The sequence below is a fragment of the Phascolarctos cinereus genome, unplaced genomic scaffold, assembly GCF_003287225.1.
Source record: "Phascolarctos cinereus isolate Bilbo 61053 unplaced genomic scaffold, phaCin_HiC Scaffold_1;HRSCAF=81, whole genome shotgun sequence".
Classification (NCBI taxonomy): Eukaryota; Metazoa; Chordata; class Mammalia; order Diprotodontia; family Phascolarctidae; genus Phascolarctos; species Phascolarctos cinereus.
This window is the reverse complement of record NW_027555514.1, coordinates 244,463-366,358: the sequence shown is the minus strand read 5'-3', so window position 1 is coordinate 366,358 and position 121,896 is coordinate 244,463. Positions and strand designations below refer to the sequence as shown.

At 48.1% G+C, this 121,896-nt stretch overlaps 3 protein-coding genes across 10 annotated transcripts; 1 reads left to right on the top strand and 2 right to left on the bottom strand.

Moving 5' to 3' along the window:
* Positions 1-12,463: 12,463 nt before the first annotated feature.
* On the bottom strand, positions 12,464-24,100 carry PEG10 (paternally expressed 10). Its single transcript, XM_021000084.2, has 2 exons — positions 23,908-24,100; positions 12,464-13,996 (listed from the first exon to the last, which is right to left on the bottom strand). The coding sequence occupies exon 2, from the start codon at positions 13,510-13,512 to the stop codon at positions 12,559-12,561; it is 954 nt and encodes a 317-aa protein (XP_020855743.1). The 5' UTR covers positions 13,513-13,996; positions 23,908-24,100; the 3' UTR covers positions 12,464-12,558.
* Positions 24,101-24,250: 150 nt separating this feature from the next.
* Positions 24,251-81,402, top strand: SGCE (sarcoglycan epsilon). Of its 6 annotated transcripts, none has more exons than XM_078150542.1 (12): positions 24,253-24,425; positions 42,543-42,650; positions 48,878-49,000; positions 50,311-50,468; positions 54,499-54,571; positions 63,138-63,336; positions 65,896-66,058; positions 68,787-68,998; positions 69,800-69,826; positions 70,527-70,715; positions 76,188-76,231; positions 77,178-77,450. In XM_078150542.1, the coding sequence occupies exons 1-12, from the start codon at positions 24,341-24,343 to the stop codon at positions 77,243-77,245; spliced, it is 1,449 nt and encodes a 482-aa protein (XP_078006668.1). In that variant the 5' UTR covers positions 24,253-24,340; the 3' UTR covers positions 77,246-77,450. The 6 variants fall into 6 exon arrangements, with proteins under 6 accessions (XP_020855768.2, XP_020855772.2, XP_078006668.1 ...); XM_021000110.2 differs by lacking the exon at positions 77,178-77,450 and adding an exon at positions 81,119-81,402 and having other exon boundaries at positions 24,254-24,425; XM_021000109.2 differs by lacking the exon at positions 69,800-69,826 and having other exon boundaries at positions 24,251-24,425; positions 77,178-77,461.
* A 9,815-nt stretch (positions 81,403-91,217) lies between these two features.
* CASD1 (CAS1 domain sialic acid O acetyltransferase 1) lies at positions 91,218-119,945 on the bottom strand. 3 transcript variants are annotated; one of them, XM_021000005.2, is made up of 18 exons: positions 119,128-119,944; positions 114,081-114,177; positions 112,866-112,986; positions 108,338-108,382; positions 107,785-107,847; positions 107,402-107,446; positions 107,012-107,135; positions 106,173-106,387; positions 105,007-105,429; positions 104,422-104,511; positions 100,990-101,109; positions 99,917-100,073; positions 97,162-97,241; positions 95,234-95,335; positions 94,172-94,312; positions 93,787-93,864; positions 93,603-93,695; positions 91,218-92,264 (listed from the first exon to the last, which is right to left on the bottom strand). In XM_021000005.2, the coding sequence occupies exons 1-18, from the start codon at positions 119,669-119,671 to the stop codon at positions 91,998-92,000; spliced, it is 2,805 nt and encodes a 934-aa protein (XP_020855664.1). In that variant the 5' UTR covers positions 119,672-119,944; the 3' UTR covers positions 91,218-91,997. The 3 variants fall into 3 exon arrangements, with proteins under 3 accessions (XP_020855664.1, XP_078006666.1, XP_020855665.1); XM_078150540.1 differs by lacking the exon at positions 119,128-119,944 and adding an exon at positions 118,570-118,916; XM_021000006.2 differs by lacking the exon at positions 104,422-104,511 and having other exon boundaries at positions 119,128-119,945.
* Between the last annotated feature and the right edge of the window lie 1,951 nt (positions 119,946-121,896).

Here is a 121,896-nt window from a genome sequence, read left to right as displayed (position 1 = left end):
CCAGGGTCACACAGCTAGTAAAGTGTTATGTGTCTGAGGCCAGAACCAGATTTAAACTCAGGTCCTCCTGCATCCAGGGCCGGTGCTCTATCCATTTCGCCACCTAGCTGCCCCAAAACTATACTATGTATCAGCCACATTAATCAATAGTTCTAGACCATATAAAACAACTAGACAGTCTAAAAAATGGGAATATACCTGCCAATACAGATGCAGGAACTATATGGACATAAACACAAAACATCTTTTATATAAAGTTAGATCTAAGTAATTGAAGTAATATTTATTGTGCATGGATAGGTAAAGCTAATATAATTTTTAAAATGACAATTTTACCTAACTAATCTATTTATGTAATATCATCCCAATTAAATTACTAAAAAATTATCTTACTAAGTCAGAAAAAAATAACAGCAGAGGGTCAAGAACTTCAAGGAAACCAGGGAGAAATGATGTGAAAGAACTAGATTTGGTAGTATCAGATCTTAAACCATATTATAAGGTGAGAGCAGTGTTGAAGTGTAAAATGGATAATTTTGATTACTTTAAATTAAATGCATGTAGTCAAGAATAGAGGGAATGCGGAAAATTGGGGGGGGAAACTCTCACAGACAATCTCCCAGATAGAATGTGATTGGATTGGAATATTGTTGTGGTATGGGAAACAATGAGCTAGTAGATTTAGAAAAACATGGAAAGACTTGCATGAATAATGAAGAGTGAAATGAGCAGAACCAAGACATTGTATACAGTAACAGCAATACTATTTAAAGAATAACTGTGAAGAACTATTCTGAGTATTGTAAATACCGAAATCAACTACAGAGGACCTGTGAAGAAAGATGCTATGCACCTGCAGAGAAAGAAATGATAAACAGAAGTATATAGAGTATGATTTTATATGTGTATGTGTATACACACACACATATACATATATAAAAATACATTTGTGTCAAATGGTAGCCTTCTCTAGTGTGAGGTGGGGAGGGAGGAAAAAAGTTTTTGTGACATTTAAAAAGTTCAAGAGACATAGTTTCTGGGTAATTAATCATGTTATTAATAATGCTACCATATTATTAATAAAAAGGTCAGTGACACTCTCCAATGCCAAAGACCCCTCATGGAACCTGCTCAACACTTACATGCTCTTGAAAGGGCGGGTGTTCCTGAGAGTGGCAATGGACTCTGGTTAACAAGTAATGAGAGTTAATGAATATTACAATGAGAGGTGGACCTATTCTAATGACTTTGATGATGTCATAATCAGAGAATTTACTTCCACCTAGACCTGAGTTGAGCCCCACCTGGGTGGGGTCTGAACAAGATTGTTAAGAAAGTGAATCCAATCTCATTATCAGCTATGTCCTTCAGAGACTGAACAACCTACAGGCTTCTGAAAAAATTCCTGTCCTAATTTAATAATTGATTATTAATATGAGAGAGAAGTAATCATTTCTGTCAGTTTGGAACTTAAAATGTAACATAAAATAAATTTTTAAAAAGAAAAAACAAATCAAATAAAAAGTCCAACATCTGAAATTTACGTAGAATTGACACAAATATGTAAGACTAAGAACCATTCTCTAATAGAATGAGTCGGCAAAAGATGTAAACAAACAGCTTTTAAAATAGATGCATACATGTACATATATATGTATATATAATCAATAACCACCTGAAAAAATGTTCAAAATCACTAATAATCAGAAAAATCCAAATGGAAAAAATCCTGGGTTTCCCTTTCCATCTCTTGGCTCTAGGCATTTTCTCTGGCCATCCCCCACTCTTGGAATGCTCTCTCTCCTCAACTCTGCCTCCTGACCTCCCTGGATTCCTTTAAATCCCAATTTAAGTCCCCACCTCCTACAGGAAGCCTTCCTTCCCCAACCCCTCTCATTCTAAGTGCCTTCCCTCTCTTAATTATTTCCTATTTGTCCTGTATATACTATACACAGATATCAGTTTACATGTACACATATGTATGTATGTATGTATGTTGTATGTTGTCCCCCCATTAAATTATAAGCTTCTTCAGGGTGGGGACTGTGTTTTGCCTTTTTTTGTATCCCCATTGTTTAGCACGGGGCTTAATACATTTTATTGATTGATTGGTGAAGGTATTTGTGGGAACTATCTGCTGATATCAAGGACAGCTAGGTGGTGCAGTGGGCAGAGTGCTGGGCTTGGAGTCAGGAAGACTACCTAAGTTCAAATCTGGCCTCAGACACTTAACTAGAAGTGAGATCCTGGCCAAGTCACTTCACTCTGCTCATCTCAGTTTCCTCATCTGTAAAGCGAGCTGGAAAAAGAAATGGCAAACTACTCCAGTGTCTGGGCCGAGAAGATCCGCACGAAACTGAACTGAATCTGCGGAGTCAAGTCAGAATGTGTCAGTCAATGAGAAGAGTAAAGCAGAGTCAGATCTATGGGGCACAGGGTCCATCCAGTCCCCTCTGTCCCTCCCTTCACAAGTGTCTCTCGGGAGCCAGACAAGGTCCTGTTAGGACGCAGACTCTGCTTCCCTCTACTGGACTTTGCTAGTACTGCACCGCCCATCATGCTGCCTAGTTCAGGTCCTGAGCTCCAGGCAGGTTGAGCTTTTTAAATCTGAAAGGAGGAGGGGCAATTTGCTCCTCAGGCTACACTGACTCTCAGGAGTGCCCTGATCTTCAGACCCTTACCTTTGTCATGACCACATTGCTGTCTGACCTCCTGCCTCAGTTACAGCGAGGAGACGCCACAGTGGATGGATGAGAGACTTCGAGGGTCAGGAAGCCCTGACTTCAAATGCACAAAGCCTCAGACACCCTGGGCAAGTCACTTACACCCTCTCAGCCTCAGTTTCCTCATCTGTAAAATGGGAGTAATAACAGCACTCACCTTGCAGAGTCCTTGGGAGGACCGAATGAGATAGCGTTTGGAAAACACTCAGCGCAGTGTCTGGCACATAGCAGGGGCTATATAAACGCCCTGGGCTCCTGACCCTCTGGGTGTCTCTGCCTCCCTCCCTCCCCCTTTCCAACTCCCTTTTCTAGGCGGTCTTCTCTTGTTAGAATGTCAGCTCCCCGAGGGTAGGGACCATTTGTTGTACTGGCATCCCCAGAATTTAGCACGTCCTAAGTGCTTAATCAAGGTGCCTGTCTCTCTCATTCTCTTTCCTCTGTCACCCTCTCTCCTTTCTGTCTCTCTGCCTCTCTCTTCCTTCCTCTCTTCTTCTCTCCCCTCCCCTCTTCCTTCTTCTTCTCTCTCTCATTCTCTTCCCACTCTCTGTCCTTTCTGTCTGTTTTTCTCTATTACTTCCTCGATTCCTCCCTCTCTCTCTTGTCTCTCATTCTCTTTCCTCTGTTCATGTCGTTCTGTTTCTCTCCTTTCTTTGCCTCTGTCTCATTCTCATTTCCTCTCTGCCTCTCTCATTCTCTTTCTGGGGTCTCTGTCACTCTCATTTCTCTGCCTGTTTCTCTGTCTCGTTTTCCTTCCCTGTCTCTTTCCTCTTTTCTCTCCCTCCCTCTTTCTCTCCTTCCTTCTTCCCTTCTCTCTTTCTCCCTGCCCCTCCCTCCCCCCTTTGTCTCTCCTCCCTGCCTCTCTCCCTCCCTCCCTTTCTCTCTCACTCCCTCCTCCTCTCTCATCTGTCTCTGCCTAACCTCTTCTTACCTTTCCATTCCTCACATACTCCCCACCCCAGTCTTAATGCAGTGACACTGGCCTCCTCATTGGCTGTTTCTCACACATGGCTTTCCACCTGCTGACTGATCATCTCCTCAGGTATCTGTGCCTATGTGTGTGTGTCTAGGCTCTTCCTTCTCACCTGCCTCCTGGCTTCCCTGGCTTTTAGGTCCCAACTAAAATCCTCTTCTGTGCAAGAAGCTTTTCCTAGTCCCCCTTAGTACTCCCCCTCAGAGGTGATCCCCAGTGCACTCTGTCTACATCTCGTTTGCACACAGTTGCCTGCGTGCTGTTTCCCCCTTAGACCGGGAGTTCCTTAAGAGCAGGGATTGATTTTTGCCTTTCTTCATATCTCCAGCACTTAGTGGGGTCTGGCACGTGACAGGTACTTAAGAGATGCTTGTTGACTGATAATACAAATGATACATATTTACATATAAATATACATACATAAATGTATACATAAAATATATATGTATATAAATTATATCATCAACCAGTATGAGTTGGGAGGTGGTAGTCATTCCTATACCAAAAGTTCTCCACATAAATTGAATCACATCTGGACAACAGCCCTTTGATTTCATCCACTAAAAGAACTGTTAGCATAACAATCTGTCCCCCGCCTTCCTCATCTCCCACCGGGCTGACTGACACAACTCATTGAAAATGTAGCCTTAGAGGGCCCTGAGGAGTTTACTGATGGACCCAAATCCACAGAACCAGGGTGTCCACGCAGAACTGCAATCCAAGCCTTCCTGACTCTTTCTTGGTCATTCTAATTAGCAAACCCCCCCCCCCACCCATCTTGAACCCTTAATCTGAAGGACTCTGGAGCTGTGGCATATACTGAAACAATTGGTCTCGATTACTTCTTAGAGTTAAAACTGCAGTAGACCGGACAGAAAATCCCTGTTCTGTCTAGAGAGTGGAGCAGCTCAAGCTGAGACCCAAAAGGGTGGCCGAGTCAGGGGAGGTGGGATGATGCCATGGAGCACATTGGCCCTAGAGCCCCAAGGCCTTGGTTTGAGTTCCAGCTCTGATACTCACTAGCTGGTAGCTCTGGCCAAATCATTTAGACTCTTTTCACCTCAGTTTCCTCATTTGGAATTGGGGATGATCATACTTCATACTGTCGGGTGCACAAGGCCGATTGTGCAACGATGATAACAGTGCAGACTTCCAGCCCCCGGGGGAGGCCGGCAAAGGCCCTCCGTAATTCTAGTCTGGAATCCTCACCCTAACCCTGCCTCCCCATCCCTAAGTGACTGATTTGCTTGGTGTTGCTTGTGGGGACGTGAGCAGGGAGGGGCGTCTGAGGTGTGACTCCAGTCCACACCAAGGCTAGCATGCCAAGCTGTCCTGCTAGAGACAGGTGAGCTGTCATTGCAGAATACAAGGGAAACAGGAACTTGGGGGGAAGGCCATCAAAGGCTGTGGTTTGGACTGAAATAAGATTGTTACATGAGACTGCCTGAATGAGACATACCCCTGTGAGCACCCAACAGGACATCTTCAAATGGCCCAGAAGAGACAAAGTTTCAGGTGCAAGGATGAGAGATAGCCACCCCAAAAAGGGGAGGGGGTCCTGAAAACTCCTGAACTATGGCTCAAGGGGAGGAAACTTGGGGCTCCCAGAAGGAAAGGGGTTTTTCTTGACCAGGGAGCCAGGAGGATAAGGACAGGACTTCCTGCCAGGGCCAGAATGGAGGGAGGGTTGGAAGACCGGGCACTTTGGGGCTGCAGCATCACAAACCACCAGTTCGAGGGAATCAGGAATCCTGGTCATTGTGCAAAGGGGACTCTGAGTTCAGTAACAACTGAAGCTTTGCCTCCAGGTCCTCAAGTCAGGAATTCAGGAGAAGGAACAGCAATACTGTCTGGGCTTTACCATCTCCTGTTACTTGGTCAACTGAAGACCTGGGAGGGTGAAAAGGTCTCCAGGGGGCAGCTTCAGTGGCCCAAGGATACCTTGAGTAACCCAAGCAAGTTAAACAAAATAAATTAGCCTTCAAAACCAAATCCTTAGCACAGAATCTTCCGTGCCCTCTTATGTGTAGGGGGATTTCCCAGACAAGAGCGTGGCTCAGCCCAGCTGCAGAGGTCAGGCTCCCAGTTGCTTCCATTTCACTTGAGTCTGAAACAATTTGTTCAGGTTTGGTCTTTTTTTTTTTTCCCCAAACTTGAAACACCTTTCCCTCCTTTCCATTATATTATTTCTGTGAACTTACCTTAGAACCGTTTCCTCATAGGAAAAGAAGTTCAACATTGGGAAAGCCCAAATCTTTCATTCTGGCTTCTTCACCAACCATATCTAGGACTTTAAAGCAAGTCACCAGTTTGTGTGTGTGTGCGCGTGCATGTGTGTGCAGACCACGTGCATGTGTGTATATGTATGGACTCTGTACATGCTCTGTGTGGGCTACATACTTGTATGTGTGGACTGTGCATGTAAGCTGCTGTGTGGGGGCTAGGTGCATGTGTGTATGGATGGACTGTATATGTGCATGTATGCATGCAATGGGGGGTTGGTGCATGGACTCTATGTGCATGTGGGCTGGTATTGGGGGCTAGGTGCATGTGTATATGTATGGACTCTGTATATGTGCACATGTACATGCTTGTGGGCTGATGTTGGGGGGGCTAGGTGCATGTGTGCATGGACTCTGTATGTGCATGCCTGTGGGCTGGTATGGGGGGTTAGGTACATGTGCATGTATGTACATATGCATCTGAGCTAGTGTGGGGGGGCCAGGTGGATGTATGCACGCACGTGGGCTGATGTGGGTGGGGGTTAGGTGCATGTGTATATGTATGGACTCTGTATATGTGTACATGTGCATGCTTGTGGGCTGATGTGGCGGGGGCTAGGTGCACATGTGCTGGACTCTGTGTATATGCATAAATGTAGGCTGGAAGGAGCTGTGCAGGGGGAGGGGCATGTACGTGTGTGTGTGTGTGTGTGTGTGTGTGTGTGTGTGTGTGTGTATGTGTGTAGGGAGTGAAGGGGGTAAGTCACATGATCCCAAAGTTCCCATCCACGTCTAAAACCCTTGTCTTTTCTAAAAGTAGTGTGATGACTGGGGAACCTCCCTTTGCTTCTGCTGTGGACTCCAGAATGTCCTCCTGGTTGCCTTTTCTCAGACCCACTTGACTTACACAGATGGTAAAGCCCCCTTTCTGGGCTGCCTCAAACCCCAAGGGAATCTAACACCTCCAAACACAATCAGGACAATTGGATTCCATAGTGCATAACAACAAATTGATCACCACGGGAAGTATAGCTTTTTTAAGTTTATTTCAGAACACAAACATATATTATTTTTTTTTAAACATAAATCACTTAACATTTATTTCAATGACTAACAAGCTTTTTGATTCCACCAAAGAAATAGGATTCTGATAAGAGAGTCGCCCATGACCCTACAAACTGTGAACGCGCATCTATCTCACTTAAGCTTTCTACCCTTCCTGCACTGTGAGCCTCTGCTGTCCACTCCTTCTCTTCCTCTCCTCCCCACCTCAGCGACTCTCTCTCTCTGTGGCTCAGACGCAGAAAAACCAGGACAATCGCCTTCCAACTCTGGCGATACAAGAGAAGCCCGGTGGTCACGGCGTGCCACATGTCTCTGGAGTCGCGCTGCAGAGCCGCTCCTGGGAGGAAGCGTCTGACCGTGCGCCTTGCTCTACAGAGGCGGGCTCGTCTCTCTGTTCGCCTTTCTCTTCCTGAAGATGACCCATTGGGATGCTCTGTCTCCTGCCTTCCAATCCAGACTGATGCACCCTCATTATTCCCACAGTGATGGTAACTAATCCTTTTGCAAACACTCCTCCGTCAGCGTCCCAGCGCTGGACGATGCACAGACTGTTGGCTAGCTGCTTCAGGATCCCACCCAACCCTCATCCGGCAGTTCCTAACTCACTCAGTTCCCCTTGGTTCACTGTTCCACTGCTCAAAGACGACGCACGACCGGTGGAACCCACCCGCTGGCGGTTCCGAATCTTGAACTACATCGGCAGAGATACGAACTGCTGTTCACTCGGGATGTTTGTGCGATCCCTTCGGAATACCTCCTACCACTTAGACATACTCGAACAAGGGACAACTGTCACCATACTGAGACACACCCTGGCACACTTTGTACTTGGCAAAACTCTCTGACATTAAAAATTGATTTAGTGGCAGTGTGATGGGGGGGGCAGCTGCTTCACAAACGGTTACAACAACACAACCAACAAGGATTACACATTGGGACATGCAGCACCGAGGAGGGCACGCGGAGATAAGCATAGGACAATGTTTGTGAAGAATGAGAATTCACGCTATCGACCTATCGACCGACGTCTCTTCCTCATAGGCAGTTTGCAACATACAGAATGTTCTGTATTGTGAAATTTGGCAATCAGAGACTTGATTTGTGTGCGTGCTAATTCACGTCCCTTGGGCCTGTCTCTGCTCTCCTTTTTGCTGGACAGATAGGGAGGACTCACGGCAGCCACAGCGGGTGGACACAAGAGCTAGAAGAGGTGGCAAAGCTGAACAGCACACAGTCAGCAGGGGTCACAAGAAGCGAGGGAGAGTCCAGCAAAGTCGAGCACTTTGGAGACGACTGATTCGAGAGACCAGGCGAAAGGCGGCACGCGGCTGTCCAGGCGAGCAATGCGCAGACATCCCACGGGAGCGCCCGGCGTGGCTCCGAGCCTTCTGTGGCTTTGGGGAGCTTTTCCTGGTCAGCCTAAGACAAGCTGGTGGGCTTTGCCCCCTCGAGAGCATCTGGGCTGCCTGGGTGCAGTCTCTGATCTCTCTGAAGGGGGGAATGATCATGGATAACACTTGATGAGTGTTTCAGCTGGTATCCAAGTCTGACCCTGGAGCCAGCTTGGAGGCTCCGGGGGAGACAGCTGGATACAGCTCCAGAGAGAGGGCAGGCAAGTCTTGGTTAAGGTCCTCTTCCTGGGTCCTAAAATGCCCCCCTCCCATGAATCCTTTGGTGGTTCACATGGACCAGGTAGAGCAGAAATATTGATAGCAGAACATTCTGGCAAGATGTGGGGTACAGGCAGAGAGAGTGGGCCCCAACAAACATCCTTGCACCGTAGATTTCTTGTAAGTCAAGTATTGTTAGAGCACCCACAATTACGAAAAACAGCGGTGAACCACTGGGCCACTGGCTGGTTGGTGATGCAATCCCTAGATGCCAGAGCCCAGTGCTTTTGGATTCAGGTGAAGGGTGGGGGCCCCCAGCTTGCCTGTCCAGTTTGTCAGAGTCCTGGCACATCTTGCAGGTGGTCACACAAAGTAACGCACATGGCCTCCTGGTCGAGGCCACCCCAGCCCCTGGCTGTGAGACCACGGGGGTAATGACAGAGCCAGAGGACTTGGGTCCGTGCGCTCCCCGATGGGGCATAAAGGCACGACCGAATGCGCAAGAGCACCTCGGGATGAGCATATGGCCCCAGACCACAGGTGCTTCGCGGCCTGGAGCTCCTCCTCCTCCTGCTGCTGCTGCTGCTGCTGCTGCTGCCGGCGGGCAGGCTGACAAGATGGAAGCAGGGGTGGGTGCGAGGCTGAGGGAACCTCCTCTACTGGGAATTCTAGCTCCCCTAAGGGGAGGGGTTAGCCTTCTCTTCCGTCCTGGGGCTCAATGGCAAATGGATGGACAGACTGGGAATGCGTATGACCTGGAGATGAGGCAGAGTGACCAAGCCAGTGGGGAGTGGTTTCACCCGGGTGAACTCTAGGAATACTCTAGTTGGTTCTGGGGCCCTAATAAACAGCCAGATCTGAAGCTCTAATTTGGGGAGGGAGGGAACACATCATCGTTGGGCTCAAGAATACTGGAGCCAGGCTCTGGAGCTAAGGTTGGAAATTGGGGCGTAGGAATGGACTCTTCAAGCATGGCGGGGCCCAAGGCTCCTCCAGTCACCCTTCCGAGCACCGGTTCCTTCGCTACGCCAGCTCGGCCGATTGGGGATTTGGGCTGAGGATTCTTCGAGGGACGAGGAAAATTAAGGGCACTCGTTAGGGAGTAGTGGGGCGCATTTCTGGCTCCAATGTCTACTCAAACGGATTTGGGTACACTGACACCGACTGGCACAGTGTCTCCTGGCTCTGGGATTCTTACTAAAGGCTTGGAAGTGGACAACAACTTTGATCTGGGGAGCCAGGGGCAGGGCCTGGCAGAAGTTGCAAAGGCCGCTTAGGAAGGTGTGGGGAGTGGACCTTGGGGCAGAGCAGGGATGGTCTGGCCATCTCCTAAGATGTGGATTCTCACTCCTCTACTGGCGTGGACGCTCTGCCCTATGGGATGATAATGGCCAGTGGGCTGGGAAAGGGGTTCCAGACCCTCCCGACCGGGGCCTCAGATGTTTGGGGCCCGCTCGCCATGATGGAAGCAAGCCCCCACAGGGGCTTCAGGAGCAGCGGGAAGGCCCAATCAGGGCTGGCCAGGAGCCAGACTAGCCTCGGGGAGGCCGGCAAGCTCTCCTCTGAGGAGCACAGCAGCGAGCGTCAGGGAGGAGCTTCACGCAGTCAAGCAGCAGAGGGTTGGAAGGCCCTCAGTCTAAAAACCAATCCCCCCAAGAGCAACCCCAACAAAGGTTCATCCAGCCTCCACTTGACTTCCTCCAGTGATAGGCAGCTCACTCCCTCACAAGGAAGTGCCCTCCATCGTCAGAGATCTGCCATCCAGGGGAAATGCTTCCCTCCCACCTCGCTGGCAATCTGCTGTCCTAAAATTTTCATGAGGGAGGTTCCAAAGTGGGCCACGGCAGGGTGGTCCAGAAAACTGGTGGAGGCTGGCTTCCGGCAGCGGGGGCTCTGTCCCAGGGCGGGGGCACGAAACAGACGTCCAGTCCCCAGGAGGACCAGAAAGAATAAGGCAGGATCCCAGGGCCTGGGAACCTCAGAAATAGGATAGGATGCAAAGAGAGCTTGGACACAGGGGAGGGAGATTCAGTGCTGGCAGTAGTATACAAGGTCATATGAGGACCAGCAGGAAAGGGGGTGATGCTGGGTCACGTGACCCACAATCTTCTGTACAGCATGGTGGGTTTTCAGGGGCCTCCTGCCTTGAGGCCAGATTGATCTAGAAGCCGGGAAAGGGCCAAGCGTATAGGTGGCAGTCAAGTGGCCCCGGCTGGAGGGGGGTGTTGCGGCAGGCAGGGGCCGTCCTCTCACTCTAGGGACTGGGGGGTGCGCTGATCTGGATGATCACACCAAAAAGGGACCAGTATGCTAATTGCTGGTCCTGATTTCGTGGAGCTGGTAGATGTTACCAATTCTGGCAACATATCACATGTTTAGGCATACGGTCTCTTCTAGGCTCTGTCACCCGGAGGCAAAGGCAGCTTCAATCACTGGCGGTTTTCTTCCAGGGGGCCGAATGGACTTTAATGTTGCTAAGCTTGTGAAATAAAGAGGGACAGAGGCAAAGTGGCCCTGCTTCTCCCCTTGCCTGGGAGGGGGCTATCCCAAAGGCCATGTGTGAGGCATCAGTTTCTAGAAAGTATGAGGAATGGCCGTCCTAGAAGCGTGAAACTGAGGTCAGAGTGTAGATCAATGTCTCTGGGGCTTTCAGTGTCTGCGTGGAAAGTCCCATGCTTCCTAAAAGAGCTATCAAATGAGGCAAAGAAGCCAATGAGTTGCTGCAGCTGCTGGACAGTCCTTAAGGCCCCAGGTGTCATGGGGAAGATGCCAGTCCAGGACACCACTGACCCAGTGAGAGAGAGTCCATCTGGATGCCTTCCAAGGGGGGGGGGGGGAAGATTTCCCCAGGAGATTCACACGAATGAGGCTGATGACACACTTCTCTAATTTAATGTACAGCTGGCATCTGGGAAGCCAGTTCGGAGTCTAGATAGACTGCAGTCTATATGGTCAGCTCCATAGCCATGTGGTGATGAATGAGGTGGTCACAAAACATCTTGCTGAGACTGCTGAAATGGGAGTATGCGTTGCGAAAGCCGGACAGCATCAGCGGATGTTGGAGGTGATCAGGAAGGGAATCAAGCAGAGTTTTCCATTCATTTCCCTTCCCAACATGGACCAGGTGGTGTAACCTGCCGGGGACCTGGTCCTGTAGATGGGGGCCGCTTGGAGCTGGTACAATATGTAAGGAGCCGAAGGTGGTGGATACTGGTTCCAGACAGCGATGGCATTTGGGTTTTGAGAATCGTTGCAAAGATACAGCTCTCCCACTTTCTTCATGATGACAACGGGGGCCCCCACTGGGGAGGCCGGCTGGACACAAACCCATTTCACGTTCTTGGCCAGGAAGTCTCGGACAGCCATCAGTTCCGGGTCCGACACCGCATAGGGGTAGGCGGCGGGGGCCACGGCATAGTTGTACTGCGCGTGGTACGGGATAGCTTCCTGGGCCATCGGCATGAGGACCTCCTGGACATCCATTCCTCCGGGGACCATGCTCGGCGCCATCAGCAGGGCGGCCCGACAATTGTGCTGGCAATACTCCGAGTCAAAAACGATGGTGCGGGAGCTCCACATGATGGAAGGGTTGTGCTGGGTGAGCCACCGCACCCCCAGAACCACCGGGAAGAAGGGGGACTGGGTCACATCGAAAGAGAGCCTCTCGCGGTGCTCCCCAATGTCTACCACCAGCTCCTGGGTCTCCTGGGTCACTGGGCCAGAGGCCAAGGGACGTCCGTCAATCGCTTCCACCAGCACCGGCCAATACTTGATCTTTACTGGGATTCCAGTCTGTGCGACGTAATCTTGGTCTATAAAATTGCCAGAGGCACCGGAGTCAATCATGGCGCGGACAGTACAGTAGGAGCCATCCGGGAGATGTAGCGTGATCAGTAGTTGCAAGTGAGAAGATGACGCGTCATCTGGGGGGGACCTTTCTGGTTCAGGCCCGGGCGCTGGGGGTCCCTCTACAGCGGGGCCAGGGAGTTTCCCACCCCAGAAGACTTTGGCTTCTTGGATGGACAGTTGTCCACGTAATGGCCGGCCAGCCCGCAGTACATGCACAGGTTCAGTCTTCGGCGGCGCTCCCTCTCTTCCGGGGTCAGCTGGGGCCGGGCGATGAGCTGGTTCGATTCGGACTCGGTCTGGGGAGACGCGGCGCTCTGGGGCCGGGGCGAGCCAGTGGGAGACGCCCCCCTCCGAGAATTCAGCCTGCCCTCAATGCGCAGGCACTGGTTGATGAGCGCGGGCAGCGAGCGGGCCACTTCCACGCGGGCGAGCTCGTCCTGGATGGGGTCGCTGAGGCCCTCCAGGAACTGGTCGATGAAGGCGGGCTCGTTCCAGTCCAGGTCCTGGGCGCAGAGACGGAAAGCGCTGGCGTAGTCCAGCACGGAGCCGAGGCCCTGGCGGAGACGCCGGATCTTGCGGTTGGCGGCCTCTTTCCGCTGGGGGTCCTCGAAGGCCTGCTTGAACTCATCAATGAAGGCCTCGTAGTTGTTTAGCAGAGGGCTGGACTCTAGCAGGTAGGGGGTGGCCCAGCGGGCCGCACGCCCCTTGAGGAGGCTGGTGAGGAAGCACACTCGCACGTGCTCCGTGGGGAAATCTTCAGGCCGCAGTTCCATGTACAGGCGGCTCTGGGCCAAGAAGCTGGGGAGCATCTCGGGGGTCCCATCAAACTTCTCGGGGAGGCCGACGGGGCATTTGCCACGAGGGGCAGAGAGGCCCATGGCGCCCACCGGTGTGGCCTGGAGCTGGCCCCGCAGGTTGGCGTTTTCCTCGGACAGCTGGAGGAGCTGGGTCTGCAGGGAGCTGTTCTCCTCGGTCTGTTGGAGGAGCTGGGCCCGTAGGGCCTGGACCTCTGCCGTGAGGTCCTCCATCCTGCAGCGGCGGGCTGAAGCACCCGAACCGGTGCTAGTTGGCATACTACAAGATCCCGGGAGTCAGGGCAAGCAGGGTCAAAGAAGCCCGGGGGAGGGGCTCAGTCAGACTAGAGTGGGTGGAGGCAACAGCCAAGGGGGAGGTAGGGGGAGGCCTGGGAGCCTCAGGGAGAGATCAAACAGGCCAAGGAGAGGTCCTACCGTCTGAGAGTCCACTGCCAATGAGAAGAGGGGGCCGTGAGGCCCAGGGTCAGTCAGTCAGCTGAAGTTTCAGCCAAAGTCCCCTGGCAGCCCTCAATGATTCTGTGCCAGATGGGATGCAATCAGGACATTCTCTGGCTGGCGGAGTCCGACGGGCCTGGAGTCTGGGCAGAGGTGGTCCAGGTTCGGACCGCCTCCTCTGGGAGCCCTCCCCCCCACCCCAGGGTGGGGGGTCTGGTCTGACACGACTCCCAGATCCGGCGGCTTGCTTAGGCTCAGCACTTGTAGATTCTACTGTCTGCTTGAGGAATTCCAAAGATACTGGTGCCTGTGAATAAGGAAGACAGAGAGAATGTCAGCTAGTAAAGATGCACTGAGGAGACATGGAGAGGAGCAGGTCTGGGGCACATGCCACAGCTGATCTCGGGCACCTGAGAGACAGAAAAGTGATCAGAGAAACGACTTTGGAGGGAGTGGACTCAAAGAGTGGGGGAGGGGCTGGGAGGCTCCAGGAGGTCAGTATTACCAGGGGTCTCCATTGGCAGAAGACTGAGATAGGAGGGAGGGGGGCTAGATGATAAAGAGATGGAGAACAGGGTTAGAGGCTAGAGATTTGTAGTAAAGAGTTAAGGGTAGGGCTAGACTTTAGATAGGGAGGGGGGTTGAGTCTATGGGACAATAGTCAGGAGGGGAGGATGGGGGGGATTGACTCTCCAGTGATAGGGAAGGAGTTAGCGAATATAAGCCTGCAGTAATGAGGGTGGCTTGTGGGGGTCAGTTGGACTATAAAGAATTAGAGGCAGGCTTTCAGGTGAGAAGACTGGAGCAATGAAATTAGCTTGTGGGTTTGGCGGGGTAGATTATAAAGAGATGAGGAGGGAGCTTGAGGGCAGAACACTCCAGCATTGTGGGTAGGCTGAAGGAGACAGCTGAGAAGGAAATGGGGAGGGGGTTTGAGGCAGGATGACGACAGTTACAATGGTACCTTGGGGGAGGGGGTAGAATATTAAGAGATGAAGGCCGGCAGTAATGAAGAAGGCTGTGAGGAGGGGGCCTGAGATTAGAGTTTAGTAATGAGAGGAGGATGTTGAGGGACTGAATTATAAAGAGATGGGGAGGAGAGGGGAGGCAAGAGGACTGTAGCAATGAGAGTAGGTTGGGGGGGCAGGCTTTGAGTCTGCAAGACTACAGCAGAATATTAAGACACGAAATCTTAAAAATGGGGAGGGCATGTAAAATTAGAGGCCTGTAGTAAGTGGGTAGCTTTTGGGGGTGAGATTGTAAGGAGAAGGGAAGAGGGCTGGAGGCCAGCTACAAGTAATGAGGATAGGTTGTCAGGAGGGGTTCAAATATTTAAAAATTCGGGGTGTTGAGATTAGAGGAGTGTGGTAATGAGAAAAGGGGTGGCAGTGTAGACAAATGGGCAGGGAGGGGGTTTGAGGACAGAGGACAATAATAATGGAGGGAGGTTGGGGGAAGTGGGGGCTGTATCATAAAGAGACAGGGAGCTGAGGCTAGAGGAGGTATCAGCAAGGTGAGGAGTGGGGCTGACTCTAATGTAATGGGGAACAGGTTGGGGAATAGAGAATTCCAGCAATGGGAGTCAGGTGTGGGCCACTCTAAAGAGATGAGGTGGGGTTTGAGGCCAGAGAGCTGTAATGTTGAGGGGAGGAGGCAGGGTGGCTGCACTATAAGGGTATGGCCTGGGAGGGGGAATGTAGAGAGAGGCGGGACTTCTTGTAATGAGGGTAGGTTCTGGGGAGGTGTTTCAGGCTACAGGACTGAAGTAATGGGGCTGGACTGGGGGCAGGGCTAGATAATAAGAAGGGGGTGAGGCTTTAACACTTTATTACCAAGGGTAGAGTTAGGGTTAGTGGTACCCCTTAACCCTAAACTTTAATGAGCTGGGGAGGGGATTTGCTTCTTAGAGGACCATAGTAATAAGGGCAGGTTGTGGGAGGTGGGGATTGTGTTTAAAAAATGGGGCTGGTCTTTGCTAACCTTAACCCTAAACTCTAACCCTGGGGACTTCTTCTAATGAGGACAGGTTGTGGGGTTTGTGGGGAGGGGTTTTCAGGCTACAGGACTGAAGTAATGGGGGCGGACTGGGGGGGGCTAGATAAGAAAGAGAACAGGATGGGAGTGAGGCTATAAACATGCATAGATTAGGGTTAGTGGTAACCCTTAACCCTAAACTTTAATGAGCTGGGGAGGGGATTTGCTTCTAGAGGACCATAGTAATGAGGGCAAGTTGTGGGAGGGGCATCAAAATATTAAAAGAGGGGGGAGGGTGTGATTCTAGATGTCTGTAGTAAGGTGAGTAGGTTGGGGGGGCTGAAATATTAAAAATGGGGAGGGACTGTGAGATTGAGTAGTATTGAGAGGAGGAGGTGGGGATGAAGGCTGGATTATAAAGAGATGGGGAGGGCTTGAAGACAGGAGACTGTAGCAATGCTGGTGGTTTATGGGGGTGCTAAAGTTTAATGAGATGGAGAGGAGGGTTGATTCTATAAGACCACAGTAATTAGGATAGGTTTTGGGTGGGGCTAGATAATAAATCGGGAGGGAGGAAGTTTGAGGATAGAAAACTATAGTAATGAGGGTAGGTTGGGAGAGCTAGATTAAAAAAAGGAGTTTGATATTAGAACCCTGTAATAATGAAAGGAGGCTGTGGGTGTGGCTGGATTTTAAAGTGAAGAGGAAGGGGCTTGGGGTCAGAAGACCCACTGAGGGTTGGTGTAAGGCAGGGAAAGATAAAAAATGAAATGGGGATGGGGTTTGAGACAAAACAGCCACAGTACTGGGGATATGGGAGGGCGGAGGTATTGATGTGGGATGCCTGCAGTAATGAAGTAGATTGTAAGGAGGGGCTAAAGTACCCCAAAATGGTGAGGGAATTTGAGATTAAAGGAGTGTGGTAATGCAGGGAGGAAGTATGTGAGGGAACATGTTATGAGGTAGGGGTGGAGCTTTGCTAACCCTAACCCTAATACTAACCCTAAGGACCTCTAGTAATGAGGGGAGGATGTATGGGGGGGGATGAGTTATGAGATGGGGGTGGGGCTTTGCTAACCCTAACCCTAACCCTGGGGACTTCCTGCAATGATGGTAGGTTGTGGGGTTTGTAGGGAGGGGGTTTCAGGCTACAGGAGTGTTGTGGGAGGGGCATCAAAATATTAAAAGATGGCATTCTAGAGGTGATTCTAGAGACCTTTAGTAAGGTGAGTAGGTTGTAGGGTGGGCTGAAATATTAAAAATGGGGAGGGGGTGTGAGACTGGGGATGCTGCGTTATGTAGAGATGGGGGGCTTGAGGCTAGGAGATTATAGCAGTTAGGGTTATGGGGGTAGAGTCTGAAGACCTGGGGTGGGGGTCTGAGATCAGATGACTGTAGTAAGGTAGGTTGTGAGGGGGGCTAGATAATAAATAGGGAGGGAGTGGCATTTGAGGATAGAAAATTATTTAAATGAGGGTAAGTTGTGGGGGGATTAGACTTTTTAAAAAGGGAAGTGAGATTGAGATTCAAGGCCAGTAGTAATGAAAGCAAGATATGGGGGAGGGGGCCAGATTATAAAAACAAGGGGAGGGGGCTTGAGGGCAGAAGATCCAGTGAGGGTAGGTGGAACAGGGGGACAGGAAATGGGGAGGGGGTTTGAGGCAAGATGACCATGTGGGGAGATTGTGGGAGGGGGTAACATGGTAAGACACTGGTTGGGGCTTTGCTAACCTTAACCCTAACCCTAGGGACTTCTCGTAAATAGGGTAGATTTTGGGGAGGGTGGTTTCAGGCTATAGGACTGAAGTAATGGGGGTAGTCTGGGGATGGGGCTAGATAATAAAGAGGTTGGGAAGGGGGTGAGGCTATAAGACTTCAGTAGCAAGGGTTAGTGGTACCCCTTAATCCTTTTAATTTTTAAATTTTTTTTTGGTACTCCTTAATCCTAAACCTAAACTTTAATGAGCTGGGGAGAGGATTTGCTTCTAGAGGACCATAGTAATGAGGGCAGGTTGTGGGAGGGGAGGTTGGGTTTAAAAAATGGGGCTGGTGCTTTGCTAACCCTAACCCTGGGGACTTCTTGTAAAGAGGATAGGTTGTGGGATTTACGGGGAGAGGCTTTCAGACTATAGGAATGAAGTAATGGTGGCAGTGTAGGGGCTAGATAAGAAAGAGAATAGCATGGGAGTGAGGCTACAAACAGGGGTAGCATTAGAGTTAGTAGTAACCCTTAACCCTAAACTTTAATGAGCTGAGGAGGGGATTTGCTTCTAGAGGACCATAGTAATGAGGGCAGGTTGTGTGAGGGGCATGAGAATATTAAAAGATGGGTGGGGTTGATTCTAGAGATCTGTAGTAAAGTGAATAGGTTGTGAGGGGGGCTTAGATATTAAAAATGGGGAGGGGGTATAAGATTGGGGAGGCTGCATTATGTAGAGATGCGGGGCTTGAGGTTAGGAGATTATAGCAATTAGGGTTAGGGTTATGGGGGTAGAGTCTGAAGACCTGGGGTGGGGGTCTGAGATCAGACGACTGTAGTAATTAAGGTAGGTTGTGAGGGGGGCTAGATAATAAATAGGGAGGGAGCGGCATTTGAGGATAGAAAATTATTTAAATGAGGGTAAGTTGTGGGGGGATTACTTTTTAAAAAGGGAAGTGAGATTGAGATTCAAGGCCAGTAGTAATGAAAGCAAGATATGGGGGAGGGGGCCAGATTATAAAAACAAGGGAAGGGGGCTTGAGGGCAGAAGATCCAGTGGGGGTAGGTGGAACAGGGGGACAGGAAATGGGGAGGGGTTTTGAGGCAAGATGACCATGTGGGGAGATTGTGGGAGGGGGTAACATGGTCAGAGATTGGGGGGGACTTTGCTAACCTTAACCCTAATCCTAGGAACTTCTTATAAATAGGGTAGGTTTTGGGGGTGGGTTTCAGGCTATAGGACTGAAGTAATGGGGATAGGCTGGGGATGGGGCTAGATAATAAAGAGGTTGGGAAGGGGGTAAGGCTATAAGACTTCATTTGCAAAGGTAGAGTTAGGGTTAGTGGTACCCCTTAACCCTAACCCTAAACTTTAATGAGCTGGGAAGGAGATTTGCTTCTAGAGGACCATAGTAATGAGGGCAGATTGTGGGAGGGGCATCAAAATATTAAAAGAGGGGGGAGGGTGTGATTCTAGAGATCTGTAGTGAGGTGAGTAAGTTGGGGAGGCTGAAATATTAAAAAATGGGGAGGGACTGTGAGATTGAGTAGTATTGAGAGGAGGAGGTGGGGATGAAGGCTGGATTATAAAGAGATGGGGAGGGCTTGAAGATAAGACACTGTAGCAATGCCGGTGGTTTATGGGGGTGCTAAAGTTTAATGAGATGGAGAGGAGGGTTGATTCTATAAGACCACAGTAATTAGGATAGGTTTTGGGTGGGGCTAGATAATAAATCGGGAGGGAGGAAGTTTGAGGATAGAAAACTATAGTAATGAGGGTAGGTTGGGAGAGCTAGATTAAAAAAAGAAGTTGAGTTTGATATTAGAACCCTGTAATAAGGAAAGGAGGCTGTGGGTGTGGCTGGATTTTAAAGTGAAGAGGAAGGGGCTTGGGGTCAGAAGACCCACTGAGGGTTGGTGTAAGGCAGGGAAAGATAAAAAATGAAATGGGGATGGGGTTTGAGACAAAACAGCCACAGTACTGGGGATATGGGAGGGCGGAGGTATTGATGTGGGATGCCTGCAGTAACGAAGTAGATTGTAAGGAGGGGCTAAAGTACCCCAAAATAGTGAGGGAATTTGAGATTAAAGGAGTGTGGTAATGCAGGGAGGATGTATGTGAGGGAACATGTTATGAGGTGGGGGTGGAGCTTTGCTAACCCTAACCCTATGGACTTCTAGTAATGCAGGGAGGATGTATGGGGGGGAATGAGTTATGAGATGGGGGTGGGGCTTTGCTAACCTTAACCCTAACCCTAAGGACTTCTTATAATGAGGGGAGGGCATATGTGGGCAAATGTGTTATGACATGGAGGTGGGGCTTTGCTAACCCTAACCCTAAGGACTCTTGTAATGAGGGGAGGGTGTATGTGGGGGAATGTGTCATGAGATGGGGTGGGGCTTTGCTAACCTAACCTAACCCTAAGGACTTCTTGTAATGAGGGGAGGGTTATGTGGGAAATGTGTTATGAGATGGGGTGGGGCTTTGCTAACCCTAACCCTAAGGACTTCTTGTAATGAGGGGAGGGTATGTGGGGAATGTGTTATGACACGGAGGTGGGGCTTTGCTAACCCTAACCCTAAGGACTTCTTGTAATGAGGGGAGGGTGTATGTGGGGGAATGTGTTATGAGAGGGAGGTGGGGCTTTGCTAACCCTAACCCTAACCCTAAGGACTTCTTGTAATGAGGGGAGGATGTATGTGGGGAATGTGTTATGAGAGGGGTGGGGCTTTGTACCCCTAACCTAACCTAACCCTAAGGACTTCTTGTAATGAGGGGAGGGTATTGGGGAATGATTATGAGATGGGGTGGGGCTTTGCTAACCTAACCCTAAGGACTTCTTGTAATGGGGAGGGTATTGGGCAATGTGAGTTATGAGATGGGGGTGGGGCTTTGCTAAGCCTAACCCTAAGGACTTCTTGTAATGAAGGGAGGGTTTATGTGGGCCAATGTGTTATTAGATGGGGGTGGAGCTTTGCTAATCTTAACCCTAACCCTGAGGAGTTCTCTAATGAGGGTATATTGTGGGGAGGGGTTTCAGTCTATAAGACTGAACTAAATGGGGGTAAGTTCGGGGGGCTAGATATTAAAAAGATGGGGAGAGGATTGGTGGCTAGAGATTTATAGCAAAGAGTTGGGGGGTTCTAGACTGCAAATAGATGGGGGAGCTTTGAGTCTACAGGACCCCAGTAATGTGTGGAGGATGGGGGATGGCAGAATACCAAGAGATGAGGGGAGGTGATGCTAGTCTGGGGGAGCTTAAATCTTAAATGGGGAAGGTGTCTGAGATTAGAGACCTGTGGTAATGAGGGGTCGCTTTTCGGGGGTAGATCATAAGGAGATGGGGAGAGTGCTGGATGTAATGAGGGGAGATTGTGGAAGGGGGTAACATGCTAAGAGATAGGGGCAGGGCTTCGAGAACCCTAACCCTAGAGGTAGTAATAAGCTTAGATTGTTTGGAGGGGTTAAAATATGAACAAATGGAGAGGGGGGTTGAGTCTATGGGACTGTAGCAATGAAGGAAATATTCGGGGGCAGGGGGTGACTCTAAAGTGATGGGGAGGGGCTCTGAGGCTAGGAGACTGCAGTGTGAAGGGGCAGGTGAGGGGGGATGGGGTATACCTGAGAAAGGGTAAAGGCTGGGTTCTTTTAATCAGGTTACAATCTAGATTTTATTTGTTTTTTGGGGTTTTGGATGAAGGTTGAGGGGATTGTATTTTTGGTGGGGGGGGAGGGTGGAGGCCCTGGCCTATATCTATGGAGATATGAAGGAAGTTTGAAGCTAGAATACAGAAACCAAGGTAGAGATTAAGGTGTATAGAAGAAGGGGCTGGACTCTAGTGATGGGGAGGGGGCTTGAAATTGGATCCAGGAACCACCATAAAGGTGAGGTTGTAAGGGGGTTGTGGGGGGGAGCCTTGAGATTGGATCCAGGAACCACCATAAAGGTGAGGTTGTAAGGGGGGGCTGTAGTAATGGGGAGGGGGCTTGAGATTGGATCCAGGAACCACCATAAAGGCGAGGTTATAAGGGGAGGGGGCTTGAGATTGGATCCAGGAACCACCATAAAGGCGAGGTTGTAAGGAGGGGTGTAGTAATGGGGAGGGGGCTTGAGATTGGATCCAGGAACCACCATAAAGGTGAGGTTGTAAGGGGGGGCTGTAGTAATGGGAAGGGGGCTTGAGATTGGATCCAGGAACTACCATAAAGGCAAGGTTGTAAGGGAGGGGGGCTCTAGTAATGAGGCGAGGGCTTGAGATTATTCCACATTAACCAGCAGTAAAGTCTAATTTGTAAGGGTGGGGGTCTTGTGGCTGGACCAGCTTGGGAGGGGTAAGCGAAGTATGTGTGTGTGGGGGGACCTGCGGCACCAACAGGTAGGACGCTAGGCTACTCTTCAGTGTATGCTTCGAGCAGAGGATGGAGCTGGGCAACCCCGGCAGCCGCAGGGAGGGGCTGCTGGACTGCAGTGAGTGCGGAGGGGAGGGGGCGCCCTGCGTCTGGACTGCAGTCCCTCTGCTTAGCGGAGGCAGGGCTGGCGTGGCTACACGGGGGTCTTGGTGGTTGGCCGGTTTGGGGGGCGGGACCAGGCTGGCGATGGCGCAGCAGGCGGTCTGCTGCAGAAATCGGGTGGGGTCCGCAGGGGCTGCGGCAGCGGGGGCAGAGCCAGGGGCCGGCCCACTTCCGGGGCATCAGTCTCCCCATCTCCATCCCGCAGCCTTTGCTCCTCCCCTGCGGTGGTCCAAGGATGGCAGACTGCAGAGGAGGGGGCGGGGCATGGACCCCCCCTTCTTGGGCTAGGGAGAAAGGGATGGGCACTGCGGCTGAGGGGTCCAAGGCGGAAGTGGGCAGGCTGGGGGGGGCACTGCAGTATTGAGGGGAGGGGACTGGGCTGCAGTAGCTGTCAGCTCCCCAGAGGTGAGGCGGGGCTGGAAGGGTGGGAGAACAAGGGTCCGCATTGGACGCTTCCGCATCTGCAGAGTGGTCCGCAGGGAGGGGGGAGGAAAAAAGAAAGGGAGGGGGCTGCTCTGGGGGCGGCAGAGGGCGGGGCTAGTCCTCAGCCGTCAGAGGTGATGCCCCTCCCTAGTGCGGCAGAGAGCACCCAAGGGAGGGGGAGGCGGTCTACCGCCGCCTCCGCCACTGAACCATTTCTTCTTACCTAATTACCTGTGCCCGCATGGCTTCTTCCAAACCTTACCCCACAGATTTTGGGCCAGTCGGAGCCTTAGCGATCAGCTAAATTCCCCTCATTTTACAGAAGAGGAAACTGAGGCCCCAGCCGTGAAGCGCGAGCTACCGCAAAGCCGCATTGGCGTACCCTTCTGTGACGCCAATGCAGCACTTGGAGCCCGCCCATCCCCCCTCCCCTCTCCCCCTCCTCCAATCTCGAACAGCCAAGTCCCAGCGCCTTTTCTGGCTCCTCACTTCCTGGTCTATGCGGTATTTGCTCTGCAGACCACCCCCACCCCTCCTGGCGGGGTCCCGCCCACCTGTCTACTGCAGCTTTTCCACCCAGATTTTCGACGCAGTTCCAATTTCTCTTTCCCACCCCCACCCCTAAGCTAGATGCCCCCCCCCCGCTCTGTCTCGGACCCTTCTTAAATCTACACCCTTTCCCAGGGATCTCCCCAGCTCCCAAAGGTCCAGCTATTAAGCTGATGACCTTCAGATCAATAAAACCAGCCTGAATCTACATCACCAACCGCCTAAGAGCATTCATTCTCACGCCCGCCTCCAGCCCTTTTCCCTTTTCTGAACTTTCCTGGGGGGCTTCACACCTCTCTTCCAGGTATATAACCTGGCTCATCAGACTCTTCTTCAGTCTGTTTTAAAGTCTGGTCATTTCCCCCTCCCCCCTCCTATCTGTTCTCCGCATTTTCATCACTCACCTGCCCCTCTCCCGGATCATCACTCACCTGGTCTACCGCAATGCGCTCAGTCTCCCCCCAGTCTTCCACACAGCTGCCCAAGTGAGGCACAGGTCTTACGTGTTCAACCCCCCCACCCCCCCCTCCCCAAGCTCCAGAGGCTTTCTATCGCCCCTTCCATTGAGACCAATGTCTGATCTGGCTTTGAAAGCCCTTCGCAAGGGCTGGGGTGGTGTTAATCTACCTTTCGGCGGAAGAGCCTTCTTACGGTTTCCTATTCTGGACACCGCAAAGCCTAACCCCCACACCTTTGTCCTGGCTCCTTAAGAGCCCGAACAGCCTCCTGGTCTCCCTCCCTCCCTCCCCTTCTCCCACCCTTTCTCTTTTCTCGCTTAGCTTTTTTCCCAGCTCAGCTAAAGGAGCCGTCTTCCCCTAGCAAAGTTACTTTGTATCTTTTCAGGATCCTCTGGATGTCCGCCCCTTATACCCTGCAGCGGCTGAGCCCCCTTAGACCACCCACCAGCCCTGACGCAGTAGGCGTCAAATTTCTGCCCTTTGAGTGAATGAAGAAATAGAGGTGTGGGGGTTGCGGCAGCCGGCCAGGGGAGGGGGGGGTCCTCTGGCTGGGGGGCCGGTGCCTGGGGGGCTGCCCTGCTCTAAAGCGGGCTTCACCTTACCGGACTCCCGGCTCTCGGACAGCCTGCGGTGGCGGCTCGAGGCTGGCGCCGGTCCGGCCCCTGGGGAGGCGCCGGTGGGAGCGGGCGGGCGAGCGGCTGGGGAGTCCGGGTGGCGAAGGCAGCAGGAGCGTCGGGAGAAGCGACTGCACGAGGCAAGACTCAACTCCGTCTGGGCAGAGCAGAGCGCGGGGCGGTCTAGAAGAAAGCTAGCGCGCAGGCGCGGCAGCTCCTCTCTTCCCCCGCCCGCCTGGGGCCGGAGGAGCCTGCTGCAGAGGCGGCTGGCGGGGGCGGGGCGGGCGGGCTGGGGCTCTGCAATGTCCAGGGCGACCACCAGGAGGAGGCAGAGAGCAAGGCCGGCCCGACCGGCCGGGGCTGAGCAAGGCCGAGTGGAGTGAGGAGCCTGGACTAAGCCCGAGCTCGAGACAGGAGAAAGATGCTGCGGGCGCCCGGAGGAGCAGGGGGGGGACCCTGCGTGGGCAGGAGCCCCGCCACCGCCGCAGCCCTGCTGTTGCTCACAGGTGCGTCTGCGACCCCCAGGATCCCCGGTGAAGGACGGGGTGGGGTGTGTGGGGAAGATGAGAGGCCGAGCGGGATCCCAACCCACCAGTGTCCCGCGTGGGCCAGATGGGCAGCTCAGCCCCCACCCCTCCCCAGGAGGGGCCTCCATCTTCATGGCCCTCACGGGGGTGGGGGCTGTGCCAACCCCTCTCTCTCTTCCCAAGCCTGTGCCCCAGGCACCCTTCTCCCTTCCCCCCCCCCGTGGCACCCACGCGTGATGGAAAATATGAGCCGCATTTCAGAGCTACAGCTGCTGTGGCCAACTTTCTTTCCCCCCTTCTCTCCCTTTCTGAAGCTGAAGTGTAAACTCAGGAGCCATTGGGTCTTCGGGAGTCTCGCTCCAAACCCTCCCCACCCCAGCCCTCCCATGCACCCTGCTGGCACCCACTTCAGCGGTCCAGCCCTGCCCCCTGGAGTTGCTGTCTGTACTCCAGGTGGGCTCTCTGGGGCTCCCTTACTTCATTTGCACAAGTCTTGTGCTAGGTTTGCCCAAGTCTTAGCCTTTTCTTTTCTTGGGTTTGCAGAGAGGTGCCCACTATGTGTGGCCCATGGAACACCTAAGAAGACTGTTATTCCTTCATATATTAAGCACGTTTCCCAAGATAACTCAGAATTATAATGGAGGAGGTCAACATCATTTATCCATTTGGTCTTTCCTGTGTGGATGGTTAGGCCAAACTCTTGGGAATAGTGGCCGATGTCATTCTGGAGGCTTTAGGAGGCTGGGACACTTGGAGCAGGCCTGGTGTTACAGCCAACGTGACTGTAGGGTTTCCATCTGCCATTTCAGCCCAGGGAGCTTGGTGATAATAACCCTGACTCTGTCCTGCCCAGCCGCAGTAGTCACAAGGTCTTAGAACCTGAGATAAGTTATTTCTGTTATTGCATCTTTCAAGTTTTCTTATATGGGTAATCTTGTCATTTGTCCTAACACACACACACTCTCTCTCTCTCTCTCTCTCTCTCTCTCTCTCTCTCTCTCTCTCACACACACACACACACACACACACACACACACACACACACACACACTCACACACACACCCCTAATCTTGGTCAGGAAATAAGGAAAATAAATTAGGGAAAAATAATCCAATCCAATCTGGTTCCTGTTAGAATTCCTTAGGATCCAGTTAAGCTGCTTGGACTGAACCTTCACACCCATTCCCTCAATCCCATCCACCCTGTGGAACAGACTCTTGGCCTCTGACAAAGTGGGCTTCTCTCTGACCCTTTGCCTCCCCTGTGACGCTGTCCCCTGGCCATTGCTCTTTAGTATGAAGACTGCTTTCTCTCCTTCCTATGCCCCTCTCATACACTGGGCCGGTCCTGGGCACAATGGCAGGCCTCCCCACCCTACTTCCCTTCACTTTATGACCCCACTCCTAGCTTTGCTCCAGCCAGCCTTCCAGACCCTAGTAGCTGTTGTCAGCCGACCCTTTGGTTATGCTCCCAGGCTTCCTGTCCACCCCAGCCACTGCCCTTCTATTGGGGCTGTCAGCATACATGGCGATGTCCCCTTATTCACTGTGCTCCTCAGTGCATCAATCTCCAGCAGTCCACAGGTATGGACCCACCTTTGAACTTGACCTCCATCTCTCCAGTGGCCATCCACAGCATTGACCTTCTTCTGTATAATTACTGCCTCCTGTCCCTCCATTCTCCCTGGGCCTTACCCTTTCTAACCTCCAGACTCTCCATGCTCTCTGCCTCCTTGGGCTGTGCTGGGCTGGTCTGGCCTCACTTTAGTTTACCAGTTCAACAGGACACTCTCTGTGGTCCTTGTACCAAACCTAAGCACTAGGTCCCTTCCACACTGGGCTTATTTGATGTCCCTTTCGTCCTCCCTGGCATAGGTCAATCCTCTTCCTCTCTGCTGGCCCAGACCTTCTCGTCTATCACCACAACTCTGCCTGTGCCTCCTTTGAAGAAATGGAAGTGAGAATGGCAGCCTCCCTCTTCTCTTGAATTCCAGCCTCATCCCCTCATTGTCTTCTGCTCTAGGCTCAGTGGAGGAGGCAGTCATTCTCTTGGGTCAGCTCATCCCTGCCCATCTTCTCCAGAAGCTTCCCCTCCTGTCACTGCCCAACATTCCTTCATCTTCTTTATTTTTTTTATTGATCTTTTGTCCTGAGATCAACATTATTTTCAAGTAACAAGATTCAGAGATCACCTTCTGCCTTCCCTCCCTAGAACACCATCCCTTACAACAAAGACCAAAAAAAAAAAAAATAGGAGGGGTGGAGAGCAATTCAGCCAAACTGACCCTCCCTGGACCGTGCCCTGACAGTGCGTGCTCCGTAAGCACAGTCCCTGCCACAGGGAAGGGGGGGAGGAGATGGAGAGAAGAGAAATGACATTTTCTCAGCAACAGTTGTTTGATTGTTCATTTAATTTGTGTGTGTTCTTCTAGTTTTGCTTCCTTCACTCTGTTTCAGTTCATGTAGGTTTTCCCTGGCTTCTCTGAATTCTTCATTATCTCTTATGGTCAAGTAATATTACATTATTTTCATGGACCGCAACTTGTTCTGCTATTCCTCGATCAATGGGGGCCAACTCTGTTTCCATTTTTATGTTACAGCTAGAAGTCCTGCTAAGGACATTTTGTTATATAAATGAGACTTCCCTTCAATCCCTCCTCCCTTTTTCCTCTCTCTTCTCTCTGTGTCTCTCTGTGTCTCTCTCTGTCTCTGTCTGTCTCTGTCTCTCTGTCTCGGCGTATGCCTAGCAGTGAGTAGGATCTCTGAGTCAAGTGATATGAATATTTTGCTCACTTTATTGGCTAGTTAAAAATTTCTTTCCAATTCTAGACCAATTCAACAGCTCCACCAACAGTGTATTACTGTGCTCATCTTCCCACAGCACCCCAATATCAACTAATTCTATCCTTTATCATCTTCCTAGTTTGTTGAGTAGGTGTGAAGTGAAATCATGGGGTTAATTTGATTCCCATTTCTCTTGTTAATGATTTGTACTATTCTTCATATGATTGTTAATAATTTGCATTCTTTTGAGAACTGTGTCTATATCCTTTGACCAATGGGTAGAAGGCATATCTACTGGGAAATGCTGGTCCTCAGTAGTGTGTGCATGGATATATGTGTGTTTCCTACAGCTTTTCCAACATCAGGCACTTGTCAGAGCCATCTGATGCAAAAATATCTTCCTCCCCTAACAGTTTCCCTTTGTGTTTTAGTTACATTGAATTTGTTGCTTACAAAAGCTTTTATAGTTCTATGCAATCAAAATAATATATTTTGTCTTTTATGCTCATCTCCCTCTGTTGTGTGGTTAAGAACTCTGCCCTTCACTGCAGCTGTGGAAGATAATTGAGCTGATTCTCTTCCTTTTTTTAGGGTGTGAGCTTGAATCTTCAGGTCATGTACCCATGGGGAGCTTATTCTTTCTCTAAAGTTCACTGTCCTCTTTATCCACAATCTCCTTCCCTTGCTGCCTCCAGACATGCCCAGATCTCCCCAGTCCCTGGGAAAAACCTTCCCTTGGTGCCACTCTCTCCTCAGTCAATCAACCCTTATATCTCTTTCCTTTCACAGACAAACTCCTAGAAAAAAGCTGTCTATACTTGCTAACTTCTACTTTCTCATCTCCCATTTACTTTTTAAAAATTTTTTCCAATTTTTAAATTTTAAAAAAAAATTTCGAGTTCCAAATTCTCTCCCTCCTCCCAGCCTCTCCCCCACCCTTTGAGAAGGCAGGCAATATGATACATATCATACATGTGAAAAAATGTGAAACATGTTTACATATTAGCAGTGTTGAAAAAAAAAAGCAAGAAAAGTAAAGAAAATGAAAAAAGATATGTTTCAATCCACACTTAGATTTCATGAGTTCTCTCTCTGGAGGTGGATAGCATTTTTCATCACGAATCTTTTGGAATAGGCTTGGATCATTGTATTGATGGCAGTAGCTAAGTTGTTCACAGTTGACTATTGTTACAATGTTGCTGTTATTATGTACAATGCTTTCTTAGTTCTACTTACTTCACTTTGCATCAGTTTATATAAGTCTTCACAGATTTTTTCTGAAACCATCCCTCATAACTTTTTATGAGCACAATAGTATTCCATCACATTCATAGACCACAACTTGTTCAGTCATTGTCCCATTGACGAGCTTCCTTGCAGTTTCTAATTCTTTGCTGCCACAAAAAGAGCTGCTATAAATCTTTTTGTGCATTTAGGTCCTTTTCCTTTTTCTTTGATCTCTCTGGGATGCAGACCTAGTAGGGTATTATAGGGTCAAAGTGTATGCACTTAGCCCTTTGGACATAGTTCCAAACTGCTCTACAGAATGTTTGGATCAGTTTACGATTCCACCAATTGTGCATTAGGGTCCAAATTTTCTCACATCCCCTCTAGCATCTGCCACTTTCCTTTTTTGTCATGTTAGCCAATCTGATGGATGTGAGGTGGTACCTCAGAGTTGTTTGAATTTGTATTTCTCTAATTATTAGTGATTTGGAGCATTTTTTATATGACTGTAGATAGTTTTGATTTCTTCTTTTGAAAATTGCCTTTCAGATCCTTTGACCATTAATCATTTGGGAAATGGCTTTTATTTTTATAAATTTGGCTCTGTTCCCTATAGGTTTGAGAAATGAGGCCTTTATCAGAGAAACTTGCCATAAAATTTCCCTCTAGTTTTCTGCTTTCCTTCTCGTTTTGGCTACTTTGGTTTTGTTTGTGGAAAAGCTTTCTAATTTCATGTAATCAAGGTTAGCCATTTTATCTCCCATGATCCTCTCTATCTCTTGTTTGGTCATAAATTCTTCCCTTCTTCATATACCTGACAAGTACACAATTCCGCTGTCCCCTAGTTTGCTTATGGCGTCACCCTAACAACAATAACAATCTAAGTCATGTGTCCATTTTGACCTTATCTTGGCAGGTGGTATGAGATATGTTGGTCTATGTCTACTTGCTGCCAGTTTGCTTTCCAGTTTTCCCAGTGACTTTTGTTGAATAGTGAGTTCTTGCCCTCAAAGCTGGAGTCTTTGGGTTTCTCAAGCGCTAGATTACTCTGATCATTTATTACTGTATATTGTGTACCTGGTCTAGTTCACTGATCCACCCATCAGTTTCTTAGCCAATACCAGATTGTTTTGATGGTCACCACTTTGTAATACAGTTAGAGATTTGGTAGGGCTAGGCCACCTTCCTTCACATTTGTTTTCATTGATTCCCTTGATATTCTTGACCTTTTGTTCTTCTTGTTATTTTTCTAGCTCTATAAAATAATTTTACAAATGATTTTATAATTTTAATTTGTAATTCACTTATAAATTATAATTGTAATTTTATGTCAATTTAATGCATTATAAATATATTTTCTGATATTTTATAATTATATTTATATGATTATATATGTAATTATATTATATAAATTATATTTATATTGTATATCATAGTATATATAAATAGTATTAGTATAGCACAGCATTATATTATAAGAGTATAGTATTATATATATAAATTATATTTATACTAATTTGTAATTATTTATAAAGCATGAAACTAAAATTAGTTTGGTTGATATGACACTGAATAAGTAAATTAATTTAGCTAGAACTGTAATTCTTGTTATATTTGTTTGGCTTATCCATGAGCAATTAATAATTCCTCATTTGTTTAGATCTGTCTTTATTTGTGTATAAAGTGTTTTGTTGGTAATATATAAAAATATTGATGATTTATATGGATTCATCTTATATCCTGCAACTCTGCTAAAGCTGTTAATTGTTTCAGCTAGTTTTTTAGTTGATTCTCTAGGGTTCTTTAAGTCAACCATCATATCATCTGCAAAGAGGGATAATTTTGTTTCCTTGTTACTCATTCTTTTCCTTCTATTTATTTTTCTATTGCCTGATTGCTATGGCGCAAGTTTCTAGTACAATATGCAATAATAGTGGTGGTAAGAGACTTCCTTGTATCACCCCTGATCTTAATAGAAAAGCTTCTAGTGTATCCCCGTCATAGATAACGTTTGCCCTTGGTTTTTAGAAAGATACTAATCATTTTAAGAAAAGCTCCTTTAATTCCTGTGGTTTCCTGTGTTTTAAATAGGAATGGGTGTTGCATTTTGTCAAAAGTCTTTTCTGCATCTATTGAGATAATTATGTGATTTTTGTTGTTTATTAATTTGTTCAATTGTGCTTTTAGATTTCCTAATATTGAACTAGCCCCACATTCCTGACATAAATCCCACCTGCTCATAGTGTATGTTCTTCATGACGTATTGCTCTAATCTCCTTGCTAGTGTTTTGCTGGAAATTTTTGCATCAATATTCGTTAGGGAAATTGGTCTACAGTTTTCTTTGTGTTCGTTCTCCCTAGTTTGGGCACCAAAACCATATTTGTTACATAAAAGAAATTTGACAGGGCTTCTTTAAGTAGTTTTTTCAAATAGTTTATGTAGTGTTGGAAGCACTTATTCTTTAAAGGTTGGTAGAATTGGCTTGCAAATCCATCTGGCCCTGTGGATTTTTTCTTGGTGACTTCTTCACTTTCTTCTTCTTTTTTTAATAGATGGGGTTATTTAAATATTCTATTTCCTTTTCTGTTAATCTGGGCAATTTATATTTTTTTTGTAAATATTCATCCATTTTCAATTAGGTTGTCATTTTATTGGCATTAATTGGGCAAAATAGCTCCCAATAATTGCTTTAATTTTGCCTTTATTTGGTGTTGCATTCCCCTTTTTGATTTTTTTGTACTGGCAATTTCATTTTCTTTTTCTTTCTATCTATCTAACCAATGGTTTGTCTAATTTATTGGGTATTTTCCCATTAAAGCCAGTTTGATCATGTTGTTCCCCTGCTCACTAATCTCACAAGGCTCCCTATCACCTTTACAGTCAGATACAGATCTCCCTTTGTGTCATTTAAAGTCCTCCTCAACCTCAAAGACCATACAGCCTTATTATACATTCCTCACCTTCATGTGTTCTATGGGTCAGCCAAACATACCTTCTCATTTCATCCAACGCTGTTCCTCACACACAGCCCTTCATTTCTTATCTCTCTCCTTTTATGCAGCCTAGCCTCCATACCTGGAATGCACTCTTTTTCACCTTGTGGGAAGGACTTTAAGGAAGGATTTCAGATGCACTTTCTGGGTGACATCTTTCATGTCCCATATGTTCAGATGAACCTCTTTTTCTTATTTGTATAATGGATGCAGAAAATTCACAATACAAGTGGGAGAAAAGCTAATATAACTGAAAACACATTTCCATTGAAGCTTCTCAAGCTGTGATTGGCAGCATGTGGGTGGATAAAATTGCTGGTGGCAATGTTAATAACATGCTGAACACTCACTCCATCCTTCATAGTCCCTCCCTCCGAGACTTTGGTTACAATTTCTGTGGTTTTAAGAAAATGCAGAGACTAAGAGTTAATTGTAATCTTTGAAAGACTTTGGGAAAAAAAAGTTTCTATGTAGCCCTCAGAGAGGATGAGGAATCCTTGACAGATAACTCTCATGGAGAGTCTGAGAGAGACTTGGAGAGATAACAGTTTTCCTGGAGAAAGCCTAAGGAGCTATGTGGAGAGAATAGAGAGCTGCCCTTTCGGAGGGGAAGTCTAGACTTAGTTTAACTCTTCCGTTCCTTATGAGAACCAAAATGAGTTAATATTAATCTCCTTGAGGAGAATCCCTGAGGAGTTGTAACTGCCCTTTTGAGGGGGGGTTTGAGGAGAGACAGTTAACTGACATTTCTGAGAAGTGAGAGGAGCTGAGTTAACTACATTCTGAAAAGAAAAATGATTGGTCTGTGGTTCCAGTGTGGTGGAGGAGTTGGTAGTGAGCGGTGGGTGAGAGGAATTCTATCTAGTCCACAGCTTCGTGGCCCTGCTTTCCCAAGGCGCAAGGCTGGAGGCTGTCTGTGACCTTTCTTCCAGCTTATACATTGTTTAAACGTCTATGACTTGTGTTATTTTTTACTGTTACTAAATGACATGGGCAGTGGCCCTAAAGTTTGTCGAAATTTATGGGTTTAGAATCTGAGACTGAAGGAAGGGAGAAGAAAATGCCACAGGAAAAGAGGGTTTTCCAGTTTTATAGGTGGGGCCTCAATCAGTGAGTGAGCAACTTTGCATTTTAAGTCATTTCTGAGCTAATACCAGAACATCACCTTCCAGTGATTGCCCTTGGAGCAAAGTGAGCAAAGGAGGGAGTGAAGTGACCAGTTGGTACTGGATCAAAGGAGGGTCTTGGGGCATTTGGGATGCTGGTCCCTAGAAGCAGCTTTGAGGGGCCACTCATGTTTGCATTCTGGATGATCCAGGCACACCTCCCAGGAGGGTCATTACATGTGGGATGGTGTCGAGGGATTTGCCGTAGTTCTGCTGTGTGGCTGTTGAATTAAGCTAAAATGAGGAAATGGGCCGACTAAAATTAAGTGAAAGTCCCATAAGATTCCAGTCAATTCTGTTCCTTTAGTTGGCACTTCCTGAATGCAAGGCACCCTGCTGGGCTTGGGGCTGAGAGAGTCCAAAGATGAAAATGGTAAACACTCTTTACCCTCAAGGAGTTTACATTCTGCAAGACAGAGGAAGCCCTTTCCTGTTTGAAAGCTGAAGAAAAATCATTCCATTAATATCAGAACCATTTGTTTCCAATACAAAAGAGGGTCTAATTTATTCTTAATACTGGCAGGATGGCTGTCTTTCATAACCATAGATCACCCAATGACAAAGTGCTTTTACAAAGACCTGAGATGCTTTTCTTGAACAGGTGGGGTTGTCAATATGAAAAAAAAGTGCTTTTCCTCCTTGAAAAATGTTCTAATTTGTAGCTCTTGGTGGTGTTCAGGTTAGGGCAGTGAAGCCACATTCATGCTTAGGAGGGTTGCTAAGCTTTATCTGAAGAGTTCCCTACATTTTCTTGGGCCTCCTCATATGCAGATGCAGAGCTCTTCCTGGTAATTAGCTGAGGGGCCTGCTCTTGGCAGCACAGCTCAGCCTTCTCCTAGGTAGCTGCTGTGAAGGGAGGAGGGCCTGAAAGCAGTGCAAGGTCAAGCATTCACCAACCACTTGATGGGAAAAGAAGGAAAATACAAGCTCAGGAAAAGCAGACATGGTTATTGTTGTCTGTTCTTAAAATCAGCAACTTTCAGACCGAATGGCATCTTCATGTCTTAATTATTTCTTTTCTTGATGAGGAATCTCACCCTTTAAGTGAGGCCAGATGGGCAGACCTTTTGTTAAACAAGAGCCAAAGGTAGCCTGAGGAGGGATGCCCACCTTGGGAGGAATGAAGCCCCTTTCCCTGGTAGCAGTCAGCTTGCCCAGGTCCACTTCCCCGAAGCTCCCACAAAGGAATGGGCTAACAAAGAGATCTTCCTGTGTATGTCCTTTTTAGACCTGTAGGGCAGGGGACATGTGGTCCCTTCTTCCAAAGCTCTGACAGAGTGCTGTGGGGTTAGGAATTCAGATCATCTTGGCTGGATTGATTTATTGTGTGGTCCTCAAATTGAACGCTCAGCCAAAGACTGCTGCCTAGTCCCCAAAAATGCAGGAGAAAGAGTCTCTGGATGAGTCAGATATTCTCAGGAAAGAAGCACCTTCTCATGGCACGTTCCAACTGACATCTAATCTCATGTCCACATTTTTTGTTAGTTTGTTTTAATTTTGCTGTATCCAAAATGAGTTTTGTTGTTCTTTTGACCAATTGAAGGCTGCTGAGTGGCCACAGTGGATAAAGAGCTGGTCCTGGAGTCAGGAAGACCAGAGTCTAAATCCTGCCTCAGACTCTTGCTTATTGTGTGACCCCGGGTGAGTCATACCCTCAGCCTCAGTGTTCCCATCAGCAAAATGGGGTTAACAGTGCACCTTCCTTCCAAAGTTGTTATGAGGCTCAGTTTGAGCTACTATATGTAAATAATATGTAAATAAAGTAAAGCACTGTATCAGTGTTCATTATTATGACTATTAAAGTATTATTTGAATGAAGGCAGCAGAGTTTGCATGTATAAAATATTGGAGACTAGAATTTGTTTGCATCAATGGAAGGGTATACAAGGTGAATTGTCATCAACTCAGTGTCTTTCCCAGCCTTTTCTTTTCTACTATTACAATATTAGTCTACTAATACTCTTCATTTGGAAGTTAACGGAAGCAACATTCCAGGGACCATACAGTTACGTCTTGGAGAATTTTGAGGGGTTTTACAATTCCAGATGAATTGTATCCTTTTAAAATCCCACTTGGCTAAGAGTAGGGACTGATTTCTTTGTCAGAATTTTATTTGTTACCTTCACCTCCACTGATAATGACAATACCAACCAATATTCCAAAAGTACAGAAGAAAATGGGATTTGTTAGAAATTAGGAATTCTAAAGTTGTCAGTTCAGAGGAGAGTTGGTAACTTTGGGGGTGATTCTGTACAAACAGCTGAGTGACCCAGGACAAGCACCACCAATGCTGTAGGCAGCTGCCTAAAACTCCAGGTATCAAACCAGGCACTATTTTGTTTCCACACCAGTGTTTCCCATGTCATGAAATCCCAGCTCCAGCTTTTGTCCAGGTAGACAGAAGAAGAAGTCCTGCAGTCTCATCTCTGACCCCTCCCCCACTCCCATAAGTGCTTTCCTGTTCTCTCCCCTGTTCCCACAAAGCCCTTCTCAGGCCCTGTTCCTTTCACTGAGCTATGGAACTACTTTCCTATCTACCCTCTTGCTCTTTAAAGTCTAAGACTCATGGCCTACTCCAGAAAGTGGGTCTGTGCCCATATTTCCCCATGCTAAGGACCCAAACTATGTCAGACGGGTCCAAAAAGTCTTTGGAGAGACCTGGCATTGCAAAGTTTGAAGATGTGGTGTGGGCCGAAATTTGATGCTGAACAGGTTTGACCCTCCCCTGTCACCCTTTGCTTAGACTGCCCTTCCTCCTCACCTCACAGAGTCCTTAGCTTCCCTCCGGAGTTCAGCTCTTGTAGCTTTCTGACACCCCGAGATTACTTTGTATTTTTTGGAATCATTTCTTCTGTCTGGTTAGATGTATATGGCCAGTTTCTTCATAGAGTATGCGAGTTCCTTGAGCGCAGGGACTGTTTCCTTCTGATCTGTGCCCCTCCCTCCCACCCTGGTGCACGCTGTCATCACCTCCCCCCAAGACACTGCCATCATCAGCTTCTTGGTCTCCCAGCCTCAGCCCTTGCTGCACTCCAGTCCAAGTAGCCAGGTCTGACTTCCTGTAAGCCTCAGCTCCTGGCCTTTCTCACTGCTGGTGTATTCCTGTCTCAGGTTACCTCCCATCCGTGCTGCCTAATCTTGTATGAACCTCTTTTTCTTCATGCTCTTCACCCCTGCTAGATGGTGATTCTGGAGGTCAGGGCCTGGGGTTTGCCTTTCTTTGTATCCCCAGCACTTCAGCACAGCGCTTGACATATGTTTGGTGCTTAATAAAGGCTGGACGTCAGAGCTGATGGCTGGCCACATCATAGATTAAACAATTGGAATCAGAGTTGCTGATGAATGGTTGTTTGACAGTCTGGAGGTCCCAAGTGGAGTGCCTCAAGGCTGTCCTTGGCCCTGTCTTGTTCGGTGTTTCTGTTGATTTTGTTAGAGACGTGTAACCTGCTCGTTGGATTTGCAGATGCTGCAATGCAGAGGCCCATTCTTCCATTCAGGGAAGGCTCTACTCAAACCTGCTTTGATCCAACTCTGTCTCTCCCCACCTTTTCTTCAGGACTCTGGTTCTGCCCTCAGAGGCTCCTCCTCCCTAAGATGATAGCTCTCCAGGCCTCTCTCCCTTGCCTCTTGATGAGAAGTCTTCTCCTCAGCCTACAGATTCCCAGCTCCTGCACCTCAGCTTCCTTTCACCATCATGAGGGCTCTTCTCTGGACACTCTCTAGCTTCTCTACTGCCTTCTTAAACCCAGGTGCCCCAGACTGAGCCTGGACTCCCGGTGCCATCTGAGGAGGGCAGGGCATGCCACCCCTGGGAGCTTGGTCCTGGCTTGATGCTGCCTGCTGGGCTGCGATGTCACACTGCATTTACTAAAGCCCACACAAAGCTAAAAATGTCGTAGCTAAAGGTTTTTGTGCAGAGGCCGCTGGACAGAGCACTGGGCTAGTGCTCAGAAAGACCAGAGTTCAAATCCAGTCTCAGACATTCACTCACTAGCTGTGTGATCCTGGGCAAGTCACTTAACCTCTGCCTGCCTTAGGTTCCTCAGCTGTCCAATGGGGATAGTAACAGCCCCTGCCTCCCAGGGTTCTTGGATCGAATGAGATCCTATTTGTAAAGTGCTTGGCACAGTGCCTCAGCCACATTTATACAGTAGGCACTGTAGAAATGCTTATTTCCCCCCGCCCCCGCCACCTTTGTGTGTTAGTTTACTACTTAGGAAAAAGGTGGATTTTTTTTTACCGTAAGAATAATAATAGCTAATATTTATATTTTGTATTTGATTTATGGTTCTATATTATTTATTGTGTAGGTTTCTAATGTGAACACCTACATGAAGGAAGGGTACAGTGGAACAGCTCAGACTTTGGGGTCTGTCCCTGGTCCTGCTTATTCACTGTGTGACTGCTCTCAGCCTCAGCTTCCTCATCTGTAAAACGATGGGACTGCACTAGAGGTCCCTTGCAGCTCCACACGTGTGGTCTCATGTCAAATGTGCAGCAAGAAAGCATGGAATTGGACAGCCAGGATGTGAGCATCCCACAACATTACAAAGAATCCGTCTCCATAGCCCCTCACAAAGCCGAACCACGCTCATTTGCCTACTCTTATACTGGCGGGTCCAGGTTGCCAGAGATAGACTGCCACCGCCTGCTTCTTTTCAGCTTTTTCTCAGCATTTTAAGTACGACTTGCTGAGTCACTGTTCTAGCTTGATCTAGCTCAAGCCTGCACCCAGTGTGTTTTCTGTCTGTCCAGTCAGCCACTCACAAGAGGTGATATTCACACAACCGAGCACAATGATAACACTTTTAAAGTAAAAAAGTATTATAGATACCAATCTATTAAATTAATACAAATTAAAATACATCTTAATACACATGTGAAGGCAAATTGCTCTTTGCCACCAAAGTATGCAGTAGCTCTTGGGGAGAGCCCCTAACAGAGGAAAAGCCTCAGGTGCTTGGGGTACCTCAAAACTGGGCCACAGTCTGTAGGGTTTCAGGCCCATTTAGGGGCTCCTGCCCCTCACAGAATTGTTTCTTAGCTTGCTGCTTTACTCTAGAGCCTCTCTCAGCTGGGCTTGGAGGATGCCAGAGAGAAATGCTTTTTTCTTCTCTGCTCTGAATAGTATTTTTGAGCTCTTTCATTAATAATCCCCTTTAAAAGGCATTTAGAAATTGTTAGCTCTTAAAGAGGATATCCATTCTCTTTAAGCTGGATTAGTGCCTGTCTCATCCAACTGGCTATCTCTGGACAATACAGACCAGATGGGTCAGCTCTTCACTCGCCCAGATACTGCCTGGTCCAGTCAGGCCAGAGCACAGGCTGACTCTTTCAAAGCATCTGCAAAGTGCCCTGACGGCGGCAGAGAGCATGATGCGGTATGTAAAGCTACTCCTGTCTCCAGCTCTGGGTGCTCTCTAGGGTGAGAGCTGGTGCTGCAGAGCTTGGCCAATAGGACACTGTCCTCTGTTCTTCTCTACTGGGACAAAACGTTTTCAGGTTCTTTCATTAGCCATCACTCTCTGAAGGATACTCTTTAATCATACCTCAGTCTCCAAACATTTATTCTCATTATTCTCTGTAATGATAAGCCAGGCATATACAAATTAGCTGATATACCATCATGCTTAGGGTAGCTAGTTGATATAGTAGATAGAGTGCCAAACCTAGAGTGATGAAGACTGATTTTCCTGAGTTCAAATCCAGCCTCAGACACTTACTAGCTGTGTGACCCTGGGCAAGTCACTTCATCCTGTATGCCTCAGTTTCCTCATCTGTAAAATGAGCTGGAGGAGGAAATGGCAAACCAATGCAGTATTTTTTTTGGGGGGGCAAGGCAATTGGAGTTAAGTGACTTGCCCAGGGTCACACAGCTAGTAAGTGTCAAGTCTCTGGTCTGAGACTGCATTTGAACTCAGGTCCTCCTGACTCCAGGGCCAGTACTCTATCCACTGTGCCACCTAGCTGCCCCAACCAAACAATAAAACCCAAATGGGGTCACAAAGAGTCAGACGTGACTGAACAACAATGAAAACCATCATGTTTTGTAGCTTCGAAGTCCTCTACATGGTCTACTACGTCTTTGGTGCCATGGACGCTGCTTCTTTACACTCAGCTCTTTCCAATGGTTAAAAGGTCTTTCTCTGGCTCCTTTCCCATCCAGTCAAGACGTCATTCTTTATTGGTCACTAACAGATTTAAGGGGAGAACTTTGATATCACAGGTGTTTTTTTCTCTCCATAACTGTCCAAATACCATCTGAAAGCTCTATGTCTTCATACACACATTGTGTGTGTGTGTGTGTGTGTGTGTGTGTGTGTGTGTGTGTTAAAACGAAGACCTATTTCTACTCTTCTTAGGAATCAAAATGTTCATCCACACATAGTGGCAATATCCCATATCATTTGACAATAACCAAAAATCTCTTTCTTTGCAAAGACATTTTTTGGTCCCTTTCTTCACTAAACACTTCCATTTATCTTAAAGGGACAATGTATCTTACATCTGTATTTAATGTAGACTTCCTCATACATATGGAAAATTACTTGTTATTATGCCTGTTTTCAGAAAATCAATTCTCCATTGCTGAGAAAGTCATTGCCCAATTTATGTATTATTCCACAGGGCAGGATGACTATTCTCTATGGGCCCCTGCCTTCACCTCATCACAGTTAGAAGATTTTATTTAAAATGAAGGTTTGGCAAAGTAGGTGGCCATTGATTAGGGAATAGCTGGATCACTTGTGGTGTATGGATTGAAGCTGAATGCTGCAAAATGAAAATCCCCAAGTTCTGCCCAGAGACAAGATGTGAGAAGGCCCCTCCCTCTGCTTTGCAGAGGTCGGGCACCATGGCAACGCCGCATATTGTGTCAGACTGCTGCCAGTGTGTTGGTTAGTTTAGCTAAATGGGGTTTTTTCCCTTCCTTTTTATTTTTTGTTGAGAGGAGTGCAGCATTCCCTCTGGGAGGGGTTAGGGAGAGGGATATATTGAGAAGTATAGACAATATAAAAATAAAATGTATTAACACAATTAAATATGTGTGCATAAAATGAAATCAAACAAAATGAAAATGTGCACTTCAAGCAATAAATAAACTTTCATTAAGTGACTACTGTGTGCCAGGCACCATAGAAATACAAAGGCAAAAAAAATTAAACTGTCCCTTTTTGGAGCTTAAATTTCATCATCTTCTTTGCATATTTAGGTTATCTTTATCTTTTATAGGGTGAGAATCAATTTTGTAAACATGGGTTGGGTGAACAATGGTATTTGATACTTTAGGGAGGGAAATGTCTCCAGTCATTCTCACAACATTTTAGTCACTGTTCTTTCCACCAGGATTATACTGGATATTGTGAAGGTTATGGTGAAGCTTTTTTTTTTTTAATAGCCTAACACAGTACCTGGTACATAGTATGTGCTTAATAAATATTTATTCTCTTCCCTCTCCTTCTTCTTTCTTCCATTTGCTGTCCTGCTTCCTTCAATAAAGCCCCCCAATGTCACGAGATAGGTTTTATTTCTTCTGTGTTTATAACCATAAAAATATGGAAATCTGTGACAATTTGGAGACACTGAATCCTAGACTCTCAGAGGTGGAAGGAGGGGTTCCCTGACCCCTGTACCTGAACCAACATCTCTGGAAGGGCAGGCCATCAAGTGAGGGGAGCTCATTACCAACAAGGTCATTCCTAACAAATTTTGGAACAACAAAGGATGAGCTCAGCCTTATCAGTCATATACAAAGTTTTTGTTTGACAGAAGAAAAAATTGCTTTTTTCTCTTCAGTGTCTTTGTTCTAGGACTTATCAGCCTGCATGGGACATGTTTCTAGTTGGCCCTAAGGGCAAGAATTCCCCTTTGGCATCTATTTGAATTGCTATGAAATTTAGGCTAAAAGAAATTACCTTTGTGAAGTGAAAATTTGCTCTATGTAACACTCCAGGTAATTTTTTTTTTAAAGGAAGAGTCAAGTCACATAAAATTATTTTCAGATATTTAAAAAATGTGCTATGGAAATCTTGTCTCCTATAGTCTCTGTGATGTTTTCCTACTTGCTCCATTCTGACTCAGTCATTGATCATTGATGGTGATCTTGTGTGGGGGGGATCAGAAGAGAATCTGGAGTTCAGGCCAGCCACCAGTGAGGAATTGTCAGACCCACCTCGATCTCTGGAAGAGCTCTGTGGAACAGGGGCAAGCACAGCAAAGCCACTGGTTTTCTGGCCTAGAGACCAGAAGGAGTCCTTCAAAGGAGGCCCTAGAGATGGCCTCTCCCTGTGCCTGGCCCTGTTCTGTAGCCTCAGGACCCTTTTGTGTTTCTCTTGGAATCTCCAAAGCCTGGTATGATTCCTGGCACACAGTAGTCACTCAATCAATCGGGTTACATTGGCTACAATAATATAACCTCATAGAGTCCTTGCCCTGGACTAGATGAAGTCCAACCTCTCTGGTCCTCAGCCCCAGTGCCTAAGTGTTTTGTAAGTTTCTAAGGAATTCTGGGTTGTCTTTTGATTAATTTCAGAATTGATGGATTTTCATTTGGGTTCCTCAGAGGGGAAAATGGGCACGCATCCCTACTATGGATGCACATAAGAATCCCGCCTTCATTCTCATTTATCCCCAGAAAGTTCAGCAGAACTTTCAGCTGGAGAATCAGGCCAGCTGGTCATCATCCATCCTCTGGGCTCCAGGAAAGCAGTTAGACGTCCAGTGTGTCACCACCAGCCTCTGCTAAGAAAGACCATAAGATCTGACCCAGCAGCACTTGTGGGAAGAGTTGGGAACACATTCCCCCTTCCATTTGTTTTCATGGCTGGGAAGACGCCCGTCAGATTGAGGCTCCAGATTCTGGGCAGGAGTTGTGCCATCTGGGCAGCCACAGTCAGAATTTTCTGGGCTGGCTCTTTACTCTGGAGTGTCAGCCCCTTTTGGAATTTCAGGGGCACAGATGGCACCCTCTGTGAGGGAGAGTGTCTTCCTATAATGATGCTTCTCCAGATTTTTTCCTTCCTTCCTTGGTTCTGTTACACCTTAAAAAGGTTAGTAGAGATGCATCTGGATCGAGCCCTGGATTTGAAGTTAGGCAATGCAACTTCATATCTCAACTTGGATATTTACTAACTGAGGGACTCAGAGCCTTTGTCTCTTCATCAGCTTCACAGGGTTGAGGCAAAAAAAAAAAAAGCGCTGGGTAAGCCTCGAAGCATTGGTGAAATGTTGAGAAGATGAGAATTTAGGAAATGCTTCATCTGGGTACTCACCTCTTGACTTTAAATATGTCCCTGGCTGGGGCAGCTAAGTGGTGCAGAGGGGGCAGCTAGGTGGCACAGTGGATGGAGCACTGTCCCTGAAGTCAGGAGGACCTGAGTTCAAATCCGGCATCAGACCAAACACTTGACACTTACTAGCTGTGTGACCCTGGCAAGTCACTTAACCACAATTGCCTAAAAGTTTAAAAAAGAAATGTCCCTGGTTGTCGGGAAGTCTGCTCAGTAGTGGCTGTGTATTGAGTGAACCATTGGCATTAGTTCAAGTTCAGCCAGTAGGTAAATGGGGATATTTGGGTTTTTAAACCTGTACGTGCTGAACGTTTTCCTTGTCTTCATAGACTGGAGTTTGGAGAGCTTTACATTCATACCAAAAAAAATGTAAATTGTCTGAATTCTGAAACTTTGGCCTGTAATTTGGGTAAAGAATACTAAGAAATTTGGAAATAGATTTGAGGTAAATATGATGAAACTAAATATCTCCATGTAAATTGTGTGATGTTGAAAACTGTTCCACAAAACCTGGTGCAAAAGTAAAGATACATCAGCTGGGCTAGGAGGGTACCCAGCTAACGGGTTGATCTGTGGGAATCTCTTTTGATTTGACAGGAATTCATTCTTCTTTTGTGCATTTGTTTTATTCTGAAAAGCTGTTTTATTAAGCAGTGCTGGTGACGTAGATGAGACAGTTAACTGGAAGACAAAACAAGCCAACAGTTTTGTTATCAGCAGAAAGATGACCGCTGGGCAGAGCGCTGGTGAGTTCAGGTGGCTACTCGCCCCCGGTGGTGGCATTTGGTGATAGGTCTGCTTCCCCTGTTCCTTCTGCTTTCCCCTTGATGGCTTGAGTTTCTTGACAAATGGTAAATCATTCAGGAAAGAATAACTTCCGTTTCCTCATCTTCTAACCCTTCAGATCCTTTATGTTCTTAACCTCGTTTTTCCTCATGCTGCAGCTCCTGCTTTTTTTCTGCGCAATTGTTGTCCTATGCACAAACTACTTGTGCCTCGTCAGTGCTGGTTGCTTCTAAGTAACGTCACCGTGTGCTTGTCATAATGCTGCAGTCATGGCATTTCAGCCTATCAGGAAGCTGTTGCTAGGAGCTGAATTGTAGAGCAGAAACCTGGAGAGGATGGCTTTCCTGTTACATTCAGCATTTGTATTTCCCTTAGAAAGATAGGGTTGCCATGCTAGGGGAAGGCTAGGGTGCCCACCCTCTGTTTGGGCTCCACAGGGGCTGGACCCCTAGAGGCGTTAGGCCTTTGGTGCTCATTCACTCAGGACTGTGGGATGTGAGGCTCCACCTTCACTTCCCTTTAGTGTCAGAAGAAGAAACACGGAACCATTTTCAGAATGCCAATGATGTTCTGCAGACTTCTGCCTTATCTTATCCATCTCCATCCCAAATGATCCTTTAAGATGTCTCTGACTTCTCATCCCCTTGTGTCAGGGGGCCCTCACCCAACTGGACAGTCAGCTTTGTTTCCCCAACTCCTAAACCAGCCCAAATGGCAGCCAGAATAAAATGGGGCTTACAAAATCTGACAGTGCTTGTGTTAAAGCTCCTGCCTTCCCCCAGCCCATCTTAGCTCCTGTTACAGATATGAAGAGAAGGCTCGTTCACTCAGTATTAGGAGAACGTCTCTAGGCATCCTAGCTACCTGTCTGCCCAAGGGACCCATGGAATTATGGGGAATGATAGGAACATACAAAGCAGGACAGGCTATTCGTGGTAGACGAGTGTTTTCTGTCTCTTCGTTCTTCAGTATTATCTAATTGGCTGTGAATGAGGGAACCTGACTCTCCAGTCAGGCAGTCAGGGCCCATTTAGCATGTGATAACCATGTGCCAGGCACTGTGCTAAACCCTGGGCACAGAAGGACAGATGTGATCTCTGCCCTCAAGGAGCAAACATACTGATGAGAAAGACACCACTGTGTAAATGGAAGGTAATATCAGAGAGAAAAAACAAACAGCTGAGGAAATCGAGGGGATTAGGTGGCACTGGGGGAGTATCAAAGGCTCCCTGGAGAAGGCAGGCTTTATTTGGAGTCTAGAAGGAAGTAAGTCAGGGAAGCCAGGAGGATGTGGGAGGGGGAGAGTGTCACAAGTGTGAAGAACAGCTGGTGAAAAGGTAGGGGACTGAGAGATGGAATGTCCTGTGTGAGCCACAGCAAGGCCAGTGTCACTAGAGCCCAGAGTACATGGAGTGGAGTAAAGTATAAGGAAGGTGGATTTTATATTTGTTCCTGAAGATAATAGGGAGTCCCTGGAGTTAAGGGTATGCACGGGAGGGGCAAGGAACACACTCAGACCCATGCTTTAGGAAGGTCACTGAGCAGCTAAGTGGAGCATAGACTAGAGAGTCAGCTGAGGCATCAGCACCAGCTTGCAGGCTATTGCAGCAGTCCAGGTATGAGGTGATGAGGGCCTGAGCTGGGGGTCATGGGAGCAAGGTCATGGGAGAGAATGTTGGGAAGGTAGAATTGATATGCCTTGGCAACAGATTGGATATAAGAGGTGAGAGCACACGAGGAGGCAAGGATGACTCCAAGCTTGCAGGCCTGGGTAACTGGGAGGCTGGTGGCCCCCTTGACAGTTAGCAGGAGGTCAGGGAAGGGGTAGGTATTGGGTAAAAACATAATTAATTCAGCTTTAGATATGTGGAGTTTGAGACATCCTTGAGATATCCAGTTCACGCTGTCCAAAAGGAGGTTGGTGAGGTGAGGGGTTATGGCTGGATAATTAGATTGGAGAATGTCCTTCATAAGGATGAGAGGTTATTCCTTGAAAGCTGATGAGACCAAGCAAAATAACATAGAAGAAGAAGAGAAGATGGCCCAGGGGAAATCACTGGGAGATGCCCACAATTAGTAGGTATGACCTAGATGAAGATCCAGCAGAAAACACTGAGGAGCCATCAGATGGCTCAGAGAGATGGTTTAGAGAACCGAGACAGGGCAGTGTTATGAAAATCTAGACAGGGTGGAGTGTTAGAGAAGGTGATTGCCAGTGTCAAAGGCTGCAGAGAGGTCCAGAATGACAAGGCAGAGAAAAAATTGAGCAACTGAGAACTCAATGGGAACTTTGGAGAGAGGAGTTTCAGCTGAATGGTGAAATCAGAAGCAGACTATACCGTTACTCCTTGTAACTACAAGGAGTCAGTCAATAAATGTTTCTTAACCACCTTCCATGTTCTTCTAGGCACTATGCTAAGTGTTGGGAAGGAAGGTAAGGCAGAGAGCATACAATGGCTTTCACAAGGTGGTTAGCGTAGAAGGGAAGGAGAGATAGGAGACAAGAGCTGGCAGGCCTGGTCAGATCACAGGGAAGTTTACAGGGATATCTTCCATCCTGCACTGTTACAGTCTTCATCCAAGTGTAGGATTTGATATTTACCTGTATTAGCTTTAATCATGATTTAGGCTAATCATGCTATCATTTAGCCTACTTCATCATTTCTACATTGATAGCACAAAATTCTGTGAGCTACTTTGCTGAATTTTAGGATATGCTCTATTTCAAGTATTGCCTGATCTTCCAGGAATCCAGGAAGGAACATTTCAGTTGAGGGGTAGGGTTGAGAAGTGAGCAGATGAGTAGCAAAATGACCATATCGATGCATGAGAAAGAAGGATGGATTGGAGGAAGGACAGTGTGGAAGTGGTTCAAGTGGACTGTGCTGTTTGGGATGAGGCCTTGGACAGAGCAGAGATCGGGAAGAGGGGCTGGGTGCAGGAAGCTTTGAGCATCGGTAGAGCCACGACCCGATTCTGTGGAAATGGGCTCTTTGGGCCATGTAGGCTCAGGGTGGGTGGGCTGCATTTGGACCAGACTTCCATGGACTTATCTCAGGCCTTGAATTGAAATAAGAAGAAAGAGGTAAGTTGGCCCTTAGCTGCTATTGTAAAGAAGTCAGCATGCTGTCATGTGTCTGCAGACACAGATGGGGCTTCGGCTTGGAATCTTTCCATTTCTATTTTGGGAGGCTGTTGTGGATTTCCCCCTCCAGTCAGAGGAGTTGTGGGTTGTTGTCATTATTTTTACTACAGCGAATTAGGGCCTACCTACTACTAGCTGTGTGATCCTGGGCAAGTCACTTAAACTCATTTTGCCTCAGTTTCCTCATCCATAAAATGGGGGGGGTCAGTCAGTCACTAAACATTTATTAAGTGTCTGCTATGTGCCAGGCACTGTACTCAGTGCTGGGGATGCAAAGGAAGGCAAAAGACAAGCCCTGCTCTCAGGGAGCTTACAAGCTGATGGGAGAAACAACCAGCCAGAAAGTACTCACAAACAGGCTGGAGAGAATCAACAGAGGGAAGACCCTCAAATGAACGTCCTGTAGAAGGTGGGATTTTGGCTGGGACTTGAAGGAGGCCTGAGGCAGAGATGGGGAGGAAGAGAGTTTCTGGCAGGGGGAACAGCTGGAGAAGATGCCAGAATTGGGACGTGGGGGGCTTTGTGCAAGGTCCAGCATGCTAGAGGCCGATGTCACTGGACAGAAGGCTAAGTGCATGGGGAGGGTGGCTTTTAACACCAACACGGTCTTGTCTTTGATCTTTGATCCTCCAGGCCACAGGGAGCCACTGCAGTGGCCTGAGCAGGGGAGGGAGCAGGTTCAGCAGGGGGCCGCAGGATCCTCTCAGGGCCTTTTCAGCTCTAACCCATGAGTCATGCCTTTGTGGGGTAGAGGGAATTCCCCACATGGAAACTCACTGAGGAAGACCTCCGGCCATGCCTGGGGCAGTGAGTGGGTGTGCCTGGCCCAGGCTCACCCTGACAGCATTTGCCTGCTTGAACCCTAACTCTTTGCACTCTAGCTTGCAGCCTCTCTCCTTTCTTGCGAAACCTGCAACTAAAATTGAAAGTTACTAGTTGACGAAGCTATGGACCAGTGAGGTATTGGGAAAGTGACTATTTCTGCAAGGGTAGTTTGCATGAGATTTTAGAATGCACCTTTTGGGGCAGCTGGGTAGTGCAGTGAATAGAGCACTGGCCCTGGAGTCAGGAGGACTTCAGTTCAAATGCGACCTCAGACACATGATTACTAGCAGTGTGTGTGACCCTGGGCAAGTCACTTAACCCTGATTGCCTCGCCCCCCTCCCCCCCAAAAAATTTCCTTCAAAGCTAACTCAGCCGAAAGCTGGAGTTTCCTTGGCAGAATATCTGCTCTTAGAAGGCTTACTGATCCTCGGCCACCAAAGGAGCCACTTGGTCTTCCACTCATTTGGCCGGAGCTGCTCCCAAGTGGTATGGGAGCACTGACACCCAATGCTATACCATTGCTGTTGGGTCTTGGGTTCTACTGATGCTTATTTGTCCTTGGAAGATGAGGACCCAGCGGCTCTAGGGTGGTGGGATGGTTCTCCTCAGGTATGTGAATGTAGTAGTCGTGTGGTGTGGTGGGAAGACCTGGCCTGGGAGCCAGGAAGACCTGGGTTCAAGTTTTCCAGCCCTGACCCACACTGGCTGTGGGACCTCGGACGTGCCAGTGAAGGGACCATTGCCCTAAGCATTTTTCTAAGACTAAACTGCAGAGATAGGGCCACTTTGCATTGATAGAGGGAGTTTGCTTAGAGGAGGTTCCTAGACCAGTGAAATAACGTTGGGTCCCTCACCGCTATCCTTAGGAATGCCTCAGTCCATGGAAATAAAAAGCTCCCAATGTCTGTGCACGGTGCTGCCAAGCAGCAGCCTCAGGGGCAGTGGCCTTGCCCACTTGCCTGGGCCTGAGGCACGTGCTGAGGGGTCCAGAGTGAGGCCAGTGCCTTTAGGCCACACTGCTCCGCATACAACAGCACCCTGGTTAGTTTTAAAGCCAAGGCTTTTTTTTTTGGGTGGGAGTGGCCATCTTGGGCTTCCTTCCCAGGTGGAGGCAGTGGCTGAGTGGGAAGGTCACGCTAGTAACCACCAGGTAGCTTTGCTTCACCTTTTGCTAACTGGTCATTTTGGCTCTTTGGAGTCTGTGGTATTGAAAAAATGTGGGGGCACTAGGAAGCACAGTGGATAGAGCACCGGCCCTGAAGTCAGGAGTACCTGAGTTCAAATCCGGCCTCAGACCAAACACTTAACACTTACTAGCTGTGTGACCCTGGGCAAGTCACTTAACCTCAGTTGCCTTCAAAAAGAATGTTGTGTACTGGCCAGGAAACAACAGAAAGGCAGTGTGGCTTATTTCTCGGCATAATTCAGCAAGTGCAAGTCCTATTTCAAGGGAACACATGGGCTGGTGCCTGCAGACACGGTTTCCATGTTTCTTCTTCCTTTGCAAACAAGGCAAGGCAAGGTAATTATTTTGGCTTTGTGATTGTGTTTGGGTTGTTCTGTGACTTTGCTATTAAGGACTGAAAAGCCAAACTGTAGCCCTGGTGGCATTCTTTACCTGCTGAGGCACCGGGGGAGATGGGCTGCTGGATTTGGCTGCCCCCCCCCCCCGGATTTACTGCTATTTCTCGCCTGTCTGTGACTTTGAACAAACCTGTTTCCTTATTTGCAAAATCTGGTCAGATTTCCCCATAAGGAGGTGCTTTGTAACCCTTTAAAAGCTGAAGAGAATAGGAGTTAGTAACAATTCCTGTGTTGCTTGTATGGAGGTAAGCATGCTGCTGGAAGAGATGAGGAGAAAGCTGTGGCCTTCCTGGGTGAAAGAGTTGGGCCCTGCTGCTGGACTCAAATGTATCCTGAGTGGGCTGCTACAATGTATCCCTAGGGTGTATGTCGTCTGTCTCCTCCTGCTCAGGGGCTGCTTGGCCCCCTCTGGCCCTGTGATGCGCAAGCTGCCTCTAGGCTCCAGAGCCTTTGTTGTGAGCTTTGTTCTAAACTGGCCACAATGTTACTAACCAGTGTGTTTGGCCTGTTGCTTTTCCTTTCCCAGATCTGTTCACAGCATGGAAATAGCGCAAGGCTGGGGCTTGCTGCCCCCTCTAGCCAGCATGTCTCACCCACCTCTTTTCTGTCTCTCCTCTTTCCTCCCTTTTCAGTGTACACCATTCTCTCTAAGGTACAGGCTGACCGGAACGTGTACCCATCTGCTGGAGTCCTCTTTGTTCATGTCTTAGAGCGGGAGTACTTTAAAGGGGAGTTCCCCCCCTTTCCGAAACCTGGTACGGGACCCTTTCATCTTTCTGCAGGGAAGGGTGGGGCGCTGGGCAGCCCAGGGGTCGGTTCAGTCTTTTTGAATGTCTGCATTGGGCCTGACAGAGGGCCCACATTGCAGGGGGCTAATGCGTCAGGAGGGAAGCAGATGAAAAAGTGGCAAGATTGTTTTTAGCTTCAGCAGCATTAGCTTAGGGCACATATCTGATGACTCTCACTGGACAATTGGCATTTTCCCAGTGAAGCATTATAATGTTTGCAGGACATTGGGTTTTGTGACATGTCCTAGAAGGCCTCTTCTTCATGCTTCCAGAGGAAGTTAGGGTCAGGGTCTACAAACACTAACGTTAAGTAAGTCCGTAAAGACTTATCATGACATCAGATTTATTGGAATGGACAATTTTTGCTGGCCACTTCCATCGGTTCTTATTGGGAGCATTACTAATGGCAGGCTAGAATCAGCCGCAAGATGCAAGGAGACAGAGGAAAGTGGAGAAGAAGAAGGTAAATTTAGTATTTACTTACATGATGCATGAACATATAAAAAGGTCTTTGCATTGTGTGTGTATACATCTGACTAGGTTTTCAAAAATAAGGAGAAAATACTCCTTTTTTCAATTTTTATAATGGTAGTATCACTCTTGAAAAATTCATTAAATGTAGTGGTTTTCTCAGGGTTAGAACGTAGTCAAGTGGAAAGAAAACCTTTTCATCACAGAATCGCTCTCCCCCATCCCCCTCAAACGTTGCCCTGTTTTCCAGTAGGGAGGACGTGCACCCAACGTGGAAGTTTCTTTCTCTGGATGGCTGGTGCCTCTTGAGATCCAGCCTCTCAGCTTTGGGCCTGAGACAGGCTGCTCAAGTCACCACTGCCTCCCACCCTTCCCAGAAAGGACAAGTGGTGTTAACTGCTCTAATTGTTGTTTGTTCTTGTAATGTAGGGTCACCCCTTGAGATCAGTAGCCCAGCCCAGTCAGTCAACAAGCAGTGTGTGCCAGGCACCCATCTAGCCTAAGGCCACTCATAAGGGTGGTGCACGTCACTTTTCTCTCCCTTTCATGAGCAGGGAACACCGGGCTTCCTAGGGGGTTTGGGGAAGGGGCCTTCTGCCTCTCAGCAGATCAGAGCAACCTCCAGTGGACCTCTGCCCTGCACACTTTTCTGGCATCTAGGAAGGACTCTTAGCTTTATTATCTTAGCATGTTTGGCATTATCTTAAAAGCAGGGGAGACAGAAATGTTTTCATAAACGCAATCGAGTGCACGTGGGGACGATGGCTGTCTTGCATGCTTTCATTAACAGCCTGTTTCTTACCTAGGTGAGATAAGCAATGACCCCATTACATTTAATACAAACTTGATGGGCTACCCAGACAGGCCCGGATGGCTGCGCTACATTCAGAGGACACCCTACAGTGATGGCGTGCTGTACGGCTCACCGACAGCAGAGAACGTGGGAAAGCCGACTGTTATTGAGGTACACTCAGCCTGGCCGTGCCGCCTGGGGGACTTGTGATCCGGATGGGGCAAGATCGGGAGTCTCTCTGCTTTTCCCCATTTTAGTGAGACGTTGTCTGGGAAGACTTGGTAGAAATACATTATCTCTACTTCTGTTCATGGTGTCTTTGGATAGCAGTTTTAGATGGTTACCAGAAAATCTCACAGATTCCTGCAACCCTGGGAAAGGCCAAGCTAAATTAGCAAAAAGGTTGAATTATGAAATATTTTAAAAAAGAAAAGTCTGTGCCTTGTACCTACTTGTATTTGAAAGTTCTACTGACATCCCCTCCTCTCAGAGTCCTCAGAGCAAGGGGACCCCTTCTCCATGAAGCCTGTTGTAATCTCCCTTGGTGAAAGGAATCTCAGAATTTTCCCAGCCCATGACTGGGACTTCTCCTTGCCTTCTTCTAGCACATTTGATCTTTGTTGAGCAATATTTCTCTCCCTCCCACATTGAAGTGGAAGTTCCTTGGAAACAGGGTCTATGGTAACCCTTAGACATTGTGGGTACCGATATTTCTGTGTTGCCTTCACTCTTACAAAGTACTTTACCTGTGTGGCAGTTGGGTAGGCTCTGGGTGCTACCAGGCTATCCCCACACATGTCTGGCTCCTTCCCCTACTTTCTAATATTGCAAAGAGCAGCAGGCTGTCCTGTAATTAATTGGTCAATCAATTAACCCTCTGAGGAGATGTTGTACTTTGTGTGACCATCTGGTGTCACTGTGACTGCCCATGAGCAGTTCCCCGTCTTACTAAACCCATGAAGGAGTCAGTGGCCCCCAAGACCTCTCAAGGTAGAGCTTGGAATATGTCCAACTTAACCAAAAATATGAAATCCTTCTTATCTCCATGGCTTGAGCCCCCTCATGTAACTTGGATTCTTCCCTCCATCACAGGGTTAAAGGCCTTCTCATAGGATTAGACAGTTCCCTTTGAACATAGCTATGGGATTTGTCTAAATAGTCAAGCAGCCTGGAGACCCACACAGTCAGTCAGAAGCTTCCAGATGCTATCTGCAGAGCTGCTGTAGTGTAGGCTCCTCCCTTTCCCCTCCCATTCAGCCCAGCCAATATAGGGGGGCTGGGTTGAAAAAGAAAGGATTGGGCAAGGCTGAGAATGCGCTGAGATTTCTTCAGCAAGCACTGGGTAGCCAGGGAGGGGAAAGGGCTGAATCCCACTGCTGTGCTTATGGTTCTCAGCCTCCCGTGCCACCTAATCAGTCCTGAGGCCCAGATCTGCTACCCTCTTCTCCCCCTGAGCTGCTTTCTAGGTTTGTGCATGGCTTCTAACCCAGCAAACACTCACTTTAGAATAATCTCCAGTTCTTCAGTTAGTTCATTGGTTTAGGAAGCTCCCAAGTGGGCAGACTGAACCTCAGAGTGCCTCCATAGCTTGCTCGAGGTCACAGAGATAGCAGACACCCAAGCTCAGCTGACCTTGGAGACTCTGACCTTCCCATTGCACCACACTGCCTCCTGCCCGTGGAGATGGTGAGGACTAAGAACTAGGTACAAAGGTGGCTTTGGGCAAAGGAATGAGAGAGGCCAAAGACACAGAGTCCCAGCAGAAGCTCCACAGTTCTGTACTGGGAATGTTTTCTTTGAGAAAAGACCCAGGAGGCCCTGGGCCCTGGAAACACCAAATTAACCACAGGAAATGAGACAGATTCTGGTTACTGGCGCAGAAGTGATCCCACAGTTGGATCGGCAACTTGTCAGGGCAAAGAGCAGAATTAAAAAGTGAGATGAGAATGGAAATGGCAGACAGATAACTCCATCCTGCACTGTCTGCATGAGTGATTAGCAGTGAGAAAGGCAAGTGGACATCAGCACCGATGATCACAACTGCCGCCCCAAGACCAGAAGGTCCTCAAAGCCAGTCATCTGCTCTCTGCAAAGAGATGGAGGCCAAAGGCAGGGCAGCTTAGGGCAGTGGGGGGCGGGGGGGGCAGGGAGTCTGTCCAGCGATGGAAAACCCACAAATGAGCGTTATCTAGGCTGTGCTATGTTTTTACTTATTTGTTAAATATTTCCCAATGACATTTGAGTCTGATTCAGCCGCATTTGGGAGTTAGAGTAAAAGTCATTGGTACCATCTTACAAAGATGGATAGTGGATAATAATGGGCAGCATTGTCTCATAAAGGAGAGAGAATAAAACCAGGCAAGAGAGCCAATTTACTTTGTAATTTACTTTGATATAATTAAAAGTTAAGCATTCAGGAATGAAGATGGAAGGAAGATGACAATCCAAAGAAAAATGGAAAAGATCTACAAAGATTATTAGAACAAATGGTTTGCCCTGCCAACGACTGTGGATCTTCCACTCTTGTACCCTAGTCCATCCCCATCTGCGATGTGCTGGCCTCTTGTGGCGAGGAGGGAGATGTCATAGAAATGGCAGATTTGGGCCACATCTATATAGAGAAGATTTATGCCAGAAGAGGCACAGTGGAGAGAGTGCTGAGGGATTGATATGAAAGGTATCTGAAGGAGGGAAAAGTACCAAAGATGTGGAAATAAATCTTGAATCTTATTTATACCCCAAAAGCTAAGAAAACATCAGCACCTACTGATCCTTCTGCCTGCCCTCCATCTAGACGCCACTGTTTACACGTGAAATCAGGGGCATCCTTGACCAGTGCAGCAAGAGGGAGCAAGCAGGCTCTCGATGAATAGTCAGCAATGGGCCACACCTTTACTATTTTGGAATCAACTGAAAGATGTGGAGAATACCAAGTCCCACTGGGCTTCTTGTTGGTTACACTCAAGCATCTGATTCAGTGGAACAAAATGCCACCTTTGAGGCTCTTTCCCAATGAGGCATCTCTTAGCCTTACATCAAAATTTTTCACAACTCATTGAAAGACCTAACAGCAGAGATAGCTTTGTTTGATGGCCCTCTGATTAGCAGCATCAGGTGAGGCACAAAACAGGGAGATGTCTGCTCTCTAAATGTGGTCACCACTGGCATGGAGGAGATACAGCAGAGTCCAGGCCAAGGAGAGATTCCCTGGGGGTTGGAGACATCCTCCAGTTGTTCCTGTTTGTAAATAACATGGGGCTGTTGGCCTCAATTCCTAGGACTGTGCAGAGCCTCCTGGAAGTGATCCATAATCGTTTTAAAAGTTTGGCCTAACCATCCTCACAGGATAGACCAAGTGGACAAAGCATTCTGATGCCCAGGTTTCATTATTGTTGTTCATCCTTTGTTCTTGAAGAGGACCAGTGGCGTCAGGGGGTTGATGTCTTGACTTGCGAGTGAATTGGATTTAAGTGAGGCAGGCCTGCTCAAAGTCATCAGCCTCACTCTCTCCTACAGAGTCATCTGAGTCCAGTGGCAAGACATACGTCAGGACGACTGGAGAGGGCCTCGGATGCATTGGCCTTTTTAGGAAGGTCTTTCCCAGGTCTCAGTTTGTCCAAGACAACACCCATTTATGATTTAAGGCTAGGTAAGAAATGAGGCAAAAAATGGTTTAGTTTGCCTACTAAACAAACAAAGAAAAAAACAACAGCCCTCAAACAGAGAGGGAAAGACCCTCAAGGTTTTTGGGCAAAACAGAAACAACTGCTGTTCATTCTGAGCCATTTACTCAGGACCATTCACTCTGAGCCAAGATCTCAACGTGCATTGGGGTGGAGACACTATAGAGATTTCCTGTAGGTCTCTAGGTCTGGGACAGACGGTATTGACGGACAGTGAGTTGGGCTGGGTGTTGGACAGGAGGAAGAAATCAGCACTGGGAAAGGCCTAGATCCAGATGTGCAGAGGAGGGGAATGGGAGGGGTTGATGAGTGGCCTTCATTTTATTAAACCAGATTAGTTCATTATTATCTGACTGCAGCCCAAAGTTGTGGCTTATTCTGGCAGAATAAAGAAGCCCGTTTTGTCAGTCTGAAGGTGAATGACAAATGTCAGCAGAATGGAGTCTTCATTGACTCATCATCATTGTATTTTCAGATAACTGCACTGTTTCACAGCTTGCCCTTTTTTCTCATTCTAGATAACAGCCTATAACAGGCGCACCTTTGAGACAGCGAGGCACAACCTCGTCATCAACATCATGTCAGCAGAAGGTATGTATGAAAGAAAAGGGCCTTTGGAGTGTGGTAGGGGTCTGGGGGCACATGCTGAATGTGGACTTAGCCCGAGCAGAGCTAGGGCTAAACAGCAGGAAGAAATGTTGCTGAAAGTCTCCTGAACCATTTTATTCTCGATCTCCAAACTGAGGGGGCTCTGTGGGGTTTTCCCCGGCTCTAACCTAGAATCAAAGTGGGACACACAGACACACACACACACACACACACACACACACACACACACACACACACACATACACATTTAAATCCTACTTACTGTCAACTGCTTATGTGACTTTGGACAAGTCAATTCCACTTTCTGGGCCTCAGTTGCCTCCCTGTAAAAAGCAGGGACCACAGGTCCTATGGTCCTTTTAAAAATGTATTTGCCAGAGTTATAGAAAGATTACTACAGAATCCTGATATGAAATTGTTGGCTTGAAAACCAATAACTTCTCAGACAAAGTTAAAGCTAAAATAGATTTAATTGAAAGAGACAAGCAGGGAAACTACATTATGTTAAAAGGTACCCTAGATAATGAAGTAATATCAATACTAAAGATACATGTACCAAATGCTATAGCATCCAATTTATAAAGGAAAAGGTAAATGAATTACAGGTGGAAATAGATAGCAAAACCATAGTAGTGGGGGACTTCAGCTTTCTTTTCTCAGAACTAGATACATCTAACTAAAAAATAAATAGGAAAGAAGTCAGAGAGATGAATAGAATCTTAGATAAGGTAGATATGTTAGACATCTGGAGAGAACTGAATGGAAATAGAAAGGAAAAACCTTTTTCTCAGCGATACATGTCACCTTCACAAAAATTGATCATATATTTGGGAATTAAAACCTTATAGTCAAATGCAGAAAAGCAAAAATATTAAACGCATCCTTTTCAGATCATAATGCAATAAAAATTACATTTAATAAAGGACCGTGGAAACACAGATTAAAAATTAATTGGGGGACAGCTAAGTGGTGCAGTGGGTAGAGCTCTGGCCTTGGAGTCAGGAGGATGTAAGTTCAAATCCAGTCTCAGACACATGACACTTACGAGCTGTGTGACCCTGGGCAAGTCACTTAACCCCAATTGCCTCACCAAAAAGCAAAAAATAAAAAATAAAAAATAATGGAAACTAAATAACCTAATCTTAAAGAATAAGTGGGTCAGAGAACAAATCACAAAAACAATAAATAATTTTATTGAAGAGAATGATAATAATGAGACAATATACCAAAACTTATAGGAAGCAGCAAAGGTGGTAATCAGAGGAAAATTTATACCTTTAAATGCTTACATCAGTAAATTAGAGAAATAGCACATCAATGAATTGGGTATGCAGTTAAAAAAACTAGAAAAAGAACAAATTAAAAATATCCAATTAAACACCAAATTGGGCATCTTGAACATTAAAAGTGAGATTAATAAAACTGAATGTAAGAAAACCATTAAATTAATAAACAAAACTAAGAGTTGGTTTATGAAAAAAATAGTTAAACCATTGGTTAACATGATTTTTTAAAAAGAGAAGAAAACCAAATTACTAGTATCAAAAATGAAAAAGGTAAATACACTACTAATGAAGATGAAATTAAAGCAGTTATTGGAAGTTATTTTGCCCATTTGGATGACAAAAAATTTAATAATCTAAGTCAAGTAGAATACGTATATAAACTGCCTGGATTAACAGAAGAGGAAATAGAATATCAAAAAAAACCCCTTTATTTTAGAAAAAGAAATTGAACAGGACATAAATAAGCTTCCTAAGGGGAAAAAAAAGCATCAGGACCAGATGGATTTACAAGTGAATTCTACTAAACGTTTAAAAATCAACTCGTTCTAATATTAAATAAAAATTATTTGGAATAATAATAGGCAAAGAAGGAATCCTGCCAAACTCCTTTTATGAAACAAATATGGTACTGATACCTGAACCAGGAAGAGCAAAAACAGAGAAAGAAAATTACAGACCACTTTCATTAATGAATATTGATGCAAAAATCTTAATAAAGTACTAGTGAGGAGACTACAGCAATATGATTATACATTGTGACCAAGTGGGATTTATACCAGAAATGTGGGAATAGTTTACCATAAGGAAAACTATTAATAATTAACATAATTGATTATATCAGTAACAAAAGTAACAAAAATCATATAATATCAATAGATGCAGGGGGAAAAAAACTTGTGACAAAATACAACACTCATTTCTGTTCAAAAACACTCGAAAGCATAGTTATAAATGGATTTTTCCTCAAATTGATAAGAAACATATGCCTAAAACTATGAGCAAGGAATATCTGTAATGGGGATAAGCTAGTGGGGAATATGTGGCCTCGAGGCCACATGCAGGTTCCCCACCCCAGATAGAAGTCTTCTCAATAAGATCAGGAGTGAAACAAGGATGTCCATTATAACCAATATTATTCAATATTATACTAGAAATGCTATCAATAGCAATTAGGGTTAGAGAAGAAAAAGGAATTGAAGAATGGGCAATGAGGTAATAAAACTATCTCTTTTTGCAGACTATATAATGATATACTTGGGAAATCCTGGAGATTCCACTAAAAAGTTAGTTGAAACAATAATTTTAGCAAAGTAGCAGGATAGAAAATAAACCCACGTAAATCATCAGTGTTTCTATGTATCACCAACAAAGCCCTGCCAGCAGAGATAATGAGAGAAATTTCATTTAAAATAACCATAGACAATATAAAATATGTGGGAGTCTGCTTGCCAAGACAAACCCAGGAACTATCTGAACAGAATTACAAAACTCTTTTTGTACAAATAAAGTCAGATGTAAATAATTGGAGAAATATTAATTGTTCATAGGTAGGTGGAGCCAATATAATAAAACCGACAATTCTACCTAATCATCTTATTCAGTGCCATCCCACTTAAACTACCAATATTTTGTTAAGCTAGAAAAAATAATAAAATCATTTGGAAGAACAAAAGGTCAAGAATGTCAAAGGAATTAATGAAAAGAAAAATCACAAAGGTAAGAGGTTTAGCAGCACCAGATCTTAAATGGTATTAGGTGGTAATTATCAAAACTTTCTGGTACTGGTTAAGAAATAGAAAGGGGGATCAGTGGAACAGAGTAGACACAGTAGTAAACAACTTACCTGGTGTTTGATAAACTCAAAGATTTAAGCTATGGGGATAAGAATTCACTATTTGGTAAAAAAAAAATTATTAGGAAAACTGGAAAGCAGTCTGGCAGAAACTAGGTATAGATTGAGATGAAGATCTTACACCATTTACCAAGATAAGGTCAAAATGAATACATAACCTAGACATAAAGGGATATTAGAGGAACATGGAACATATTACCTATCAGATTTATGGATAGGAGAAGAATCTATGAATAAACAAGAGACAGAGGGCATTGTGGGACATAAAACAGATAATTTTGATTACATTAAATTTAAAAGGTTTTATACAAATAAAACCAATGTAGCCATGATTAGAAGGAAAGCAGAAAATTGGGGGAGAAAATTTATGGCCAATTTCTTGGATGAAGGCCTCATATCTCAAATATACAGAGGACTGAGTCAAATTTATGTATGACAAATTTATATATATGACTGAGACGTTCCCCAGTTGATAAATGGTCAAAAGGAAGAAATCAAAGCTATATGTAGTCATGTGAAAATATGCTTAAATCATTATTGATTAAAGAAATGCAAATTAAAACAACTTTGAGGTGCCATTTCACACCTATCAGATTGGCTAAAATGATTGAAGGGGGAAATGAAAATGCTGGAGGGAATGTGGAAAAATTGGGACCCTAATTCCCTGTTGGTGGAACTGTGAACTCATGCAGCCATTTTGGAGAGCAATGGGGAATCATGCTCACAGCCTTATAAAACTGCATACTCTGCACCCAGCAGTACCACTGTCAGGCCTGTTTCTGAAGGCAATCAGGGAAAAAGGAGGAGGACCTCTGTGTCCTAAAATATCGATAGCAGCTCTCTTTGTGGTGGCCAAGAACTGGAAATGGCAGGGATGCCCATCATCTGGGGAATGGCTGAGCACGTTGTGGTGCAGGATTGTGATGGAACACTGCTGCACTTTAAGAAGTGATAAGCTCTGTGATCTTAGAAGAACATGCATGAAATAATGGAAAGAGCAGAACCAAGAGAACGTTGTCTACAGGAACAGCAGTATTGTTCAGAGTAACTGTGAATGACTCAGCCATCCTCAGGAATGGCGTCATTCAAACCAGCTACGAAAGATCTATGAGGGAAGGTGTTCTCCACCTCCCAAGAGAGCTGATCTAGGAAGTGTGGAGTGGATGGTTCCACATATATGTCTGTATCAAATGTGGAGGGCGGGTGCCGACTCGGAGTTTAAAGTGTAATGAAGTAAACAAATGAAAAAATGACAGTCACATAAGTCACCATTTGTTTCCCAGTACTTAGCCAATAGGCAAATATCTGAGAAAGTCACCTCTTTAAATGTGTGTATGCTCAGATACTAACTGATTTCCTAAGATGTGCCATGATATCTTTTTGAAAGATGTGGATTTCTGAAAATCAACGATAAGATATTACTGGAATTAGAGAGCCAAATTTTCTTGCCCCTACTTTGGCATCGGACTAATTGTTTTTTTTCCTCAGGCCTCAGATAGTTAAAAATGTAATGCTACTCTTTAAAATTTTGTAGTTAGAAATAATGTTCATCTCTGGAACAAGGAGGAGGGTCTAGGATGGACCAAATGTGATTAGTAGAACCCCTACCCTGCTAATGATGTGGCCACCTCTCTCTGCTGGCTTCCTGGATTCTTCCTCAATTCCAGCTCTGCCATTTTGAATCGAGCCCCTTTGATCTGACATGGGCCAAAGTCCACCTTTGCACTGTCAATGGTGACACAATTTGTTAGACACATTTGTGGCACAAAGTCAGAAGCAGAGGGCGATCCTAATTGTTTTGGGGCTAGTGGGCAGGGTCTAATCTCTTCTTGGGTGATCTTTGTTTGTAATGAGGTTGCCCCATTTGCCTTGGGGGCCAAAGTGGAGGCATGTTCTCAAGCTGCCTTTGTCTGTCCTGGAGGAACAGAGCTCACAGCAGGCTGACCCTAACCCTAAATCCTGGTCGTGCATTTCTGATGGGGGCTGCCTCTTGGAGCAGGCGGATTGAGTCCATATGGCCTTCCTTGAATTCTTGTGAGTTCTCGGTGATTATAGTGATCCCAGATCCAAATCAGGCAACAGGCATTTATTAAGCACCTCCTGTGTGCCGGGCACTGTGCTAAGCCTTGGGAACCCAAGGGAAGTTCCCGGTCCAATGAAGCAATGCTGTGAGAGCTGGCCAGCATTCCCGGGCCGGCAGCACTCCTGCCTGAGGCTGCCAGGCAAGTCCTGGGTCCAGCAGGCCCTCCCATTGGCTGGTATTATACTGCAGCGGGGGCCTGATTGATTACATAGGAAGGCTGCAGGTGAAGTGGCTGACTGGCAGCCCCTGCGCTCTGGAACAAGGCCTGAGCAGGATTTTATCTGAAGGGCTGATGGGAGAGTGGATTTTAAGATTGGTGGGAAGAGCCATTGTCTTAGAAGGTGAAAGAATGTTTTAATGCCCCTGCCGTCTCCTCCATTTGGAAGGTCCCTCCACAGTGCAGCTTGACTCCCATACTGACCCCGCAGGGGTCCCCCCCACCTGCTGGGGGCCTTCCTCCCTTTCTCCAGGGACCCCAAGGCTTCCAAAGAAGCCCCTGCTGGGAAGGCGGCCATTTTGTTCTTCTCCCTGTCCCCTGGCCACATGACCAGCTTGTCTTCTTGTCTGGCCGCCATGTTCCTGATTGTATTTTTCCTCTGTTTTTCTCTGAGGCCCCTAGTCGGCTGTGACAGAATACTGATCAGCATGACTAGATGAGAGGCTGTGGCCATGGCAACGGCAAGCTGGGAGCTCAGCAGAGTGGGCCCCCAAGCCCTTCTTTCTAGCAGATTTCTGTTTTCGTTGCTCAGTGGTTTTTAGTGAACAAAGCAGGAGCTGGGTGGTGTTAGCAATGCTTTTCAAGCTGGGAGAGAAGGAAATGGAGACTAGTCCGAGGGCAGTGCACCCCGAGGTGGAGTGTGGGTCTGAGAATCACACAAAGGAACCAGTTCCAAGACCATCGATTTATAGCCAGAAAGGATTCTCACTTTACTAAACCCAGAGAGGTTTAGTGACTTTCCTGAGGCCACACAGGCAGTGAGGGACAGAGCCTGGATCTGAACCCCAATCCAGCACCCTTTTCACGTGCCATATAGTAATGTTATCCGACAAACAGAGGCAAATCAAAAACAATACAGAGATCTGTCGGGGAGGGGAGCATAAGCAGGTGCCGTAAGCAACACAGGGGTGTTTGTTTGTTAAATGTCCTGGGGCCAGGATAGCAGTTTAAATGACTGAACTTTGCAGGGAAAGACGTCCCTGCACAGTTCAGAAAAACCTTTCCTGAATCCAAAGGGTCTCCCCTGGTTTCAGCTCCTAGCAGTTGATTGTGATTCAAGTCAGAGGGATTGTGTAAAGAATGAGTTTGGTGAGCCTGAGACCATCAGGGAAATGGCCCTGAGGAAGCTGCAAGGCTTCCTGTGATGTTCCTAGGATGTGGGTGTGTTCTGGAGATTTAAACCCTTAGTTAGCTGTTGCTTTTAAAAAGGTTGAATTCAGCCATGGCACCTGTTAGTAACGGGCATGACTAGTCAGATGTATTTTTCCAAATAACTGGTGGTTTGGCTGAGAGCCAGACTTTTTCTGAAGTAAGTTGAGTGTCTAGACACAGCCGATATTTTGTATTCCTCATCTCCCCTGTGTTTCTCAAGGAGTGCAATATTCCTAATGTGTAAAAACAAATTATTTCCAAAGGGGAAACCTTGGATGTCTCTAAAGAAGTTTCTGGTGGAAGTACTAACAAGTGGTATCATTGTGGAAAGCCCGTTTTTATAACCATTTGTGTGAGAGAAACAAAAAATTCAGAGTTGTTTCCAGCAAGCTCCTCATTCAGAAAATAATGCTGTGTCCGTGAGGGCGGCTTAGTTACAAAGATCATCTGTTTGGATCCCAAGATGGGGCTGAAGCAATGGCTGAAATCCTCCCTCTCTTCTGTGTCCCTTGAAAAGCTGTGCTTGGGCCAGCACCCCAAGGCTCAGGGTGAGGGGGGCATGGTGGAACAGCTCTGGAGCCACTGGACCCCAAATCTCCTGATTTTCTGGCAGTTGACAAACAGGACCCAATCAAATGTTCTTGTAAGCATGGTAGCATGTCTCCATAATTGGAGGAGAGGCAAGTGGGCTAATGCTCCGGTTGAGCTGAGGTTAGGTAGCAATGATGAGAGGAGGAGTTGTTAGAAGTTTAGTTAGAAGTTAGAAGGAGAACAAATCAAGGAAAGCATTGGGCTACTGCCCAGCTTTCTTTCTGCTTTTTCTGATGAGACGATCTTCAGACTGAAAAGGGCCTTGATCCCTAGATCATTCAGGTGACACTAAGAGTACTTGGCTGCCCTGGACGAAGTCCCCCTCATGAACCAAGTGACCTTTGTCCTAGGGTCTGCAAGAGCTGGCAGGTGTGGGGGCTGATCTCACAGGAGAAGCCCTGAAGATGGAGAATGAAGAGGGAGTCATCCTACCCTAGGCCAAGGAGGTTGACTTCCATCACTGAAAAGTCCTAAAATGTATTATTACAGGGATGGCTACTACACATGTAGAAATATAAGCAGCCCGTACTGAGGGCCATCATGGCTTCCCCAAGAAGAGGACATGGCAGGCCAACCGCATTTACAGTTTTGCTGGGATTGTTGTTCCGTCATTTCAGTTGTGTCCAACTCTTTGTAACCCCAACCCCATTTGGGGTTTTCTTGGCAGAGATACTGAAGTGGCTTGCCGTTTCCTCCTCTAGCTCATTTCCTAGATGAGGAAACTGAGACAAACAGAGTTAAGTTTCTTGCCTAGGGTCCCACAGCCATTAAGTGTCTGGGGCCAGATTTGAACCCAGGAAGATGACTTCCTGACTGACTCCAGGTCTGGTGCTCTAGCTAGTCCTGGTATGCCAGGATTACTGAAGGAGAATATTGTCCTTTGACAAAGGATCTCATGGGAATATTATGATTATGAGAATTGAGCTAGGTGGTGGCAGTACACAATGTATTCAGAACTAGTTGAATGACTGGACCCAAAGGATGCTTGCTAATAGTTCGAGTTCAGTTTGGAAGGAGTTTTTCGGCAGTGTGCCCCAGAAATATGGGCATGGCTCTGTGTTTTTTGCATTTCTATTTTGGATGCCTTGGACAAAGGCAGAGATGCCACACTCATCCCATTTGCAGATTGCAGAGAATTGGGGGGAGGGTTCAGAACAGTCTTGGTGGAGAAGGGCAATGTTTCCCCATCCCCTCTGTGGGCAGAGGGACGGATATGCAGTAACTGCATCTTTTCCCATGGAAGCTGCCAAGCCGGTTTGAGCCGGGATCCTGTTTCCATGGCAACAGTGCTGCCACTCTTGGTGTTGTTCATTGGGTTTCTGGAAATTCTCAAATCAAACATATACATTTTTCTCATCAAAAACTAGATTTCCCGTTACCCTATCAAGCAGAATTCTTCATAAAAAACATGAACGTGGAAGAAATGCTGGCAAGTGAGGTTCTGGGCGATTTTCTCGGGGCAGTGAAGAATGTCTGGCAGCCAGAACGTCTGAACGCCATTAACATCACGTCAGCCCTGGACCGTGGAGGACGTGTCCCCCTCCCGATTAATGACATGAAGGAAGGGTAAGCAAAGAGCTCACGCGTTCATGTTGTGGTGGTTAGGCTTCAAGATGGACGTTTGGACTTTCAGTCTTCTCACCAAATCTATGCCAAATAAAAGACATTTTCCAAAATCTTTTTCTTTAGTAAGTCAAAGAATCCTCTTTGAGATATAAAAATGTTAGCAGTTTTCCATGCTGAGGAGGGAGTGATAGAGGATGTGGTGTCTTTTCTCTGTAGTCCTGGTGTCTGTGGAACCCAGAGCTGTTCTTGTCTTGGCTTCCCATCAGAACTGCTAACCCAGCTTGTCGGCCCCGTAGTCCCTGGCTAGGAAGGTGCTGCACTAGCTAGGGGGTTATGTCACTTAGAAGCAGATGAGATCTGGCCAGTGTTCTAGTATGATCTCCATGATCTGTGGATCTATCATATTCTAGGATCTCTCCGAATCCTTTATCTGCCATCCAGTGTGTTAGCTATTTTGTCCTCCACACCTCTGATGAACTCACCACCTATGCCTTTTCCGAGTCATTGATAAAAGTGCTAAAGAGCACAAGGCCCAGCCCAGCCCGCTGGGGTGATCCATTGCAGACCTCCTTCCACATTGCCATGAGCAGAAACTCGCTGTCCTTTGTAGTTGGCCACTCGGCCTGTTCTGTATCCATTTAAATGATGTCTATTGCCAAACAGCAACTTTGTCCTTCTCCCTCAATCAACAGCATATGTGATGTGCACTTCAAGCGTGTGCCATCAAACATCACCCACTGGAGACATCAGCTCCTGGACAGGTTGGCTTTCTGAGTTCTGTGCCTGTGGTGTTAGATTATCCAAAATCCAATTCTCCAGCCATTGATTGACTGGTGGCAGTGTGCCGGGTGCCGAGCTGAGGGCTGGGGACAGAAGGAAGGGACCAAGGAGTACCCAGGAGTAATTGTCCATCCTCTGCCAAGGCAGCCTGTTCCACTGTGGGGCAGCTCTCATTGGCAGGAAGTTTATCCAGTCACTGAGTGGAGATTTGCCTCTCTGAGGTCCTTCACCAACATAGCTGCTCTCCCTGGCTGCTCAAGCCCAGGACTCCAGATGAAGTCTGTCGAGAGCCGAGGACAGTGGGACCATTCCCTCCTCCGATTGCTGCTCCCTCCCACTGCTGGTTCGTATTGAGTCTGCACTCCACTGATAATGCAGAGTCTAATTTTTTTTTTTTAAGAACACCTGCTAGCTCTCGTGCCTTCCTTATCATATACTTGTGAAGGGGATTGGGTTTTTGGACCCAAGTTCACTACTTGGCACTTCTCCCTTTTGAATTTCATCTTATTAGGTTGGCAGAACCCCCTAGGATCATGGTCTTTTTTGGACATTGCTTCTCTGGTCCAGCATGTTCACTGTCCCTCCTAGCTCGGTGTGCAGATTCAATGAGCAGGCCATTTTATGCCTTTATCCAAGTCGTTGATAACCCTGGGAAGTAGCCCTATCCCCAGGGTCCTCCACAGGAGACCTGGAACCAGTAACAAGCATGTTCTGGATCCATGCAATGGCCTTATCATTTTGTTCACCTCTCCATCTTCTCCACAAGAACAGCATGAGATTCTCCTGCGTTAGAATTGAAGAGAACTATCCCCAGCATCCCCCTTCTTTCAGAAAAGGAGATGACATTATGCTGTTTTGGGCAAAGCTGGGCTGGTTCCTTGTGTCCACTGGTGCCCTTTTGAGATATTCACCAGCCTCCTCTTTAATGAATGGGATCAATCAGAGTCTCTGCTCACAGAGCTTGGGATTCCATTCGACAGGCACCTACTCAGTGCCAGGCCCTGTGCTAAAAGCTGGGCATACCGAGAGAGAAATGGCATGGTCCCTGTCCGCCTTCAAAGAACCCACATCCTAGCAGGAGCAGGGTGAGACTGTGTGGGCTCCGGGAAGGGCACTGTGGGAAAGAGGGAAGCCTGGGGCTCTGTGCTTCTTAGAGCGCCCTCTGCTGAACTGCCAGCAGGGGGCATAAGCGTCCCCGGAGCCCCACTTCCACACCACCTCCCAAAGTGCGTTCAAGGCCGCTGTCCACTCTTCCTTGGTGTCCATTTTCCAAGGATGTTTATTGTCCATTTCTGCTTGGGTTTAATTCCAGGAAAACAGGTGATCTCTGTAGGCTGGATTAGGTGCCTTCTTTTGCACAAAATGAACATTGTTGAGTCCAGGCTCTTTTCCTCTTGGCTTCAATTGCTAAGAAACTTGAGCCAAATCCAGTGTAAACTTGTGGTCATCAGCTCCTCTTGGGGGCCTGGCAGTCTCTTCACCCACACTCAGTTATGTTCTCTCTCTCTGTGTCTCTGTCTCTGTCTCTCTCTTCTTCCCTCCCTCCCTCCCTTCCTCCCCCCCCCTTCTCCCCCCCCCCCGCCCCAATGAGGCAGTAAGTCCCCAAAATGACAGGGAAGATACTCTCCTGAGCCCCACCATTACCCAGTAGCTTCCACTGACAGACCAAGCCCATTCATTTCAGGAGAGAGCTTGCTATGGAGACTGATTTGTTCTACCCTGATTCCAGTTGCCATCGAGGGCCAGCCAACATCCCAGCCTGTTCCTCTCTTTCTTCAGGGTCTATGTGATGGTCGGTGCCGATGTCCCCTTTTCCTCATGTTTACGGGAGGTGGAGAATCCACAGAACCAGCTGCGGTGCAGCCAGGAAATGGAACCCACTATAACGTGTGACAAAAAATTTCGAGCTCAGTTTTATATTGATTGGTGCAAAATTTCTCTGGTAAGTGTCTTCACCACTGGGAAGTTGCTGAGGGGTCATTGGAGGTGAACGTGTGGCTAGATGCCCAGCACGGAAGGTGCTGATGGTTTTTGCCACCCCTTCCCCCGACCATAAGTGGTTACTTATCGAATTACTTATTACTATAATAATATAATAAGTGGTTACTTATTAAATGTGTTACTGCTGCCCATGTCTCTCTCTCTCTCTTTCTCCCTCTCCTATGTAATTACTTGTCTGCAGGCTGCCCCTTCTAAGAGACCCCATGTTCCTTGAGGGAAGAGACTGCCTCATTTGTGCTGGCCACATAGAGGTCCCTGATAAGTGCGTGTTGGCTGGTTGGAAACTTGCCTTTTCTCCAGAAGATGCTGGTAGTCAGTTAACAAAATATTAGGTACCTACTATGTGCTAGGCACTGTGCTAAGTGCTGGAGACACAAAGAAAGGCAAAAGAGAGTCCCTGTCCTAAAGGAGCTCCCGGTCTAAAGGGAGAGAATGCTGACCCAACAATTATAGACAGACAAGCAAAAATCAGGATAAATTGGGGATCAGCAGCAGAGGGAGAGCACTCAGATTAAGGGGGAGCAGGAACAACTTCCTGGAGAAGGTGGGCTTTGCAGCTGCCATAACCTTAGACCAGGCCCAGAGAGCACCAGCTTCTGTCTGCTAGCCTTGTCCTCTGTCCTAACCATCAAGGAGTCTTCAGACAGCTAAATCCCATGGACAGCCAGACCAAGCATTTCCTTCACAGAATGCCTTGGGCTGCCTTGGGAGGGGAGATTGTAGTTGTGACACTTCATACTGAAGCAGCAGGAGGTTGTGGGCTGGGCCTTGGACCCACAGTCCAGGGACCTGAATCCTGGCTTTGCCGTTTCCTACCTATGTGACCTTGGGTGCCCTTCACCTCTCTGAGCACTTCCCTGCCCTCACTTGTGAATGATTTTGGTGACCTTGACAGTCTTTTCAGCTCCAAGTTCCTAGTTCTGTGCTGTTGTTAGTGTCAGGTTCAGCAAACATTTATGAGGCACCTACTGTATGCAAGGCACCAAGCCAGGTCCTGGGAATGCAGAGACAAGAGTTGAGCCATGCCTGGCCTCAAGGAGCTTCCCTTCTGCTGGAGGGAAGAAGGCTAGAGAGTAGGCAACAGGCTTCTAAGGACAGGCCCGTGTTCAGGGCAGAACTTTCAGTCATTCTACTCACAAACATTTATTGAGCGTCTGCTGAGTGCCCAGTGCTGTGCTAGGTACTAGAAGACCGAGACAAAGAAGGAACCGGTCCTGGAATTTTCTACTGAAATGGCTTCTGGCATCTGAATGTGTCTTGGCAGCTTGGGCCAAAAGTTGACTGACCCTCCTGGTTTCCAGTGGTGGTGTTGCTGTCTTGGGGACAGTCAGTGCCTGTCTTTCTCTGAGGGGGCTCACCTTATGTTTAGGTGCTCAGAGTTAGTCCATCTGGCGTCATCTGCCATGAGCTCTCTCCCCATTGCCATGAACCTGCCAGCCCTCCCCTTCCCCATCCCTTTCTGGTTCTAGCTGCCCCCTATTCAGACAGGTGATGAATGTGGGGGGCTCATCATTGTTTTCATCTTGTCGGGCCTGATGGGAAACCCCTCAAACTCAATCCCCCCAATTCTTTCTGAGTTGAAATTCTCTATCTAGGATGTCGGGAGAGGCAATCATACAGGGGATAGTGCTGGGCCTGGGATCAAGGAAATCTGTGTTCAGATTCTGCCTCAGATATTCCTTGGCAAGGAAGGTCACCCGTCCAAACCTTGGTTTCCCCATTTGTCAAATTTGCCAACAAATGCTATAGTCCCAACCACGCAGAGGTATGCCAGCTATGATGGGAGACGTTCCTTGAGAGAACAGAACCATGGTTTCTTGTATAAGAACTAAAAGTGGGTTGTGTCTTTCGTTGTCAGATCCTAGGGAGGTATGTGTTATGTATACAGCAGCCCAGTCCCTTCATGATTTAGGAACAAATTCTTTCATTTGGAAATTTCTCTTCCTTGCCACTGTCTTTTGGATGGCCCATGGTTCTTGTCAATACTTGGCTCCAGCTGTGCCATGGGGTAGTGAAGAGTGGGGTGAAGAGTCCTTGGTGTTCAAAGGTGAGAACCTCAGCTGGGCCGTTTATCTGGGCTCTGAGCTGCATCGGAGAGGGGGGCTATGTTAGGACTCAGGATGCCCAAGGTACAGGCTCTGACTAGCTCAGGGACCCCAGGTGAGCTCACATCGGGCCCCTTTCTAGCTCTCCCAGCTGCAGATCAAGGATCCCATGGTCCTGAGTGTGAGTGTGTGTGTGTGTGTGTGTGTGTGTGTGTGTATGGGGGAGGGTACTGGTCCACATGTGGCCAGGGCATCAGTGGGCACATCTCTCTTTGTTATCCTTGCAATGAGAGTTCACAGTCTTGCTACAAGTGGAATTGGGCTCTTCATGGGATTCCTGGTTGCCTTGTTTGCTGTTTCTGGATAATTGGAAGCTGGTCAAGACCAGGTGGCCCACTGCATGGAGTCCTGGACTTAGAGTCAGACTCTTAACTAGCCATGTGACTCTGGGCAAGTCACTTCCCCTCTGGGCCTCCATTTCCTCATCTGTAAAATGGGGCCGCTTGACGCTCTAGTGATTACATAGGCAAAGCTCTCTATCAAAGCCAACAGCTACTGGCACTGGCAGTGCGCATTGGCCCCTAGCCATTAATCTGTGTGTTGCCATTTTCTCTCTTGTGTCAGGTTGACAAAACAAAACAAGTGTCCACTTACCAGGAGGTGGTTTGTGGAGAGGGGATTCTGCCTGATGGTGGGGAGTACCGGCCTCCCCCTGACTCGCTGAAGAGCAGAGACTACTACTCAGACTTCCTCATCACTCTGGCTGTGCCCTCGGCGGTAGCGCTGGTACTCTTTCTGGTCCTCGCCTACATCATGTGCTGCCGCCGTGAAGGCGTGTGAGTACTTCAGTGCTCTACTACGGAATGAATGGTCGCGTCTCCTCAGCTCACAACACACCAGCTCACACTCAAAAGCAGCTTCCGTAGTCCATAAAACTCTCAATAAACCAGTGGAAACCATATTTTCCTCTTAAACATGTCTTAAACTCACTTTAAGACCCTCATCAATGGATGTAGGAGGTCTAATTGCATCATGCAAAGTCTGCAAGAATAAGGCAGCCCCCCCAGTGCCAGCTAGGTCCCAAGAATGTTCTGACTCTAACTTTGGTTTAGACTGAGACCTAGGGACCCGCTCAGTAGAGGTCCAGAGATGCAGATGCTGGAGCCTCTGCTGGGATGGGGGGACACCGAGTGGATGCCTCAGCTTGACCAGAAGTTATAGTTGGAACAGGCTTGGAATTGTTGGCCATCGGATCGATGGAGTGCGCAAAACAACCGAAGGCCCAGTTCCCATCCCAGCATCAGTCGGGGATGATCCGGTTGGAGGGCTATGGCTTCCCTCTCCAGCCGGGAGGCCCGAGGAGTAAGCAAGGGAACCAGCAAGCAGCAGCGCCCCTCCCTCCATCCTCCATGTCACCCCGTTTCATCCCATCACCAACTTTCTTGGTTTCAGCCCGAAGCTTTTTTTGTTTCTCCGTGTGTGTCTTTCACAAGCCCTGGCTCTCTGTGCGCACTCATCCAGGGCCCGATATCGCTTTGCAGCATCTCCACCTCATGCTCAACCGCCATCAGCACATAGTTCTGATGTTCCAAATATCAATGCTATGATTTAATTCATACATTTTGTTTTGTTTCTAGGGAAAAGAGAAACATGTACACCCCAGAGTAAGTGTCTTCTTTCCTGCTGTTTTCGTCCCCATTGACCTTCCTTCCATCTCTCCGTAGTCCTTCACGCTTCATCCATGTGCGTCAGGCGCTTGTTCCATTTATCTGGCCCCATGGTTTATTTCCAAAATGCGGGAGCTGCTTTTTAAATAGACAGACTTGGAAGGGCAGGAAATCCACATTAAAAAGGGCACAGAAATGAACATGTAGTTAATTAAACTTAAAACAGACACATGTCACTTCCCCATGCACAATGTTATAAAGAGTGAAGAGAGGACAAGTCCCCTGAGGCAAAGAGTTCCCCCAAATCTACAGCCAGAGCCTCCCCACAAAAGGACATTCTGCACATCCTTGAGATGCCCTCCAGGAAGGAGTGAAAATGGGAAAGAGTGTGAGAATTCCAACCAAACCGTAGGGCGCGTGCTCCCTGGCAAGGAGACTTTGAACATGGTACTCTGCACAGTTTAATGAAACAATCTTTGATTTCAAGATTAATCAAATAATTATTATAAATTCCCTCCAACCACATAAAATTATGTGCTAAATACAGTTTCCTATTTCGGAGGCAGAGTCTAGCAAGCCTGAAATGCAATAATCTGTGTTTTTATTTTAAGAGAACTTTTTTCCATAACTTTTTAGACATTCCTGTCCAGAGGAGCCGATGGTTCTTACTGACTCTTGTCTATTCCTTCTGACCTAGCATCCAACTGGTCCATCACAGCGCTATTCAGAAATCCACAAAGGAGCTGCGTGACATGTCCAAGAACAGAGAAATCGCTTGGCCACTGTCCACGCTGCCTGTGTTCCACCCGGTCACTGGGGAGATTGTCCCCCCGCTGCACACAGACAGCTATGACAATACCAGCATGCCTCTGATGCAGGCCCAACCGTGAGTACCCCATGATGGCTGTGATGCGTGTCTGCAGCTAGAACACCCAGGCCCTTTCTCAAGACCCACTCGGGCTGCCAGGGACTGAAGTTTGGCAAGGTCTTTAGAACATGGGCAGGTGCCCAAAGGGCCCCAGTGCAGGACAGGGTCTTCAGAGAACAGAATGCCTTGTTAGAGGGTGTGGCGATGTTCAAGACCCTGGGTGTTCTGTGTCGATGGAAAGCTGGTGTGAGACTGGCCACATCTGTGCAGAATTCAGGTGGTAGAGCTGAGCTGTAGGGACCCCAAAGAGACTGGGTAGCCATGGACTCTGTGGAGTTCAGCAGTTGAGCCTCTGCTTGCATTTCAATTACTTTTCCCTTTAGCTTAAAATTTTAAGGGGTATTTTATGCCATGCTTGTGCATCAGCCTCCATAGGATAGAGTCTGCTCAGAGATGCTGTTTCTCCTCCTCCTCTATGGCTGACTTCTCCCCAGCCCTGCTGATGCAGTCAGCAGCCTGTGTCAGCCTTGACTAGTCCCTGGCTGGAAGGCAGCCCTGGCTGTCTCCTCATTCATGCTCTTTTCCTTACCTCGATTCTCCTTTGCCGTCATTTTCTTTCTTCTCTCATCTTCTCATTTCCCAGATAAGCAGACATCAGTCTTAACCCAAACATGGGTCAGGGAGGGAGCAGCATCCCAACCATCGCAGCCTCCCCAGAGCTAGCAGGGTGCACCAGAGGGGCATCTCAAGGATGATGAGGTTCGCACCTTGCTCACTGCCCCAACCCCTGGACCATTGTATCTCAGACTATTTATGATACCAGCCACACAGCTTAATGTTTCCATATTTGTTGAACACATTTTTAAGATTTTAAAAAATCTCTGCCAACTGATTTTAACCTCTAAACTCATTGGGACTGAAAATATCTCATTTAATTAGAATCTCAGCATCAGTCCTAATGGTGTAGCTGGGGTCAGAGGTTTCCTTATTCAGGCAGAAGATGACACAGAGGACATTCCTGCAGGGAGAGGGGTTGCTCTCACTTTTCTATACAACAGATTCCTGGAAACAGGGTCTTGAAGTGAATTGTTATTTTCCCATTGAAACAATGTTGCAAATGACAATGTTGTTCTTGACCAAGGACTTGGCATCAAATGAAGGCAGAACTTGAGCAAGGCTGTGCTGTGAAGCAAAGACTCGTTTAGGAGCCACTGAAATCACTGGAAGTAACAGCATCGTGTTCAAGGATTGGGATTTTTTGAGCTGGGAAGGATTTTGGAGACTAGTTCAATTGGCTAATTTTTACATTGGCAAACTGAGAGTCTGTTACTTGCCCAGGTCATAAAGCTGGCTGGTAGCAGAGCAGGCACTGGCGCTCACATCTCCTACGGCTTCTCTCTACATGGTCTATCCCTCCCCTTAAAGTGTGGCTGAGCTGTTTCCTCCAGGCCCCAGGAGTCTGAGCCATAGTGATCTGGGAGCTAAGGTTTCAGGCAGGATGGCACAGTCAGCCCAGTGTAGAGGCCCTGAGAAGCAAGGATCCCTGAGACCTGAGCCCAAGCAAGGTTTGCCCTTGGAACGAGGGCCGTGCTGTATGAGAACGGAGCTAAGGTATGCACCTTACCCCCTTCATCTCCTCAGAACCTGAGGCAGGGCAAAGTGTGTGTTTGGGGGTGGATGATGCCTGCTGCGTCTGTGTGTGTGTGCGTGTGTGTATGTGTGCATGTGTGTGTGTGTGTGTGTGTGTGAAAATAAGCTTGTATGTTGTAAGTATTCCTTTCTTTATAAGAAAAAGAAGTACATAGGATGGATACCAAGGTGTGGTAGAGTGCCCACCCAGGAGGTAAAAAGCACAGGATTTGATACTTGGGAGATGGAAGGCTCGCCCATGGTCACATCACGAATCCTGATGTGATGGCCTTTATTAAATATTAATCCTGCTTGGCAGCTTGGATCCTGCACTGATTCACTCTCCCAGTGAATGCGGCACAGTCACCCCTTCCTGAATCACACCCTCGTCCCTCTTTGGATAAATGGTCACTGCAGAACCTGCACGCTCAGAGGACTTCACATTCAGGGGGAGGGGCTGGGAGACACGAGCTCTCTTATTTAGCGTCTTTTTCTTGACTCAGCAACTTTCCCCTCCCAAACACTCACCCTCAGGAGTCTTCAGTGAGTGCAGTCAAGGGGTCCCTCATTGGCCTAGATGATGGTGGGCTCTGGCCAATGTGGGTCCTGCTGAAGAAACCAGGGAATGAGCAGGCAAAGGTACTGAGAACTAAGGACCAGCTGTAAGGGAGTGAGGATGGTCGCTAGGAGAAGCATCAAGGGAACTTATCCTCAAATGAACGTCTCACTCAAGGACAATCCATAATGTGGTAGCAGCAGATTCCCTGCCCTGCTACACTGTACTAATTTGGGCGAGCACATGCTGGCAGGTGCCAAGAATGGGAGGCAGTGTTGGACATGCTAAATGAAGGGGAGGCTGCCTGCAATGACAAGGTTTTGTGTATGTTTAGCAGCTGAATCTACCAACCATCAGCCTCCTATGAAGTATCACAAATAACACAGCCTTGTGTTATGGCTGACTGTGCCATTCTGCCTACAACCTTAGCTCCAAGATTGCTATGGCTCAGACACCTGGGGCCTGGAGGAAACAGCTCAGCCATACTTTAAGGGGAGGGATAGACCGTATGGGACTGAGTAGAGAGAATCTGTAGGAGATGTGAAAAAACATTTTTTTTGATAATTAATTTATTTTTAGTTTTCAACATTCACTTCCATAAGATTTTGAGTTTAAAATTTTCTCCCCCTCCCACTTCTTCCATCCTTCCCCCCATTCAATCTGATATAGGCTCTACATATACATTCATGTTAAGCATATTTTCCTATTAGTCATGATGTAAAGAACAATTAGAACTCATGGGAGGAGCCATGAGAATGAAGCAATAAAACAAAACAGCAAAGGAAAAGAAGAGCAAATAGTATGCTTCGATCTGCATTCAGACTCCATGGTTCTTTCTCTGGATGTGGATAGCATTTTCCATCCTGAGTCTTTTGGAGATGTCTTAGATCCTTGCATTGCTGAGAAGAGCTAAGTCCATCAAAGTCAGTCATCATACACCCATGACTGTTACTGTGTACAACATTCTCCTGGTTCTGCTCATTTCACTCTGCATCAGTTCATGTAAGTCTTTCCAGGTTTTTTTGAAGTCTGCCTGCTCATCATTTCTTATAGCACAATAGTATTCCATTACATTCATATACCACAGCTTGTTCAGCCATTCCCCAATTGATGGGCACCCTCTCAATTTCCAGTTCTTTGCCACCACACAAAGAGCTGCTATAAATATTTTTGTACATGTGGGTCCTTTTCCTGTTGTTATGATCTTTTTCTTTGGGACACAGACCTAGAAGTGGTATTGCTGGGTCAATGAGCAAGCATAATTTTATAGCCCTTTGGGCATAGTTCCAAATTGCTCTCCAAAATGGTTGGATCATTTCACAACTCCATCATCAATGCATTAGTGTTCCAATTTTCCCACATCTTCTCCAACATTTATCATTGTCCTGTTTTGTCATATTAGCCAATCTGATAGGTGTGATGTGGTACCTCAGAGTCGTTTTGATTTGCATTTCTCTAATCAATAGTGATTTAGAGCATTTTTTCATGTGACTATAAATAGCTTTAGTTTCTTACTCTGAAAACTGCCTGTTCATATCTTTTGACCATTTATCAGCTGGGGAATGACTTGTATTCTCATAAATTTGACTCAGTTCTCTATATATTTTAGAAATGAGGCCTTTATCAGAGACACTGGTTGTAAAAATTATTATTTTTTGTTTTTTTTAATTATTAACTTATTTATTTTTAGTTTTCAACATTCATTTCCACAAGATTTTGTGTTCCAAATTTTCTCCCTGTCTCACCTCTCCCCCAACCCCAAGATGAGGCATTCTGAATACCCCTTCCCCTAATCTGCCCTCCCTTCTGTCACCCCCCCTTCTCTTATCCTTCTATTATCCCCTTCTATTTTCCTATAGGGCAGGATAGAGGTTGTAAAAATTCTTTCCCAGTTTTCTGCTTCCCTCCTAATCTTGGATGCATTGGCTTTATTTGTGCAAAAACCTTTCAATTTAATGTAATCAAAACTGTCCGTTTTGCTTTTTATAATGTTCTCTATTTGGTCATAAACTCTTCCCTTCTCCATAGATCTGAAAGGCAAACTATTCCTTGCCCTTCTAGTTTGTTTATAGTATCAGTCTTTATATCTAAATTGTGTACCCATTTTGACTTTAAATTGGTATAGGGTGTAAGATCTTGGTCTATGCCCAATTTCTGCCATACATTTGAAAAAGCGTTTTTGCCCACTCTTTCGCCAGTGAACAACAGGTGGATGAGGAAGCTTAAACATTTTGTATTTCATGTCTACTTGATGAGTGGTGTTTTTACTCTTCCTGGTAGATATTGTTTGTTTTTGGTGGTCATTAGAGCTATATTTACAACAGGATTCTTCTTAATCACTTTTGTGTCATGGACTTGTTAGTCTGGTGACGTCTATAGACCCTTCTCAGAATCATATTCTTAAATGCAGAAACCAAAGTACATTGGATTACAAAGGAAAACCAACTGTATTGAAATAAAAATGCAATTTTGGGTTCCCTAAGTTCATAGACCTCCCTGAAGTCGGTCCTCGATTTATGGTGGCTGTTCTTTGGGATGAAGGAAAAGACTGTGGCGGGAGCAGCAGACCACTTCGGGAAATTGGGAGAAAGATCATCCTTAAGGAAAATCTATGCCAAGAGACCACGGCTTTCCATTCCCCGCTCCACATCCCCTTTTGCAGGAATCTTTCATGGATTCTTTGCAGTGTCCAAATACAGGAGGCTGACTTGGATGTTCCTATATCTGATGGCTGCTGCCCCACATCAAAACATACCTCAGACTGGGGCAGTATTGGGATGACTTGTGGCTTTTATTTGTGGGCACCAGTGCAGTGAAGGAGCCAGTGAAAAGGAAGAGCTCAGACGGCTTTGGCTTTTCCGGTTCAAGCCTGTCATTGGCAGTCAGTTGGTTCGGCACTTTCATAAGTCGAGTCCTTTTTCAGTTCCTTTTTGGGTGTTGTCTTTCTTCCTTAGAGTGTAAGCTCCTGGAAGGCAGGGACTGGCTTTCTTTTTGCTGGATTTGTATCCTAGTGCTTAGTACAGTACCTAGTACATAGTAAGAGCTTATTAAATACTGGTTTCCTTCTTTCCGTAGTTCCAGGACTCAATGTTGCAAATGGGGAGGTGGGGGAAGGGGGGAGAGGGGAGGTGGGTTTGGATAGGCTTTGGGCTCACTGGATGAAAGACCTCAGTCCTTGGATCAGCTCTGCCATTAGAAAGATGTGTGATTGTCCTTTTAGCTAAAAAAAAAATGCAATTTAATTGGTCTATAATTTGTCTACAGAAACCTGCACAGTCTCACTCACCATTTTTCATTGTTTGTAGGAACCTGCCCCATCAGACTCAGATTCCACAGCAGCAGGCAGCCGGTGAGTACCACCAGTGTCCACAGATGATGACAGTTACCAGAGCACATCGTGTGAGGGCCATTTACTTTGTGCCCAAAGTGTCCTTTGACCCAGGGAGTGGGTGGTGGGGATTTGGACAGGGGCCTAGAGGAGGACTGCAGTGTACCCGGTCAGCACTCTGGGTAGACCTGGCTCCTGGCTGGTAAATTCAGGGTGTGAACATGTGACCTGGATGGTTCCATGAAGCCTGTGCCCTCTAGGCTGACTGCTAATTGGGAAGACAAACCATGATTGTGGGGGGGCTCTGCCCTCCCGGGGCCCCCACCCCTACCCTACTTAATTGAGGGTAAGGATTCCAGAGCTCACTGTAGCAGAGCTGCTACTGGGGGACCTTTGAGCATCCTCCCTGGGGGTGTCCGAGGTCCTTCATGAGAGAGTTGGTCTGCATTGAGAGGGGCTTGCAAGGCTGGGCCTGCTGTCATCTGAGCAGTGGGGAAAGTGACTGTGCCCTTACTCTTGTCAGATTTCCCTCCTGGTCATTTGTTCATTGGCAGTGCCACCTTTTAGACCCTTCTCGTGGGTGGGGATTTCCTTCCTTTCCATGATGAGGTAACAGCTTGTCCTGGATTTTTCTCCTAGTCATTGGTGGTCACTGCCTCCCCTGAAGTCCCCAGTGGAGGTGACCCTCCTGCCTGCCCGCTGGGGACAGGTCACTGTCCCGTGCTCCCAGGGCTGGCCCGGATCACTTGTCTGCCTTTGCAGGGGTCTGTCAGCCGAGGTCTCTGCCCCTCCTGGGGCCGTCCCAGGTGGGCCTCGCTGGCAGGGTCGGGGCTGCCCCAAGGGCGGTCCTGCGGGCTCAGGCGGCTGGGCCAGGAGGCAGGGGCAGCGAGCAAAGTAACTGACGCTTTCCGTGTTTGGTGTTTTATTGAAAATCCGTCTTCTCTGTTACTGCTTTCGGGGCTTTAAGGAGAATTTCGTATGACAACTTTTCAAAGATTTGAGGCAAGTATCATGAAACCGTTGTTCAGATTTTAATCCAAGAGGGCGGAGCAGGGTGTGGAGCCCAAGGCAGGGCTGGCCCCTCACTGTGCCTGCCCATGGCTCCCTGGCAGTAAATGTCAGTCCCTGAAGTGCCTCATCTCCCCAGCAGGAGGAGCCAGACGCGCGGGCGGGCGCCCCCCGTGGCCGCTTCCGCCGTATTCTTTCTGTTGGGAGGAGGGAATGGGGGGGAGGGGCGGTGTGAAAGAAGAGTCCCTGCAGCTTGCCCTAGCTTTCGCAGAGCTTGCGTCAATGAGTTTAGACTGCGTCATTTTTAAAGGGAAGATGTCTGGTCCAACCCAGCCCAACTCCTCACACCTGTTGTGGAAGGTGGTTGTCCCGGTTTTTTTTTTGTTTGTTTTTGTTTTTTTTTTGTTTTTTTTTTACAGATGAGGAGCTTGAGGCTTAGAGCATTTGATGTTACTCCCCAAGGCTGAGCCTGGGGCCCCCCGATTCCGAGCCATGCGCCCTCTTTCCTGGACGCTGCTTCTTGCCTGCAGTGTGATTCATTCTGCAGCTGATGGCTGGGGTTAGATGCTGTAGATGCATCACAAGCAGAGGCAGCCCCGAACTGGGTGGGCGTGACTGGACTGCGGAGAGCTGCCCCTGGGGGTGGGGTCTCATCCCTCCCTGCCTCAGTTGCAATCCTCGGAGGAGGAGGAAACCTCCCCCGCCCTGCCCTGCTCTTGCAGGGACCCTTTGGGCTCGGCCCTTGTTGTTGTAAAAGCAGAGCTCATTAGCCTGTGGGTCAGTCAGTCCGTCAGTAAACACGGCTTTGGGGTTAGAAACGGGCTTGGGATTTCTTCAGGGTCTCCAGACGCCTGGATCTTGGCTGCATCTTTTGTTGCAATTCGGCCCAACCATCCTTGAGCTTGATGGGGCACGGACCCTGGACCCAGCATGTGCATCAAAAAGTTCCATGCCCTGAAAATGGGGAAGGAGGGGCACTAACACCAGCAGGAGGGAAGAGCAAGGAGGGCTTTATGGAGGAAGAGGCAGGAGAAGGGAGCAGGCATTTATATGGCACTTTCTATGGCAGGCACTGGGCTAAGCCCTTTTTAAAATGATATTTATTGGAGCCTCACACAGCAACCCTGTGAGGTAGGTGCTATTATTATCCCCATTTTACAGTCGAGGAAACTGAGGCAAACAGATTCCTGACCTGCCCAAGGTAAGCCCATCTAGCTGCCTCTAAGGAGGAGGAGAACTTGGGCAGAGCTCTGAAGAAAGGCCAAGATTCTGGGAGCCAGACAGAAGTAGAGAGGCTTGGGCAAAGACTGGGAAGTTGGAAATGGGCATGGCCACAGGCAGGGTGGTGGTCTCAAGCCCCTGGGGGTCCTGTAGGTGCTTGAGTGCCCCTGGAGAATGCTCATCTCTTCCAAGACTGTGCACCCACACAAAGATCCACTTTCTCTAATCACTCACATTTGATCTGGATTTTTCTTTGGGAGAACATTAGGGTAGCGGTAGTGATTCCTGGCTGATGTGGAACCCAGTCCTAACCCCAAGCCTCACTCCAACTTCCGGTGGATCACCAGCTTGAGCTCTCACTCTTTGGGGGAGACGAGACATGGGGGTTTTTGTCTTATTTCCCCAAGTGCTTGCAGTCCTGAAGGAAGAATGGGGGGGGGCAGTGTAGAAGTGACGCTAGTCCTTGTTGGCCCCTGCCAGAAACCCAGCCACCTCATGGTGCCAGCCCCAGGCCCTCAGGTAGGCCCATGCCTTCCGCTGCTCCAGCCTCCAAGGTTGTGCGCAGGTAGTCAGTCCCTCCCCTCCCTAATGGAGCCCACCCTCCAGTGGTACCAGCCCGTGGCAGGGGCTCCACCCTCCAGCTTTCCTCCAGCTCTCACCAGGCACCCCTCAGTCCAGCCTGGTGACCAGCCACACAACTCTCAGACCATATCTCTGGTTCCCCTTCTCTCCCAACTTCTTGGTCGGTGATGCCTGCCCACTCTGCGCTGCCCCATTACCTGGTCTTCAGGAACTGTTTTCCACGAATCACAGCCACGTAGTCACAGTGCCTCATAAGAATAGTACAGAGACGTTTTTTGAGAGAGAAATATGGCAGCATCCATGTGCCAGGCTAGCCCACCCAGCTCTGTGTCATCCTTGGGACAGGAGACTTTCTTCACCCATTTCCTTCTTCCTGAGGGGTTGGTAGGCAAAGCTCTTTTGAGTGACCACAGATCTCTTCTGGGAAACTACTGAATATCTTGGGGTTTCTTGCAGTTAACAGTAATAATGATGATTGGGAGTGATGATGGTGAATAGCACTTCCTGTTTGTGAAGCATTTTACTTGATTACCTAGGAGGCAGGTGCTGTTATGATCATCCCCATTGTGTAGATGAGGAAACTGAGTCAAACAGAGGTTTAGTGACTTGCCTAGGGCCATACAGCCAACAAGTGCTGAATTCAAGTCTCCCTGACTCCAGATAATCACAATATCATTTTTAAACAAAAGCATCAGGGGATATCCATTTGGGGGAACCCCTCTCCCATTTGGACTCTCTGTTGGACGTCCTCCATGACAGTGGCCATTGAAGGCCTTTGGCTAGCAAATGTCTCGATGTTTTATGCTTCACTTTATGAATCATAAAAGATTCATTGAGCTTTAAGGGAGGGTGAAGGATTTTGACAAATGCCCAGGAGACAATTTCTTCGAAAGAGAGCCTTGAAGATGCCATTTTGTGACTGAGTCAGATGATCTTTTTATGGCCAACACACTTCTTGTGCAGATGTGGCAGCTAGGGCCCCTGACTTGTTCCCTTCTCATCTCTTCATCAAGGCTGCCTTCCATGACTAGATTATTCTCATCGAAATGCATAGAGATGCACAAGCAGGTCTGTTGGTCAGGAGTTAGGAGTATTTTTTCAACTGTCTTTGGTCATAATAAGGTCCAGGATTTTTTGCCTCTCTTGCAGAGGCCCTTGAAATTTAAGCCCTTAACATCCTCCCTGAAATTGTTACCTTAGTCAGTCAGTCCATAAGTAAGCATTTGTGAAGGGCCAACCCTGTGCCGGGCACTGGGGGTACGAAGACAAAAAAGAAGCAATCCCCACTTGGGAGCCTCCTATGCTCCTGGGGGAGATAGCAGATGTGTGTGCATGTATATGGATGGTTCTCTATAAATTGGGAAAATAAATCAAAGTGCTTGCTCTTGCCACCCTTCTTTTCTGCATGGCAGTTTCCACTCTGTCTTGTAGCACGCCAAAGACTATGGGGGGTTCCATTGGAATGTGCTCTAGACACATGCTCCATCTGCTTGTCCTCCTTTCCATCCATGCTTGGATACCCTTGCTGAAGAAGGTCTCTGGCCAGATTGGCTGTAGATGTGGCTGTCTACCACTGCCTCTCATTTGATGAAGTGGTGCTCATTCCACCATTCTTCTTTGGGAGATGTTACCAATGAGGTGAGACTCAAGGACATGTCAAAAGTGTGTATGATGAAAAGAGTTCTGAGCTCTGACCATGGGACTCAGAGGTGGTGATCTGGGGGCGCTGGTGGACCTGGGCTCAAATCCTGGTACTTCCACTTAGTACCTAGGTGACTGTTTACAGGCTTCAGTTTCCTCATCTGTAAAATGGGGGAGGGGGGAGGAGTTGGACTCTCCAGTGACACTATGATGAAAGACAAACTTGTGAAACTGCTGAGGTGGGAGATTTTGGGGGGTGGGGGGTTGCCCTCTTATCATTTGTCTTTTCTGTTTGAACCAAAGTTAGAAAAATGACAGGAATTCAACATGTTGGTGTCTCCTTGGTTGTCCCTCTTCTTTCTCTGTCTGCCAACTCTCATGGGATGCTGCTGCTCAGCTTCTGAAACTTAGCAATGCCATGATGGGATCTACAGTGGTGCCATCTTTGTGTTCCAGGTAAATGGTATCCCTGAAGAGAGGAAACTGACCGAAGCAATGGATTTGTGATTGGAGCGTGCGTGCCGTCTTCACATTGTACTTCCTTGTTCATCCAAAGAACGCATGAGTTTTGCTGGTGGATAGTGTGCATGCCCACCGTGTCCTGAGAATAATGACCATTTAACTAATGGACTGTACTTTTTTTGTACTTTGGACATTTTTGACAATTTATACAACATTAATGACTTTATATTTGTTACATTTAAAGTGATCTTTAAAATAAACTTACTAATAAAGATAAACTGTCCCGAGACTCATGTTCATTTCAGCTGTATGTGAGAGGATACAGAAGGTAGAGAAGATACCAAGAAACTTGGACACAAAGTTGGCATCTAACACCTCCACTTCTTGGCCTTGTTTTCTTCTCGGCCCCTCATGGCTTCCCACATACAACCCACCTGAACCCGTTCTCTCCAGAGTCACCAGTGACTCAAGGCCAACCACAACTGCTGAGTCCTGGTGATTTCTGTTGAAGTTTAGGGGCTTAGGGGTGCTGGGACCCCAAAACCACAACACACGGGTCCTGTCCAAAAGAATTTGACCCAAGCCTTCTTTCAGCCAAAGACGAGGTTTATTAGAACATCTGTCATATTAGCCAGACTCTTACAGAATCTGAGCATTGGCTAGATGATAAGAATCTGAGCACCTTAATGGAGACAAGATGGACCTTATATACAGAAAGACTGTGAGAGGGATCTAGGAGTGGCCAAATAGTATATGGGAATAGAATGCCAGGGACCTGGACCAGGGGTGGCCAAGGGAGATTGGGTGTAGCCACAATGAAAGGCCCGTTGATGAGATTATAGCCTCAGGCAAATGCCAGAGATTTAGCCATGTGGGAAAGTCCAGGGCTTTTCCTTTTAGGAAAGGATCTCATCCTCATCAGTTTCCATGATTCCAGGTGGTGGGTTGGGGCAGATGCGATACTTCCTCTGATTTAGTAAGAACAACAATAACAATGGTTAACATTTATATAGCACTTACTGTGTTCCAAGTACTGTGCTAAATCCTTTACAAATATTCTCTCCCTCACTTCTTACAACATCCCAGAAAGGTAGCTGCTATTATTATCCCCACTTTACAGATGAGGAAACTCAGGCAGAGATTAGTCTGGGATTCATTGTGGCTGCTGAATGAAGGAAGGGACATTATTATAAAGAATGGATGTAAAAGATGATGTCTGAGAACAGGATTTGGATTTCAGTACCATAGTTTACATCAGAGCTTCTTAAACCCCTTATGGGGTCACGAAAAATTTGGCAATAGGAAAAGGCTTCTGAAAACGCAACAACCAAAAATTAATTAAGAATCAAATATGTAATGAATCCGAGGTGTTTCTGGCAGCACTCACCCGTGTTGCATCACAAAACTTCACTGCAGCCTCTGGTTCTGGCACTTTGCACTGCATGCCCTCAGGCCATGCAATGCCAACAAATGCTGCTGAAAAACAGGAAGTTTAAGAAGCCCTGGTTCACACCAAGGGCCTGTAATGTGAGAATGTGACCGGCCCTTTGCTCCACTTTAGGGAGAAGACCCAGGGCCCCTCCCTGGAAGACAGCACCTCTGTCTGGGAGGCACCTGCCAACCCTTGATAGACTGAGCCACATAAACCCCTGAGAAGAGGCCATTCTGGAGGTCACTGGTCCTACAGGTCCTGCCCAGAGAGAGAAGGCATTAGCTAGAGAAAACGACAAGGGAGATGGATTGCAGATGAGGGAGCTGTTCGAGAGGACCATGACAGCAGGGAGGTGATGCCATGACATGCAAGGGAATTTAAGTGAGGGAGGCCTGTGCAAAGTGTCTCCTCCTGAGTCATTTGGGTCCAGATATACCTCAGGATGAGACTGGAGATGGCCCAGGATGTAGTGGGAGACCTTGGCCTTTTCAAGCTAAGGTCTTTAACGTTTTGCCTGAGGCAACACCCATTCAGTGATTAAGGCTAGGTAAGAATTGTGGCAAAGCATGGCCTCTTTTACTTAGTCAAAAAAACAAAACAAAACAAAACCACAAGCCCAAAACCAAACCAAAACAAACAAAGAAAAAAGATCAGTCTGGGAGGGGAAGACCCCTCAGGGTTTCTGGACAAACAAACACTTGCTATTTGCACTCACTCTGAGCCATCGGAGCCCAAACAATTTCCAAGTGAGGCTTGGGCTGGGACCTATTATTGGCCAATCAATGAAAGCCAGAATGATTTGAGTTTAAGGCTTGGTCCTTAACAAAGAAATCTAGCCCACAAACCTCAAGATACCTAGCAAGGTTTCAGTGATAAAAATTTACATTCTTTTGGGCAGAGCACCTGCAGGTAAGGGTATGAGTCCCTATGTGGACAGAGGGAGAGGAGGGAGGGAGGAGGGAAGGAGACAGCTGTCCATGTGGATAGTGAGACTGGGAAAGCCTGAAGGTCGGTGATGGAGAGCCTGATGTGGAGAAGGAAGCCTGTGGGGTTTGCCCCCAGCTGAGGCTGAGGACCATGTGGACCCCAAGCTTCCTGGGGACCCTTACAGGCAAGTTTTCCTTAGCACAACTGATTGTCAACAAACTCAAACTTGGACACTTTTTGGGTTAACCCTTTTCTCATTAGCCCTAGTGTTTGTCAGAGAAATAAAGCCCTTTTGGGGGAGCGAGATGAGCAGAGTTACAAAGGTCTTGGGGTGTCAGTGAGTGTGGATATACACATCTGAGAAATTTTGACAGAGATCTCCCCAAAGTTGGACTGAAGAGTCAGGGGTTGATGCCTGATACTTGGGGTTACATTTAAAATATAGGAAAGTTAAGTCTTTGGTCAAAGGGAGTGTACCTAATGAAGGCTAGCAAATGACTTTTCTGGAGCCTTCCCAATCTGACGAAGAAGGATCCAAATAAAGAAGAGGATGGAAAATTTCAAAAGATTCCTCTCCTTGAGTGTGTGTGAGAGTGTGTATATGTGTGAATGTGCATGTGAGTGTGCGGGTGTGTATGGGTGTATGTGAGAGTGAGCGTGTATGTGTTGGTCAAACAAGGAAGCAAAGAGTGGTGTAACATGGGAAAAAACAGTAGCCGAGAGAACAAATAGTGTGCAGGAGGCACGATTGAGGAAAGCAGCAGGTGAGCAAACCTGGGGAGCTCCAGGCCAGGGCACAAAGGCATAACCTCTGGAGAAGACAGAGGACCCTGAACCTCCTCTGACTCTGACTGTCCCCTCCCAAGTGTCCTGGAGATGGGATGGGATGAGGCTCATGCTTGAGATACAGCAACCACTGGAGCCTCGTGCTCAGAAAGAACAACAGAGACAAACTAGTCAGGGCTCATCAGTGAGGAGGTGAGGGGGTGTGGGGAAAGGATGGAGAGCTCAGGGCTCTGGATGGGGTAGGGGCAAACAGGCTCTGGGCTAAGCTTGAGGGCTACTGAACAAGGCAAAGGACAGCCCCTGCTGTCCCTCCCTCAAGGAGCTCACCGTCTAAGGGGGAGACAACATGTAAATAACTGTGCAGACCAGAGACATACAGTGCAGAAGGAGGTGGGGAGGGGTGGGCGGTGTGATGGAGAGCTTGGGTGAGGGTCAATGGAGGGGGGGTCAGGGTGCACCCTGGGCTGCCGGTCCTAGTGTGGAGACAAAGGCCTCAGGCTTCTCTCCCCACTGAAGGCTTAGTCCTTGGGTCCTGGCTGGAGTGTCCAGGCAGAGATGGGGACCAGGAATGATGAGCTTCAAATGCCAGAGAAGGTTGTTTGGTATTGACTGTTTGGGGTCTACTTGGAGGCCCTCCCCATATGTTTTCAGCTTTATTTATGGGCTTCCTTGAGCACTTGGCTTCCTTCACATTATTTTTTGGTGTGGGGTGAAATAGAGGTTTACTTAATCCTAATATACACAGTGTCTTTTGAGTGGCTAGGAGCCAGGGACCCTGCTACCTGTGTCTATGAAAACTTAGGCCTGTCCTGAGATTTCCCAGAGTCAACTCTAGGAGCAACATGGCAGACTGCATGAGGCCAGGAAGAGCCAGCTCATGTCCTGTGGTGATACGACCTGCTGTGTGACACTGGGCCAGACCACAGATTGTGGAGCATGTGCTACTCTGAATGGGTAGAGGGATTTTCCCCTAGGAGAGTTCCCTCTCCTAATGAGATTTCAGGTTTGGGATGCCCCTCACCACTAAGGAGCACTTCTGGGTGGGGGTGATAGGCCCCAAGAAAGAGGAATGTGTCAAGGGAGCGATCTGGGTGGCCCCAGGTGTGGGACCCTGGGGCCTGGGCTCTAGCCTAAAGATGCTATGCTCTGGGATTGGACTCTCCTTAAGAGGGAAACACCTGACATGCCCATCAACTTGGTTAGGAAGCTCTTCCTAACCCACACCCTAGACCTCCAGAAGGTAATGCAAAGGCCCCCACTTCCACCCCACTCTTCTGCAGAGAGAGACAGTCAGTTGGTCAGTTAGCATCTCTTAAGCACTTCCAGTATGCTGGATATTATGGTCTGCGCACCCCATGACCCACTGGGGGAGGGGGGGGTTAATCTGTTTTCAGATGTTTTTGATATATTGGTTTTGCTGATTTTTTTCTCCTCTTTCCCTTCTTCTTTTCAAAACTATTATATGTCATATGGGATGGTTCTCTGGGAGGGGGAAGGAGAAAGATACTGGAAGAATCTCCAGTGATGAACAAAACCAAAGATGTCACTAACAATTCATCTTAAAAATAAGATCATGCCAAAAAGAAAGCAGAGTCCAAAGAACAGAGCTGTACCCAAGCAGAAGGAAGGAAGGAAGGAAGGAAGGAAGGAAGGAAGGGAGGGAGGGAGGGAGGGAGGGAGGGAGGAAGGGAGGAGGAAGGAAGGCCCTAAGAGACAAAACTGATGGAGAAGCAGCTGGAAGAACCAGCAAGTTAACATGGTATTTCATGCATCGAAATTCAGTTATTTAAATGGAAGTAGGTGCAAAACAAGCCCAAGTTTTATAGCTGTTGAATGTTGTCCCTGTGACCCCATTTGGGGTCTTCCTGTCAGAGATATTGGAGTGGTTTGCCATTTCCTTCTCCAGGTCATTTTAAAGATGAAGAAACTGAGGCAAATAGGGTGAAGTGACTTGTCCAGGGTCACACAGTTTGTAAGTATCTGAGGCCAGATTGGAACTCAGGTCTTCCTGACTCCAGGCCCAGAGCTCTATCCCCCTGTACCACCTAGTCGGGACTAGCCAGAGGGAAAAGCTCCGAACGGCTCCCAAAGGCACTCGTGGGGAAGGCGTGGGTGCTGATCCCCAGGTGTCTCAGGGATGACAGCGGGGACCAGAGATGGCTTTCCACTAGCCGGCTGGGCTGAAAGGTCTCAACACTACTTCAGGTAAACTCCCCAAAGGCGGCTGTGAGCAGAACAATGAGCTCAGGGAGGGCTAGCTGTTTCCCAAGACCCTGACCCACCCAGGTTAGACTAGTTGTTTTCCCTAAGAGGTACTGAACTTGTTAAAACAACAGAAAACACAGGAACAAATAAAGTCTTCCTTAATTTAGTTTTAAAACAAAACAACTAACCAAAAGCAAACATTATACATAACTGAGGAAAGTTAGAGGCCTTTCCAACAGAATGAGGGATAAAGCAAGGCTAGCCATTATCCCCAAGAAAATTTAACCTAGTGTTAGAAATGCAAATTATAGCAAGAGGCAAGAAAGAGAATTGGAGGGTATAACCATCGGCAAAGAAGACTCAGAATTATTCCTTTTTTTGGTAGATAATTTAGTTAGAAAAAAACCCAACAAAATGTAATTAAAACAATTCATAAATTCACCCAAGTGGCAGGATATAAACTAAATCCACATAAATCATCAGCATTTCCATATTTTCCCCAAACCTAGCCCAGATAGAAAGGGCAATTCCATCTAAAATAACTGCACAGCATGTAAAACCTCTGGGAATCCGGCCACAAGACATACCCAGAACTACAGGGATCCAGCCACAAAATGCTTCATAGGAATAAAGTGAGACCAAAATAACTGGACAAGTCTTCATTGCTCATGGATGCTCACACCAACCTCACAAAAGTAACAAGACAATCTAGATGGTTGCATTCAGTTGTATACCAATTAAATGACCAAATGTTATTTTAAGGCTAGAAAAAAAATCCTGAAATTCATTTGGGGGAACAAAAGCTCAAGGATCTCCAAGGAAATAAAGAAAAACAGCAGGAAGAGGCCTGGCCACACCAGACCTCAAGTGATGCTGCACCGTGGTCAGCACTAACAGGAAGGTGGCTCTGCAGAGCAGATGAGGCACACAATACACAACAACAGGTAAACAATCACAGCAGCATGACGTTCTACAAACCCAAAGACTCTAGTTCCGGGGACATGAACTCAGTTATTTGACAAAAATGCTGGCAGCAGTCAGTAACCTAACCCTAAACCCCAGCATCTCACACTGTATCCCAAGCTCAGCTTCACAAGGATATGTGACTTAGACATACACAAATTGAAGGAGCAGGGAAGAAGTTAACTTTCATTTCTAACGATGGAGGAAAAGTCCATGCCCAAACAAAAGACCGAGAGGATCACAGCCGATAAAATGGACAATTTCAATTAAGTTTTTGTAGAAACGAATGCAGTGAAAATTAGACGGAAAACAGGTAGCCGGGAACTCTTTATAGTAAGTTTCTCTATGAAAGGTTCCATGTCCACAATGAAAGAGGAATTGAGACAGCCATTCCCTGACAAATCACGGCCAAAGAACCAGCAGCTCTCAAAGGAAGAAAGCCAAGTTCTCAACAGCCATGTGAAAAAATGCTCCAAATTACTAATTTGAGTACAGTCAGGGCAGCTGCAAAGTCTGCCTCAAGCCCACCGACTGGCCAAGATGGTGGGAGCACAACAGCTAAGGCTGTGGGTGGGGTGGGAGTGATGCTCCCAGAGGGACTGAGCTCTGCCTGCCCTTAGGCTCAGTGACACCACTATTGGGCTAGGCCAGAGAGAGACCAAAGGAAGAGGAAATGGACCTTTAAATACAGAATATTGGTAGCAGCTCTTTGGTAACCCCAAACTGGAAAGTAAAGGGGCATCCACCTAATGGGAGAACAGTTAAAGAAATCATGAGACATGAATCTAATGCAATATTCTTATGCCATGAAAGGGTGATAAAATAGGTAGTTTCATCAGCGACTGGGGGGACCTCTGGGGACAGCAGCAGACTGGAGTGGGATCAGGGCTCAGCTGATCATTAGGACTATTGTGGGAACAGGGAGAGAGCCTCCTGACAATTCAGGTATGAGAGGCAAGAAGGTATCCTCCAAAGGCATCCCCCCTTATCCCAGGGAATGGCCTTGGGACAAAGAGGCCAAAAATGAAAGCCTCTCCTTTTTATGAACGCTGACCTCGATGTCTGTGTGTGAGGAGGAACTTGGCTGTGGCTCCACGCATCACCAATCATAGAATCTGAGAGACGGAAGGGACCTCAGCTGTCCCTTCCCTAACCCTAACCCTAACCCTAACCCTAACCCATGCACATATAAGGGTTGGGGAAGATTGAGCAGATCAACCAACCCACCCCTACCCCACTTAAGTGTTGAGATGCTATCCATGCTCTGATACCTTGACTAGGTAAGTGGGAACACACCTCAAGCAATCAATCAAAGCTTCAGGCTAAGTTCAAAACAATCCTTGAAAGCCACTGGATGAACATCAACAGGATGTTGCTGATTGGGTGAGGGACTTGGTTATGTGTTATGGGGTTTGCTAGGTCTGTATTCAGGAGACACTCTGAGGAGGATCTTGGGAACTTTGGGGGAATCGAGGTTTCACAGCTGAGGCTCTGCATACCCAGGGGAGGAAGAACTCCCAGCAGGGAGGAGCTACGAGTGTCCCTTGGCCACATATCCTCCCCAAGCTCGAGGACACTTTCCTATAGATTCTGTATATGTTGGTGGGAAGATATGTTCCAGACTTTTGGGCAATGTTTTGTACTCATAATACCATCTTGGTAAATACCCATTTTTTTAAAGTTTTCTCTAGCATCTTTATTTATTTTTAAATGTTTTCCCCAATTACATGTTAAAACAAACTTTCTAAACATCTTAAAAAGTTTTGAGTTTCAAATTCTTTCCCTCCTGCCCTGCCTCCCCTCTTCCCTCCGAGATGGTAAGCAATCAGATATAGAATACTGGTATCGAGTAGGTATTAACTAGTACTATTAGTTGATATGAGTAGGTAAGAGGCAGTGAAAACACTCTGGAATGGGAGCTCAAGCTGAGAACACTGGAAAACCAGCCAACCCAACGTGTCAGGTTGCCCCAGGAAAACCAAGAGGGAACATCTAAGTCGGTTTGCTCTGGGGCCCCAGTTTGCCAGTGCCTCAAGTGGGAGCTGGGCTGGCCCCGTCAGAGTAAGTATGAACTGCTGCTATCCCCTTGTGGTCTTCCTGGCTCTGCCAGCCATGGATACTCCATGGAATGCAGGACCAAAGATTCCTTGCAAGGAAGCTTCTGGTTGCCTTTGAGGCACAAGGAGTCCATAGGAGTAAGTTGCCTTTTCATGGAACAGAAATTCTCTGCTGGTTTCATTGGTCAACGAGGGCACTCATGTTAATACATCAGTTCAAAAAAGGACTAAGCACCCCATAGGTGCTTAGGGTTAGCTCCAAGGCCACCACAAGAAAGAAATCTCTTCAGCCTTAACAGGGAGAGGGTGGGTGCACACCCCCCACGAGATGATGCCCAGAGGAGTCCTGGAAGAGGTGATGGGAAGGGGAGGGTTCTGAGAGGTGGAGCCTGGTGAGGGAAGGGAAGCAGAGCAGTTCTTAGAGCCCACAGATAGTGGCCAAAGGCTCATTTGCAGTAGGGAGGGAGATGGCCAGCCCTGTGCCTTAATGAGATTAGTTTGTAATTGTGTGGAGGACAGACTGGAAAATGGAGACTTGGGCCAGGGAGATGGAAGCAGTCCAGGCCAGAGGGAGGGAGAGGAGTCTAAAGTGGAAAGGCAGCTGACTGTTGGTGTGGAGAAACCTCCTACCCTTGGATTTCTCAAAATGGCAGTCTCCTCCATCTCTGTGGCCTCTTCCCAATCAGCTGAGCCTGCATGCCAGGCACCATCCTCCACCAGTCTGGCAGCTCCTTGTGGGCGGGCACTTTCTTTCTAGGCTTAGCACAGGGCCTGCTGATAAGCACTTTATACTTAATTTGGATATTGGATTGGTAAGACTTAGCCACCGAGTGAATGTGCATGTGGGAGGTGGGTGTTTATCAGAGGGTCTAAGGAGCTGGCACCCTCACTGGCGGCTCAGTTCTGGAAGCCCTTTTTGGGGAGGACATTCCTAAGCTGGAGAGGGACCCTTGGAGGGCTGCCTCCTTTGCCACAGCTCCTGCCAGATGAGAGCAGATGTGCTAGACTGGGGTTCTGCTTTGTGACACGCTTTGTGGGGTTCTAGTCTGGACACGCAGTGAGGGGGTGATGGGAGGGCCCCTGCAGGTACATGGTGGATCCGCTAAAGTCTCCACACCATTCTGTGCCCAGTCTTCCCTTCACCTGCATACCAGCAGACTGTGGACAGTCCTGACCTGCTCTGGCCTGGGCCCAGGGCCCCAGTGCCTGATGCCCATTCTCAGAGACGGTCAGACTCTGGCCAAGGCAATACTACACCTTCATGGACAAGAAGTCCAGTTGAGGCCTTGCTACATTCAAAGCTTTTTGCAAAACCAAATTCTCTCAAAAAAGGAACCACAGACAGGCATGGAGCCTTATCTATCTGGCAAGAGCAGGTGTCTGTGAGGCAGAAGTCTATGAAGCGGTCCCCCTCCTGGACATGCTGTCCAGGGGGCCAGGAACAGAGTGGGCAGAGCCCAGACTGGGAGACTGCCCACAGTCAGCAGAGAAAGGAAAGGGTAATAGCAACCAGTGAGATTCTGATCCTTGTCCCATCCCCAGCCCTCTTCCTTCACAGACTGCGATAAAAGAGAAGCAGGAAACGGGACGCAGACTAGCCCTGCAGACGTGGGCAGGGACAGCAGAGGGAGGGGAAGCAGGCAGTGGGAGGGCTGGCCCTCCCAGGAGGAACGTGCATGGGCTATACACCGTCAAATCCAGGTTCTTTCTGCTACAAAAGAAACACATGAAGCAAGCAGTTTAATTGATCTCTTGCCAATACAAAAATAAGCATCCAACAAAACAATTATTTACTTTTTAAATTACTTCACACGTTCACGTAACATTAACAGAAAATATATTTACCCCCCACAATAAACATGTGCAATCTTTCGAACCATAAAAATCATAACCCGATCTGTACAACAGATAAATAAACCCTGCCTACATAGTCAGCTTGTAAAAAAACAAAAAGAAAGGAAATGCTCCCGATACGTTTCCTTCAAAGCCTCATTAAAGGCATTTGCAAACCTCCCCCCCATCGCTCAGAAAAGAACATGGGTGAGATGAACGTCGGAGGGCTAAATGGAGTTTGGGAAGGACTTTCCAAATGTTGGAAATCATATGTAAAAACGAATAAACGGAGAAAAATGTCGAATCGATCCATGACCTAGGTGACCTCCTCCTTGGGGAGCTGGTAATGAAAAGTCAACGTGGGAGGGGAGGAATTCTGGATGGAAAAATTTGCTTTTTTAAAAGCCAACACACAGCACTAGCACAGGCATGGCACAGGACCCAAGTTGGGGCAGAACCAAACAGACCCTGAGGGGGACGATGGCGACTGTATCAGGAAACATGCAGCCCACCCAAGTTACTTGGACATCATCGCACAGATACTAAGAAAACGTCTTCGAGAAGCGCAGGGGGCACTGGCACAACCCTGCTGCAGAGGACCAGGCCTCCCACGGTCCTCGAGGGCCGCCCAGGCGCACACACACAATCTCGCCTGCAGGCCCCGGGATGGCTATCGCCTGTGTTCCCCTTGGATGGAGGACAGGAGGAGGAGAGCAGAGAAGAAGCCCGCAATGCAGGCCAACCTCTTCCAGAGAGCTGCGCTCTCTTTGGGGATGAGGATCTGGGCAAGGTCATTGGTGATGCGTGAGATTTCATGGGCCACGCACACAAAGATGAAAGTGCTGACTGTGATGTTGACCATCGGGTTGCCAGGAATGAGGACCAAGATACCTCTGGTGTCTGCGGCCAGCCAGATGTGGTACTGGCAGATGAAGAGCTGGGAAGGAAGAAAGAGCCACGGTCATGCAGGCCATGGGAGGGTCACGGGAGAAAACTCATCCATGCGGTGCATGAGAGGAAAAAGACCAACAGAACATTCTCCTTTTTCTGGAGTCGCTCAAAACGATGACCCAGATTCTGACTCTACTTTGGTGGGGGAACACAGAGGGGGATAAATGAGATAAAGTGGATATTATTATCCTGGGACTCTCTGGGAAAAAAGCCAAGAAACGAAGATGCGCGATTCCACACCCTCAGACTAGTCAAAACAGTCGTATTTCATGAAGCCTTGGGAGGCTCCCAAAAGGACTGTGCCTTACACAAGATGCCACTCCCCAGTCTGGGCAACTATGCATCCAACTGGGGTGCCTGCTCATATACATACACGTACCCCAAGCATAGGCATGCACCTACAACATGCATGCGCAAACACCCTACACACGCGTGCACACACTCCAGCCAGTGATGGTAAGGCTTTTTTTCAGGCATCTCCGTCATTGCAATCCTTAGATCCAATCTTCTGAAATTCTGAAAACTTCATCACTGCCAGAAGCTGCTTTAACCCCCTGGCCAGCCTCTAATGAAACATCAAAGGGGTGCCCCCTCCCAACTTGTAGTCCGGAAGCCCTGGGTTCAAATCTTTCCTCATGGTGCCTGGGGCAGGCCCTGCAGGGGCCTCTGTAAGGGTCTTCTTCCCCCCCTTCCCTTCCTGCCTGCAGGGAGCTTACAGTCCCCACTTAATATAAGAATAGAGCAGGACAACTATAACATGCACTACAGAGCGTGAAAAAAAACAAAGCATGATCCTTGAGAGCCTGGACTGTTTCCTTCAGGTGGAATCTGAGCAGGACCAAGTGGGAGAGGTGCAGGGCAGGACAGTTAGAGGGACCAGGGTGGGCAAAGGTGTGAAGGTGGGTAGTTCAAATGGCTGGAACTCAGAGAGTGGAAGTGCAGAAGGGCAGACTGAGGAGGGCGGAGGGAGGAAAAGCTCACACTGGACGCCAGCCCAGAGCAGACATAGTCTGGGCTGCAGGGGCTGGAGAGGGAGTACCCTCAGGGAGGTCCTTCCTGTAGGCAGACAAGAGAGGTCTGGAGCTCTGAGAAGATGGGTAGGACTCGGGAGGCTGTTAGCGCAGAGAGGGGCCATCCGGGGGGACTGCCGAAGGAGCGGAGGGAGGCCAGAGAGCTCAGGCAGTGGTCGCCTGGGTTTGAGGGTGGGAGGGAAGGAGACCCCTCTGTGGGGCTGAGGGAGGGAACAAGAGGTTGCCTGGGAGGTCAGGGGGAAGGGAACCGAGGTGAAAAGCAGACAAACACAGGAACATCAATACACACTCACCTCTAATGATATTTTCCCAAACCAAGCAAAAAATGAGCTATATACTGAGCGGACGTATCCTGGGATGTTTCTGATGAGAATGAAAGCTAGAATCTAAATGAAGAGCCAAAGGAAGAGCCTGTTAATCCACTACCCTCTCCTGGGCCCAGAGCCCCCCACCTCTCCCAAGTGCCAGGAGCCCTACCTGCACGACGGACACTGCGGGATGGAGCTCATTGCACTCGGCTTTGGTCTTACAGCTGCTGGCCCAGATGGAGTAGGTCTAGGAGGGAAGGGCCACGTGGATCAGCTTGCGAAGAGCCAGGGCGGCCTCATCCCCTTTCCACCAGACCATCCCAGGTGCCATCAGCAGAGAAGGCTGCTGTGAGCAGGCCACCCTACTGCACTCCAAAGAGGCCCATTTTACAGAGTGGGCAGTGCACTCTCTACCCCAAGAGCCCACTCGTCCCAGGCCCAGGGGCTGCACACCTGTAAAACAAGGGGCTCGGCCAGTCCTGGGCATCCCCTGCCCCTCCAGCTGGTCGACCCCAGAATTAAAGGACCAAAGGCATTCCTGTTGGGGAACTCACCAAGAAGGAGACCACGGAGACAAAGAGCAGCATGTTGGACATCCTACTGGGGAGCAGGGGCTCCCCCTTCCCCTCAGAGAGCATCTGGCGCTTCTGCAAGGCCAGGTAAACAAACGCAAACAACATTCCGTGGAACACAACCTGTGGAGGAAAGTCCACCGTGGGAGTCACAGTGAAGACAAGAGCGCAGCGCCCGTGGCTTCCTGTACCTTCTCTTCTCTGAGTCTACCCTGGCTGGGTGTTGCTGATCCCCATTTTACAGATGAAGAAAATGACGGAGAAGGCCACACTGCTACTGGTCAAAGAGCCAGATGGGCAGCAGGAGATGGAGAGGACCCTGAGCTGAGCCCCTCAGCAGAGGCCACAGACAAGAGGCGCTGCCCTCTGGGCCATGTTGGCAGCAAAGGACAAGAGCGCATCCAGTCCCCTTGGCCATGGCCCTTTGAAAGGACACCTTTAGCCATGACAGCATCGAGTGGCGCCTGACCTGCTGGGCTACCTGGGAAGCTGAAGGCAAGTGTGGCAGGAAGGCCCATAGGGAAAGGGCTGCCAGGCATGAGCTGATTCGGCCTCGAGAGGGGTATCCACTGTTCTCACTCCTCCCTAGCAGGACCAGGGACTCTGCCAGTTGGCAGGGACCTGGGGGCCATGTTGTGTGAACCCTCCCCAATTGGGGCTCATCTAACTTGGCCCAAAGACTTCCAGGGTCCAGGAGCTCATCACCCCTGCAGTTCTAACTGTGAAAAAGTCACCCTGACAGCAAGGGAAATGCGCTCAGGCCAGAGCCACTGGACACGAAGGTCCCCCTGAAGTCTCCTCTTCCTCAGTCCCACTATGGGCCCCTCCTATGACAAGCTGAGTCACCTGTCCGTCCCACAGGTGTGCTCATTGGACCAGGCCCTTCTGACCTCATGGCCCACTCCAGAATGAAGAGGAGAAACCGTGCTCCCCCCCCACCCCAACCCTACATATAAATCCCAGGGACTCTCTTGAAAAGGGGGCAGAGAGGTCAGGAAGTTCCCAAAGACACTTCTGGGCCTCCAAGTACAAATGAGGACATACATAGCGGTCCAATTTCCACCGGAACCACCATTCGTAGACATTTCCATTCAATTCAAAACACTTGGACAATGGCCAAAGAGAAAAGATCTTCTCAAACGCTCCCTGAAAAACACAAAGGCAGAGAGGCCATCAACCGGAAGCCATCCACCTCCCATGATGGCCGCTTCTTGAAGCCTTCTGAATCCCTCCAAGTCCAAGAAGGGCAAAGAAAAGGCTGACCATACCAAAGGACCTACTATGTGCCAGTGACAGAGATAAGACAAAAGCTCTACCCTTCCCCCCAAGTCTCTGCCCTCGAGGGGCCTGCCACGGAAGGCTCTAGTAGCTGGAAAGGCAAGTGGAGCTAGGTCCGAGGTGAGGACGGGGCATTCCAGGACTGGAGATCCCTGATCTTGGGGAGACTAAGCCAGGTGGACCGATGGAGCTGGCACCAAGACGGGGGCCACTGGGATACGTGCAGGGGATAACCAGAGCAGCTCACAGCTTCTGTGCAGACGGGCCTGAGCTGGAAAGAGACCCAGGCCCCCAAAAGCAGCAGCAGCAGCAAGATCAGCTTAGCTGGAGGGAGGGAGTGATGGGTAACAAACCCAGAAAGAAGAGAAGCCTGACCAAGGGCTTTGCAGAACTGGATGGAGCCCATCAAAGCTACTGCAATGGTCTGGGTGGCTGACAGAGAAGGGGACAGAGAGGACAGACGTGGACACTGGATGTCCACTGACCTCTCAGCCTGGAAATGTCCACGAGGGGACAGCAGGGCTGCATCCACAGTTGCGGGAGTCATCCATCATTACACTGAGATGATAACAGCAGCCACAGGAGGTGATAAAGAGAACAGAGGACCAGAAGGGGAAGATTTGAGGCAAGGAGGCTAATAGAGAGGCTGCTGCACCCTGACCGAAAGGGATGGACAGGAGGCCTGAAGAGGAGGCAGCTGACTGGACACTACGAGGACTGGGTCCCAAAACCCCAGAGAGAAGAGAGTGGTCAACAGCACCCAATAGTGCAGAGGTCGATGAGGACTGAGGAAAGCTCTGAAGCCAGTCTGAGGGGCAAGTGGAGGTGACAAACCTGGGCAGCTTCTACCAGGAGGACGGCTAAGACAGTGGCCTGGTAGATGCTTGGCTCTAGGGATGGTACCCTTTTTTTATCTGAGGCATTGGAGGGTAGCTGGCAGCCAGCCTGGGGTGGGGGCGGCTCCCCCAGCTTGATGTCCCATACCCCATTTACACTGGACATACTTGTCCCCAGCACCAGGCTGGTCCACACTTTCTCTGCTTCTCAGGGTTCCCCAGGGCCACCCCACTGCCAAGATGCACATGTCAGCACAGGCCGTGACTCAGAGCCAGAGTACTCCACTGAGGGGTGCGGGGTGTCACAAACCTGAGAAGCTAGAAATGAGTCTTGCCCAAGCCCCTCAACAGACACAGGTCGGTAGACACAGACACCGAGGTCACCAAGTCTCAGTGGCTGGACCTCCTGGGAGACTGCAGGGTCCTCACAGGGGAAGAGATGTTAGCTGTTTTACACTCAGGAAAACCCTCACCAGAATTATGGGCCCAGCTCCTTCCCCAGTGTGCTCACCCTAGAACCCAGGAAATTAAAGGCAAATTTAGCACCAAGGGTGATCTCAGAGCCCTCAGTATTCAGAACTGTCCTGAACAGCTTAACAACCACCAGCAAAATAAGGTTCTTATGACATTTACATTACACATCTATATTTACATAAATGACCCTGAAATTCCCACTGCCAATGAGCCAGTGGGGCCAAAACCAATCTCAAACCACATCTAGTCTGGCCTGAAAAGACAGTTTTTGGGACATTTCACTCCGGCCACTTCAAAATAAAGACATGTCAGTTCTCACGTATCTAGCCCAGGTCAAGCTGCCCGAGAAATCTGTGAAAATGCAGACATGAAGCCGATACAAACCTGAGAATATGTCAGGAAGCAGACACAGACGAGCAGGAACGTGAGTTTCATCAGCGCACCCAAATGCCAGAAGCAGCTTCCTGAGGGATGAGACATTTTCTGGATTAGGGTAACTCACTTTTTCTATAGAAATGCAAGTCAGAAGACATTTAACAGTCTAGTCAGTCTACACCTGAACACGGCTTGTTTTTGAGGTCTCTCTCCAGCTGAAAATCGAGGTTCTGCCCAACTCACCAAGCCAAGATTCTCAATTTCAAAAGTGTGGGCAGCAATCTTACTGAAACATTTTGTCTAACAACCCATTTTTTTTTTAAAAGATCTGAATTCGTTTAATTAAAAAAAAGTATTTGTATCTTTTATTTTTAAAGACCAACATTTCCCAATACATTCCTCTCCTCCCCTCCCAGAGAGCTGTGACCTTTATAACAAAGAATTTCAAAATGAGAAAAAGAACAAGGTTATAAACACCACAACTGTGTCTCACAGTATATGGAAGGAGGACAATGCAGCCAGCTGATTTTAAAACAGTCTATCTACGAAAATGAAGTAAATATTTTTTAAATGAAATTTTATTTTTTCTAACCTAACCCAAATCTACCTTCTCTCCCTCCTGCCTCTCCTTTGCCCCATTGGGAAAGAAAGAAAAACAAACCCCCCCAAGTCCTGCTTCAGCCACATCCACAAACAGATGCCCCATCCTGCTCCCCACGCCCGTGCGCCATCTCACACGACTGTGGGTCCGTTTCTAAGCTGTTTATGATGTTGTTGCCGCTGTTCTTCTCACTTTTCTCTGCATCAGCCCATGCAAGTCTTTCCAGGTTTCTCTGAAACCATCTCTAATCCTTACAGCGTTACAGCATTTCCATCATGTTCTTCTACTGCAAGATGCTCAGCCCTTGCCTGACCGGCGGGTACTCCCCACCCCCCTGGCAGCTTCTAATCCCTTACTTAAGGGTTTGTTTTGCTTAGGACAAATTTCTCCTCCAAACTATCCTCCCTCTTATTCTTTGCTCTCCCTTTTCCTGTTGAGTGAAATCCATCTCTGCATACAACAGTGTGTGTGAGCTGGGCCAGTAACGGCACTAGGCCTAGGGCATTCTTCCTGGCTCTCATTAATTCGGGGAGAGTGAGGTTCAAGTATTGCCCTGCTCCCTGATTCTGTAAGATACATTTCCCCATCCACTCTTCTTGGGAGCCCCTGATGATGACAAGGTCAGAGATGTGTGTCATCTCCCAAGGGAGCAGGTTCCTCTGGACTGTTTGTTCCTGTTTACTTTTGAATGTTTCTCTTGAGTCCTGCGTCTGTGTCTCAAAGTTTCCACCCAGCTCTGGGGTTCAGATCAGGAATGGTTGGAAGCCCTCTACTTCATTAAAAATCCTTTCTTCCTGCTTGGGATCATACTCAAGTCTTGCTGGGTGAGCGATTCTTGTCTGCAAGCCCATAGTGTTTTACCATCCGAATATTGTATGCCAAGCTCTCTGCTCCATTAAGGTGGTGACTGCTAAATTTTGTGTGATCCTGACTGCGGCAACTTGGGACTTATATTCTTTCTTTCTCGCTTCTTGAGGGAGTTTTTCTTTGACCCAGAATCTCCGGATTTTGTGAACGTGATGCTTGTGGGAGTTTTCATTTCGAGGTTTCTTTCAGGAGGTGACCAGTGGATTCTTGGCTATTTCCACTCTGCTCTCTGGTTCTAAGAGGTCTTGGCAGTTTTCTTCAAACAGGATTTCTAGGCTCTTTTTTTGAGGGGTGTGTGTGGGTAAATTTTTTCTCTTTGATCTGTTTTCCAACTCATTTGTTTTTGCTAAGAGATGCCTTACATTTTCTTCTTCTTCTTTTTCCCCCTAGTCTTTTGACTTTATTTATTATTACTTGTCTCATGGAGTCACTGGCTTCTATTTGGCCCACTCTAATTTTCAGGGAGTTCGTTGCTCGGGCAGATTTTGTACCACTGCTGCCAAGCTGCTGATGCCTTTTCCAACTTCTTTTTTCACAGCTCTTATTGCTTTCCCATTTTTTTCCCTCTAGTGCTCTTATTTAGTTTATAAACCATTTAAAAACTTCTTCCAGGAATTCTAGGTGAATTTGTGCACAAGACTGGGCCCCTCTCTGCTGCATTTGGAGCTTCTCTGTGCCCTGGTAAACAGTCTCTCCTTGTGCTAGAATGTTCTGCTGATTGGCAGTTCCTATCCAGACCCCATTGCCAAGGTCTGCAAACCTAATACTGATTGCTAATTAACAGCCAACTAGGTACCAGGCACTGGGCTAACCACTTTACAATTATGATCTTACTGGATCCTCCCAGCAAACTCTGGAGGGAGGTAATATTATGATCCACATTTTACAGAGAGGGAAAATGAGGCACACAGAGGTGAAATGACTTGCCCAGGGTCATCCAACTAGTAATAAATATCTGAAATAGGATTTGAACTCAGGTCTTCCTGACTCCAGGCCCAGCACTCTGGCTGGGTACTGCGGTCCTTCTGTCTCCCTAAGCCAACTTGGGCTGGAAAGATGACTCAACATTTTTCTTGGACCTTCCAATCAGAATCTGGTTTGGTGCCTCTGCTAGATGGAGTCTACTACTCTAACATATCGACCATACCAAACAAACAGGTAACCTGAACCCTCCCCGTTTTCTCTTTCTCCCTCCTTCCATCTCTTTCCTTGTCCCTTCCCCCCTCCCATCCCCCTCTCCTTCCGCTCCCCCTCCTACCTTCCTTTCCCTCCCAAAGCCAGTAAGTGCTGACTTACCGTTCGCTTTCTTTTGGGTGATCTGTGGCCACAAAGCTAAGGTGACATAGATGACCAAGAACCACACAGTGACCAAGGGAACAAAGTAGTAGAATTGGTAAGGCCTATCCATCACGATGCATAACACCACGACCAGGAAATTGAGACGAAATAATACCTGTGTGCAAAGGGATGGGAGCAGAGCAGACAGAAGAGGCAGCTTCAGTTCAAGCCTAGATACAACAAGCAAAGGTGATTTTTTTCTGGTAGGATTTAAATTCAAAAAGGTTATTTAGGACTACAATAACAGGCTTTACTACGTGCCTTGGTATTGACATATACGGCTTTGTATTTGTATATCAAGCATATTTGCTACTTTTATTCGTACATACTTTGTATATTTGGCCTTTTTCTTTTCACTGGGCAAGAGGGGAGAGAAAGGAGAAAAAAAATGTTTGTTAGTTAGGAAAACATTCTTTTGTTGTTTGGTCATTTAAGTCGTGTCTAACTCTTTGTGACCCCATTTGGGGTTTTCCTGGCAAAGATATTGGAGTGGTTTGTAAAATGAGAACATTTTACAGATGAGTAAACTGAGGCAAACAGGGTTAAATGACTTGTCTGAGGTCACAAAGCTAGTGAGTGTCTGAGGCTAGATTTGAACTAAGGTCTAGGAATCTCCATTAGTTTTACAAGCAAAATTTAAGTACAAGCGCTGTCTCCCGAGTCCTCAGTCTTTGTCCCTTTACAAATGAAGCCTCAGGCCCTGACTCCCAATTTGCCAACACAGCTCAGCCTCCTCAACACAAGGCTAAGCCCAAGGGGCTCCAGGCAGGACCACGACTGGGAATATGGCACAAACTCCGCACCCACTAACCGCTGAGTGAACAGGGATCCAGTTAACAATCCATTCTGACTGGCCAGTGAGGAGGCTGACAGGGGCCTAGCAGTTGATCTTGTTAAGTAAGTTTCTGGATGCTGCAGCCTAGAGAGGCCCAGAATCAAACAACCCAGTCAGGAGCAGAGGCGGAGGGACATGGCTTCCATCTATCTTTCATTTACTCATTCATTCACTTGTGTATCTATTGGTTTCCTACCTGACATACGCGGTGGATTCCAAAGTCTCCTTTGATCCAAAAGTATGAGAAGTGCCCGTAACCTGTTTGAAATAGATATGCAGCAACCAGAACCCTAATGTGCATATACACAGGCAAAAACTGTTGGCAAAAAAAACGCATTAAATTGGGTGGTTAGGGTCAGACAGAAACTCAAAGGCTGACATGCTCTCATCACAGGCAAACAAGCAATTCACCAAGTGTATGGGCAGCCCCCCCATTTCAGAGGAGGAAGGGCAGGCCCAGCCTTGGGGATCACAACTCACCCACTCTAGCACCCCATGGGTTCTGTGAAAGAGGCACCGTTGCTCTGCCCTGTTCTTGGGAAGAGAAGCTGTCCTGGGGGGCCCATCTCCCTCTTCTTGATCCCTACAAAGCCTGCCACTCAGATGATGTCATTTCAACATTAAAGACCTGATGGATGGAAAGCTACAGCGATGAGAATATGACTTGGTCTGGGGGTCTTGGCCCAAGCACCCTTTTCTGCCCCGCTTCTGCTCTAGAGCAGATGGGAACCTCCCTGCCCCCTCCTCCCCTGTCCTGCCAGAGGCTCTATTCCAAGTCGTGGAAGCCGGGTGTCTTTACAGTCCCAGGATTCTCCTGCCAAAACTGGCCCTGGGGATTTCTGGCACCCCCAAACAAACTCTGAATCTACTTTCCCAGAGAAAACTTGCTATTCACGTGTTTCAGGCTCCATGGAACTAAGCAAAGGTAACTATGGATTCCATAGCCTTCTAGAGGAGAGCCTGGGAAACAACACAACCAGGGCCTTTGTTTCCAAGTGGAAATTCCTTCTGAGATCCGAGCAACCGTCTTCAAAGGCTGCAGGGGAAGGGAGCCCATGACTAAGTTGGCCGCAGCCTGGGAGCTTCCAACAATGGAAACGGGGACTACACACACAAGGAAGGACGGCCTTTCTGTCTCTCTCCAAGGATGGGACAAAGGTTCTGGATTGGAGTCAGAGAATGGAGATTGGAGGCCAAGGCTGTTGTCTAAGGACCAGCCTTGCTAAGTGGGCAGGGGCCTAGCCCCAGCGGGCAGCTGGCCTAGGATGGATGTGTTTTTAGCAACTCAGGAAGCAAAGAGAAACACAAAAGGCACTGTTCTTGGGGGGCCCCTTTGGCCTCCAAAGTATTTAGACTTTGTGCCCCTTTAAAGGAAAGACCTGTTGGGGGTGGGCACACTGCTGGAGGTGCTGGGTCACGCCCATCTTGACACACTTGTTCTAAACAGAACCAGAGTAATAGGAAGGCCCAGGTCAAAAGAAGGGACAAAGGTGCTTCATGGAACCCAAAAGTAAAGGGGTGCTGCTCAGTGGAAGGATGGCTCTTAGCATCCCGGGAGAGGCCAAAGGCAACAGGAAACATTCATGGAAAGTCTGGTCATCAAGGACTGCAGCATGAATAGTCAAGAATGGATGAAAAGGTCACCACAAAAACCAGCAGCTGAGGAAGAAGAGTTCAGGAGATGCTAGGAGCCATCGGAGAGGACCTTCCCCAACCAACCCACCAACATGCAGACATGTGATGTGCAGGAAAAGGGGGACAAGATGAAGGTGAGGAGAAATCTTTGGAAGAAAAGAATGAGATTAGACAGAAAGAAGCCTGGCACCTCCTGGGCCCTTGGGAACAAAGACAGGAAAACAGCTGGCCTGGAGCAAGTACGGAAAGAGGAAAGCTTTGAGAGACAAGGGAGCTAATGGAAGGAAAACATAAAAAGCAGAGAAGACGGTCTTGGATCCCACTGGCACCAACAAGATGTACAGAATACAGGAGCTCACTGCGCTTCCCGATTTGGCCCCTGAACCCCCTCCGTTCAGGCCTCTGCACTCTCTGACGCTGATGCATCAGGCTCCCCTCCCACATGCTGCAGGACAGGCCATTATGTGTGGGGGGTGGCCTCCTGGAAAAGATCCTCGACCACTGAAGAGTCCAGCCTGTCTATCCCTAAACCGAGGAAGAACGTGGACAGCCAGAGAGCCTGCCTGTCTGGGACAGACCGGACACAGTGGCTGCAGAGGTGGAAGACAGCCAGCCAAAGACCCCTCCTATCAATTTTCACAGGTGCTGCCCCTGCAAAGAGCTGAAGATGCGCATCTCCTGGAGGGCAAGGCTTTGAAGGAGCCGTATGACAGAAAGGGAAAGTGGGCTGGCCATGGCGGGGAGAGAAGCTGGTGGGTCGATAGCCAGAGGGTGGGACTGGCACCCTGGTGAAGGTGGGACAGAGTGGAAAGGCCTCCAGTTCATTAGGAGGAATTGTTGGAGGATCCTCCCAAATCGATGACATTACAGATTCATTAGAGAATCATGATTTGGCATTTACGCAGCATTTGCAAATTTAGTAACTTCAAGTCAAAAGTCTATAGAACTAAAGATTTCCCAACTCTTCTCTGATGCCCCAAAACGTCAAACAACATTCAATGCAACAAATTCTAAGACAAGAAATAAAATCTCATCTTCACGAGGTTGGACTTATTGAAGAGAGAGAACCTTAAGTGAAGTGACCGCCAGCGTGAGCTATTGTTCTGCGCACTCCCCATGCCTCTAGGTGGTTGAGTGCCCTGGGCAGCCCCCATCAGATGACCACATGACCCAGAGAGGGTCAGCTTCCTCATCTGCCAAATGGGTTTAACCCTCAACAGGGTTGTAGAGGCACAGGTGCTTTGTAGATCTGAGAGCACCCCCATCAAAGGGCACTATTACATGGTAGATGACAAAGAACTGAACCAGAAATCCTCCATCTGCTGTGCTTATTGCCGTGATGGCCTGAGAGCTGATAGCACCTCTTGTCTCTGACCAAGTTACGGTTTCCAAGTAGCCTGGAGGGCTGGTTGAGGCCCTGGGGCAGCTCCTGTGGTGGCCACAGCAGGTGAGTGGGATATCTCAGGTCAGAGGCCAGCACCAAGCCAGCCCTGCCCCTATCTCTCTCCAAACATCTATCGTCACCCTACATATTTACAGTCTACACTCCATCGCATACGTGTACGTAAATATCCAACTTGTTTCAGAATCTTGATGATGCAACTGGCTTATTCTAGCTCTTCTGCTAAGTGAATTTGAAATCCTACCAGCTCGTTATTTCTTTATAATTAAGATCACCCTATGCGGCTCCTTGACCTGCTCAGCAGGTCGATACTCTTCAAGATCCAACAAGCACATATTAAGCGCCTATTGCACGTGGCAGGTGGTGAGCTTAAGTGCTGGCTACATAAGGATGAGATCAAGAACAGCCCCCCGGCCTCTCCATGGGGAAGGCAGATACAAATCGCCATCCTAAGGGAGTATTTGGGAATTGGGATTTCACTGTTGTTTTAGTGGTAAGATGAATAAAAAATGACTCCTCTCGTCTCTATCCTGAGAAACCGCCCTTGAGGCCCATTCCCCAGACAGTCCCCAAGCAGGTTGGAACCCTTACAGTGCTGGCCCCTGAGATGTGATAGATGAGGATGACCAGCTGCATCCAACCCTTCCACTCCTCCGTCTGCTCCCGGTTCAACACCTTGGTCTGTGGGAAGGAGATACCAAGGCAGGGCCATGCCCCAGTCACCAGGTGGGATGTAAAGCGGTATCCCGCCCCCCCAACTCCCCCCCCCCCCGCTGCAGCAGTGGCCTGACACAAAGCCAAACTGTCTCCTGACCTGTAACCTAAAAGACCAAGGTCAGTGATCCCCAGCAAGATGTGACTCAGTTCCCAAGGCTGGACCCTTTGGGGCACAGTCCTTGGCTTCATTCACTGAGTTAGCACCACCCCCCTCCCCACAGAGGGTAAGCTCCAGGAGGGCAGGGCCAGGCCCTGGGCTCTGTGTGCCCAAGGACCAGCACAGCAGGAGCTCCTGGACCCCAGGGAACTCTGTCATGTGAAGGTGCAGCATCTCCCACATTTATTTAGACTAGGCCCCTTTCTAGTCCCTGAACCCACAGCCTGGGCAGCTGGAGGCAGCCAGACCTCTCTGAGGGCCTCCCCTCGAGGGGAACCTGGTGTCTTCCCTGCCCCGCCTACCTCTTTGGTATTTTCATTATAAAACACTCCTAAAACCAGGAGATAGATGATGGGTGTGAAGAAGGAGGAGTGGGTGTAAAACTTGTTCTCTTTCATAAACAGATCTGCGCGGTCGCACAGGTAGAAGTAGGCCATGATCAGACCCAGCTTGCAGCATGACTGCAGGACCACTTCTGAGGGGCAGGCAGGGGGTGTAGGGGCTGCCTTCTTCTCCTCCCCCGCCTCCACATCGGTGCACAGCCGGCTCCTCCGGTGACCGTGGCGATGCACGAGGTGCAGGACCAGGCAGCCCGCGATGGACAGGCCAAAGAAGCCGGCCGCCAGCTTCTGGGTGAGTGTGGGGGCCTCGAGGGGCTGGCAGCAGGAGCCGTCGATGGGCCTCACCACCTTGTTGCAGCACACGTTCATGAGAATCATGGCGCTCTGCCGGAAGAGACAGGGCAAGTGGGGGGGTCACTGAGATCCCCAGATACCAGGGGCTGAAGGGGAGCCCTATCATTCCAGCTGGTGCACTGTTAGCCTCACTAAACAGAGGAGAAAACTGAGGTTCCGAGTACCAGGCGATTGTGCCTGAGGCTGCCTGGGTTCCCACAGCGCGCATTTGGGGGTAGGAGTCAGTCACTGAGGGCCAAGCTAAGAGCCAGTTCAGCCACTGAACGGTCTCCAGCCTCATTTGCCTCATGTGTAAATAACAGCACCAGCCTCCCAGGGTTGTGGCGAGGAACCAATGAGCTAACCCCATCAAGGACTTGCTGCCTAACTGCTTGAGGTCAAACATTTGACCTACACCCTCTTCCCAATCAGCCCCTGCCTCATGCCAGGCCCACAGCCCTTCTCTGCTCCCTCCCAACATGTGTGGCCTCAAACACTTCAAACACAGGATATGGGCTGGAAGGCAGCCCCGGGTCCCAAGAATGTCCAGCTGGTGGGTTGGGAATCTCTCCCAGCCCATGGTGGCGTCCTCACCTTCCCTCACCCCATGAGGTTGAGTGGGGCTCATCAGGGACCCTTCCTCTTCTCTTGCGGACCCTACTGCTCCTCTCTACCCCCTAAAACCTCAGAGGGCAGTGGACAAAGCCCCAGGACACACATGGCTGGCCAGGGGCTCTTGGGCAGAGACCAATCTCCTATTCCCGTGCTGGACACCGGGGTCGCTGTGCTCTTACTGTTTCTCGACTTGACTCCGGGAGATGGAGGCCATCCACAGATTCCATGATGGTTTCTTGGGCTATGAGCTGGGAAACACGGAATACTTTGACCCTGGACTTGGCGTTCTTAGAGCTGCCGTTGAGAACGCTGATGGCGGCTTCATTGTAAGCATTGATTTTCTCATTGGTAATCATCCGCCTGTTTTCACTCAGCAGGTCTTCATAGACGGGATCTGCCCATGAAACAAAGCATTTCTGAGGGTTCCTAGGAGAGTTGAGCAAGTATGTTTGGTACCCAAACTTCTTCCCTCTGGGGTCCCTGCTACAGTCTGTGAACCTGGTTTACTCTTCTTCCTGAAACTGTCTGTCTTCTCTGGAGCAAAGAGTCTGGGGGGAAACAGGGGGACAGAACTGTCTCTGAGTGGATGGGGAACGGAGCCTTGCTCTACTTGGCCCTAGAGGAGGGGGATGATGTCTCAAAGTGGAAGGGGCTTCCTTCCCTTGGGACTCGGAGGGGTTCTAGTGGGTATTCCTTTGGTGTGTGGCCACTCTCTAAATCTGTGACCCTGATGGGAATTTCAGATCAAAAGATTCCCCCCAAGAGTCTATAGCCACATATTAAAACAGAGGCGCACCCAGAGGTTCCCCAACCAAAGGAGGTGAGGGTCTCCCTGTCGTCCTCACCTAGAGATTTACTAGGCTGCCCTGACTATAAGCTGACATCCCTGGCTTTAGAGAATTACTTGGGGGTGAGCTCATCCCAATGCTCATTTTCATAAGCAACAGTTTTCCTCTCAGCAGGATGATTCCTCACTCAAAGTCGATCAGTGACACATCTTGGTAAATCAGTGCCTTACCTTGTAAGACCCAGTAAACATCGCTAGTCCTTGCTAATTTCTCTAAAAGTGGTGCGAGAGAAGTGATGTTGGTCTTATACTGGGCGAGGGCCTCTTCACTGCCGTTGTGGCTCTTTATGGACCACTAAAAAGATGGAGCCAGAAAGTTCAGTGTTAACCAGCTGGCAGCACGGAAAGAGGAAGCGCTCCCACCTAACCAATCCCTTATTGACTCAGATCATTACAGCCTGTGGACAGGAGGAAGACAGCTTGTGATAGGACAAGCGAGGGCTTCCCATGAGTCACTCAGGCATCTGAATTACAAGAGTGACCTGGATCTGACAGACGATCTGACAGGCCCCCGATTTTGGCCGGGGCAGAAAGCGACAGAGAATAACACCGAGTGCTCACCGTGGCAGCTCCCGCGACGATGATGTGGGGCTTTCCAACAGATTCCTAAAGAGGGAAAATCCAAATTAACAGCCACCTGCGGAGCACCTTCTCTGTGTGGGAGACAACTAACTCCCACTGAAGGGACCAGAACGATGAAGAGGGCTGAGCACCTCAGAAGGGGCTGCCAGAAATCATTTCATCCTGAGATTCAGGACTTCCATGCTGGCCTCTGACGGGCAGGCAGTACCCTGGCCGGCCCATCAGCCTGGCATAGCTGCTGCTGCTGGAATGGACAGATGGAGAGGAGGGGAAGCCAAGGCGGCCTCGGGACCCTCGCTCACAGCCATCTCTGCCGAGAGAAGGCAGGAACACTGGGTTTAACTGAACCCCTAAATACCAACCTCAGTCCACAATTTGACACACTGTTTCATGGAAGCATTAACTTCGGGGTACCACAGGAAATCCTAAGAGAAACACAAATGCGCGTCAGAAATCTCAGTCCAGCTCACCTGGCCTGTCAAGGCCTCATCCGGGGGCTCTGACTGGCAGGAGACTGAGAGACCTGGAGGGAGGGCGTCAGCCCAGTCAACGTGAATCCCTGGGTACCAGCACAACTGGGCAGTCTCTGGCCCCAAGGCGCTTTCACTCAAATGGGGAGCAAGGGGGTGGGAGGTCAAGGTTAGTGACACTGTCAGAGAGTCAGGAGCTGAATCCCACCCTTTCAGGGACCTAACAGGTATGGGTGTGGTCGGGTTACAACCTGACAGATGGAGGCACTCCATCAAGCTGGCTGTTTTCCTTTGATAAAGACCAGATGGTCTCTAAAGGTATGACCCCCCTCTATCCACAAAGTAACTCAGGAGTACAAAAAATAAACTCTGCTTATTCAGTCCTTCTACTGTTCTTCTCCGGCTCAACTACCAACACTGGCAAATCTTTTAGTGATAAACTTACCACTTTAACTGATGATATTCTGTCTTCAAAAGGAATGTTTTCATGCTGCCAAAGAAAGGGAGAGGGAGAAAAGAGAAAATATTAACTTTTTAATATAAACAGTTTAAATAAAATGCTAGTTTTTCATTCATCTACAGAGCCTGCATAACCCAAATGACCTTCCAACTGTCCCTCACTTATAGCTGGACACTTAAAAGGGTGAGCCCCACGCACGAGCCTTTGTTTTACACCAGCCTGTGACACCAGCCCCAGGAAAAGTCTAGGGTATGCATCTGAACATCTCAGGAGGGATCCAGAATGGATCTAGAATTCAGATCTGAGAACACTGAGGACAACATCCAATCCAATTCAAAACCGCTTAGGCAGCTCCTTTCCGTCACACGCTGGGCACCAGGGGCGGGGGTGACGACAACTCTCCTTCTGTTCCCTAAGAAGTGACCTACACTGATGCCGAACGAAGAGAACCCGGTGCTCACTAACTAAGAAGCACACTCGAGGGCGGCCAGATTCCAATCCCTTGTTTCCCAAGTTTTGGAAAACTGATGGGGTAACGCATTCCCTTCTCCATGGAGAAGTGGCGGATGGGAAGGACAGGACGCTGCAGTCACCACCCTGAGCACTGACTGAACGTGCCTGTGCATGTGGTGGGGGCGGGGCATGGGCGTAATGGGAAACAGTTGGTACACACTACAAAAGGCTTCCTAAAGACAACTCTTCTGGGGAAACAGCCCCAGGTGACTGAGGAGGCACCTCTTGGGGTAACCCATCACTGTCTGTCTTTACCTCGGGGAACTTCATTAACATCTAGATTAATATTTTTCTCCCTGAAAACCCTCCTCTTGAACCTTGAATCTTCTACCAAGCCTCCTTCCTCCTTCTGCCCCTCACACTGTCCTGGATCTTAATGACTAGGGAAGCCAAGCTGCTTGGACCCAACTGCCAAGGAGGCTTAATGCCCACACCCATTGCTACAGGTAGATAGATAAATTACTCATCAGGTGTTGCTCTTGTGATCTTTGAGAGCAGCAAGGCCTTGGGGGGCTCTAACTCTTGGTCAGGGGGAACAGCCTTTTTGCTGTTTAGTCGTTTCCATCATGTTTGACTCTTGGTGACCCCACTTGGGGTTATCATGGCAAAGATACTGGAGGGGTCTGCCATTTCCTTCTCCAGTTCATTTCATAGATAAGGAAACTGAGGCAAAAAGGGTGAAGCAACTTGCCCAGGGTCACACAGCTAGGAAGTGTCTGAGCTCACATTTGAACTCAGGAAGATGAGTCTTGCTGCACCACCCAGCTGCCCAATGATCACCACCACCACTCCTAGTCAGGGGTAAGAGGAAGCGCTCATTCCCTTAATGGCTGCTAGACTCTCTCCTAGTTGTTCTTCCTCGTTTCCGATGTGGCAGCCAACCCCTTCCTTCTCCCACCATTATTGGCTTCCTCAACCTTTCCTCACAGGCTGGTGAATGGAGCTAGAGGGGGTCTCAGCACCATGCTGATGGGACTCATTCTATCACCCAACTTCAACGGGGCCCTCCCTGTGCTAAGGACTGCTCTGCCACCCTGCCATCCTCCCTCCCTCTCCCTCTTCCTCTTTCCCCTCCCTCTACCAAATCCCTCACTCACTCACTTCAGAGCCTCCCACATGGTCTCCCTAGCTCAGGACCTCACTTCTCATTTACTGAGAAAATAACTTGATGTAAATTGCCTCTCCTCTCTTTATTCAAGTCCATCAAGCTGACTCTCTCCTTTCTCCGATCTAGATCCCGGAGTAGGTGGCCCTTCTCTTTGTCAAGACCCTCCCATCTACATGTACCCTTGATCCCCAGCCGTGCCGTCTTCTTCAGTGATTAGCCCCTTAACCATCCCCTCTCCCAATATACAGGTTCCTCCCCAACCCTCTCTCTCACCCTCCAAACCCTTCGCTAGAACCAACTACCCCCTCGAGCCATTGTCCAGTAATTCTCTTCTCTCTCAGCCTAACTCCTAGAAAAAAACCTGCTTACACTCATTTCTTCTGTCTTATTTTCACTAACCTTAATCCCATGGGCTCAACCCCTTCCCCCTTCATCACTCGATTGAAACTGTTCCCTGCAAAGTCACCAGTGGTCTCTAATGTGCCCAGACGAATGGTCTTTCCTCAGTCCTCACCCTTCCTGACCTCTCAGCAGCACCTGGCATTGCTGACCACCCCTTTTTCCTCTTCTCTGGGCTTTGATGACACCACTCTCTCTACTGAGCTGAACACACTTTCCCTGTCTCCTCTTCCTCAGGCCTCTGTCCAGATTTGGATTATACAATGAGGGAAGTGGAGAAAGAATACAGAGAGAAGAGGGCTTAGAACAGAGATCTGGGAGCTCCCACAGTTAAGGAGAGGAATGGGAGATGACCTAGCCAAAGAGATGGAGTAGAGAGGGGTCACAAAATGGAAGAGAGTGTCTCTGAGAAGAGGGTCCTGACCATGGACACTCCATTGCCCATCGCCCAAGTCTAGATCATAGCCCCTCTGGTCCTTTAGGGAGCAGTTTCTCCATGACCCCTAATTCCCAATCTCCTCCCCCTTTCAAACCACTTTCTATTTATTCTGTCAACACAGACATTGGTCTGACACGTCTCCCATCCCTCAGATGCCTCCTGCACCTGTCTCCTGTGAGCCCAGCCAAGGCCAACCTCTCTACCTGCACATGGGATCCCCTCCCACCTCCAACAGACTACCCCTCTCCCCCATCATGGCCCACTCTTATTTTCAATCTGTCTGTCTCTATTGGCTCCTTCCCCACTGTCTGCAAACACACCCATATCTCCATCCTCACAAACCTTTCCCTTGGTCCTTCCATACCTGCTAACTATTATCCTGTGTCTCTTCTGTCCTTGAAAGACGTCTATGCTAGAGGCCTCCATTTCCTCTCCTCTCACCCTTCTGTCAACCCCTTACAACCCAGCTTCTGATGACTCCATTCCACTGAAACCTTCCATGATCTCTCAGTGGCCACATCCAACAGCCCTCTGTCAACCCTCATTCTCCTTGATCTCTCTGCGGCCTCTGAAACGGCTGATCACTCTCCCCTCCTGGATTCCCTCTTCCCTCTAGGTTTTCAGGTCACCCTCTGCTCCCCTCCACCCCTCTCTCCTGGTTCTCCTCCCTCTCTGACCGATCCTTCTCCAGAACATGCCCTCCAACCCTAGATGTGCCTCAGAATCCGCTCTGGGTCCTCTGCTCCTCTCCCTCTGCACTCCTTACCTCACCTGGTGAGCTCATCAGCTCCCACGGATTCAGTGACCATCCTGTGCTGATGATTCTTACCTCTGCCTGTCCTGCCCCAGTCTCCCATCTTCAAATGCCTCCCAGACATCTTGAACTGGATGTCCAGTAACATCTTAAACTCAACAGGTCCAAAACAGAATTCACCATCTTTCTCCCTAAACCCTCCCTGCCTCCTCCCTTCTGTCACTGAAGAGGGCACCCCCTCCTTCCAGTCCCTCAGGCTCACAACATGGGTGTCCTCCTGGACTCTTCACTCTCCCCCCCTCTGCAATATTCAATATGGTTCCACATCTCTTGAAAATAACCCCTTCTCTCTTTCGACGCTGCCACAGCCCTGGAGCAGGCCCTCATCACCTCACACCTGGATGATTACAATCACCTGAAGGTGAGTCTGTCTACCTCCTGTCTCTCCCTTCTCCAACCTATTCTCCACCCAAATATATCTTAAAGTACAGGCCTGAGCATGTCAGCCCTTGGAGTTCCCTACCACCTCTGGGATCAAATACAGCCTCTCCCCTCCTACCTTTCCAGTCTTCTGACAGTCTTAACCCCAACATGTGCTCTTTGACCCAGTGACCCTGGCCTCCTGGCTGTCTGCCATCACTGGAATGCTCTCCCTCCTCCATGCCGACACCCAGTGTCCTTGGCTGCCTTTCAGGCCCATCTGAATTCCCGAGCCTTCCCTCTCTCATTTCCTGTTTCTCCTTGCACTGTCTCCCCCGTTAGACTGGGAGCTCCTTGAGGGCAGGGCCTGTCTTTTGCCTCTCTGTATCCCCAGCACTTGTTCTTCTGTCTTGTCTGATATTCTGTGACCCCTGTGGACCACAGCACATTAATGCTGTCTGTGGGGTTTTCTTGGCAAAGACACTGGAGTGGTTTGCCATTGCCTTCTCCAGTGTATTAAGGCAAACAGAGATTAACAGACTTGCCCAGGGTCACACAGCTAGTGAGTATCTGAGGCAGGATTTGAACTCAGGTCTTCCTGCCCAAGCTCTATCAACTGAGTCTTCCAGCTGCCTAGCACATGGCAGGCCCTTAATAAGTGTTTACTGACTGACTGTCTGAATGATTGATTCTTTGGACTTGGCATGAAAAACGCATTTCATCATACCACTGGGTAATTTATTCAACTTTCCTAAGAACAAAGACTGATCAACCTCTACTCTGGATGCAAGAGGACATGCACACACAGGCCCCATAATTCCTCAGATGGTCATCTTTCTAAAGACAAATATTCTGAAGCTACAGAATACGACACTCTTACCTTATTTCCTTCTTCTTTGAATTGAGGATTAATTATTTTTACAAAAGAATAAAATAACTGACGGATTCTGGAGTCCCCAATAAAAGCAATATGTTTATCTATGAGGCAGTTCTTTGCTTCACTGCAACAAAAAGATTCAATGATTATTTTAATGATTATTTCTTTTATTAATGATTAATTACCAAATTAGGACCAGGTTCTTCCCCTTTTCTTCTTCCTCATCCAGAAATGAACCAGGATGGAGAATGGCTCTCAAAGACTGTACTCAGCCAGGATGGCTGAGATCTAATCACAGAGTAAAAGAAATTCTAAATTTAGGCTGACAGGTGCCTTCTTGATTACTGCATTTACTCGGACAGGTCTGGGAAAATGTGGATCCTCCCTTTTGTCAGACAGGTCATATGAAAACTGATAAATTTCTTTGACCAAGATTTGAGCGATCCAAGTCACGTACCCCAAAACCCTCATTGTAATATAGCCCAGCTTTTCATTGTAATATTCATGTTCTCATTAATTGTTAACCCTCAGGAATACCCACTTTTCCAAGGGGATATAAACTGTGAGCCCACTGCCACGAGAGGTCAAATGACCATCCTTTTATTAATAAGCATGCTGGCATTATTAATAAGATGATTAAATTACGTCTCTTGAACTTTTTAAATGCCACATTTTAAAAAATCAGCATGTTACTCTTCTCATTACTTGGCTGGGTTGGAAGCTTTGAGCTGCTCCACTTGGCCCTCCTCATCCAGGGCCTCCCCCTCTTGGGGCCAGCCTTAGAGCAGATGCCCCATCAGCAAAATCCAGGCTCAGAACGCCCCAGCAGGAGAGGCCACATTTCACAGGAATAACTCTTTCTTTAAAAGAAGGTGAAATTCATAAAGCTCTATCTTAGAGAACCTTGCCAAAGATACACATGAATGCTGACGTTGGGCCGACCTACAAATGAGGGATGTAGCACACAATTCCTTCATACCCTTTGCTCTAGAAACACATAGCTGACCTCAAAACATCCCTTTAGGACCTGTGGACTGGGGCCATCTTCCTGTGTCAAGGGCCCCAAACATCTGAAATATCAGTCTCAAAAACCCATGGGCCATAAGTGTTTCCTCAAAGCCAAGATTTGAACCAGGGGCCAAAGGCTTTCCTGTTCTCCCTCTACCCTCTGTCTTAGGGCATGAAAATAAACAAAATATTTAAAAACAAGAGCTTTACCTGACTTTATATTTGTGCATCATACAGCTATGAGGCTGCCAAACTTTCTCTCCAAGAAATCTGCCACTTGAGAGAAGGTGTTCACAGGAATCATGGCCTAGAACCGTCAGATAGAAAACAAAGAGAGGTCAGCGACCAGGCTATTCTCCCTGCCCTATCCCTCAACTCCATTTAAAAAATTAAATCCTGGATGCTGAAGACACAGAGAAAATGAAGTTTTCCCAAGAGCTGACACTTCATTGAGGGTCACAATGTGCATCCAGACCAGAAGAAACAAACCATGAACACAACTGGGAAAGCAAATTCCTGAACTCAAGCTGGAGGTGGGGCAGAGGGGGCTCGCACCCTAGACATGCTGACAGGGGACATGGCCAGCTGAGTATGGGGGCACATGCAAGGGACTGAGGAATTAAGGCTAGAAATGAAGGGGATGGGAACCAAGCTGTGATAGCCTTGAGACCACCTTTTCTGTGTTATAGACTCTAGGGCCCCTTCTCAGAATCATGGTTTTAAATCAGGGGGCACCACAGTGCCCAGAGTCAGGAAGACCTGAGTTCAAATCCTGCCTTAGATACTTACCAGCCAGGAGATCCTTGGGTAACTCACTTCACCTCTACCTGTCTCAGTTTCCTCAACTATAAAAAGTACCCACCTCCTAGAGTTGTTGTGAAGATCAAATGAAATGATATGGCACATAGACACTATATAAATACTAGCTACTATTATTTTTATTATTATTTATATAGTGATATTAATTATAATTTAAATTAACAAAAAAACTGAAGGCATTACATAGGAGAACAATTATATTGAAATACTGTTATCAGAATATTTTGAAAAACCCAACAAGTTCATGGATCCCTGCTTAAGAACTCCTGCTTCAGGGCTAAGGTGTTTTGCATTTTATCATAGAGACAGTAAGAAGCCACTGGATGTTTTGGGCAGAAAGGTGCCATGGTCAGAGCTGAGTCTAAGGGGTGGAGAAGGGAGACTCTGGATGTTCTAAGGCAGCCACGCAGGTCTGAATTATGGTGGTGGTCACTGGACCTCTTTACACACACGTGTACATACGTACGTATACACACACACAACACACACACACACACACACACACACACATCACGATCAAGCTTCTACCCATGGAGATCTGCGGTTGCTCGACACTTTCCACACTCAAAAGCTGTCTGGGACACCCATCAAGCGGGTCCCCAAGCCAGCACAGGTCAGAGGTAGGATGTGAACCCTTACAGCAATTCATAGCAATTCCTTTTGCCTTCTGGTCTGTTTCAAAGGATAGTGTTAGTATTGCTATGATTCCATCTCTTCAGCCATAGGCCCATGTGCGGCCTTTGGCCTAGGATCTCCCACGGAGAGTCCTAACAGAGGAGCTCGTATTTACAGCAGTGGCCTATGAATGGTACAGCTCTTATTACTTATTACTCTCTAACGAAGGGTCATCTTGCAGTTGTCTTTATTTCGTGCGCTGCCATTGCCAAACCAAACACCAATGACCAGCGTTCTGGTGGAGGTAGGTCTCAGACGCCATCTTTAGCCAGAGGTGAAGTAGGGATGCCCAGTGGGGATGGTACCATCCTCCAGACACTCCTGTCTGTGGAGGACAATGTACAGGTTGCATTTGGCCTGTGAAAGTTGGAGAGCATCCCGGACCAGAATTTCACCAAACCAGCCATCCTGGAAAACCAGAGCTGATGAAGAATGAATGACCTCTGTCCAGACTATGGCTTGTGGTTGGGTGGACAATATGTCATGTCAGACAGACAATGCAAACAGATGATAACCTGGGCCTGGAAGGGAAGAGGAGGAGGGAGCATGCAAAGCTGCCCAAGAACCAGAAGCTGTGAGATAACGATTCTACTTGGCTTAAATCTCAGTCCAATACACCACACATCAGACACTTAACTCTACCAGAAGTTGTGAGTGACAGCCCAATTCTGGGTTGCTATCTTAGATAGATCTTATGTATACCAGGCTAACACAGTCTTTTTCATAACAAGAAAATCTGGTCTAAAGGTTTCTTTCTTCCTGTATTTCTACAAGAAATTCCTAAGCCAAAACTATCATCAATTTTAAAAGTAAAAGAAAATCTAAATTAAAAGCATGACAAATGAAGAACTAACATTTTGGAGGAAGGTCACGAAAGGATTTGTCTGTTATACCCATCTGTCCAAGGGAATAACTCTACTTGCAGATCATGAACAGAACAGGCAATGAGGCAAATGAAACTCCAGAATTTCAAGCCCATCTATAGTTCCAATAGTTTAACTTAATGTACTAAGTTTTGGTAGTTAGAACACACAAACCCAAACCCAAACAGATATTATAGTAACCTATCCAAAGATTTATTTACCTAACCCTAAAGAAGGAAAGCCAAAGAAATCCATGCTCCAAAACAACTTCTGTCTTGTTAGAAGTCACTTGTATCATGTCAATGAACTGGGGTCTAAATACCAAATTAAGTTAACCACCAATCACGATTTATCACATCCATGCACAAACCCTGGGAAACTCTCTGGGTCACACACCTTCCTGAAGCCTGCCCACCACAGAGGGATAGGGGCTGCCTGTCAAGGCAAGGTGGGATTGAAGGGCTAGCAATTACCCAATGAACTGAGGCCATGGCCACAGCAAAATCAATGCAAAGGGCACAAGTACTGGCCCAACTGTCCACACTAGTGGGCAGTTTTCCGCCTTTGACGTGGGAAAGGGTCTGCTCGGCATCAGTAAGTTCTTCACATACTAATAAGGGCTAGCAGCCCCTCTTCACCTTTGCTGGACTCCTGGTCCACTACCAAATAAGGACGAATGAGGAAACACCCTACCATGAAGTCGGAAAGTCACATTCAAATCCAGTTGACAGCATGATTCTTTTACTTACTTACTTATTGATTGATTGATTGCTTTTTGGTGAGGCAATTGGGGTTAAGTGACTTGTCCAGGGTCACACAGCTAATAAGTGTCAAGTGTCTGAGGCTGGATTTGAGCTCAGGTCCTCCTGACTTCAGGGCCAGAGCTCCATCCATTGCACCACCTAGCTGCCCCCAACAGCATGATTCTTAAGCCCCTCATTTTTGGCCTGGGTTTTACTGCACTCACAGAGGGTCAGAAGCAGCTGCTCAATAGGACTGCCCCCAAAGCAGAGCCTGGAAGAGCAACTGCCAGACTAGTCACTACCACATCTTGTCCACTGCAAGAAATTAGGTTGCAACAAAAGGCTTATTCTGGGCAAGTGACCTCTAATAATGTTGTTGCTGGAGCTCATTTCTACAGTGCTTCAAGGCTTGCCAAGCATTACATAAAGATTATCTCATATGATTCTCCCAACAACTCTGAGAGGGAGGGGCCATTCTCATCCCCATTTTACACTTGAGGAGACTGAGGCAAACAGTGGTTAAGTGACTTGTCCAGGGTCACCCTGCTACAAAGCGTCTCAGGAAAGATTTGAACTCATCATAAACTAAAAAGAAAAGACGAAATTTTACTGAACCACCCTGAATGGGAGGTTTCACTTGGTCTACCCAATTCAAATTAAAAAGCTGCCAGAAATCCCCAAATCAGAAGAAAATTTGCGTGGGATCCCTAAATAGAGGAAAGGGAGAGTTTTGTAGGGAACAGTCTGGCAGAGGCACCCAGGGGAGAGATGGACTGTCATGTAACAGAAGGGCTTGGTTTGCTTCAGTCTTTGTATCTTCATGCTTAGCACAGTGTCTGGGACACAGTGAGTCTTTAATAAAAATACTTGGTAACTAACTGCTATGGGGAATGGCCAAAGGGTCCGTTTAGGGGAAACAGAGAGTGTGCTAAGAAACATAATGTTCATTAAGTCTGGGAAGGCAGGATGGAGTCAGACTGCAAAGGGCTTTAAATACTGACCAGAAAAATTTCTTTTATCTTGAAGGCAAGATGGAACAAGTGAAGCTTCTTGAAGAGGGGAATGACATGGCTAAACCCTGGCTTTAAGAGAAGAGGAGATTAGAATGAGGAAGACCAATTAGTCAAAAGGTGCTAAGGACCTGAACTAGACCTGCAGCAAGAGTGGTGGGAAAGGGGAGAGAGGTAAGCTGTCTCATAGACAGAACACGCCTTGGCACCATATTGGATCTAGGGTCTGGGAGGATGGCAGTGCCCTCTACAGTAACAGGAAAGGGAAGAGGCAGGGAGGGTTTGGGGAAAGACAAAGAGTTTTACTTTAGACCTATTGAGTTTAAGATGAGAGAATGGAGGTCAGCAGAGAAACTGGGCCAGGAAAGGTAGATGAGAATCACTAGATGATAACTAGATCCATAGGAGCTGAGATCACCAAGGGAAGTAGTCTAGAGGGAAAAGAGAAGAGGACCCAGAACAGAACCTGAAGGACACCTTCAGTCAAAGGGCGTGGTCTGAAGGAGAACCCGGACAGAGGAGAGTCCAGCAAACCTAGGGAGAAGACAGTGTCCAGGAGGAGAGGGAGACCTTGGGTCTGACCACTTACGAGGCCACTGGTCACTTTGGAGAGGGCACTCTGGACAGAAGAACCAGGGCCAGCAAACCTAGGGAGAAGAGTGTCCAGGAGGAGTGACCAAGAGTGGCCAAGGCTGCGGAGAGAACCAAGAGGAGACCACTGGTCACTCTGGAGCATCCAGCAAACCTAGGGAGAAAAGCGGGCGGTCAATGGGGTCAAGGGAGAGGATGAGGGCTGGCAGCCAAAACATCAGGAGCCTGTGTAGACGATCGCTGTGGACAGCAGGTGGAGCAAGAGGGTGAGAGGAGAGAGGGAGGCAGGGACGCGGGCTACGTGCGCGCACGCGAGGAAAAAGGTGGGGAGCGCGCTGCCGCACACGCGTGCTGGGGCGGGAGGATGAGCTCGCGCTTTGCGCACGCGCATTAGGTCCATGGCGAGGCTCAGAGAGTGAGGCTGGGGGTGGTTTTCCCGCGGCCGCGCACGCGCGCCGGGGCGGGAGGGCGAGCTCGCTCGGCCGCGCACGCGCACTGGGAGTCCCGGCCCGCCCGCCCTCGGTGGCCCGCCCGCTCGCCCAGCGGTCCCGCTCACCCGGATAGTGGCGCAGCGCCGCGTGACCGGCGGCCAGCAGCAGTACGGCGGCCAGCGCGAGCCCCTTGGCGCTGCTCACACTGAAGTACTGGTTGATCTCGCGCCGCCCGCGCGTGTACGCCACCGCCGCCATCTTGGATCCTCCATGACAACAGCGCGCGGCGGCGGCGGGAGCGCGAGCCGGGCTCGGGGGCAGGAGCGGGGCCTGAGCCAGCCCCTCAGCGGCTTGGCTGTAGTTCGGGGGCTGCCGCCAGGGCCGCAGCGCGGCCAGCAGCAGCCACTGCCACACCGAGCTCTCCGCCTCCGCCGAGGCCTCGCCCGCGCGCCTCCGCGGCTCGGACGTGCCCGCGCACTTTTCCGCGTCTGCGTCCGCGCTCGCGCCTGCGCCCTCTTGCCCGTCCCGCGGGCTGAGCCGCTCCTGCGCAGAAACGGAGCCTGCGTCCCGCCGCTCTTCTCCCCCCTCCTGCTGTGGTTGAGGCTGTGGCTGCGGAGCCTCGGCTCCCTTGGGCGTCCCGCAGGGCGGGGCTGGGGTCTGGAGCGGCATGGGCGGAACCACGGGCAGGGCCTTGGGCTGGCTGGGGGTTACGGGGGCGGCACTGCGCTGTCCGAGGGTCTGGGGTTCAGGCAGCGGCCCAGGATCAGACTCGGCTCGGGGCAGCCGTACGGTTGTCCGAGACTAGAGCAGCGTTGGGGGGTGGGGGGGCGCAGTTCGTCCAGTTATCCGAGGCGGGGTGCAGCAGCTCGGCCGGCGGCCCGAGGTCGCACAGCCCGGCGGCGCAGCGCTGTGGGCGCTGTGGCTTCCAGCCCCGATCTGGGACCAAAGTTCACCTGCCTTTCTCTGCCACACCCCCTGCCAGCCCCGCCCTCCCGGGGGGGAGCTTTGGTGCCTCCTTGGCCGGCGGACAGCCTCTGAATCGGCCAAGTCGGCCCCGGGTCCGAGCCCCAGCGTGGGCCAAGTGCGGGTCTTAGCGGGGAGCGGGGAGGGAGAGTCGAGGAGTTTTGGGGGGGAGGAGCATCCTGAACAATGGGCGGTGGTACCCTGAAAGCTAGGCCCCCGTGCCCTTCCCACCTGAACTGTAGCTCGCGGCCTGGCCAAGAGGGGCAGCCCCTGTGTCACACAGCCCCGTGCACAGTCCTCACTCCTAGGGTTCCCGGGGGTGGGGGGTGAGTGAGTGTGAGTATGAGTGGTTTTGTGTGTGTGTGTGTGTGAGTGTGTGTTTGTATGAGTAGTGTGTGTGTGCGGTGGTATGTGTGAAGGGTGTGTGTATGAGTGGTTTTGTATGTGTATGTATGAGTGATGGTGTGTGTGTGGGAGTATGGTATGAGTGAAGGGTGGGAGTATGTGCTTGTATGAGTATGAGTGGTTTTGTGTATGTGTGTGATATGTGTGAGTGGTGGTGTGTGTGTGGGTGGTGGTATGTGTGAAGGGTGGGAGTGTGGGTTTGTATGAGTGGTTTTGTGTGAGTAGTGTGTGTGTGTGTATGAGTGGTTTTGTGTGTGTATGTATGAGTGATGGGGTATGTGTGTGTGTATGAGTATGAGTGGTTTTGTGTGTGTGTGTGAGTAGTGTGTGTGTGAGTGGTGGTGTGTGTCTGTGTGTGGTCTAGAGTTTGTTTCATCCCAGAGGCAACTAGAGGCCACTGGCATTTATTGGAAAAGGAAATGATGTAGTCAGATCTGCACTGATGGGCAATCACTTTGGCAGCTCTGTGGAGGATAGACTGGCATCCCAGGGGTGTTCTGGGCAGCCAGGAACCTGTGTATGGATCCAGATGCATCCACTCACTCTGTTGTAAAGGTGAAGTAAAAACAGGGCCTTGACTCCAATCTTTAGGGACAGAGTTCCTTCGTGCGCTACTTCCTTTCCAGGATAGAATCAATAAGCTATGAAATGATGAGAGCCTCTGGGCTGGGCTGGGCTGTAATTCCAACGATTCTTGACTCAGGTGATAAAAAAGGTGAGGGCTTAGAATTTTTGAGAGGAATATATTGAGTCAGGTGACCTTGTGACAAACTGAGGAGAATAAATGGGGAGAGGCAGAGGATCTGGATAATATGCCCTCCTCCTACTGATTTAAGGGCTCTCCTCTCCCTTTTTTTTTTTTAGTGTCCAACTCCTTCACACCTGTCCCAGAGCTCCCTGCAGGCAACCTCCAGCTTTATCCTAGCCTAGGAATCCTTGTCATGTTGAAGGCTGGTCCAATTAAGGGAAGGCAACAGAGGGTCTTTCTCCTACCTCAGAACCAGGCATGTTGGAGATGAAAAAGGTACCAAGGCAATGGGAGGGGGGAAGGGATAGGGAGGGGTGAGGGAGGACTATCCCTTTTTCCTCTCTGTCTTTTTTTAAAATAATATTATTTTCCTAATTGCATGTAAAAACAGTTTTAAACATTTATTTTTAAAAATTTTGAGTTCCAGATTCCCTCCCTCTTCTCCCTCTTCCCTGAGATGGCAAGCAATTTGCTATAAGTTATACATGTACAATCATGCAAAACATTTTCATATTAGTCATGTTGTAAACGAAAGTAGACAAAAAAGACCCAAATGCTGAAAAAATACAGAAAGTGAGTAGTATTCTTTGATCTGCATTCAGACCCCATCACTCTTTTCTGTGGAGGTGGATAACATTTTTTTTAATGGAAAAAAGCATTTATTAAGCACTTAATATGTGCCAGGAACTTGAATAAATGCTCAGTACAAATACAAAAGAGAGACAGTACCTGCCCTCAAGGGGCTTACATTAAAAAATTTTTTTAAATTTATTTTGAT

What these genes read in the sequence shown, in the direction of transcription:
- SGCE (XM_078150542.1), top strand. Translation starts at nt 24,341, where the DNA reads ATGCTGCGGGCGCCCGGAGGAGCAGGGGGGGGACCCTGCGTGGGCAGG. An exon ending in GAAAGCCGACTGTTATTGAG is followed by an intron (nt 50,469 to 54,498) that starts GTACACTCAGCC and finishes TTCTCATTCTAG; the next exon opens with ATAACAGCCTATAACAGGCG. An exon ending in CCTCTGATGCAGGCCCAACC is followed by an intron (nt 70,716 to 76,187) that starts GTGAGTACCCCA and finishes CATTGTTTGTAG; the next exon opens with GAACCTGCCCCATCAGACTC.
- PEG10 (XM_021000084.2), bottom strand. Translation starts at nt 13,512, where the DNA reads ATGCCAACTAGCACCGGTTCGGGTGCTTCAGCCCGCCGCTGCAGGATG.
- CASD1 (XM_021000005.2), bottom strand. Translation starts at nt 119,671, where the DNA reads ATGCCGCTCCAGACCCCAGCCCCGCCCTGCGGGACGCCCAAGGGAGCC. An exon ending in CGGAGTCAAGTCGAGAAACA is followed by an intron (nt 105,430 to 106,172) that starts GTAAGAGCACAG and finishes CTCTTCCGGCAG; the next exon opens with AGCGCCATGATTCTCATGAA. An exon ending in ACATCTCAGGGGCCAGCACT is followed by an intron (nt 101,110 to 104,421) that starts GTAAGGGTTCCA and finishes TTTTGCCAACAG; the next exon opens with TTTTTGCCTGTGTATATGCA.